A 140,487-nucleotide genomic window follows, 5' to 3' on the forward strand; every position below is an offset into this window, starting at 1 on the left:
AACAGGAAAGAGACTGGTGTGACTCTGGGAGGCGAGCAGGCATTTCAGAGGCTCTCCTTGGATGGGGCCTCAGCCTGAGGACCAGAGGCATCCCGGGAGAGTAGATGATTCTCCCCGCTGTTGTGGCAGGAAGACTCATAGGCTCCCTGACAAACCCAGGGTTTGGATATGGGCAGAAAAACTAGCCTTCTAGGAAGATTCTTATCTTTCATTAATTTTTTAAAAAAGATTTTATTTATTTATTTGACAAAGAGAGACATAGTGAGAGAGGGAACACAAGCAGGGGGAGTGGGAGAGGGAGAAAGCAGGCTTCCTGCTTTCCTTCCTGGGATGCCAGGCTTGGTCCCAGCTCCCAGGATCCCAGGATCATGACCTGAGCCGAAGGCAGACACTTAACGACTGACCCACCAAGGCACCCTTCATTTTTCATTCTTTAATTAGGTGATCTCAGTAGACCGAAAAGGAAAACAGAAGAGTATATAATAATTGACATATATTGAAGACATACTATATGTCAGGCTGTCCTTTGAGCATCTTATGTGCAAACACAAATCCTTGGGGCGCCTGGGTGGCTCAGTGGGTTAAAGCCTCTGCCTTCGGCTCAGTTCATGATCCCAGGGTCTTGCGATCGAGCCCTGTGTCAGGCTCTCTGCTCCGCAGGGAGCCTGTTTCCTCCTCTCTCTCTCTGCCTGCCTCTCTGCCTACTTGTGATCTCTGTCAAATAAATAAATAAAATCTTAAAAAAAAAACAACCCCCCCCAAATCCTCACAGTAAGTCTGTGAGGTGTGGTACTGTCCCATTTCACAAGTGAGAATAAGAGTAGGGAGTAGAAAAGTTGCCCACTTTCACACACCTAGTAGGTGAATAATTGGGAATTACAATCGAGTGGTACAGTCAAGGGCTCAGAGACAGGGCAGGGCAGGTTTTGGCTGAAGGGATGTTTGTCGGCAAAGGAGAGGAATCCAGTGGAAAAGGGATCCTAGCACCTAACAGCAGGGGGTGGTTAGAGAAGACAGTAGGGGTTAGGAGCACACTCCACTTCTTTTGTTCTTTTGAAGATAATATCTGCATGGGTTAAAAATTCTTCAGAAAGTATTTTTAAAGGTACTACTTGTTGTGTTAAAAATCTTTTTATAAATGTTAATTGAAACAGCTCTTAAGGTGCACAGTGAAAAATCCACCCCCCACCCCCGCTCCTGTGCTCTCAATTCCCCTCTTTAGAGCCGATTTCTAGAGAATATTTCCAAAGAGATAGGTTCTGCTAGTAAAGGAGCATGTAAGTGTGTATAACTTTCTTTTTCTACACAATAGTGATGGTACTCAGTTCTGTGCTTATTATGATTATAATTATCGTTTTACCTAAGATATTTATTCTGATTCAGGACATACAGAAATACTTCATCCTTTTTCAAATAAATGTGTGATGGCTCCCTGAGTGGGGTGTTTATCTAGCCAGGCCTCTATGGGCTTCGAGGTGTTTCTCTGCCTTGTTGTGTGTGTGCTTGCTGTGACAGACAGTGACCAGTTAAGCATTCGTGGGCTCACGTACCCGCTCACTTCTGTGACCATTTCAGCAGGAGAAATTCCTGAACCCAGAATGACTGACTTCAACAAGGATTTTAGGGGTCGGTGGCCGCTGCTGGCCGGCCTTCTAGAGCCTCAGTGTGACTTAGAGCTTCTGAGTCTCCCCGCCGCTCCCCGAGCTTGGTGGGTTCTCAAACTTCTGCTCTTGCCAGTGTGACAGATGAAAACAGCGGACACCACGTTGTGGTTTTCCTATGAATTTACAGTGAGTGCTGTTAGGAGCCTCATACATGGTTTTAGCTCTTTGTCTTTCTCCTTCTGTGGACTCGTCATGTCCTTGGCCTGGAGTTTACATTGGATTTTCATCTTGTGGTTTGTTGTGATTGAATTATCCGAGGTCTTATTAGGATTTCTTCTCCACCCCTCAAATCTAGTCCCGTCGACCGCTCCCTCCCCATCTCCCCCTACCCTGCCTGTGAGCAGCCTTCCTTCTGGTGTATTTCTGGTGGGTTTATCCTGGGATTGGGACATATTCTAGAGAAAGCGATGGTGTTGATTTCTGTATGCGTGTATGGTAGACTTACATAAACTGTGTTGTTTATGCAACTCCTGCTCTTCTTACTTTTTAAACCCGATGCTGTCTTTTATTTTTTACTTATTTATTTATTTTTTAAAGATTTTATTTTTATTTATTTGAGAGAGACAGTGAGAGAGCGCATGAGCGAGGAGAAGGTCAGAGAGAGAAGCAGACTCCCCGTGGAGCTGGGAGCCTGATGCGGGACTCAACCTGAGCCGAAGGCAGTCGTCCAACCAACTGAGCCACCCAGGCGTCCCATCGATGCTGTCTTTTAAAAAGAGGGATCTGACGGCCGTGTTCAGCCCGTGGTTTGTCGCTCCTGCGTCTGCCCCGCGTTCCCTAGCTGGGATTGTGGAATTCCTGTAACAGTTGATTCTTAGTGGCTTGGTCTACAAAGACTGGAGAAATGGCTTTCTGGGGACAGCCTTGGAGAGTGAGGAGGATTTGAAAGATGCGTTGGAGAGTGGGGAAAGGAGCAGAGATGACCCAGAGCGCCAAAGTACCGGGAACACTGAGGCCCTGAGACTCTCCTAGACTTCAGGGTTGTGCTCCAGGGTATGGATGCGTGGTCCTGGGAGAGGCTGGGGGGCTCCCATGCCTTCCCTGTGTTGGGCCTTCCCTGATGGTAGCATGGGTAAGGCAGAGGGTGGGAGTCAGCGGGAAGTATTTTCAGGGGGCAGGAGGGATCCCCTGGAGAACTGGGGCCTTCTGCCTGCATGAACCCGAGGGGCAGGAGGTCCCTGCCACTCTCCTGGTGATGGGGGGGGGATATCTGGGTGAGGGGGGAGGAGTGTTACCTGCTGGGGAGGGAGCCACCGCAGGATGGGGCACTGGGGTCAGGAGGGGTCTGGGCTAGCATTGGGGCTGTTAACCTGGGAGACGGGGCAGTTGTGACACGGCAGACAGGACCCAGGATGGGTGGGCCTGGGCACGGGGATGGGAAGGTATATTCACGGGCACACGGACATCCAACAGGGTGTGCTGCTAAATTTAAGTCCTGCTCATCCGGCTAGAGGATTCCTGCCGGCAGTTAGGACCCTGGGTGTCAGCGAGCACATGGGACAGGAACCTGTGGGGGTGAGGGAGGTCACCCCGGGAGAGAGTATAGGGCTAGAGCGCCTGGGCAGGGCAGAGCCTGAGGCAGGCAAGGGAGGAGAAGCAGATAGACAGGCTGGGCGGGCCAGGGAGGCTGGGTGCACTCTGGAACTCTGCCTTTGCTGGCTCCATGACCTCAGGGAGGCCTTGTGTCAGCATGGGAGCCAGGGCAGGCATGGGGTTTGAGGGCTCTGCCTTCCTGGTGTCTGCTGGTGCTGCCTCGGAGGAGGCACAGACAGGAGCAAGAGTTCAGGTGGTGCAGATGTGCGGGCTCTCTTCCCGGGAATGAGCTGTGAGGCCCCAGCGCTGTTCCCACCGGAAGCTGCCACCCCAGGCCGCCCCTTGTCCCTGCAGGCGACTGCAGAGCGAGGACAGATCAACTCCTGCTGGCACAGAGAGGGCATGAGAAGCCCAGGGCTTTGCTGCCATGGGCAGGGTAAGCCTGGGCACCCGCAGGGAAGTCTGGGGCCTTTCAGGAGACCCCAGGAAGCACCTTGCTCTAAGTGTTGTCTTCCTCCTTCCCTAGTTCAGAGCGTACCTGTTCTGTTTTATGTAACACGGGAGCCTCAGCCTCGCATTCCTGCTCATTGTAAGCCTGAATTTCTTTTCAGCAGTTAACGGCTGGTCAAGGTCAATTAGCATTATCATATTATATGTAACTCCCGGTTCTTTCTTTAAAGTAAATGCTCAAAGATTAGAGTCGGCTGTATGTGGTGTCTACTCATTTATTTTTCTTGTCATGATTTTTGACAGAAGAGTTTTCCACCTATACAATTTTATTTCATAGTTTTCCTTGACGACACACAGTTTGAAAATAAAGAAGCCACTGTGTCCTTCCACGTGGTCCTAAGAATAACATCTATGAGAGCACAGGTTTGTTGTATCAGTTATATTTTTTTAAATGCATATTCAAATAAATACTCAACTACTGAAAATGTTCATTATGCATACCATGTACCTGCTTAGGCAGACATAGCCTTAGATTCATGGAGTCCTGAAGGAGGTCATCTTTGCCAGGTAGGAGAGGGGAAAAGACTCTTTGTCTACCCTCTTAGATTCAGTTACTGAGACAGGCAAATTAAACTGATGAAAGAGTAACAGTAGAAAGAGGTTTCATTGGCATGTACCTGAAAGCCAAGCAGAGAAGTAGCTGGCTTGTGAAATGGTTAAAAAGGTATATACCTAACTTCATAGGGGAATTGGGGGCAGAGAGAAAAGGGCTTGTATGGGAAGAACTGATAGGTCTCTTTAGGAAAGACAAATGGGTTTTTAGAACAAATGAGAAATGACAAAGTTTGTGATAACGTTTGTCTCTATGGTATGGGTGGCCTTTGAGTGTCCCTCATCTTTCCTAGAGAAGGGATTTGGGATAGTTTTTATTTTGTCTTCTGGGAGTGGCTCTGCCCTGAAGAAGGAATTTACGGCTCTCTTATTTTCCAGAAGTTGCTGTGTTATTCATGCGGGAAACTCTCAGAGGACTTCTTTTTGCACCTGTCAAATCTCAGAAGTCTTTTTTTTTTTTTAAGATTTTATTTATATATTTGTCAGGGAGAGAGATCACAAGTAGGCAGAGAGGCAGGCAGAGAGAGAGGGGGAAGCAGGCTCCCCGCTGAGCAGAGAGCCCGATGTGGGTCTCGATCCCAGGACCCTGAGATCATGACCTGAGCTAAAGGCAGAGGCTTAACCCATTGAGCCACCCAGGTGCCCCCTCAGAAGTCTTTACCTTAAAATAATCTTCATGGCCACTCTGGGATTCCAGACATGTCCCCACACCACTAGCAGGGAGGTCACCCTGGCCTCCACTTGAGGACGGGTGACAGAGAGGGGTCGAAAACGGTGAGCACCATTGCAGGCCCTCCCGGTGGCTTGCTAGCTCCCTGCCTCCACCGGAGAGGAGGGACGGGGTTGGCAAAGAACATCCCAGTCCTTAAAGTGAGCAGAAATAGTCAATTATTATTTAATTCAACATATTTAATTTCCTAATACTTTTATTTTTGCCGATGACAAACCTAATACATACTTTTTTTTTTAAATTAGATACATACCAAAAAGAGCATAAAGAACTTTGAATCACATATCCTGTTGCCACACACAGCCACTAATAACCGATGCTTTGGTATTTTGCTGCCTAAATACACAGAGGTTTTAAAAATTGAGGGCATACTGAATATATAATTGGTTTTCTTAATAATATGGGGTGACCCTCTTTCCCCTGCATTAAATACTGTCTAGAACTGAGATAGTTAAAGGTGCCTGGGGCTCACCATATGGCTACGGGCTCTACCATAATCTATTATCTGGTTCCTGGTTGTGGGTGCTGAGGTTGTAGGCATTTTTGCCGCTGGCAGAACTGCATGGCCCCCCACTTCAACAGATGCTGGTGAGCTTCTGTTGGGGCCCAAGGGGGTTTGGAGACTGAGGTGAATGCCTGGAATCCCACCCAGGGCTTCCCTAAGGAGGGCAAACCCAGGATGAGAGGTCTCGGGGAGGGTGCCAGTCTATGATACCCGGAGCTGGGAGGGAGCGGAGAAGGGGAGCCTTGGCAGACAGAGTCTGGGGTCCGGGAAGCTGTGGCCTGGGCATCTGGACCTGCGGGGTAGGAACAATTTTCCAAAGTTACTGTGCCTGCCATGGAATTAGACAACCGAGTCCAAGAGGTAGAAGCTTCTCATTCACTGTCGACATCGTCACTTCCTGGCCCCCCCTCCAGGAAACCAGGGGCTGCACTGGGGCCCACAGAGGTGTTGGGTGGTTGGTGGTGGTGTTACTGCCGGACTGGGCTCCCTTTTCTTCTGGCCCTGCCTCTGAGAGATTTCTCCCTCCCATTCCAGGACTATAGGCATCAGGCAGGGAAACTCTCACAAGCCCTCCAACCCCAGCTCCTCCCAGCCCCTAGCTCTGGGCTCAGATCCCCAGAGGGCTCAGAGTCATGTGGGCCAGTGCACCTGTAACCATCTAACCCTGCAGAGGAATGATTAGGGAGGCAGATGTCCTCCTGTCTGTCCAGCCTGAGGCCTCAGGCTTGTGGAGGCTGGAGAACTGGGAGGGAATAGGGCCTTTTCTCCTCGGGCCTCCCTGAAAGACAGAAGTTTGTCCTTTGGGCACACAAGAGCCCACTGAGGTGCTTCTGGCTTCAGCTCTCACACTGTCCAGCCGGTAGTGAGCCGCATCCGCCCAGGAGTTTCTAGAAGCTTCGAATTGGGAGAGATGGTTTAGGCTGTGCTGTCAGTAGTGCTGCTCGCTTGGAGAGAAGGCCTCCTCCTTCCCATCAGTGGTATGCAGGTGGCAACAGGGTAGAGCAGAAAGTAGACTCAATTCGGTTTGGCAGTCCGGGGTTCAAATGCAGCCAGACCAACCGCTCAGACCCTCCTTCTCCTCACCTGTTCTGCAGAGTGGGGATAATAGCACCCCGTTCCTGCTCCGGCCTCATGGGCCCTAGAGATGTTGCTTCTAAAGGGCCTGGTGAATGTCAGTGCACGGGGGCCCTCGGGGACGGGCAGGTGTAAGTCAGGTGCTGCTCCCTTCCCCGCCACCCCCCTCCTCTCATACCTGCACCTCTCAGGAGGGCAGACTGGGTGCTGGAATCCCCAGAGCCCCTTTTCTGGGAGGTGGGCCCCATTCCCTCTTCTGTGCTCAGCTTGTCGGCTGCCACCTCCCTACCTGTGCTGAGCCGCTTCCTCTGTGGGCAAACAGGAAGTCACTTCCCTTGAGGGAGGCAGGAAGGGGCTGCCTGGCAAGGCTGCGTGGCCCAGGGCTGTGGCCTGGTCAGGAGGCTGGGTGTCCTCCAGGCCTTGGGGAGGGGATGGTGGGCCGAGCACAGGGAGGGGAGGTAGATCAAGGCTCAAGCCATCAGAATCCTGCCCTCATCCAAGCCCCACAGCCACTGAGTTGGTGCCCTCCTTGCCTGTGTCCAGGGAGCCCCGCCTCCAGAGTTTTAGTCCTGGCGACCTTGGGAAGGAGATGAGAGCTTTAGGAGATGGAAGGGAGCTGGTGGCTGCTCAGGTCAGGGCATCTGTTTTTGGAGATTGCTGTAAGCAGGAAAGCCCCACACCGCCAAACACATGCCCTGTATGCCTGCAGACTAGCCTCACAGCCTGGGAGGAAAGAGGGGGCACATTCCCTCTCCCGTGGCATTGTCCCCAAGCGATCAAGGAGGAGACGACGAGTTGCTTTCCCTCATTCATTCATCAAGTGGCTGTGGGCACTTAGGAGCTAGGCCTCTGCTGCACAGCCTCAGTGGTGCCAGCATCCTTGCGGTTGCGTCCAGGCTGGACTGCAGGGGGCAGCCCGGAGTCGGGGTCTGGGAGGTGACCCCAGGTCCTCACCTCCTCTTCAGTCCCCACCTCATGGCCACCGGCTTTGGCGCCCCTCGTGCCTCCTGCTCCCCCAACCCTACCTGCCCATGACCTCCGTGCGGCCACATTTGATGACCACTTTGCACCTTATCTTCCTAGCTTTCCTAATAGCATTTGACATAGCTGACCACTTCCTCCTTCTAGTTATCGCCTCCTCTTGTCTTCGGTGATGACACCCTCTCCATGTTTCTCTCTTCTCCTTGGCAGCCCCTCCTCACTCCCCTCTGCAGACTTGTCCCTCGTAGTCTCCATTGGCCACTGGTTTAGCCCCTTTGTGCTGCTCACATGCGTTCACCTCGGCAGCCCAGCCCTCCCATCCCCTGCAGGCCTGGTTTCAGGAGCCTGCTTGAGTTTCGCAGGTATCTCAAACCTGATACTTTGAAAAGCAAACTCGGGATTTTCTCCCCTAAGCCTCATCTCCCCCATCCTGCTATTTCTGCGAATGCCATTTGTCCCATCTGGTCGCTGTAGCCAGGAATCCAGAGCTTGCCCCCAACCCCCGATGGCAGCTGGCCTGCCCACTCAGCCCAGTGTGTATCCCAAGTCCCCTTTCTGCCCTGCTCCAAGCCTGCCTCCCCAGGAATATGGAGCTTCCGCTGGTCTCCCTGCTCTCGGTGAGCCCTTGGCTGGCTCTTGTCTACACAGCAACAGATGATCTTACAAACCAGCAAAGCAGTGCTCCCTGACCTGTCCCTTCCCTGCTTAGCCTGCATGCTGGCTGCCCACTGGGAACCCCCTGGCATCCGGTCCTGCCTCATCTTCTCCCACTATCCCCTGAGCTGGCTGACCAGCCACACTGGCTTGCTTTCTGTCCCCTTAACTCATGGAGAACTTTCTAGTCTCAGGCAAGGAATTAGACATGTTGGCTCCCCTTTACCAGGGTATACAGGCCCCCATGAGCAAGGCTGGTCTCCTGCCTCTGTCCCTGCTGCTGGCCCTCCTTGCTCCCCACTCTGTCCTACTTCAGCATCTGTCACAGTTTACAATCAGATATTGAAGACTTAGGCTGTTTGTCTATTTTCTGCCCCTGTCACTAGATTGGACACTCCCTGGGGACATATGTCCTGTGTTTTATTCCTGACGGGTCAGCAGCTTCTCACATAGGGACTACAGGAGGAGTGGGTGCCCTGCCAGCGTGGGGGCCCTGGGAAGTCCGAGGCCTTGGTGGAGGGTTTGCATTTAGGGTGAGGTGACTTTGGGTTTCTGGTATACATACCTGGGCACAGTTCTATAAAATCCCAAATACAGGAGGGGCTGCCTGGGGTGGTGACGACCAGGTTAACATTGCACTAAGTCTGAGGCACTCGCGAGATAAGGCTGCCCTCCCGTTGGGCAGGCCCAGAGAATGAACAGTGGAGGGCCCCATCGGATGTGTTTGAATATGTAAAAATTACAACCGCAGCTGACAAAGTGTTTTGTAAAGTGTCCTATCCTCCTGCCTCCCATCTTAATAGTGACCTGAAGGTCCAGGTTTGAATTGAGCTTCTCGGCCTCCTGCAAATGTGGCTACAGCATGCAGCTGGGCCCACTTCCAGCCTCCAACCCCTGCTGTTCCCCGCCTCCCCTCTCCCTTCTCTACCCTGTACCACAATGCATGGGGAGGGCCACCTACCTACAGGTGCAAGTGCGGTCCACACTACTCCCTGTCTCAGAGAGGGTGGTGCACAGAGAAGTGAAGCAATGCCTCATGGCAGGCAGATGGCACGTGCCCACCCCCCACTGCCCCCAAAGCAGAGAATTCCAGGCTCCTGGGTGCTCTGAGTGTGGTGGGGAAGGGGCTGGTAGGCGTGGCTTTGTAGGGGAGGGACACAGCTGGAGGAGGGGTAGAGCTGGAGCTAGGGCCTGTAAACTACGGGCTGGGATGGCCTGGGTCAGAAGGCGCTCTGCTTCTGGGACTCCCAAGTGGCAGGGTCTCTGGGGCGCTCAGAATTATGCGGCCTGGAGCTTGAGGGGCGGGAAACAGGGGCTTTAGAGCCTCAGCAGGGATGTTGGTGGTGGTTGTTCAGAGGGAGAAGAGACTGCTGCATGAGCGTGGCTCCCCACCAGCCTCTGTCTCTCACTCGTGGACACCTGGGACCTGTGTCCTGCAGACACCCATTGGGAATTCAGCAATGGGGAATGGATGGCAGTTGGTTCTCTTGGTCAGACACTCTGAGTTCTAACTTCAGCTGTGTGACCGTAGGCAGCAGCATAACCTCTCTGAGCCTGCCTCCTGTCTGTAATGGACATAGCAATGCTTCATAAAGTAGCTGAGAGGGGTGGCTGAGGTGCTACCGGAGGATGCTTTGTAAAGCAAGACAACGGCATTCGGCTCCGCTGTTACCTACGGGAGAGGAAGCCACGCAGAGTTCCCAATATCTTTTATGCAAAAAAAAAAAAAAAAAAAAAAAAAAAAAAAAAAGAAAAGCTGCCAGGCCCAGGGCCCTCCTCTGTCCCCCAGGGACTGCCAGCTGGGGCAGAGATGAGAACCTGGGGACAACCACAGGGAGGAAGGGGGTGGGGCCTGTCCACAGCCGAAGGCGCAGCACCTTCCCCTTTCTCTCCCTGGGCCCTTGACTGGGGCCCTTGACTGGGGAGAAGGGCGTTGGCGCTTCTCTCTGGGCCTGGTGCAGGGTAGGGGCCACCAGGCAGCGGGCGGCCTGGGGAAGGGGGCCAGAGGCAGTGGGCCTGGGAATGGAGGCGCTTGTCTTGTGGGCAGGAAGTGTGAGGTGGCGAGCAGCTCGGGAGCCCTGGGGAGGCCGCTGGGTGGGAGGGCTGAGCGTGTGGTGGTGAGGGGAGCGGAAGTCGGAAGCACCGGCAGCCACATTCTCTATTCACTGGTGGACGGCCCTTGTATCGGAAAGGCCTGCTTGCCCTCTCCCAGGGCCTTTGGAGGTGAGCAAGGTGGCCCTGCGGGGGGTGGGGGCCGGGAGGGAGCTGGGGGGAGCAGGGGATGCAGAGAGTCCCATGTGGGCCCTTGTGGTAGCTGCTGGGGCAGGTGGACAGGAAGGAGGACTCTGTGGGCCCAATGTGTCCGCACCTTCTGTGGGCCTGGCAGGGCTGGAGCGGTCACCTTCATCTTCCTTCTCCCTGTGTACCCCTCCCTTCCTCAACCTACCCCTCCCAGTCTGGCCCCCACTTACCCTGGCCTCTCCAGAGCCGCTGGGGGGGGGGTAATTTACCGTTATGGGGGGAGGGGCTCCTTCCTGAACCCCTTGTGGGCCTCCCTGGGTCCCTGGTGATGACTGTGGGGTGGTACCCAGTGAGGGGTTTTGTGGCCAGAGGCCTCCAGTGAGCCTTGGAGAGGCTGAAGAGAAAGAAGCCAGGCAGGCCTGGGCTTTGGGTGGGGGGCAGCTCTGGGTGCAGTCACTGTGGGAGATCAGACACAGAATCCACCATGAGGGGGATACTGGTTCTACCTCACCTCCCGCCGTACTCCGAGAGGCTGGGTTGGTGCTAGGGACGCCAGTAGCTGGCTTGCCAGGGAAGCTGATGTTTTGACCCATTGACCTTAGGTGCAACGGCCATCATTTTACTCACAGACGCCTCCCTGTTCAGGACATTGAGGCCTTCTGCTTGTAGCTGTCATCCTCATGGTAGACGGGAGTCTCCCAGAGGGAAGGTCCTCCTAGGGCCAAAGATCGTATGGTTGGTGTCACTCCTCTGCTGAAAAGGCAGGGGAGAGTGACCTGTCAGCAGACAGTAATACCCCTCAGGCCTGTTGAACCTTAGCCAGGTTGAAAACAACGTGCCTCAGAGGGTCCTGTCTCCCCAGCCTTCTGGAGCTTCAGAACATCTCAGAACTGCTGCTTTCTACAGATGAGGAACCACCCAGCACAGGGCTTAGAACCTGGGCTGTGGGCTCTTTGGGCAAGGAGGGGGGGACCCAAGAAGGGGTGAGAATGGTCCAGCCTGGCCTTGAGCCCTCCTCAGGGTCCTTGTCCTTCCCAGGGGGCAGCTGCTCTGGAGACGCATCGGTGCTCTGCCCCATTCTCTCTATACCCCAGCATCTCTGTCCCATCCTCTCTGCCCTCCATCTTTTCTGTCTTCCATTCTCTCTTCCCCCACCCTCTCTGCTCCCATCTTCTCTATATCCCATCCTCTCTGCACCCTCTCTGTTCTCTCTCTCTGCCTGAGCCCCAGCTGACACCCACCCCCGCAGGGTCCTTAGCACCACTGCCCCTCCACCGCCACCCCCCTCCCGGTGCACACTTGCATGAAGTCTTCTTCCGTGTGGGCAGGATGTGGGGCTGCCCCTAGTGCTGTCTCTCATGGCGCCCTGGCCCAGGTTCAGGCAGGAGCATCTGTCTTGTAACTCCAGATAAGAACCTTCTCTATTCCTCTGCCTTCCAGGATGACATCCCTCACCTAGCTTCTCCAGAGGGCTGTGTGGGCACAGGCTGCCTCTTAAATCCCTGGGCGGGCGAGGAGCCTTTGCTTTTTCCATTGGAAGGAAAAATTGCCATGGCAAAAGAAAGGAATGTCTGCTGAGTCTGGAAGCTTAAACGGAGTGAGGGACAGAGATGGGAGGCTCCAGGAGGAGGCTGAGTGCCCAGGGAGCCCACTGGGAGGGTTGACTGTATGCTTGTTTGTTTTGGCTTCTTGAATGACCAGCAAAGGAGCAAAGTTGAACTGAGCAGGATGTGCTGTTTCTGAGCACCTACCAGGGGGCAGGGCCAGCAGTAGCAGCTCCCAGACCCGTTCTGCTTTATCACAGATCTATAGAATAGCTTGACTCCATCTTATTTCCTTATTTTATAGATAAGGAACCAGGCAAAGTTTTTGACCAGAGTCACAGAGCTCATCAGTTGTAGGCAGGACTTGAGTGAGTCTCGTCCGTGAGCCTCCAGGCAGAGGGGGGCTGCAGACATTCAAGGCACCATCTCCCCCCTCGGGGCAGGCTCTCCTCCAGCCTCCTGTGGTCTCCTTGTACTAGAGGGTACAGGCTGTGTGCCCAAGCAGAAAGCTGGGGGCAGGAGTGGTGAAAAGCAAATCCACTTTCCAAATTACAATCCCGGAGCCAACGGGTCTCCTCGCCCCCAAGATCAAGACAGTGTTGCACTGAAGACAGGGCAAGGTCAGGTAGGGGTGGAGGGACTTACACCCCCTTGATCCCCCAGCAGTCAGATTCTGCGTCCTGTACTCCCATCAGCCAGGCGCTGCTTGGCCCCAGCAGTTTTCTCCACTAAGGTAGAAAGGGGGTGTCCCCCCCACCTCCTCCCTCTCTGCCAGACTCAGCTCCTTCCCATTCCTTCCTCTCACTGTCTGAAGAGCTCAGAGCATTTTGTTGGATTCCAGAGTTATTCCACTTCTCCTGGAACTTATCCTTCCATTCCACAAACCATCGAAGGGCCACTTTATTTTGGAGGTGAACAAAACCCACCTTATGAGGCATGTGGCAGACCTTTTTCCTCCTTTGTTCTGGTTAGGATACCTGAGACAAGCCATTCAACAGAGATTTCACTGAATACCGGGGCTGAGAAAAGAAAGTAAACCAAGAAAATTGTAGGCGCTGGAGACCTGAGCTTCTGGTCCCCAGTTCCTGGCCCACCTCTGCCTAAAAGGTGCCACCCTCCCTCCAGGAAATAGAAAACCTTGCCCCACCCTTGCCCCTGGCCGGGTCAGCCTGCCCCCACTCAGGTGAGTGGTGGGGCTTCCTTGATGGCTTTAGGAAGTGACCTTACCCCCCAGTTCATTCTATCACTTCATTCAGGGAAGAGCAATTTAAAAAGGAGGTGAGAAAGAGAGAGGAGACGGGGAAGGGAAAGAGAAAGAATGAGAAGAAGAAAGGGGGCAGGGGAGGAGAGACACTTCTTAAATCCTCAGTGACAGTGGCCTCGCACAGGCAGAGAGCCCAAACAAGGTGATTGAATGGGTGGGTCTTCCTCATGTCTCCTCCTTTCTATCCAGCTGCTGTGTGGGAGCCAGGACCCATACGAACATTTTGGCTCCTGGCCTGGAAGGACCCCACCTCTGGGAAAGCTCTGCCTCAAGGGCACTGGGCTTCCTGGGAGGAAGATGTGATTGATTCATGGGCAGACTGCCCTTGGGAGGAAATCATGAGGTCAAAATGATGCTTAATCTCCTCTAAGCCTCAGTCTTCCTAGTCCTCTAGTAAGATCTTTGAGGAGGGGCTTTCTGAGGATCCATCCCTCCCACCCACTCATCCATCCATCATCCATCCACACATCCCTACATCCTTCACTTTTATCCATCCATCCACCCATCCATTCATCATCTATCCATCCATCCATCCATCCATCCATCCATCCATCCATCGTCCTTCCCCCTATCCTTCCATCCATCCCTCCCTTCCAGCCAACCATCGATCCATCCATCTGTCCATCCATCCATCTATTTTTCCCTTCTACCCTCTGTCCCTCCCTTGCATCCATTCATCCATCCATCCATCTTCTTCATTCCACAAACTCAGAGGACCACAATTCTGTACCACAGAATTCCACAGAGTACCACTTCTGAGTCAAGTAGGCACTGCACTGGACAGTGGTAAAACCGATGAATTCAAGAGACTCTCTGCTTCAAAATAATTCATGCTTCATTCAATTCACAAAGGCCCAAGGGAATTGATGTATGTATGGGGGAGAGACAGTGATGCTTAAGAGAGCCACAGGCCTGGATGCAGACCCCAGCTCCCCTACTTACTCGCTGAGCTCCCTGGGTCCATTTCTGTCAGTCTCTGAGTCTTTGCTTCCTTTTTAGTAGGAAGGAAATGTTACCAGTTGTCTCGTTTGTGGGGTGGCTGTCCAGACCTGCAGATGAGCTCACGGCTGTAAAGCACCGAGCTGTATGACAGGTGCATTGCAAGGGCTTGGTACGTTCTTTTCCCCTCCCCCCGTGAGTTGCACGTGGGGTTGCCAGGTAAAATACAGAACGCCCATTAAGTTTGAATTTCAGTTGAACAGAGAAAAATTTTAGTATAAGCATATCCCAAAGATTAGGCATCCTGTATGTGTATTTGTTCTATACCGTGGAGCTGTGTGCTGCCCCTTTGGAATGGCCAGCCTAGAGCCAGGAACACTGCCCAGTGGGCTCTGTCACCACCCCCCAGGTGTCCCACGGGTGGTCCGGAACTTCTCGAGGCGACACTGACCTTTAACTTCCAAATGTACTGAACTGAAGTATAAGGAATGCCCAGGACTTTGGAGGCGGGTGTGGGCATAACACATGCACGCAACCGATTCAGTCCTTCAGTACTTCTGTGCTGAGACAGGTGAACAGAAGCACAAGGAGCCTGTCTTCCTGGTGCTCACATTCTGGGAAGGGGATGCAGACTAGCGTGCCGGAAAGCACTGGCGGTCACACCCTGCGCTAAATGCTCTGAGACGGGGAGTGAGGGCTGGGGTGGAGCCAGGGTGAGTTTAATTGATTCCGAGGAGTCGTGGCCCAACCAAACTGTACACCTCTTCCCCTACCCAATGCTCCATCTGTCTGTCTGTCTGTCTGTCTGCTTCCCTTCATTCCCCAGTCCCCATCCCTACCTCCCTCAGGCCCTTTAGACTCCTTGGGCCCCAGAAATCTGCTCCCTCCTTTTTGGTCTCTGGAAAGCTGCGACAGCTTCTCTGATTTTTTTCCACTGGAGTGCATTGAGGATCACCTGGCTTCTTCTGGGCAGGCAGATCCAGTAAGCTTTGATGCCTCGCAGAGTCATGAACATCCACCCTTATGGCTCCTTAATTCATGCACAGATTTATTTAGATGTATGTATTTGCAAAGAGGAATACGTGGGACTCTTGTCTCATACAAATGGCAGGATGTCCTCTCCATGGGCCGCTGCTGGCTCTTCTCATTCCAGTTATGGGCGTTTGAACTTTTCCCATCAAGTGAGTTCACTAATGAGAGTAGGGGGAGTGCTGTCATCCAGGCAAAATGCTCTCGTGGGCGCAGGGCCATGTTCCTGAGGCTGACACGCAGTCACATACCATGTGTGGATGTGTGGAGCAATGAGAACCAGAGCAGGGGTGTGGGGAGGAGGGCCAGCCAAGCACAAATAGACCAGGTCTTGGCAGGGAGGGAGGGAAGAGAGCTATAAATAAGGTGCTTCCCTCCACCTCTGTCCTCTGGCTCCTAAATGGAACTGCCTTCCCAGTGTTCCCGGTACCGTGTGGGCCACTTGCTCCAGAAGGCTGCGGTGGGGGAATCTCACCTCCTCTCTCCCACTGGCCTGGGGAGGGATGCATGGATTTGGAAGGGCTGCCAGAGTATAAACAGTGGGTTGTGAGACTCACTCCTCCCTTCCCCTTGGATAGAGGACCATGGCAGCTCTCTTACAGAGAGAGGATGGAGAGTAGAAAATGGACGGCTGCTTAGGGGGAGGGAGGTATTCTGGGATTGGCCCTCTGAGGAGCCGGCTGAGGACTTAGGGAGCAAAGCCTATGCGTCCTCAGCCTATAAACGGGGGCAGGGCTAGGAGTGGAGACAAAGAACTGAGCAGGAGCCAAGGCTAAGCTAGGAGACCCATGCAAGAAGAGCCCAGGGCAAGACCAGTGCACACTGATTTGATTCAGAGCATCGTATCCAAGATTAAAAATAAGCAACAGCCCCAGCTTTGGAGAAAGCACAATTTTCACAGTCACTGCCAGAACCTGGTGGCCCTGAAGGCTGGCTTTCCCCAGGGACTGCAAGTTCAGGATCATGAGGCCCGAGTTCAGCAATGACATATTCTTGCTCCGAGGTAGGACTGGGGTGGGGGTGGGGGGGTTGGGACAGAGAGGGAAAAGTCCAGAAAGGGGTTCTATTTCTGAGGGACTTTTAGGCAGAGGCTCTCAGGAGGAACAAGAAACTGAAATTCATGGTGGTCCTGTGTCATTTCTGTCAGGCACCCTCCTGAAAGAGGGCGCAGTGCCAAGCCATGTTTCCTAGGTGACCTCAGGAAGTAGGTTTGGACAGTAGGCCCCTCATCTGACCCTGGTTTTCCAGCCCTGGGGATTCCTATTTATTGAGTGTCTGATGGTGGGCCCATAGGTAGGCAGCTGCAGGGGTAGGGGTAGTGGTTTACAAGTTGGGAGCAGGTGTGTGTTTCTTTCTTTCTTTCCTTTTTTTTTTTTTAAGATTTTATTTATTTGACAGACAGAGATCACAAGTAGGCAGAGAGGCAGGCAGAGAGAGAGGGGGAAGCAGGCCCCCTGCTGAGCAGAGAGCCCAATGCCCGGTATGATCCCAGGACCCTGGGATCATGACCTGAGCCGAAGGCAGAGGCTTTAACCCACTAAGCCACCCAGGCGCCCCTACGTGTGTGTTTTTTTATACCCTTGTTCCCCCAAATAGTTTAATACAGCACGCAAGTGCATGTAAGACTTCAGGGTGCAGATGCTGAGTGAAGGAAGTGGCCAAAGGGAAGACCTGAGAAGATGTGATGGAGTCACGCGTGCGTTCTTTGCTGGGGACCATACTGTGCTGGAAGGGCCATAGCCTTAACCCTGAGCTGCCTGGGATCCTCTGCCCAGGGGGAAACGGCTGTCCATGGGACCAAAACAAGCCATTGTTTTGAAGAAGCAGGGCCACCCAGAGAGCCATGTGACTTGTCTACCTGCAGAGGAGGGAGACACGTGGTCCTGGAAAATACCCTTCAAGATTCCTTGGCTGCATGCACGTGGTACTAGTGTGGCCGATGCACGGGGCGGGTCTGAGCAGGTGGGCTCTGCCATGGCCTCCCCTCCCCTCACAGCTGGTGGGTGGGGCCCCAGGACTGGGGGGTCCTCCTGCGAGGGGCCCCCAGCTGAGATGAGGCAGGACAGGAGGCCTGGGAAGTAGAAATAAGGCAGCCTGTGCCTTCCTCTCTTGGGTGCCTGTGCCTCCCTCAGGGCTCCTGGCCTGGAGTCTGTGTCTGCGTGGCTCTCACGCTCTTGGCTGATGTGTGTTTTCGGTTTACCACGGCTTTCATGCTGTTCTGAGGGACGTCCACCTGCCATTCCTGCCACCAGCCACTTCAGTGTCTAAGTTCTCTGCCCCTAATGCCCAAGAAGATGTCCCATTTATCTTTTTCAGGGAGGTCACTCGGCCACCTTCAGCCAGCAGGCAGGTGTCTCTGGAGCAGGGCCGCCGTGGTGTGAGCAGTAGAGGTGGGGGGACTGGGGGTGGACAGCGTCTCTGGTGCCCCCCTCACACCAGGCAAGGCTGTGGAGGACACATGCCCCTCGGCCAGGGCCGGGGCTGCGGCAACCCCCGGAAACCTATCTGATACACAAGATGTGGGCCTCCAGGGGCTGAGCACACTTCGCTAACACGCATTTGCTTTCGGCACTTCCAGGGTAGGCGTGTGGATCCCCCCATCCTGCTGCCCCCCCATCTGCCGCCAGCGCTGCCCCGGACCCACACCATGGGACTGTGAAGGCAGACACTTCTGGGGGCGCCAGAGCAGCTTGCACACTGGATGATGGGAGACGACAGACTCTCGGAACACCCCAAGCCCATGGAATTTCTCAACCTCTATTTGGGAGACAACCTGCAGTCTGGCCCAGGGGCGCACCTGAGGGACACGTGCAGCCTTCCCGACCCTCCCGAACCTCATGGAGAACAGACCTGGGCCTTGGAGCCTCCCGATTCTACGAGGCCAGATGCTCCCCCTGGGGGCTCCAGCATGGAGCCCCTGCACTTGGGGAGTAGTTCCTCCCAGGAGGAGCCCAGGCACAAAGCAGTGCCCCCTGGGTCACCAGGGAACAGCCATCCCCTGGGGAGCCCGAGGCAGAGCCAGAGCACGTCCACGCAGGTGGTGTTCTGGGCAGGCATCCTGCAGGCCCAGATGTGTGTCCTGGACCTGGAAGAGGAGCTGGAGAAGACAGAGGGGCTCAGGGCTGAGCTGAGGTGCTGCCTCCCCGCTGCCCCTGTGGAGCTCCCCGCTTTCCCCTCCAGCCCCACAGGCCCCCAGGGCTCAGGCCTCCTCCCCAGCTCACCGGTGGATGACTCACCAGTGGATGAGGCCCCAGGAGGAGACAGCAGTGGCACTGAGGGGGAGAACCAGCACTCCCTGTGGCCCAGGGAGGGAAGGACAGACTCCTCCCCGGAGTGGGGTGCTGAGGAGGAAAGCCTGTTCTTTGACAATCCCCTCTTTTTGGAGAGCCCTTGCTCAGACAGTCCTTCTGGAGCTCGCTTGTCCTGGGGGCTCTCAGACTCCTGCATGGATGTGGGACCCAAGCCCGAGTGTCCCCACATCCTAGAGCCTCCTCTCCCAGGAGGGGGAGTCCTATGGGAATTGGACAGCGAGCTGGATTTGGGGGCTGGCACAGCTGATTCTAGCGGGCACACCACACCTCCATTCCCTGTACCCACCTACAAGCCTCACTCTTTCTCGTGGTCTGTAATGAATGAGGCCACCAAGGGGAGCCCTGAAGCACCTCCTGACTGTGGGGAGACTGAGGTAAGCCGAGCCCTGGGGACCCACCCAAGACTGTGCGTAGGGACAGGGAAGGAAGGGCTATTCTCTGTGGTCACTGGGCCCAGAACACTCTTTTTCGATGTTAGGGCCTTTTGGAATCCTGAAGCAATATAGCAGAAAAGCAGGCCCAGTGTGGCCTTCAGAATTACAGGACATTGTACAAATGCCATGATGTCAACGGAACGTGCTGGCGATTAAGTCCACAAATGTCTCCATCTCAGCAGCTCCAGGGACTGTGTCTGGACACATTTGGAGAACGAACAGCTCCTCCAAGGCAGTGTGTTCCAGGCCATTCTTAGACTCGACCCCTCCCACCTCCAGGACTTTCCCAACCATAACAGGCCAGATGACCTCTGCCCCAGGCAGGAGATATCTGTTTTAAGAGTCTGGCCTTTTCTTGAGAGATTTCGGCATTTGGTTACTTTGAGTTCACCATCTTTCATTCCCACCCCTCCACCCCACTCCCCAGGGTGGATAGATTGGGCCTCATGACAATGGCAGATATCCTTAATAGCAACTGGGCTGAGCTCTGGGGACAAATGACATGAGATGATAGGGAGCACAGTTTTCCCAGGGCAACTTCTGCTCAAGAGATAAGGAAACTCAAGATGGCAGAGTGGGACTATAACTTTCTAATCTCTCTGGTCCCAGAGAAAATGCAGAAGAGTCATTACCCAGAGTGGATCTCCTACCTGACCCTAAGATAACAGGAGCTGCCAGATACTGTCAGTGTCTCCCAACCCCAAGGCTGCAGTGTTGTGGCTCTGTCCTGTGAGAGTGCGTTCTTGTGATCTTGTTGCTCTAGGGTCCTTGGGGTCCTCAGGGGGATGCCTGGGAGCCCCATCCTCACAGCAAGTGGCCATTGCTCTGCCCCAGTGCCTGGGCGCTGTCACCCTCCCTATAATACAGCCGGTCCTTGGGCTGGTACTGCAGACCATGGAGGGAGGAAGATGGGGACAGAGAAGACTGGAAATCAGTGAGCATGGAGGAGGGGCTCCCGAGGCCTAGCGGGGTGCATTAAAAGCCCTAAGAACAGTTTCCCTTGGGTCAAACCTCTTGCCTCTCTTTCTCTCTAAGACTTCTCTGGGGGACAGTCTTGGCCCCACCCCATCTGCGGCATCCGGTGTGGACAAAGTATTGACCTTGGAAACAGGACAAGTTGGATCTGACCCCAGCTCTGCCAGGCATCCTGTGCAACCTTGGGCAAGTCACTTCCCCTCTCTCGGCCTCCCCTTCCCCATCTGTATGGAGGAACGTGAGCCCCGGTGATTCTCGATTCTCAGGGCGGGCACCAGTACCCCTAGGATGCAGGTCTTCTCTCTGGGGTTCCTCTTCTGATCTGAGGGCTCCGGATGAGACTAGGGCCCTGTTGCCAGGGTGGGAAGAGAACAGGGAGGGAGGGCCCTGGATATTCAAAGTCATTCTCCCCTACCCCCGCTTCTCAGTGCCTCTAGGGCTCACGGAGATCCTGTGCCTCTCTCAACAGGCCCTGCCCAGCCCAGAAGGCTGGCAGATGGAAGAGGGTCCTTCCTGGCCTGGGGTGCCTCTGATTTCCCAGGACCAAGGTGAGACCTCTTATGGGCTCTGGGAAATTGGGTGCGGGAGGCTTTGGATCTGGGGGGGCACAAAGGTTGTCCTTGGATCCGCAGACAGCATTGAGAAGTCCCGTTGTATCGTGTGGAAGGCAGACCAGGGGTGAAATCCTGCTTCTCCTATGACTTCATTCATACAAGGGGTTTGAAAATGCTCATTTCGTAGAATTCATGAAGAAATGTGCCAAAGACCCAGCATTTCTGATGCCTGGGTCCTAGTGGTTTAGAAAGCCCTGAACCCTGGGGGTTGCCTGGGGTCTGGAGTCCTGGGAGCCTTCTGCCTGCTGCCTCCGCGTGTGGGAGGTCCCCAGCCGGAGGAGGGACAGAACGTGCTGCCCAGTTCCAGGGGGTGGAGCTGCAGGGAGGGAGCTTGTGGAGGTGGCCCTCCAGGCTGTTTTCCTGGCTCTGTGGGGCCCCTTGGCCTCAGCCTGCCTCTCACCCCATGTCAGCTTTCCTCCATGTTCTTCCTCAGGTGACAGTGATGCTGAGTGTCCCCAGGAGTCTGCTCTGCGCACCTTGGCTCCTGGCCCCTGGGGGAGCCCAGCCTCATCGCAGGAGCCCAGCAGCCCCGAGTCTGAGAGCAGAGGCCCTGGCCCCAGGCCCAGCCCTGTGTCCTCATGGGAAGGCAGCCCATCGCCCCAGGGCCCCAACTGGTGCAGCAGTCTTCCTGAGCGGACGCTAGAAGCTTCATGCCCTTCACTCTTGGAGACAGATGGGGCAGAACCAAGCTTTCAGGAGAAAGAGGAGGCAGGAGAGCCCCCACAGCCAGGGGAGGAAGTGAAGAGTGAAGGCCCAGCCGGGACTGCTGAGGCTGGTGCCGTCCAGCCTGGCGTGTGCTTGACCTCTGCGGCAGGGTAAGTGTCCGACGACCCCGCTCTCTGGCTTCTAATTGTGGATACATTTAAGAATTCCCTGGCCTGGATGGAGCATGAGAAATGCCTGCTGGGATTTAATATACTAACATCGATTAAGCCAGGATTGTATGACTGGGTGCCTGCAGCTTTGAGCAACACTGGAGGGTTGGAAAGCATGAGAAACCAAAAAGCAGATAGTTTTACACACGGGGCAGGATTTGCGCGTGGCAAGGCAATGCCCCAAGAGCCTGGACACCAGGAGAGAAGCGGGGGGAGGTGTTTGAGGGCCCTGATGGGGGCTCTGTACCCAGAAAAAATGGGTGTCATGTTAAGCAGGGTGGGGAGCGGGAAGGTCAGAGCTTGTCATGGGGGCGGGATGACACACTGCTTTGAACTTGAAGGAGGTGTCTGGGAGAAACCCATCGGTGAACCTTAGGCGGAGAGTATGGCTCAGATCTCGGGGGAAAGCCAGAACACCAAGGGCAGGTGTGACTGGAACCAAGGAAGTGGATCTTGGGACCCCATAGCAGGATCGAATGACTCCAAATCTGTGGCCAGACACAGGAAACCAAGGGGACCATGGGGAAACCAAGCTAGATGTCTGCCTCCCTCCAGAGGCTGCAGGGGGCTGCCAGCGCCTGGGGCCTCCACCTGGGAAATGAGGGGACCTCCTGAAGAGGCAAGGGGGAACCGTGATTGTTCGGGTTGCACTAACTGGAGGGTCGGCCCTCCCCCCCATCTCCGTGTCACGGGGTGATGGGGACAGAACCTCAGGCAGTGTCAAAACGAAAACATCTCTCTCATGCATCTGGAAAACCATTCAGTCTCTGGAGGTGCTGGGAGGCTTGGGAATCAGTGAGGAGTCTTTCTGGATCTGAGAGGAGAGGGCTCATCATACCAAAACTAAAGTCAAGTTCAGCCCAAGAGAAAAGTAAGTAGATCCACCTGAAATGAGAACCATATATTCATAGTAAGTAATGAAAAAGGATCAATTAGGACTTTTCTTGCTAGGATGCTAAATATTATTACACAAAGAAGTTCAGTCTTATTTTCAGCACAATATTGGGCTAATTTTCCTGGCCCAAGTGTGCTGGTCCCATGGGAGCTCTCCTTTGTGCTTGACTGTCACAATGAGGTCACAGAGGCTATTTTTATCATACTTTATTGTTTTATTTTATTTCATTCCAATCAATTAATTTGATTTTTAATTTTTATTTTTTGGAGGGGGAGGGGCCAAGAGAAAGGGGAAGAGAGAGAATCCCAAGCAGGTCCCAAACCTCCATTAATGAATTTAATCATAGCTTTATTGAGAAATAATTCACAGACCGTACAGTGCACCCATTTAAAGTACCCAATCCCATGACAGTTTATATTTGCATTATTTTTTTTCCCCAAAAGCAACTCCCCATCTAGATACTATTTTTGTAACAACACTAATCCACGAGGTCATTTCTGGGCTCGCTCAGCTGATTATCAAACAGCGCTCTTCAGATGTGACAAGTGTGTTGTCATTTTTCTCCTCTCCGACGGCCCACCGGACTAACGCCTCCAGTTCCTTGTCTGTCAGTGGCTTTTCCTGCGACTCCTAGAATCTTCTGGCCTCACTAACACAGACTTCATGAAGCCCTGTGTTTTGGGGGGGCGAGATGTGTCTGTCCCTTTGCAGCGGGGTGCTGTTACACCCCCAGGAGCCTCAGGGAGGAGTGAGCTGCGAAGACACAGCCCAGGCGGGGGCAGAGATGGACGTTTGTGTTCGGGCAGAGGGACTGTTGGGTGTGGCCTCGTGTTATAAGTGTCGGTTTACCCGGGAACATTTGCAGGTGCTGCTGATGCTGCTCCTGTCCAGCTCCCTAACTCTGGTCATTGGGCTATGGAATATCCCAACACCCCATAAGGAGGATCCCCCAGCCCCGGTGGTCGGGTTGCCGGGGAAATGGAAGAGTCCAGCAGAGACTGGGCTTGGTTGCCTCGAAAGTTCTGAGTGTCAGATGCTGAGTGTCCTCCGAGTGTGTCAGAGGAAGCAACCTCTGACTGCCCCCCACCCCCGCTGCCAGCTGTCACCATGCTTGAAGCCTGATCTCCCCTCACCCTTGCACCTTCCTTGTCGCCAGCTCTAGGAGGAAAACCTGGGGCTGGGGCAGGGCAGGGGAGGAGGGCAAGGGGGCATCACGAGCAGGGCAGGACAGGTGAGGGAGACAAGTGGCTGGTGGGGGTCGGGGACACCAGTGCCGTCCCTCCTGGGGATGGGTTCAGTATCACTGACATCTTCAAAGGGCTGTACCTGCTGCATGAGGTGAGCTAGTCTCAGAACGTCCTTGTGGTTGACCTGAGAAGGCACCGCATGCTAAGCTTGGCTCCCGCCCTTGCCAGCCTGCTGGGTATGCCAGGTCTCTGGATCGTCCCAGTGCCTGGGCCTGGCCAGGCCAGGCCAGGCATGAGTTTCCCCAGTGATGCCCTGGTCCAGCTGCTCCCTCCACCACTCCAGCTCCCCTGCTGATCACCCCTTCCATGACTGACCTGGAGGGACACTTGACCCAGTACCCCCACCTGTCCATCCCTCGTGGAAGTCTGAGGACACTATTGGACATTCGCAGGCTTCCTGAGAGCCTCATGCCCCAGGCGCAGTGCCCGGAGGAAGGCCAGAGGCCACAGACTGGAGACAAGCTGGCTAATGGTGTCAGCAGCGACAAGGTGGCCTGGAACTTGGCCTCTCGCCTCTATCACCTGGAAGGCTTCCGGAAGTCTGAAGTGGCCTCCTACCTGCAGAAGAAGTAAGGGGATTTGACCCTGAGCAAGGCTGGAGGTTGTGTCGGGAGAGGGAGGCACGGTCAGCAGACTCCGTCCACCAGCCGCCCCATTGCTGACCTTCATCCCCTCCTTCCTGTCCTAATCCGTCCCCGGGCAGTGCCTGCCTCTTCCTCTTAGTCCCACTTGTCACCCCTTCTCCACACTCTTGAGCCCTGCCTAGAGCCATTGGGCCTGGCCACCTTGCTCCCCCAGCCAACTCCACGTGTGCTCCCCACTCAGCAGTAGACGGGTGCCCATGGCAGACCAGACCCTGGCTACTCCGTCGCCCTCTCACCCTCTGGGGATGTGCACGGGTCCTGCGGCCCCTTGGCATCTGCGACCCCAGCCCAGACAACCCCCCACCCCCACCTTCACCCCCACCCCCCACTGCGGGCTTCATTCCTATTTCCTCTCACAGCAATGACTTCAGTAGGGCTGTGGCTGAGGAGTACTTGTCCTTCTTCCAGTTTGGAAGCCAGAGCCTGGACCGAGCCCTCCGGTAAGGCCTCCAGGCCCTCTCTGGGGAGGAGGGATGACTGGGAGGTGGTAGCCCTGGTAAGGCCAGAATCCGATTGGCCCCCAGCTCTGGAGCCTGCAGGCTGCCCCAGCCTGGGCCCTGTTCTGGACTCTGGTCCTCCTTCCAGGGGCTTCCTCCAGGCCCTGGTGCTCAGCGGGGAGACTCAGGAGCGGGAGCGAATCCTCTACCAGTTCTCCAAACGCTTCCATTACTGCAATCCGGGGGCCTTCTCCTCTGCAGGTAGGGAGGGGGCGGGCCCTGAAGGCAGGGCCCGCTGGGCTGCCTTGGGGGATGGCATGGAAGTGTCCCCTGGGTCTGCTCAGGCATTTACTGGGTACCAGCTCATGGGCGTGTGTTTGGGGGGCTACGGAGACCCAAAAGCATCTGCGGTCACCCCACCCAGCCTGGGCAGTGGAAAGGCAGGAGTCCTGGTTCTAAGGAGCTTTCTCTCCACTCGCCTCCCTCTGGCACAGATTCCGTTCACACCTTGACCTGTGCCATCATGCTCCTCAACACGGACCTGCACGGACAGGTGAGGGCACGGGGGACTTGAGGCCAGAGGCCTGGGATGGGGTCATGGAAGGGCTCTGGGGGAGGTAGGTCTGGAGAACTGGAGAAGGTTCCAGAGTGGCCAACGGTGGTGGGGGGAGGTATTCTGTGTGTGGGGGGGGAGTGTGTTCCTGCTGCCTCACTTCCCTTCCCTCAATGGTCACAGAACATTGGGAAGAGCATGAGCTGCCAGGAATTTATCACCAACCTGAACGGCCTGCAAGATGGCGGGAACTTCCCGAAGGAGCTGCTGAAGGTAAGGCACACGGGGCTATTCCCGGGGCTCGTGATACCGGGGCTCCCTCTGTAGCTCTTTATCCCCGCCGAAGGTGGGGGCGATGCTCAGCCTGGGCCTGGCTCTGCTGCAATGTCCTCGGGAGGCCATGGCCAGTGTATGGAAGGTACTAGAGTGTGCGTCCCAGGCACCAGCAGCCACACCTTAGAGTTTGTTGGCTTGTGCGAACTCGTAGGCCCCCTGCCTTGGACCTACTGAATTAGAATCCCTGGGGCTGGGACCCCTAAGATGTTCTCTGGAGTTTCCAGGTGATTCTGAGCATGGCGAGTCTTGAGATGCACTGGGTCTTTGGTTTTCGGAATGAGCAAAGAACAGAGTTTCAAGTGCCAGCAAGTCTAAGACTTAGAAGCCAGATAGATGTTCTAGGGTTTGAACTCTAGTCTTGGGCAGCTAACCCCCTGGCCTGCTCGAGTTCCTCTTGGGGTAGCGACTACATTACGGCATGGTGCTCACAATGAAATAAGCATCATCAGGGGCCTAGCACAGCGCGCGGGGCACACGGCTGGCTTTTCATACGCAGCGATGCTCTGGTTCTTTTGTCTGCGTGGTGGACGTTTCTAGAACGCTTGCTGTGTGCTTGGTGCCCTGCTAGACATTGCCGGGGCTAAAAAGGCAAGCAAGACTGCATGGACATGAATACTCTGTTAGATCATTTCCAAGTCCCAGTGCCTCATTGACTCATTCCTTCACCATCCATTTGTTGCCTGCCCCCCCCACCTTGGTGGGCTGTTCCTGCTCTGTCCCATCCCTCAGGGCAGGATGGTACTGGATGATTCATTTCCTTTCCCAGAGAACTAGTTCAGGCCTCCCTAAGCTCAGGGAGGGACTAGGATTGCTTTGCTCATCCTGTCTGGAGCGTCTGCCACGGTGCCTGGCACATGGCCGCTCCATCAGTGGCTACACGCTTGCACACGTGGGTAGCTGGATGCATGCGGGAGCTGCTTCCTGCTCAAGGAGGAAGGCAGCAGTGCTGGGGGTAGAAGAGGCAGACTGTAGCTTGGCCCTGTCTGACCTGGGCCAGCCAGAGTTTGGGCCCCATGGGCCGAGGCTCCCTGCCCACTGTGTGCTTCTGTTCTAGGCCCTCTACTGGTCTATCCGAAGTGAGAAGCTTGAATGGGCTATGTAAGTGACAGTCCCTCTTCCCTCCACTCCCTGCCCCTCTCCCCTGTCCCTGGGCCTGTCCTCCTTCCACCTGCCTACCTGAGAGTTGCATGAGCCTGGGAGAGGTGCTGGACAGTGTTCCCCTCTGAGCAGGGTCCAGCCAGAGGCCGGGCCGTAGGCGAGTCTCCAAGGGGTGAAGGAGCCCAGGTAACACCTGGAGAAGTCAGGGGCCGTGGGGGGTGGGGATGACAGGAATGGATAGGCTGGCTTTGAAGGACTCCTTTTTGGGGATCCTGGGGTACAGGTGCATGGGCACCTCCTGGTGGCCTCTGCCTGTCAGTACCCCCAACCTGATTCTCTGATGTCCAGGGATGAAGAAGATGCAGGCCGACCAGAGAAGGCCCAGGTGTCTCCCCCTACTGGCAAGCTGAGCAACCCTTTCCTGCAGCTGGCCCAGAACCCCACGGCGCCCACCTACAAGCAGGGCATCCTGGCCCGGAAGATGCATCACGATGCGGACGGCAAGAAGAGTGAGTGTCTGCTGCCCTGTGGCATGGAGGGCTCGTGTCCGCCACCAAACCCAAGTGTGTGCGTGCCTGCGAGAGTGCCGAGCGGCTTGGCGCAGGTGACCTGGGGGCTGGGGTGCAGAGGGATGGCACAGTCAGGGCAGGGACAGGCAGCCTTTGTTGCTTCCTTGATGGGGATCATGTGCTGGGCACCAGGTAAGATGCCAGGGACAGGGGTTCAGAGACAAGACATACCTAGGTACTCCCTGCTCCCCAGGCCCCGGTGGTAAGGGGGAGGTTAGGTGAGCACATCAGTGGGATATGGGATAAAAGGTGGAAATGGCTGAGGGGTGTAGGGAGGGGGAGATCAAGTATGGGGGTGTGGAGGAGGGGCAGGCTTTGATTAGACTTGGGGGTGAGGTGTGGGGGACAGGGATGGGTGAGGCTTCTGGGAAATGATGGTATCTGAGCTGAACCTTGGTGGAAGAGGCCAGGGGGCATCCCCCCCAGACAAAGGAGCAGGCATAGTCTGCTGGGAACAAAACGGCAGGAGGTACATCTGGCCTCACTGCGGATAGGTGCAGGCTTTATAGCAGGGCAGTGACAGGACCAGAACAGTAATGGGGTCCTGGATGGATGGGACAGGGTGAGGTAGCCGGCCAGGGAACTAGCATTTGGCTTCAAGAAGCCACAGGGCCTGAGCAAGGTGGAGAGGTGACTCCGGAGAAGCCTGCCTTCTTCTGCACAAGGAGCTGAACCCCTGTGCCTCTCAGGATGGGACCAGAAAGACGTCTGGTGGCAGTGTGCTTGTGGGTGGGAGTGTCGAGAGAGGGGACAGTCAGTGTGGACATCTGCTTTTGTTGTTGGTGGGGCTTGAGTGCAACTGCCAGGGTGTGAGGTGTGGCACCTGCTTCTTTGTGACTGTGTCTTGTGGTGCTGGCATGTTGCTGCGTGTTTATGTGCACCTGGGGAGGGATGAAGTTGGCAGGGAGAAGGGGTCGTGTGTGTCTGAGTCTGGCTGTGTTCTGCTCCTGGGGCAGCGCCGTGGGGCAAGCGCGGCTGGAAGATGTTCCACACGTTGCTTCGAGGGATGGTCCTTTACTTCCTGAAGGTAGGAAGGGGGTGCGTGGCCCTGACAGGCAGGGCAGGGAAGGGCCCAGAATGGTTGGGAGGGTGGGCAACTGATGATTACCTCTTTTCTGAGCCCCTGTGCTGCCCACCCCCTGCCCCTGCAGGGAGAGGACCACTGCCCCCCTGCAGGGGAGAGTTTGGTGGGGCAGATGGTGGACGAGCCCGTGGGGGTGCACCACTCGCTGGCCACACCGGCCACCCATTACACCAAGAAGCCGCATGTCTTCCAGCTGCGGACTGCCGACTGGCGCCTCTACCTCTTCCAGGCTCCGTAAGTCCCCGGGGGTGGGGGGGTGGGGGGGATGGACCAGCAGCAAGGCCCCGGCTTGCCTCTCCCGGGTTCCTCACTCATCACCCTCTGATGGCTGCTGGCCGGGGGCCATGGTGGAAGCAGGAAAATGCTGGTGGCAGAGGTCCTTGGGCCGCACCTGCTCCCCCGACCCCGCCCACTTTGCCTCCGAACGGGCCTCTTCACTGGTCCAGCGCCTGGTCGAGCCTCCTACTTCTGAACCCACTAGTGATCGATTTCCCCCCCCAATTTGATCTAAAAATCTACCGCCTTCCTAGATTTTCCTCTTTGACGGATGATAAAAGCCACCAGCACAGGTCAACCACCTCGACTGGTGGGCGGGCTTCTGGCTTTTTGAAGCGCTGAATCCCGAGTCTGGAAGGCTGTGCAGACAGACCATAGGAGGTTGGGGTGGGAGTGGGGGGAGAGGGGCAGGACCGACTCTGTCACCTTGGGGTCTGACGGTCTCCTCTGCCCTCAGCACCGCGAAGGAGATGAGTTCCTGGATCGCGCGCATCAACCTGGCCGCGGCCACGCACTCGGCGCCGCCCTTCCCCGCCGCGGTGGGCTCCCAGCGCCGATTCGTCCGGCCCATCCTGCCTATAGGTCCCGCCCAAAGCTCCCTGGTACGGGGGCCCCGGAAGGGGCGGGTGCGGCGGGGAAGGGGGCTTCTAGCCCCGGGGAAGAAGTGGGAGATGGGAGGGCGGGGCTGCGCGCCTGCCTTAGGAACCGGGAGAGGGGTGGGCTGTGCACTGGGCCCGGGAACGAAGGGAGGGTGGGCGGGCTGCGCACCTGGGTCCAGAACGTTGAGGGGTTTGCGGTGGGCTGCGCACCTCGGGCCGGGAACGGATAGGGGTGCGGTGGGACAGCTTCCCTCTCCGCCTCCCGCTTCCAGGAGGAGCAGCATCGATCCCACGAGAACTGTCTGGACGCCGCCTCCGACGACCTGCTGGATCTGCAGAGGAACTTACCGGAGCGGCGGGGCCGCAGCCGCGAGCTGGAGGAGTACCGCTTGAGGAAGGAGTACCTGGAGTATGAGGTCAGGCTGCGGAGTCTCCGCCTTCGCTGGGCTTTCCCACCCCCCTCGGCTGGGCCCTCTTCCGCCCTCTAGTGGCCACATACGGCCTTGCAGCCTTCGTTCCCCAGGGTCGCTCAGGGCTGGGGGAGGCCCCGAGTGCGAATTCATATGAAGGGCTGTGCGCAAAGTCTGTGCGTTCGTGTGCACTCAGACCCCTTTACTTCTTGTCCTGGGGGCTCATAGAAGATGCTTTTCTGGAAACACTCACAGGAGACGTTTGATCAGTTTCTTTCACCTAAGAGTGTAGTGTACTTGGCTTCACTTAAATTGAAAGAAAAACTGTGGTTTAGTTTAATTATTTCACCTAATACCTGCCTAGTCCTAATAGGCAGTATTTATGGCGTTTGTCATACTGCCTGTATTACCTTGTTTAGTTGTCTAACAACTGCCGTAGGGACCATGATCTTCACTTTACAGGGGGAGGACACAGGCAAGGAGGAATGAAACAACGTGTCCAAACCCCATGAATTCACATCCTACTCCAGTCAGGGCTGTATCTCATTTATAGCCTTCATCAAGGACCTTTTCACCCCTCTGATTGATGCTGCACTGTTTTATCCCCTGACCCCCCATTGTATCTCCCCATCCCCCCTTACACTTTATGCCTCTGGTCAGTGTGCACGTTCTGGGACCCAAAGCAGGAGGGGGCAGTTGAGGGGCAGTATGAGAACAGACAGGGTCAGAGCCACCCAGAGGCAGAGACCAGAGAAGGGAGCATCTGTGTCATCTCTGGCTGTGTGTGCTGGGCTTCGTCTTGTCCCCTCCCTGCCTTTGTGGCCCAGCCTTTGGCTTGGTAGGTGCACTGCTTCCCAGAAGTCCTGGGGGGACAGGACCCAGCTCTGCCTGCAGAATTCTAGCCTCTCCCTACCTATGACCAGCTGCAACCTGTAGCAACCCCAGGCCTTCCCTAGACCTCATTGCCCTCTTGATCAAGTGGAGACAAGGACTCCTGGGCCACCCAGCCACCCAGGGTGAGCAGGCAGTTACTACACTGGGACCCTATCCGAAGGCTGCTAGTTACAGAGGCCTTCCGAGTGTTAAACAGATGAAGGTAGTTAGCATCCCGCTCTCCAGATGCCAATTGTTAAAATGCGATTCAGACTCAATTAGGCTTCAGTACAGATGTGAGCTGTTTGTGTGCAATGCCGCACAGATCAGGCCTAGCGGGTTATGGATCTTTTAGTGTCTGGGGGATGGAACACGTTCTGGAGACATTAGTTACAGTGCTACAAGGTGGAGGCTGTTAGAACAGGGCTGGGCTGGTGGGTGCTGTTAGAATCCTGTCCAGGTAATTGCAGGGTTTGGCGATGTGGCTGCCATGTTCTGCAAAGTTTGCTTTCTCAAGCTCAGTGCAGACACTGGCTGTGGGTCCAGCCCTCTTTCTGCAGAAATCTTTACTGTCAAGAGCTTTGTACACGTGGGAGAGGTCTGCCCTGCATGCTTCTGGCCTCCTCCTGTGCAGAAGCCCGGCTGGTATTAAGGGGGCAGGGCCATGTATTGCAGAAAACCCGCTATGAGACCTACGTGCAGCTGCTGGTGGCCCGTCTGCACTGCCCCTCGGATGACCTGGACCTGTGGGAAGAGCAGCTGGGGAGGGAAGCCGGAGGCACTCAGGAGCCCAAGCCCAGCCTGAAGAAGTCCCACTCCAGCCCATCCCTGCACCAGGAGGAGGCCCCCACCACGGCCAAGGTGAAACGCAACATCTCAGAGCGCAGAACTTACCGGAAGATCATACCCAAGAGGAACCGCAATCAGCTCTGAAGCTGGGACGGCCTCACGGACTCAGGCCCCGAGTTCTGGGGTGTAGAAGTGGGGGAAGGGACCTGAGATGAGACCCCATGGAGGAGACTTGCTTCAGTGGGTCCACACTGGGGAGGAGGCCCTCCCTTTCCTGCTGAAGGACAGCCCCTGCTCCTCTGCAGTCCTCACTGCCCCCTTTGCTGGAGCTTTCCCGCTACTGCTGTGCCCACCCCCACGGCAACCCCCAGCTGCCCTCGTCCCTGCTCACTCCCAAGGGAGGACAGAGGTCAAGGGGTGGGCTGCGCTCCCATGTCACCCTTCTCTGTTCCACAGTCTAAAGTGGCCACATTGCTTGGGCCTGGGGGCAGCTCAGCACTCAATTGAGAATCCAAGAACCCGCGGGCCCTGAGCTTCCAGAAGGGAGGCTGGGGTAGCAGAAGCCTCTGGGCAATCAAGCCAGGGGAGCCACAGCCCTGAGGACAGTCTTGCTCTGGGAGTCAGGTGGCCTGGGGTGAGAGGTCCTGGGAGACCCCAGGCAGCCTCAGGTGACTGAGAGAGCAGGGTGGCTCGGCCCTGCCCCCTGAGAGGTAGGGCTCCTGGGGCTTCGAGGACAAACTCAGTGATGCTGACTCTGGGCCCCCAGGCCTTTGTATGCTTTCCCCCACAATCACCCGTGCACCTGGGGCAGATGGGAGAGGCCACACCCCACACACCCAATTGCTAATCATCAGAGCAGAACCAATGGTGGTCAGTGAAGGCCAGAGGGCATGGGGCCTCCAGAGCTCTGTGGAGAGCCCTGGGAACAAGGGGCCTTTGTTTCCTCAGAGCAGGGAAGGAGGTCCCTCAGGTTCAGACCTGGGAGAGGCTGAGGGGCAAGAGGCCATGATATATCCCCTGGGGGCCGTCTTGGAAGGAGCTGGTCTGGGAGCTGTGAGGGCCTGGTGGAAGCCTGGCTGCCTCCCACGCAGCCCATCCCATGAAGTTGCATTCCCAAGGAGGGGCACCAGGGACCCTTCCAGAATCCCTCACCCCCCTGCCAGCTCTCAGGGGGCTTTGCTGCCCTTCCTGGGAAGTCCCCCTGTGCTGCCCTCTGGCTGCCTCCCAGCTGGGCTCTGGGGGAGGTTCCGGACACTGATGGACCTCGGGCTCTGCCTGTGGGAAGGAGGCTGGGATGGAGAAGCAGCCACCATTGTCTCTGTTCAGCCAAGTGTGCGAGCAGGCTGCCTGCCAAGAGGGGCCTCTGCTGCCCGGCTGCCGCCTGCTGGCTGACGCACGGCCTCTCCAGCCTTCCTGCCGGGGCCCCTCTCCTCCCATCCATGCTAGAAACCAGCCCTGGGGCCTGGAAGGCCACCAAGCGGGGCTGGCCCTTCGGAGACCACAGGGGTTGTCTGGCCAGGGCTCAGCTCAGGGCAGGGCCGGGTACTCAGTCGGTGTACAGTAACTGCAGGCCAGTGAAGAAGGAGGTGTGCGTGTGTGTGCGAAAAACCAAGGGTCGGGGGGATTGGCGCAGCTGGGACCCCCTGCAGGATCCCAGGCTGGGTCTCCCTTTGCCCGGGCACCTGTGCGCGTCTGAATGTGTGTGTCCGTGTGCGGGTGTGGAACACTGTGTGCAGGCTGTCAGAGCCTCGGGACCTCGGAATCATTTGTTCACCCACTCACTCATTCATTCACTCATTCATTTCACAACTGATATTGACCACTTTTTATGGAACCTGCCTCTGGCCTCCAGGAGGTAACAGCCTGTCCTCGGGTTCCTTGCTGTTAGGGCAGAGGCACACTTCGTCTTGCTGGAGAGGCATGCGGAAGACACATTCCCACTCTGCTCAGGGATTCGGATTCAGTAGGTTGGGGTCAGAGGCACGGATAAATATTTTTAAAGCAGCTTGGGTCACTGATGTGCAGCTAATAGGTGAAAACCTAGTATCAGATCGAGGTGACTTGCCCCAGGACCGATACAAGCTTGGCCTTGAGTGGGTTATTTGACCTCACTGAACGTGTATCCTTCTTTCTAAAACCAGAATAAAAGGCAGAGGTTTGTCTGCATTTTTGCATGTATGTGGCAGTTTGATGCTTCTTTGCCCATGTGGGACTGGCACCTGTCTTTCACCTGGGCATCTGAAGCCTTCAGAGACAGATGGGGGCCGTGGGACCCCACCTGGCCAATGCAGCTAGGCGCGGCTTGGACCAGAAGCCTGGGGAGGTGGGGAGGGCGAGGCTAGGCTGCAGTTCTGACATGCGACCACTGGGGGGCGGGCTTGCATCTTTCAAGCTTGCCTGCTCAGGTGTCCTGCTGCAGAGCTCTGCTCCCTGAGGAAGAGGAAGTTAGTCTGTTTGTCCCCAGGAATCACCAGAGCCAGGACCTTCCACTTCCCTAAACCCACAGTGGTCCAAGCCAGGGCCCCCAACTTCTGGAGAAGTCAGCCATGGGAAGGGTTGCAACTCTGACATCTTTCTGCAGATGGAGAAGAAAAAGAGTTTCTGGAGCCATATGGGGGCAGCCTAGAGTTCCCTCAAAGAATTGTCCCCACAAAAGTGAACACTGAGTGAGCTCCCAGTCCCACTCCTGAGGTGTGGGGCAGATGTGGCCCACAGGCATCTGTCCGACCTTGTGTCCACCCTCGCTTCCTTTCCCACCTGGGAAGTGGGTTGGTGCATCTCTTTGCAGACAATGGGACGGGCACAGGTTCTTGGTGACGAGCTCAGGCTCTGTAAGGCTGGCTGGTTTGTCTCTGGCTCTTCCTTTCCCTTCTAGGGGGACTCCGCCTCTGGGACCCTGGGCCTGCCGTGACCCAGGTGATACCCCAGATGTAATCTCTTCCTGGTCTCCCAGCATCTCTGTTTTGTGTGGCTTTCTGCTGATAACATTTATTTGCTGGTTGTTTGCTGGGTACCAGAAAAGAGCAAAAGACCGCTGAGGCCCAAGGCTTGGGTCCTTTCCTTTTGGGGGGTCAGAGTCCGATGGTGACAACAGATGGGCTATAATGGAAGAAGCAGGGCTGCAGGACTGGGGTGAGGGTGGGCAAGGGAAACACAGCAGTGGAGGGGTGGGGCCTGGTCACATGGGACCTTGCCTGCAGCCCAAGAGTGTGCTTTTCCAGCAGGAGAGGCCCAGACTCGTGGCTTGACAGATAGCCAGCCAGCCTGGGAGTCCTGCTTTAAGAAAATGAAATGACTTGAGTGAATAGGGCCAATAGGGAGAGTCGGAATGGGGCCTGGAGACCCTCTGTACTGCCTGCACAACTTCTTTTAAGTCTAAAATAAAAAATGAAAAGGGGGGGAAAAACCAGTGGCCTGGAAACTTAGGACAACCTGGCAATCCGCCATCTGGCCCTTCTCCCTCCCTGACCCCCGCCCCCAGGCGCATGCCTGCACATACTCACACGTACTTATGGCTTTCCTGAATGCCACACTCTCCACGACGGCTCCTCCCCCCCCGCCTCTCCATCAATTCTTCTGGATGTCTCTGCCCCCTTGCCATCTCACTGTGGCTTACACTTTTACCTGTCCTTTCCTCTTCCCTTCTCTAGCAGAAGAGGTGCTCACTGCGTTCTTGGGACCGACCTCCTCCCTGAGACCACACACCACCTCTGTTTCTCCTGCGTGCCGTGACCTCTCTCCCTCAGGGCTTCCATCTGGGTCTTTGGGCCTACTTTTACCCCCTTCTTATCCCTTGCAAACAACTTCCAGCATATCGCCCACGCAAGGAAAAAGAAAAAGAAAAGCGGGCATTTGACTCCTTGCTTCTTGTAGCTGAGACCCACAGATGTGTGGTCTTTGCCTGCTGTTTCTCTCCCTTGCCTGGGTCCCATTCACACCTGGCTCCTGTTCACACCTGGCTCCCATTCACACCTTGCAAACTGGTTTCTGTGGTACTCATCTCTGAAATGGGGACATACCAGAAGGGCCACTTGTGACCCTTAATCATCAAATCCAGTGTCTTCTCAGCCTTCATGCCCCTCACCTCTCAGCGACCTTTGACCCAGAGACCTGCCTAGCCCTGCACAAGGCCCAGCATGATCTGGTCTCAGCAGCTAGAACCTGGAGTTGGACTGCCCCCATGGTCTGTTTTCTAGCCGTCTAACCAAGGTCAGTTACCTACCCTCTTATACTCCGGATTGCTTCTTTATCAAACAGGGATAATAACACTATTTACCTCACAGAGTCCTTGTGAGGAATAAGTAGAATTATGCACGTAAACATCTCAGAACAATGCCTGGCACTGAAGGAAAGCCTAGTAAGTTAGCTATTAGCTCATGGCCTTACTGACCTTACCCCATGCACCCTCCCCTCCGGGGGGCCCCGCTTGGGTTCTGCTCTCCAAATGCAAGGCCTTGGTTTTTCTTCTGCCTGGAAGTTGCAAGTAACAAATCTGAACTCAAATGGGCTTTAGCCAAAAAAAGAGAGGATATTTCATCTCTCCCATAATGAGTCGCTCTATATCCAGGTCAGGTGAGGCTTGAGCGAGAGCTCTGCACTGAGCCTGGCCCTGCTCTGTTCTTCTGGGCTCCATCTCCCAGGCTAGGAAGCAGGAGGAGCCCTCGTGGTCCCAAGATTGCCCCAGGAGCTACCAAGTGGCCCTCTTCTTGGTGCCAGTCTAACACAGAGAGACCATCTGCTTCTTGGGAAGTTCAGACTCAAGTCCAGCAACAGAGTCTCTCTGAGCTGCCCACTTTGAGCCATGTGCCCATCTCTGAGCCAATCACCAGGGTCAGGGGCTTAGGATAGGCAGAGTCCACCTTCTGAGATGGGGTGGTGGTGAGGCCGTATCACAGAAAGGATGGAGACTGGGACCAGCTGTGGAGAAATTCTGAGTACTACTGGTACCAGGACGGGGAGGAAACCAACTGTATCTGGATGCCATCTCCTCCAGGAAGCCTTCCTGGATCCCTGCTCCCCAGTTAAGTCTGTAACTTTCTACATCCCTCCCTTCCCCTGCTATCCCCCCATTCCCTTCCCTCTTCTTTCTGTCCCTGCTCCTAGTGGAACAGACGCTTCCCAAGGGGAGGAGCCGGGCAAGCTGGTTCCCTTTGCTCAGGAGCCAACACCTGCAGTCCTAAAGTGTAACTCTCAAAGCTGTATCCCCCTGGGCTTCTGGCCTCCATGTTCTCCTGGTTCTTCTCCCTTCTTCCACGTTCTTTAGAGAAAGAACTTTCTTTAAAAGTTCTCTAAAGAATATTCTTTAGAGAAAGAACTGCTTTCTCCTCCTACCCCCGAGCCCAGTCTTCCCCCACGGTGCAGCTTTCGGAGGCCTTCAGGATAGCTTCTCGGAAAGCCTCCCGATGTAAATAAACCTTCAGCTCTGATCTCTGCCCTGGCTTTCGCCCTGGAGGTCTAACTGGGCAGGACTCGGCCCTCAATATTCTTCCCGGAGAGGATAAGTTTCTGTACAGATGTTACTTATTACACATAAGACTGGATTTAGTGTCGTCCCCCTAAACCTGTCCCCTTCTGACTCCCCTGTTTCTATTAATGATTCTGTGACAGTTCTGTGACTTGAGAGGTGACACACCAGGATTCTGAGGATATTTGAGCCAAACGGGCCTTTGCCTCACCTTTGGTGTCAGGCGGAAGCTTCTGGTTTTCTGACGTCTTTGTCTCCGTCTGGTGTGACACAGCAGGGTCTGGAGGAGGTACATGGACAGAAAAGCGACGACTCTCTCAGTCAGGTAAGCAACCATGAAACCCTTCCACCTGGCCACTATCACGAGACTCAAGGCCGATCTCCAGCTCAATGGGGGCTGCTCAGGGCCACTCACTCTGCATTTTCTGGGGTCCCAATACTTTAGTTCTCATCTGTATTTTCCTAATTTATTGCATGCATTTCCTGTGAGCTGTCTCAAATCCTCTCTGGAACAAGGTGGGGGAATACATTAATATTTAAAATAAAATAAACAAAATGTCAGTGTGTGTGTGTGTGTCTTAGGTTGGAAATTCCTTAAGGGCAGGGACCATGTCTGTTTATATGGCACCTGGCACAGTGTCAAATTGAAGCTTAACAAATGAATTTTGACGAAGAGGGAGAAAGAAGCTGCGTGCAGGAAGATATGGAGATTTAAACTTCACCCTCCAGCTACCCCTCAGCCAAAGCCCCTTTGGCAAGGGGCGCCCTTCCTCACTCAGTTCCTGACCATCCACGTTCCCTCCTGTCATTCCCGCCCTGTGACCTTCCTCATGACCAGTCCTGTCCTCACCCAGACCCTGCTGTCTGGCAGCTGTTCCCCTTCCTCACACAAACGCAGCCCCAGCCGCACCTCGCCCAGGGCTTCGCCCCGAAACACCCAGCACCCACCCTTCACCCTCCACCCACAGGCTCAGTGGAGGCCGGGCAGCAGCGCATGGTGCTAGGGACCGTCACCGGCAGAGAGGTTAGAGGTGCTGTCCCCACTCGTGCCTTGGCCCCGTGGGGGCCTCCAGCCAGGCAGGGACATGGCTGAGGGAGGGAGAGGGTAAGCCGCTTCAAAACTCCAGATGCAGCAGTTAAAAGGAGGACAGAGGCAATGATCCTTCAAATTGCCACATCTGTATAATCTGCCTTTTATTTTCTGCTTCATGAAGTTTTATTTCCTATTATTTATTCACCTCCCCGCCCTCCCCTCCCCCGCCTCCGCTCCTCCTTAGCAGGCGACATGCTCAGATGGGCCCTGAGCCTTGGCCTGGGTCTCAGCCCACCCCCACCCAACTCCCACCCTGGGCCTGCTGCTGAAAGAAGGCACCTGCTCCCCCTTCTAGGACGCCCCCCCATCATTGTGCTACAGCCCCTATGGGCCTCTCCCTACACCCTCCAATTGGGGCTTGGCTGCAATGCGCTTGCGGGGGAAGGGATCGGGGAGGGGAGGCCTGTCCCCCAAGACTGCTGTCTCTGTCACGAACACTTAGCAGAAGCTTATGGGAAAGAAGAACCCAAGGACCTAGAACTCACAGCCAGCTGGAGTCTCCGTCCCCATGTATCCCCTCCCTGCTCTCCTATGTCTCATTTCCTACCTTCCACACCTCTCCCTCCTCCTTTCCCTTCTGATCCTCCAAGCTGTGGTTGGAGAAGGGTGGCGGGGGGCAGCCTGCTGAGCTGGGGAGGGGCAGGTATTGAGATGGGACAAAGTGGAGGAACCAGTGAAGCCCACACAGGGAGGGGCAGCTGCCCAGCTGAGACCCCTCTTCCCCGTCCTGGCCTGGCACCACATAGCAGGAACAAAGAAGCAGCTCAGAGAAAAACCCAGGGCTTCAGGTCCCAGGCTCTCGGCTAGTGGCATTTGAGCTGGAGTGGGGTGAGTCGCTGTTCGAGAAGGATCTTGCTTACATTTTGCGTTCCCCTCACCTAGCACCCTCCTTCTCCCTCCTGGGAACACAAGCACAGGAGAACAGCCCTTTTCTGGGGATTGAGGTCAGGTCTGGCTTTTATGGCCCTGGGGGGGGGGTTAGGTTTGTGGTTGGTGTTCCTGACGCTGCTTCTTCATCTTCGAGAAGGCAGGGATGCCAGAGAAAGGCCTGGGAGGGACAGGAAGGATTTTGCAAATATTGTCTGAAACCTGAGAGCACTCATGGCCTTCATCACTTTTCCTCTTTGCTCTGTAGTGACTTTCGTAGAAGTCTCATTTCTATGGTCAGAGGGATTTGGGGGGGGGGACAGTGGGTGGTGGAATCCAATCGGATTCATCTTGTTCTCAGCTCCGTGCCTGTCACCGAGTCTGGGACGTAGTAGATGGTTCATGAGCGAACCCCAGATGAACATGGCAGTCAGCATGAGAGCTCAGCAGACTTCCCCCGCACCCCCACCATTAACTGTGATGCCTTAGCCTCGCTCTGGTTTCTGCCCCTGTCCTGGAATCCTTTGGAAGCCTGGCTTCTCTCCTCCAGCCAAGGCAAGGCCCCAGTGCCCTGCGTGAGTGGGCACCAGAAGCCACCCCACTCCACCCCAACAGAGACCTGATTCCAAATATGGAAATATGGTGTTTCCTGTGGTGTTCAATGGAAAGTTACCTGGGGAATTTGGGAAAAAGAGGCTTCATACCTGAACCAGTCAGATGAGGCTGGGAATGCCTTTCACTGACCCAGCAACTATTGAATCATAGTGTTAGGGCTGGACATCATGGCCCACGCCATGCATTTCACAGCTGAGGAAACTGGAGTCCCCTGGGGTCTCCAGTGGGGAGGTGACGGGGAGGGGTCCAAGGCCCACCCCCCAGCTCTGGGCTCCTTCCCTCCATCACTGGCCCCTCTCTCTCAGGGAGGGGTGGGAGAAACAAAGGTGATGACCAGAACGTTGTTCTGATGACAAGAACCAGCAGGTTCTGGTACCCCTCAAATTCAGTCCCTAGAAAGGTAGGCAGAGCAGCCCCCTTTCCCTGGCACCAACAGCTAGTTTCACCAGCCTCCTCCCCCTCCTTCTTAAGCTTTTCTCTTTCTTTTCTCTTCTTCCTTTGGGGCCGGGAGGGGGTGGGAGAATAAGTTTCACATTCAATCCATTCAGATCAAGCTCACCCTTTTATGGAGGATTTGTGTGTTTTGCTTCGGTGAAGTCCCCTGGGAGGTCTGTGGTAGATAGATAAGATTGGGCCCAGGGAACCTTCTGCTCTCATCTCCCCAGGGGGATAAATGTGGGGGGAACCGATGTGGGGAGGCAGGGGCAGGCCTGGAAAGAAGGCAGGAGGGTGAGAGGGTTTGAATGTGAGTTCCCCATCCACACTCAGGGTGAGGCTGAGGTGGGGAGGGGTGCCGTATGCCTGGGGGCTGGAAGTTACAGCTTGCTACCAATCCCCTGTCCCCAAAGTAAACAAGCAAAAATCAAACAACAAAGATTTATTTGCCAGCCAACTGGGCTCCCGTTGGAGGCGGGCTCCTGGAGTGGGCCACAGGCTGCGGGCCTGTGTGTGTGATTGTCTGTGTGCAGTGGGCTCTGCTCCCTGACGTGGGGGAGGGGGCCTGGGCTGCGGAGAAGAAGGAGGAGGTGGAAGTAGGGGGTCTCGGAGGAGGTGGGGACCGGAGGCACGGTCGGTGGGGGAGGGTGTTGGCTTCATGCTGGTACTAGTTTGATTTATCCCTAATGAGTTCTCAGCACATGGCTGCTCCCGGCTCACTCCAGGGGCCAGCGCGGCCTCCCGCGGGCCCCAGCCCGCCCCGACTCCAGAACAGCCACCGCTCGCTCAGAAAAGAGCCAATTTCCACACTGCACAGTCCGCTTCACTCAAGGGGAAATCACATTTCCCTGGGAGAGCCGCAGGCAGCGCTCCACTCCACAACCTGGCCGGCTGCCACCAGGCACAGATGCGGAGGAGCTGGGCCCGACCTCCCTGCTCCCGCTCCCTTTCCCTTCACCTAGAGAGCCCCGCTTCCCGCCGCCGTCGCCACCGGGGAGCCCCTAGTCCTGGCCCCGAATTCCCGAATTCCTGAATCCCCGCGAGGCCCTTCGCAAGAATAGAAGGGGTGCCTTCGGGGGAGGGGAGAGGATGCTGGCCAGGAGGGGCCCGTCTTGCCCCTTTCTCCAGCTTCTTCGAAGGCCTGGCTGCGGGTTCTGTCCCAGGGCCTGTGACATTGCAGGTGGGGCGGAAGGTGGTGGGGTGCGTGAGGGAGTGGACAGCTGTGGGCCTGTGCACCTGCCGGGAGAGGGAGCCTCTATGCCTGTGTCCCCCAGTCCCCAAAGAGCAAGAGGAACAGAAGAAGGTAATGAGAAGAACAAGGAGCCAAACAATGAGGAGATGGAGAGAGGAGAGTTGGTGGCATTTGTGGAGCAGGATGCAGGACCTCTAAGCCCTTCCTGAGCTTTCGCCTATTCTCTCACAGGTTCACACACCTGCAGACGCCCACAAAGTGGGGGAGGCTCGGGGCCGTCAAAGGAACAATTTCATCAGACCCCGAGGAGAAGGGACTGGAACAAAAACTAAGAGATGAAAGTGTCGGGACAAGGAGGTGAGAGAGGTGGAGGGACAGGACTCGTCCCAAGATTCACCGCGGTGGTCACTCCGTTGGCTCACTCCCTCTGGAGGGTGACTCAGAAGCTTTGGCAGAGGAACAGGGAAATCCCCTACCGATGCAAATGCTTTGTGACCCTAAAGGCAGGAGAACAGCAGCCAAGGGATGGCCTGAGGAGAAACTCAGGGCCAGGGATAGAAGGGAACCGGGATCAACCTGGCCCTGCGCTCCTCCACCTGTAGCCTGACGTCCAGGCTTTCCATCCGGGACTGCTGGCCCCGTCAGGAGTGCAAGGCAGTGCCCTAGGCGGTCACAGACCTTCTGACCCTCCGCACAAAGTCACAGCTGCCTGAGGTCTCTGCAGAGGTCTGGCCACGTCTGGGTATCCAAGCCTTAGATTACGACCCAGAGTTGGCCTTGGATGACGGGTTGGGCGGTGGTCCCTCCTCCTCTGAATGACGTTGAAAAAGTCAAGAAATCTTGAGTTCTCAGTTTCTCCAAGTACAAAATGGAGCCAATGTTCAGAACCAGGGACACAAATTGACGCGAATGAGCTTTTTTATAAGCAGAAACTAAGCCTTTGTGAAGGGTTAGTACTCTTACTGAGGATGAGGGAAGATGAAGGTGGGAGTGAAGTAGGGATTGAAGGGGGCCGGGCAAGGAGCCCCAATCCCCACCGGCTTCCCTCTGCCCTTGAAGCTCAGTCCCACCGACTAGGGGCTTTGAGGACTCTAGGCCTCTCCTCTGGCACCTCTGAAGGACAAGGACATCAGGAATCATCTGATGAGGACCCAGATAGGTACACACCTGAAAAGGTACATGCTTTTGGGGAAGGAAGCAGGAGGATGAGGAGGGAAGGCAGGAGAGGGGCAACCCTAGCGAACCCCTCAATCTTGCTGGTCCCCTATTTCCTATCAGTAGACTGGCCACCGACTCCTCTTGCCTGAGTTTGTTGCCAGGATGGAGTGTGTGCCCCCATGGAAAACAGACTCTCTTTGGTAACAACTCATGGCAAGAATATTGGAGAAGGCAGGGAGATGAACCAGCCTGGGGCTGGCCTTGGAGGCAGGACTCCCAGCTGCTCCTGTCCCCACTCCTAGAGGCCTGAGGATCACACCAGCTCCAGCCCACCTTGGAAAGATGGGCTCTACTCCACCTTGTGGCCCAGGTGGTCTGAGCTGTTGTCTCTTAGCAGGAACTCTTATGGCCACCTGTAGGGGCTGCCTGGCCTGCTCAGACCTCTGTGAGCTCCTGACACTGGGCAGGCCTGGCCATGCTAGGAGGGGCAGGGGGTAGAGGTCACTGAAGGGGAAGAGTGAAGATGGGGGAGCAGCAGGGAGAGCTGCTAGGAAAGCTGAGGAGGCCTCCTCACATGGGCTGTGACCGGGATTGTTCTAGCTGCTATGCAGGGTGGGTGAGGGTGCTATGCAGCCCTTGGTGCCTTGGGAATGCTCAGGCCCAGGCCCCATCCCCCATTATCCTCCCCACACACTCTACTCCCGCAACCCTTCACAGAAACCTTGCTACGTGGTAACCCAACCCCTATGTCCCCTCATCCTCCTCATAGTCCTTTACCAAGCCCTGCCAGTGCGGCCCAGACGTCTCTCAACAGCAAATGGTCGCTTTCCCAGAATGCATAGATGACTGCATTTTCCAAAGGGGGACCATGGTTTGACCACAGATCGAATGTCTGGGTAGGTACCGGCCAGCCATGCTGCCCTTGGCCCACACCACACACCACACACCAACACTTGCTTGAGGCAGAGTGCCCAGGGATGCTCAGCCCACCTCAGAGAAAGGAAGGGGAGTTCTGAACCATGGTCACCCCGTAGCAAAAGCACAGCCCAAGTCCCTTCGCTGTTTGGGGTTTGGAGGAGGCCTGCCAGGGGCACCAAGTGTTCCCAGAGAGTGTTTTGGCTTCAAATGCGAAATTGCTCTGCGGGCTCCTTCGGACACCGCGTATCTCAAAGTGATCTTGGATGGGGGCGGGTGGTCCGTTGCTCCTCAGAACCAGGTGGGGGGCTGCCTTAGGGCACTCAGGGACTCAGAGGTTTGAGATGATGAGGAGCCTCACGTAGGATGGGATTCAGTCCTGTGGCTAAGCTTGTTGTAGAGGGAAGGGCTGTTACTGGAAAATAAGCCTCAATTTGGGTCCTCTCAGAGACGAGGCTGGTTTTCTCTGTGGGATGGTCCCACAGCTGTACTCTCACGCCATCCTTGGTGAGCATCCCCGGCTTCTCTTTAGGGAAGACTGGAGTGGGGGGGGGGCAGTAAGAACCCTATGTCTCTTCCTCAGCCCTCCTAGTCTTGGAGTCCGTGGTGGGTGAGGAGTTCTCTCTTCATCTGACTCAACCTGAGTTGTCTGCCCTGCTGTCAGCATTCAATAGGGCGTGTTGCCCCTCGTTCCCACTGCGCCCCACATGGAGAAGGTGCAAGCGTCCTGGTCGGGGCAGAGCCCTCACAGCCATCATTTTATATTGACCCGTGTTCTCCTGCATTTCTCAGACAGGGATTGTCTGATGTCCCCACAGGCTCCCTTGGCCCTTCATGGCCCTGCACACCCAGGGCCTCCCATCACCCAGTCTTTGCAAGAGGACTTGATTGAACCCACCATTTCCCACCTTGAGCAAGTTAATTCATTTTGTCTGAGCTTCAGTTTCCTCAAATGTAAAATGGGGCTAATCCCAACTTATCTACTGGACGCCCTTCGCACCGAGTCTGGCACACAGCACTGCCCAGGAGACGTCTTCTCCCCTCCTCCTCTCCTGCTCCAGGAGGCGCAGGAGCTGTTATGTAGGCCCCAGGTTATTGTGTTTCCAGAACCTTCTCCAGTCCTCCCTGCAGCTTCTCTGGCTTCCTGTGAATAACAAGGGCGACTACTTGTGGGAAGTCTACGACTGGCCCTGGGCACCGTGCCGTGTGCTCATTTTATCCTGGCGTTCACTCACAGTGGAAATCAAAGCTGAGGAGAAGTGGCTGCCCGGAGTTCAACGTCTAGCAACAGAGGGAGAGGGGGAATGCGAAGTCAGGGCTTCTGGGCAGCCCACGGTCCTTCAACTTTCCGCCCCCCACCCCACAGTGAGCTCATGATCCATGGGGGCTCTGAGGTTCTCTGGAGAAAGCCCAGACCCAGGCTGCTTCCTTCCCCAGCCAACCCCAAAGCCTGAGACGAAGAGTAATGGTTTATTGAGTTATGTGGTAATGATGGGTTGTCTTAAAAAAAAAAAAAAGGAAAAAGAAAAGAAGCATCAAGGAGAGAAGCCCAACATGGCAGGGAGACAATTCACTGAGAGGCCAAAGTCTGGGGTGGAAAGAGGGAAGCTTGACCCAAACAGAGCTTCATTTATAGTATTTACAGTCAGGCCTTGGCGGGGACAAGGGCTGCGGTGAGGGGGGCCGGAGAGGGCACCTCCATGCTGGCTTGCGGGGGGTCGCCACGGGGACTCTTGAGTTGCTGTGGGCTGGGGCTGCAGGGGGCTGGGGCTGCAGGGGGCGCACCTGGTGGGGCAGGGGCTGTCGGGGGAGGGAAGCGGGTCCCCAGCAATTGGGCCTCGCTCTACCCCAGGGCTGCAGGTTACTCCCCAGGAGCCAGGGTTGGGGGTGGGGTGCCTTTGGGAATGGTTGTCTCCAGCTGGAGTGGGCTGATCTGGCTGCGAGGGGGTGATCCAGTGGAGATCTGGGGCGTGCTCACAGGTTCTCAGCAGCAGGCGACAGGAAGGTCCCGGTGACCATCAGGAGGAGCTTCCGGCTTTGACCCAGCCCTCAGCCCCGGCCAGGAGGGAGGTGCGGAAATACCAAGCAAGCTGAGCGGAGAAGGTGGACAGCTGGAGCCTCAGCTGTGGGGCAGGCGGGAGGCAGCTCTTCAAGGGGCCGTGACGGGAGCCTGGCTGCGCCTGGCTGCAGGGTGTGGGCCGCGTCTCTGAGAGCCTGTCGATGGAGGAGCCAGGGGGCCCCCGTGGGGCCCTAAGCCCATTGTGGGCCCCTGAGCCGTCCACCTCGAGCTCCTCGACTGTTCCTTCTTCTCTCCACATTTCTCCTCCAATAGTGTCTCTTTTGGAACGGAACAGTTCTCTCTTTCCCTGGGACTCCTGCCCCTCCTTATGGAGTCTTAGAGGACAGTGTGGCCTTCTCCAAAGTCATCCTGTCTTTCATGGTTCATTAAAACAATCACACAGGGAGTGCACCGCAGTGCTGGACTTGCGGTTATTTTTCGTGTAATAAATAAAGATTCCTTTGTGTGACTCTCTGGGGCCTGTCCCAGGCCAAGTCCTCCTTGGTGCTCAGTTGCTCCCACTGTCCCCATAGCAACTACAGATGGTCAAAGGCCGTGGCGGTGGTGGGTGGCGCACTTGGCCTTGATGTGGAACTGTAATAATACGGGGAACCTGGACATGTAAAAAAAAAAAAAAACAAAAACAGCCACACCGCTGGTCAGAGGGGAAATTGCACCACACAGCCTCTCCTGCATCTGCTAACCTTGAAGACAACACAAGTTAATCATCTACTCCTCAGGCCTATCTGATCATCAAAGATTAACTCCTCTCCGGCCCTATTTCCTCCTTCTCTGGCCTCACCTTCGGGTTTCTGGCCAGAATGAGAACCGTGGCTTCTTGCCCCTCCTCCCAGGATCGCCTTGACCTTCAACACCCTCGTTTCAGGGAAAGGGCAATTGGGAGCAGTTACATCTGGAACCCCGAAGAACGAAGCACACTGGGGGATTCCTGAGGCCGTCCCAATCCTTGCCCAAACAGTGAGAGGTCAGAGAATCTTCCTCCTAGGGCCCAGAAGGACTAGAATCCTGAGTGCCCAGGGGAAATGTGCCTTTGAGGGCCTCCCTGGGGAGACTCTGTCCACCTGCAGGAAGGGCAGCCCAGGTGGGGCTGGCAGGGAGGTGCCCTGCCCCCTGGCCCAGCTCAGCAGCCTCATCCTTTCTGGTAAAATCGAACAGAAAGGTGGCTTAGAGTTGAACCCATCTGGCAAACAGAGCCCAGGTGAGCCATCCTTCTGGTAGCTTCTGGAATGCCAGGAGGTCACAGCAGGAGAGGGGGTCTTGGAGATGGATGGTCCTGCCAGGCCTGTGACGGTGCCCATGGGGTGGGCCACACTGGCCTCATTGCTTTTCCTGGGCTCAGGTTTGCTCGGAGACCCTCAAGGTCATCGCTCAGGGAGACGCTAGCAGAATTCCTTGAGTTTCCATTTATGGGGCCTGATTTCCTAAAAAGCTTCTGTATCCAGCCCATGGCTCCGGGGCAAGAGAGGGGTGAAGGGGAACCCATGGCTCACTCTCTGGACCTTCCACAGAAGGGGGCATCTGCATGTCAAGCCAAATACTGGAAATGTGAACAAAGGATCCCATGTAAGGGTTGTGGTCTGGAGTCATGAGCCCCCGTGCGACACTGAGATGGTTTAGGTGTACAGCGGGATGGCCTCGTTTGCCAACAGCGTGCTCCCAGGGGCCAGAGGGCAGCTGGCATCCTGCTGGGCGCCCGTGTCTCAATGTCACCGTGGCTGGACGCGGCTGCACTCTGAGACCCTGAAGATGGGAAGTCCACTCTGAGACTTTTCTTGAGTCCACCCTTGCCCTCCCAAGGCCTGAGCCCCAAATCTTACACCCAACACATGGCCTCAGGCGGCAGGAGGGAGCATGACAGGGAGAAAAAAGTCTCCCGCTTCTGTGCTTTCCCTCCAGACAACCAGGGACTCTGGCTTCCCTCCACCTGCTTGGCCTGCCAAGAACACCTGTCTCCCCAGACCCTCCATCTCATCTGGGCCTCCCGGCTGCCTTTCAGATGGATTTTTGGCCCAGCCTTGTACCCCGACCCTACCCCCATGCAGCAGAGGGCCTGGGTGGCCCCCAGCGGACTTACTCAGCAAGCTGGAGTTGGGGAAGCGCCAGGCCTCGCCGTAGGAGGAGTATGGGGTGTGGCTGTAGGCATTGCCAGAGTATTCACTTCCTGTTGGAGGCACACATGTGAGAGGCCTGTGAGGTGGACACACCAACGTAGGCTTGGGGGTGGGGAGAAGGGTCTGCAGGGCTGCCATTGGGTGAGCCCTGGGGCACAGGGGGAGCGGAGCAGGACAAGGTGAGCTCAGAGGACCCACCTTTGGGGCCCCTAGTCTGCATCATTTTGGACAGAGCCCTTTATTGCCAGGTACCAGAGGCACTGCCCTGACAAGCTCAGTCCTCCCGGCTACCCCAGGAGGGAGGTGATATTTTAAGGCCCATTTTTCAGGTAAAGAAGCTGAGGCTTGGAGATCTGCAGAAGCACACGAGGCTGAAGGGCTTAGTGGTGTTTGGAAGCTGTGCTGGGACTCTAGGGCCCAGGTTGCAGCCGATTTTTCTGCTGCGTGGACCTCCGGCAGAAGGCCATTCCACGAGGGGCCGAAGGGAGTGAGAGGGGTCAGAAACGCCACAGAAAGAATCTGCAGGTACACTTGTTAGCCTCCCTAGGTCTGAGTTTGTTAGGGGTGGGGGTGAGGCGGTGGCGGGGAGGGGAGGGGGTCCGGAGTGAGGATTAGAGCAAAGAGCAGAGGGAGGAGCCCTGTAGGAAAATCTGTCCTGGGACTTGTTCTGAGGACCTCCCTGTCCCATTCCAAGTCTGTCCCTTGAAGCAAACTCAATGCATGAATTGAAACAAAGTTGATCAGATCACCACCTTCGGTGAAGGATTCTTAGCTTTACCAAAGGAGTGACTGACCAGAGAAATCGCAGAAGGAGTCCCTTGCACGACAGCAACAGACCCAAGCAGCCCTCTCCAATACCATCCATACTCTGCAGGGAGCTTAAAGACTGCAAAACGCTTTCCCACTCACTCGTCCCCTTTATCCTCACCAGATAGCTCTGAAGCACCCGTTAATACCGCCAGTTTATAGGGGAAGACGTTGGAGTGCCCCAGGATTAAGCAGTTTGCCTCAAATCCCACGTTGGCAAATGGCAGAGCAGAACTTGACTTTAGGGCTCTAACTCTGAGTTCCAGATAATCCCTTTATGTGCTTCCGAGCCGACGCAACACCCGGTTCCTGCCAACCCCGCCATCCCCTGTCAGTCCGCACAGCTTTTCAAAACCTCATCTGCTGTTGGGATCTGAGGACCTTCTGTGGCTTCCCATCTCTTTCACAGACTCTGGAAGGGAAGCTTGAAAGTGCAAGCTTTCCAGCTCCAGCTCCCCACCACCAGATCCGGAGCTGGCCTGCCTGGAGTCAAACCTCTGCTCCCCACTCCTCAGCTGCGTACCTTGGGTCAGTCACAGATGAGGCCTTGATTTCCTCATCTGTAACATGGGGTGAATTACTGTCCCTATCTCATGGGGTTTAGGGACGATTAAATTAGATAATATCCATTAAATGTGAGCCCCACACTTGCTATATAAAAAGCACTCAAGACATGCTAACTTTGATTATTTTCCCATTAAGCAGGTGCTAGAATAAAGCTCAACAGAGGATCACGAATGAAGAAACCGCTCCCCAGAGAGGGAGAGACATTTACCCCAGGTCCCGTGTTCAGTTAGAGCCTGCACTAGAATCCCGGCCCCTCGCTCCTACTCCAGGGGTCTTCCTTGTGTCCCACAATGCTAACTGTTCCCCATTTACTGCTGGTGGACCCCAGAAAGGCCTGGTATCAGAGCACCCTAGGGGGAAGCCAGGAGCCCAGTGACTTTTCTTCCACCTGGTGCCAAACACTGCTGGCTCCGAAGCACGAGGAAGACATTGGTGGAAAATACATTGCTTCCTCTCTCATTTTGTCACTTACCCATGCATTTCACTCACTCACACACTTACTTACTGAAGCACATAAGTACCTATGTGCTCCGGTTACACGGAAGCTGGTGTAGGGCTGGGGGCTCAGGAGAGGGTACACGCCTGGGAGCAGCTTCTCCCCGCCACCAGATCCATCCACCTGCCCCAGCCACATGGATGAAATGCCCCTACACCCACGAAAGGCCCACCTGTACCCTTTGCTCTGCATCCCACCCCACTCACCCTTCCGAGGTCTTGGCCCTACAATCTATCCCTTCTTTTCTGCTCTATCAATCTCTCCTTCCTAATTACCACTTCCTCCAGCCAGCAAACATGCTCTGCCATCTTCTGCATCGTTTTTTTCTGCCCCAACTCTGGCTACCAGCTCCTTTCTGTGCTTCCTTCCTGGTTTCTGCCCTTACCTCTCATTCCTGTCGGGAGTGCTGATCCCCGAAAAATCCCACAACTTCCACCCCGATCATTGCAATGGTCACTTCCCTTTCCACTCCCAATCCCCTCCCCTGACCTCCTAGCTGACGTGATTCAGGTCATCGCTCCTTCTAACGCCTTTGGGTTTTGTGATGCCTCTGCTGCCGGATCCACTGTCCTCCCCCACTCACTCTCTTTGCTGGTTTCTTCTCTCCTCGAGCTCTAAATGCTGAAGGCCTGGTTTGTGAGCCTTCTGTGATTTTCCATCCACATTCTCTTTCTAGTGATCTTGTCTAATCCCTTGGCATTAAACAACAGCTCAGTACGATGGCTGAAATTTATGCCCTAGCCAGAATTCTTTCCTGACTTGAGACATATATCATGTGCTACTACCTTATTAAACTGGGTATTTGGAGGTGTCTCAATCCTCTTGGGGCCAATAGAACTCTTGATTTCCACGTCCCACATGCTCTACCTCCTTCTTTCCTGGTCTCCCACATTTTTACTTGCCACCACCACCAGTCATGCATTTTCCCAAGTCCCAAGCCTAGGAGTCATCCTTGTAGCCGCTGTTTTGGAACCCCTACAGCCAAATCACCAGTAAGTATTGTTGACTGTACCACTAACATAGCCTCAGTGTCTCTTTTCTCCTCCTTCATTGCTACCTCCCCAGCCCAAGCCCCATCTGTCTTTTTTTTTTTTTTAAGATTTTATTTATTTATTTGAGAGAGAGAGAGAGAGAGAGAAAGCATGAACAGGGGCAGAGGGAGAGGAGAAGCCACTCCCCGCTGAGCAGGGTGCCCCATGCGGGACTTGATCCCAGGACCCTGGGATCATGAATTGAACCGAAGGCAGATGCTTAATCGACTGAGCCACCCAGGTGCCTACGGTCATGTCTTGAGTGAACTATTGCAATTGTTCCTCCCCTAACTGGTCTCTGTGTTTCTGCTTTTGACTAGCTACTGTTTTCCCAGCAGCCCGAGTAGTCTTAAAATTTGACCCAGCCACTCCCCAAATCCCCTCCTTTTGTAATGCTTTCCCCATTCACTTGCTGTTCTTAGATATACTCACCCCCTTTTCATGTGTGATCACGCTAAACTGGTTCTTGCCTCGGGGCCTTTGCACTTGCTGTTCTTTTGGGCTGGGGATGGCCTGCTCCAGTTCATCACTTGGCTGACCACTTTGAACACCTTCTCAGAGAGGTCTTCCCTGTTCACCCAATCTAAAGTAGTTATCTCCTCTCCCTGTGGCTCTTTGTGACATCATTCTACTTTATTATCTTCACGGCACTTATCACTATCTGAAATTATCTTCTTTATTCATTCATTGACTTGTTTACTGTACTTTTCCCTCCACTATTAGGTCCTAAGCTCCATGAATAGAGGGACCTGCCTTGTTCACTGCTATAACCCCTTAGCATCCTATGCCATAGAGATTCAACCAGCATTTGTTAGGTGAAAAGGTGGTGAATGAATGGAAGGATGCAAGAATGGTTGAAAGGCTGGGTAATGGAGGATGGATGATAGGAAGATGGATAGATGAAGGGATGGATGTATGGAAGGATATATGGATGGATGGATGGATGGAGGATGGGTGGATAGAGGATGGATGGCTCACTGAAAGGATGAATGTAAGAAAGGATGGATAGATGAGTACATAGAAGGAACAATGGATGGAAGGAAAGATGAATGGAAAGAAGGAGGATGGAAGGATGGATGAATGGGTAAGAAGAAGCACGGATAGGTAGAAAATGTGTACAAAGACACACAGTGGAAAGCTGAGTGGATGGATGAATGGATCCATCTGTCTGGAGTTGCCAGTCAGCTCTAGAGCTGGTGTGAGGGTCATCAACTCTGTTAATGGGGCAGGAACAACAACAACCATGAGAAGGCAAAACAGAAGATGAATGGATAAGAGAAGTTTGTCCTGGTCCTGTTCTTGTGTTGCTTTCTTAGAATTTGTGTTGTTATTTCTGGTATTGTGGGAGGCAGTGCCATATAGTAGGGAGAACCCTAGATTTGAAATCAGAAGACCTGTGTTTGAACAACTCAACCACGTAGTGCGGTTCATGGAGACCCTGAGCACACTAAGCTTGTTTCCTTATCTATATTAAACTAGAATAATACCAGCCTCCTAGTCCTATGGTGAGGATTAAGCAAGAAAGTTGTATCTATGAATGACCAGGCACACAGAAGTGCATAATAAATGATCTTCACCTTCCTTCCACAAGTGACTGAAGAATGTCACTGGCATGCCTTGCTTTAAGCACATGTTCTGCACCTAGCACACAGTAGCTGCTTAGTGAAGGTTTATTTTTTATTTTTTATTTTTTTTAAGATTTTATTTATTTATTTGACAGACAGAGATCACAAGTAGGCAGAGAGGCAGGCAGAGAGAGAGAGAGGAGGATCAGTGAAGGTTTATTAATTTTAATGGAAAGCATCACCATTCAGCCCATTGGAAGATTGTGGCTACTGGTAAGAGATGGACAAATAATATTTTATGGGGAAAAAACCACAACCTTCCTTAAGAATTCATTTGTACAGGGCGCCTGGCTGGCTCAGTCCATTGAGCATCTGCCTTCCGCTCAGGTCATGATTCCAGGGTTCTGGGATTGAGCCCCACATCGGGCTCCCTGCTCAGCAGGGAGCCTGCTTCTCCCTCTCCCTCTACTGCTCCCCCTGCTTGTGCTCTCTCCTTCTTGATCAAATAAATTAAAAAAAAAAAAAAAGACTTCATTTGTACCGTGGCATTCCTAGGACCCAGATGATGCATTAAATTTTCTGGAAACTTATTTACACACAACTGATTGGGAGCCCATGCACCATGCAAGGCAAGGCCCACCCTTTTGCAATTCAATGGCAGTTCATCAACCGTATTGTGTGTTTTTTTTTTCTTTTTCCTTTTTTCCCACCACACTCACTCAGGATGAGATATTTCTTGAAACACCTGGGGGCCTTTGATGAGAGGCCCAAACCTTCCAGCTACCTCCCAGGTCAGACTCCAGGCTCCTGGACCCCCTTGCCCTGGGCCTGGCCCTGGGGAATGATTCATAATTAAGAGAAAAGCCCTGTGCTTTCTGTTCCCTCCTCCTCCTCTAAGCAGGCGGTCTGGAAGGTGGAGAGGTTGGGAGGGGGATGGGGGAGCCGACTGGAGCCTGGGATTTTGATTGAGAGGCCCCATTATCCACACTCTTAAAAAAATAACCGAATCTTTTCCTTTTTTATCTTGACCAATCTCATTTCACGCTCCAGAAGAGGAAGGGAGGGAGGGAGGGAGTCCAGGGCCAGGAGGGAGAGAGGAGTCAGTATTCTGTATTTTCAACGCTGCATTAAGCACATCGCCACGGTAACCAGGCCGGCAACAAGTGCCAGCTCAGCAGGTTCCCAGGGAGCTCGGAGCCTCCTTCCCTCCCTCCAGTCTCCCTCCCCGCCCCCGAGCCAGGAGAGCCCAGCCCACCTGCCTCAGCATTGGGCACCCAGAGTGGGTGGCTGACAAAGAACAGTCCCTGCCAGGGAGGGAGGGAAGCAGGCCTGGGTGTATCTGCTAAGGGTCTGGGGTCAGAGCCACAGAGGCTGGCATGGGGGTCACAGATGCCCTGATTCACAGCCTGTTCCAGAAGCTCCAGGTCCTAGGGCCTCTTGAGGCAGTAGAAATGGCTTGATTCTGCCCTATCCACCCTTGGGTCCCTCCCATAACTTCCCATAACTCCCTAACAGAGGGAGTGCGACTCACTCCTTGTCTTCCTCCCTCGCCTAGACCCTGACACCCCGGGTCACTTTTGGGCAATGATCATGCTGGTAGATAAAGAAACCCAAAGGACTGGCAGACAGGAATCCAGGATGGTCCAAATGATGGTGGAGAAATCCTCCCAGCAAGTCTCCTGGCGTACCTTGGGAGTCCCTAGAACATAGGTCCCACCCATACAGGGTTGAGTGGGGGTGGGGTGTAAAGGAAGGTATATGTCCAACCATCATCATCATCATCACCAACACCATTCACACTCAGACTGCAGAAAGGGCATATAGATTCACCGGAGAGAAATGCCTGCAAGACCATGGATGGTTCAAAGGTCAGGCTAGTGTTAGCTCACATTGCTCTGTGGACCCCTAGAGCACTCTCCATCAAGGCTCTCCATCAAGGCTCACTGAGTCAATGGAGGAAGTGGCAGAGCTTGGATTTGAACACTGGTCTGTCTCTGCCCTGCCCATTTCATCATGGGGAGTCTGGGAGCATGTGGGAAGAGGGAGGTTGAGCAGGGGAGAGTTAAGGAGCCAGAACTAACATCTTGCCTGGAGGCATTTACAACATGTGCCCTTTGGTGGGTCATTCCATGCCCTTTGGGAAGTCTGTGCATGGGACACACCCTCCCTCCTGTCCCCTTGTGCTCCACCTCTGGCCCACACCTCCTGTTTGTAGAACTCCCCTCCTGCCCAGCCCCCTGCCTCCTTACCTGCCACCATGCCCGCGATGGCAGAAGAGGCATAGCTGCCCTGTCCACTGGTGGGGATGTGGGGTGGGTATCCGGGCAGTGTGGGTCCCACCATCTCTCTCCCTGGAAAAATACAGCGAGGAATCGTTAGCTCAGCTACTGTGGGCTCCGGCACTTCCTGTCTTGCTTCCCTGAGGCTCAGCAAGTCTTTCCTAGTGCCAAGGACAGCTTTCTCTAAAGCCACTCTCCAAATCTGCTTCCCCCTCCTCCCTTCTCCGAGTTCAGGCTTTCCTCATTTGCCCAGGCTGCAGGGCACAGGCCGCACCATGCAGGGAGCACCGACCTAGTGCAGTCCTGTATTATCCAATGATTTCACTTGTGTGAATCTTAATTCACCCACAAAAATCTCATGGTGTTGGAGGGAGGCTGGAGGCTATGTCTTCTGGGTCCTTGTTATCCCGCCAGCGTCGAGAACAGCAGTGGGTGCAGCCATAAGTAATAGGTTAGAGGCCACTGGACTCAGACTCATGGTCTCCCAGCCCCAGCTCTGAGGCTCAGGAGCAAGGGATGGCACATGTGTGGCCTTTGGGCCACTACCTTCCACCACCCTTTTTCTGGACCCGAGGCAGACACTGCTAATCAATCGTTGTACTGTTTTCCAGGGGGCCAGAGAGGGTCTTCTTGTCAGAGCTGTGAGGGACACAAAACCTACTGGTGATCCCTGACCTAGAAAGCAGATATGGGCTGGGAAATACTTAGCGTTTACATGTGAACATGAACTAGACAACTGGTAACCCCATTTCTGAGGGAGGGAAAACCCCACATTTTCAGTAAAACAGACACCCCCCTCTGTTTATAATGCCCTTGCCTCAGTGGCACTGGAGACCTGTCTGATTGCTCTGGCTTTACTTCTTCCTTATACCCAGAAGTCAAGCCTTCCCATTTTGGAGGCCCCCATCTGACTGGCTGTGTTTCTTCCACAGCCATCATGTCCCACAGGCCTGGATCGAACTCTTCCCTCACCCAGGGATTCTTGGTAGCACATCCTGGCTTGCCCACTTCTGCCCAGGTTAGGACCCCCATGCCAGCATATGTATTAATAATGCCCATTTCACTCTCAAATGCCCAGTGTGAGTGATGAATTATTTGGTCAACCCAGTTCTTGGTGATGGTTATAGGATTTCCTCAACTCCAGCACTCTTGACATTTGGTGCCATCTATGTGTGGGGGCTGTTCCTTGCATTGCGGGACGTTCAGCAGCGCCCGTGGTATCTACTCAGAAGGTAGCAGCCCCGCCCCCTCCCCCGCCCCTGCCGTGTGACAACCCTAAATATCTCTAAATATTGCCCTATGTCCCCAGGGGGCAAAATCGTCCTGGGTAGAGAACCACTATGTTCGATTATGACCATTTCCCCCAAATGCCTCTGCCTCTTCCGCAAAGGGGCTGCTTCTTCTCCTAGGACTTGCATGGACTCCCTGTGAGCCTGTCAACCAACTTGCCAAGGTCATTCTCTCTATATCCCTGCTTGTCCAACTTTTTTCCCCCCAAGGTTCCCCCCTCGCCCCAGGTCCTGCATGCTTCAAACTCTTCCAACGGGTGGCCAGGAATGATGAGAGGGAAGGTACGTCCCATGGAACCTTATGAGTCGTCGATACCAGAGGGACTAACTCTTACCTTGATTTCTAGGGATTTCCTGAAGACCGTTTGTGCATTCAGTAAAGATTTTTTGAGTAAGTATGATGTCTTAGGCACTTTTCTGAGTACTGGGGGTATAGCAGTGAATAAGAATGCTAAATTAGCAGGCCGCCATTAACTCAAGATGGGGCACAAGATCGGATGGGTGTGTGGAGGCAAGCCTGGGGGTCAGCAGACAAGACCCGGCCTTCCGGGCTTCTGCCCTTTCTCTGGAGGGAACGGTGTAGGAACCAGAGGACCTCAGTCCTTAGTCTGCTGCTACAGCTAATTTTCCAAGTGCCCTCAGACGAGCCACCTATGTGCCCAAGCTTGTGTCTTTGTGTGCAAAGTGGGAGGAAAACAGCAAGAGTAGCCTTATGCACCTTATTACTACTGCTACAGTATGACCAGCATAGCTCAGAGCCAGCGTTCCATGCTACAGGTGGACACTGAGCAGGGCAAAGGACACATTCTATAAATTGCTACATGTCATGGGAACCATTACAGAACAAATCTTACTTGAATGAGCCATCAGTGTTTATTATTTAAAGCTATGTGAAAGTTTTCATACACCACCTCCTAATTCGTTTGACTTCAGTACAATGTCCGGCTGTGGTTGATGCTGGACCAAACAGGGAAGAATCTACCCAAATTCTACAGGTGGGTTCAGTTCACTTGCCCCAGGGTCCAGACAGATGAGGGACTGGAAACCCAGGTGAGGCAAGGAAATTTCAGTATATTCAGAAGTAGAGGGAGCTATACCAAGGTAAAGTCTGGTCTCTCTTCCAAGAAGAGTGCGATACAGCCCGCTCTGACTCAGCCCCTTCAGCCCTCAGATGAAGCACCTGGCCAGGGATCGGAGCCTATGAGAGAAAGGGGTGACAAGAAGCCTGTGGGGGTGGCAGGGGTACAGAGGGTAGACAGGTGCATGCAAAGGAGAGTGATGGAAAAGGGTGGTGGCTAATTCAAGCCTGATGCCTTCTCTCTTTCCTCCTCCTGCTTCTAGATCCAAGCCAGACTGTGGCTGAGCGACAAACCCCTTAATTGCTCTGAATTACATCTTCCTGTCTGTCTCGTGAAGAGCTAGGTTAAATAAGAGAATGCAAATTAGGTTCAGCTTACCCCTAAATTCTTTGGTAGGGGCTCCCTGGTACACTGTGTTGAGCAGGATTCTGAGGCTATTTCTGTGTCTACCAAGACCGTGGCTGGAGGTGAGGAGGTCAGTCTTGGCTCTTAGGCCACCTCTTTGCTGGTGCTGGCCTAGGTACTCTCCAGGCCTCTTGTGGTCCCACATTCCCCTTTTTCCCACCCTCATCCATCCTGTCCCATCACCTGATCCTACTGCTTCTTGAGCTTTGCAGCTCCGTGGACCTAGCCCTGGGGCACGGGCTCCCCTGAAGCCACAATTTAATTTAGCCGCAGTTGCCCTGTGGGACCCCATCCCATGAAACCAGCCCTTAGACTGCTCTTAGAAATACATTCATCAGCCTCACTCCCTTAAATTCTGAGATTTCAATCTTCACCTCTTCTCAGTCCCCAAGTTTTCTCCCGGTGGGACAGAAGTTTCTGAATCAAATGCCAGAGCACATCCCAAAGGCTTCCAGGAAACTTGGCCCTCCTCGAAAGCCTAGCAAGACTTTCTATAGAACGGCTCTCACCCAGGCTGTGGCCCCTTTAACTTCCTTGTCAATCCCTCAAAACTCTGCTTCCGTTCCTTACATAAGTGCTTTCTTCCAAAAAGCCGCGAACCTTGCGAACTTCTCAGAAATGAAACCACAGAAACCATGAGTACATGAGTTCCAACGTGGCCTAACCATGAGCTTTAATTGACTTACTTCTTTTTAAGGCTCTTCCTCATGAGTTTTTTTGATTTGTAAATCAGCACTCAAATATACTTCCAACACTGCCCTGTTTTTCAGAAGGTGATGTAGACACAGGCCCATGTCGGCTGGCTATGAAGTAGGGTTCTATAAGAAAACACTAGCGCCCCAGAAATACTGGTAAAAGTTCTAAATATTGGTAGCATTCCTCCGAGGAATTCAGAGGGTAGAGGTGATTGCAGACAATTTTATTTGTCCACTTTGATGTCTGCCCTCTATGTGACCCCTTTTCAATTCCTTATCTTGTTCTGATAGCAAAGAAAATTTATAGCAATCCAGAAATCTCTTTGGCAGGACTAAATATAATTTCGCACAAAAGAATGGAGGCGGGTAATGGACTCTTTGATGATAAAACCAAACTCAGAGCTTTCTGATCAGCTGAGCTGGAATCAGCCCCAGGACAGGAGGGACAGGGATGGCCTTGATATCACTCCTGCAAGTGTGTTGGGACCCAGACCGTGGCATCTGAAGGGAAACAACAGGAATATTAGGGGCAATCCTATTGTTCCCCAAACCCTGATGCTACTTTTTTGGCTAATTAGGGAGAAGCTGAGACCCAGAAGGACAGTCACCCTGGAAATCACACAATCAGAGCCACTGAGCGAGGAGAGGAGGTGAACCCAGGGGGAGATGGAGATGCAGCTGGGAGGATCCTTAGGAAGCCACTCAGAGGAGGGGAGCTGGGCGGGCCATGCTGAATCTGGAAGGAAAACTCAGCTGGTCCTGCCCCTTCCTCTGGTCTGCAGCACTACCTCAGAATAATTCAGTCTGGGCTACCTTCCCTTCCTTTCAAGTTGACCTCTTCCTCCCTTGGGTCAATTTCTAGGCCCCTGGACTCTTGAGATCATTCCTCCTAGCCTTCCTTCTCCCTGGATCTCCTCACAGCCCGATCACCACGGCTCAGCCACAGGGTAGGCATTTAGGCCCATTCTTGACCAGAGGCCGCAGGTGGATGGTCTTCAAGGAGCTGAGGGTCAACACCCGGGGCTCTGCATGAACACGCTGATCCCTAGCTACAGAGCTGGCCCAACTCTGTGAACCGCAGCCCTGACTTGCTTCCTGCTCTTAGCAACCTGCCTGGACCCAGTCCCTCCAAATCTGGGCACCTCTTGCTTTTGTGAACTCCTGCCTCTGGTGCCACGTCTTCTGGGCCTTGCAGCCCCCCACTGGCTCTCGCAGTGGCCACGCTCGGCACCCTGGCATCTTCCTTACCCCATGCGGTGGATAACCTTCCATTCCTGCCGATGGTCTGGAGAGTGGGCATGGCCACTAGTCTAAGAACTGGCAAAGAGTGGAAGCAGCACCCGGTTTGACTGCATGTCGACAGGGGGTGCTTGAAGCCCTCACAGGGTGACGGAGAGGGGAGAAAGTGGGCGGGGGGCTGTGGGGGGAGCACTTTGCCCCGGGCTGTTCCAACTATACTTCATACTATCCAAGACCGCTTCCCGCGGCCACCTGCCCTTCCCTCTCCACTCAACCGGGCCTGCCAAGTCTCTGGGCGACTTACACAGTAACCAAAATCCCGTTCCCCAGCATCACATGCTTCACCCACACCTCACCCCTTGCTGCCATACCACAGCCCTCCTGCTCTGGGCCTGCCATTCACACGAAGCGGGCAGCCTCACCCACGATCGGGCCTCTCCACCCTGCAGGGGATGTGAGTCCCTTTACTCCCTGGCTCGCCTCCCACCCTCCCTATCCCATTTTATCTGGCTGACATCATCCCACTCAGCTCACGGATTTTTCTCCTTTAATCACTTTGGTCAAAACAAATGACCCATCTCCGCTGACTTCACCCGCTTTTGAAATTTTGAACTCTGAGTCAACATTTGCTTCCTTGCTCCATACCCCGAAACACTGTCTCTCAGCCCACACACTGGACTTCCTTTGTTAACCCTTTACCTCTGTGCCCACTACTTCCAAGAGGACCTTCCACATCAGACGTGGGCATGCACAGAGAATAAAAATCCCGGGTGCCTGCCAGACAGAATATAGAGGCAGCTATCCGACAGGGTCTGTGAACGTGAATAAGACGACATTGTGGTCCCGCTGGGCAGGCAGAGGTCTTGGTTTTCTAGTTTGGTGGTCCAAGGGCTTTCAGGGGCAGAGTCCCTGCTTCAGACAGAGTAGCTCTTCATTTGTCTGGTTTGGATACCTGGCTTCTGTAAAAGCTGTCACTTCAAGAGAGTGTTTTGAGGCCCAGAAAGTTGAAAACCACTGGCCCAGAAGGGCTGCTTCACTTCTGGCTTCCTCCATGGGTTCTAGTTCAATACCTTGGGCCCATATCTCAAATAGTCCCATTGCTGGGGAAGCCCATCTGATATCTGGAGATGATAATGGGTCTCTGCTCCCTTTGCTTATTCCACTCCAGGCCTCCTGCCCAAGCCAGACACCCCAACTCTTTCAGCTACTGCCCAGGCCTTGGGTGGATGGGCTGATGTCTTTCTGCTGGGGAGACCCAGTTTGATTTATAACTTGGGGTGAATGCAGGTTGAGCCCTCACTCTGCCAGACACCACATGCCTATTCAGGGACCTTAACCAGGCCCTTCTCCTTCCTGTGTAAGGAGAGATTTGTTGTAGATGCCCCTAAGTGCTTCCAGCTTTAAATGTTTTGAGCCAGTGAAGTTCCTGATGGGAGGTCCCCCTGTTCTCCCATCTCTCAAGCTGGTGAGTAACTCTGCTTCAGTATTCTCCAAGGGTGACACAGCTAAGCTGGGTATAAGAAGAGATACACTATGGAGACCCAATGGGGACAGACCCTGTTGTCTTTAGAAATTTGGTCCATTCATTGGCTACAAAAGCCAATGACTTTTTCCCCTCCAAAGTTCTTTTTTCCTTCTTTTTTATTTCTCACCCTAACCAAGCGTTCACTGCTTTATACTGCCCAGCTCCTGACCTTAACGTCCCTGCTTGTCCATGGGGCTTTGGAGCAAGTTTCTAGAAATCAGCCAGGCACCCCTCTTCCTGGCATCGACTGCCCCTCCCACCTCCTGATGTTGCCAGCACAGAGCACCACATATGGGCATGTCCAAAAGTTGTGGGAAGATTTAGGGAATAGAGTGATGGCAGACAGAACTGAGGGCGAGAGAGGGGGCTGGACCCCAAAGCAGGGGACTGGTGGCCGGCCCTGAGATCCCCCCGCTCCCACCCCCCGCGAGAGCTGCCGGGGACCTCCCTGTCGTACCTGAGAGGAGGGCCTGGCCCGTGAACTGCCCGTACACGGAGGCAGCATGGGGAAAGGCATTGAAGGGCGGGACCGAGGCACCGGCTGGGACCCCGGAGCCGACTTGCTGCAGATCCAAAAAGGCGGAGCTAGATAAAGAGGAAGGGGTGGAGCTAGAACTGGACACCTCGGGGGTTTCCTGCTTTATGGCGAAGGGTGAATGAGGATCTGCCGGAGGGAGGGAGACAACAAGGAGAGAGGGGTGTGAGATGATGGGGTGGGCACATGCACAAACCCAGCCATGAGATGTGGGGTTGGGGGAGAGCGGGCGGGGCGCTGGGGCAGGCGGCTCCTCTCTGAGTCTGGGGGTGACGGGAGGGGCTACGCGTGTTCCTCGGGGTGAGTGGGGGCTGGGGAGACAGAAGCTCTGCCTCCGTTGCTGTGCCTCTGAGGTGCGGAAGGACTGTGTGCGCCCCCCTCCCCTCCCCCACTGCGGTGGGGGAGCGCGGAGGAGGCGGTGGCCACCGGGAGGCCGGACCCTCTGTACCCACGGAGGCCCAGCCGGCACAGCCCACCTCTCCTCGGCAGGCCCAGGGCCCTAGCCCCCTCCGCCTCAGGGCCGTCCACGCTCTGCCTTCCAGCCCCTCTGCGCAGCTGGGCCCACGTGGCCCAGGACATTCCAGGCATCGTACCTGCCACCACCGGGTAGGTCTGGTGAGTTGAGAGGTTGCGCCCCAAGGGTGTGTTGGAAGGGGTCAGGGTGGCCTTGCCATCATCCAGGGCGGCGCTGTTGAGCAAGGGCAGCGGGTAGAGGCCCTGGGGAACAAAGAGAAGTCAGCGTGTGGGGGTCCCCTGGCGTCAGTCCTCACTAGGGGACCCTGAGACCTGATCTGCGCAGAAAGGCTCCTTTCCTTTCTTCCTTCTTTGCACTCCAGCTGGACTCCACTTAGCCTGTTCAATGGGTTCTTGGGTTTCTTATTCTCTCACTGGACTCGCGGCCCCACTATTCTCCCAATCCCCGGCTCCCAGCTTCTGCTTGTGCAGCCCCGGGATTCAAAGCCACCTGGTGGCTCGATGGCTTGGCTGACCCCACAGGGCCTGGACCCTCAGAGAACAGGCTGCAGGGCAGGAGTCGTCTCTCCATGGCGGGGTTCAGAGTGCTTCACCCATTTATTGGTTTATGCCTCTCCAGATGGGAAACACAGCTGCGGAGGCCACGAAACCCGGCAGGTTCCCCTAGGGGGCAGAGGCAGGATGGAAACCTAAGGGTCCGGCTCTCCTGTCCATGTTCCCCAACCTTGCACTCAACTGGATGACGTCATAACCACAGCCGTTTGCCAAGGGCGCGCATTAGTGCTTTGCCCACTTTATCCTGTCCGCTGACCCCCACAGCCCTGTGACGTGGGCAGGCAATAATGTGTCTGTTTTATAAGTGGAGAGCCTGAAGCCCGGAGAGGCAAGTCCCCAGGCAAGAGTGACACAGGTGCTAAGCTGCCGCAGGTGCTCTTCCCTTCAGGGAAGCGGCAGATATAACAACCCCCCCTCAACCCCACCGGCCACCCCCCCCCCAACAGTTGGCTGTCTTCTTCCTCTCCTCTATATCCAAGTCAATTTAATTTGCTGCTTCTGCTGGAAGGTGATCCTTGGGGTTAATTTTGTTTAAACAAAATAAAAAACAAAAAACCTCTTTATTAAGTACCTGTGGGGTTTTCTTTCTCCCTTGTTCAGTTACAGGCAAGCGTGCACTACAAGGGGGGGACAGGACAGCACCCACAAGCACACACCTGTCCTCTGTGTGTGGGTCACACACATCACAAACACACTCTGCGTGCAACGGTAAAAGCAAGGAATGCTCCGTGGTTACATAATGGGTCCACTTCCAACGATTTCTGTGGAGCTGGGTTCTCCAAAGGGCCACGGTGCTTTCGGGCTGCCTGCCAGGCACTTCTGGAAGCTGCAGGCAATTCTAGAGGCCACCAGGGCACCATTGTCATGTCATGAATGGTTCTCTCGTTCCATGGTTTTCTGAGGGGGGCCTGCTTCCAGGTAGGGGGAAGCTGCTTAGAGCCAGGCTTAATGAAATTGAGCAAAATACCTAATTTCTAGAGACTCTAAGAAAAGTTTAAAATGCCTTATGTTTGTGTTGATTTGATAACAAATACAAACTCAAAATCCCTAGCTTTCCCAAATCCAGATAGTTCAGTGGGGAAATAAAATGTCCCCCAGTTCCCCCCAAAGTCCTCAGTCATCCCAGTGATGGCCGGGTTTCTTCCTGGGATTGAACTTGAATCCGGGTGCACAGGGACATAATGCCCTAGCACGTGGGCCAGCTTGAGGCCTGGGTCTGCCGTGATCAGCCACTCATCCCTTTAACAGGGAAAATTGAATCTGCGTCACCAGGCGGATGTAAGGACTATATGAGATTTTTTTATACATACATTAAATGCTTAGCACAGAATGCCCAGGACATTGCTCTAAAAGGTATTATTATTTCTGAATTCTGTGCAGACTCATAAGCTGCAAAGTTCTCAGTCGCTGTCATAATATTCACATTCAGCTGATGTGTTCTTGTTGCACTCATAAAAGAGAGGACAAAGAACTGTTCCTCACTGTGACTCCTGGCTGTGCCTAGTGGTGAAACAGCAACCAGAACCAGGAGTGAGGCCACGTGGCATTTCCGCTGAATGCTTTTCCCCTTGTCGATCTGATAGGGAAGATGGTTGTGCCTTCCCCCCATCCTGAGGTCGGGTGTGAGGACCTGTGCTTCTCTCTCTCAGCTCCCCAGGCCAGAGGGCCTTCCTGGGGCCAGGTGAGAGCACACAGTGTCCTTGGATGACATAGTCCGAGTCACCAAGGGCAGGAGAGGCAGGGGCTCAGACACAGGGAGCCCTCAGCACAGGCTGGGCGCTCCCTGCCCCTTACCACCCAAGCCGGGTGAATGAATGAGCGAGCAGATTGGCTGAGGGAGGAATGAATCGTGGATGGACACTGCCGAGCCTCCACTTCCTTATCTATAGGACAAGAGGTTGGAGCAGGTCCATGGTTTTCAAACTCTTTCTCTAGCCTTCGAGTGAGAATTGATGTGGAAGCATTGTATCTAAAACAGGGAGCCGGCAGGCCAGTCAGAAGGAAACCAGGGCCGGCAGACCTGAGCTCCACAACTGTTCACTCCCCCAGGCTCTGTCTACCCTCCCCAGCCCTGGGTTATCGCCACACAAATGGAAAGACTGGGCTTCGTGGTCCCCAAGGTCCCTGTGGCTCCAGGACTCTCTAAGACCCTGATTCCCTACGTGCATGGGCTAGCTTGGTGCTGGTCTCAGTCTCCCTGTCATCATCAGGCGGGGCCCTCTGGGGGCTCAGCTGTGGAGCCAGGAGGTGGCTCTGGGACCCAGCAGGTGCCCAGTGTATAGGCAGCAGGATTTCTGCAGGAAAACTGGTGCTTGCACTCAGAGAGGGCTCCCTGTGAGGGAGCCCAGAGCTGCAGCTCCTCGTCCCTCGGGGAGCCGTGTGCTGACTCTCAGATGAGCACTCGGGCCCTCTCCCCAGGTCTGCTGACGGCCAACTTTTTCTGCACCCCCTCGTGGTGGCCATAGCCCAGGCTGATAAAAATCGCTGACGCAGATTGCCTAGCCAGCTGCGGTGCTGGCATGGGCCCAGCAGCCCAGACGGTCACTGGCCGTGGTTCAGCCCCTTATTGGCCTCGTCCACATTGTCCTGCTCAGACTTTCAAGGCGTAAGGCTTGCCTCACTCCCGGATCAAATGACAGCATGAGCAAAGTGGGGTGAGCAGACCCACCCTAAGGGAATTCCTCAGCTGGCTGACCTGGAGAGGGGGTATGGGGGTGGGGATGGGAGCCACTGCTACTGTGGACAGATACAAGTGAACGGAGGGGCCAGTGGTCCTAAAAGTTCTGTCGGAGCTGTGGAGTCTCTGCTGGCATTAGTGGGGAGACCAGGGACATCTCTGTTAGCTTTTCCCAGAAGTGGACCCACTGTAAACCATTTTACCTGTCCTGAGCACTAGACATCAAAACTCCCCCGCAACCTGCAATTCATTGTTATGGATTTCTCAGCTCACTCACTAATACCACTTTACTGAGTGTCTCTTCTAAGAGGGGCACCATGTTGGAGCTGGAGATAAAATAAAAAAAAAATGCTTCCAGATGCTGCCCTGCCTTAGGAAACCCGCTGTCTACACCTCTGCCCCCTGGGCAATTAAAGTAGGCTGTGAGAAGTTACTAGGGTGGCGTGCTGGATGGACAGAAGCATGGACCAGGGAGACATGGAGCATGGCTGTGGGGCAGGGCTCGAATCGTGGGTAAGGGGTGCTTGAGCTGACTCGTGATGACAGCCAAGCAGTACTTTTCCAGGCAGGAAGGTGGAAGGCAAGGCGCTCCACGGGGCGGGCATGTGTGTGCCAGGGCAGAGAGGTGTGAACGGGAAGGACATGCTCGGGAGCGTGAGTAAAGCAGATCTTATGGTGTGCAGGTGTGAGTGGCTGGGGGTAGGCTGGCGGTGCTGGTCAAGGTCATGGTGTAGGGCTTTTAGCTGCCGCTTCGGAGCTGTGGGACCTGACCCTGCGCTCTGGGAAAGCCGCAGAGGACAGAGGGAAGGCGAAGCCTGGGTGTGTCGCTCTTTGGGAAAGGGCAGAGCTCCGAGGCTAAGAGTGAGGGAAGGCGAGGGGGCTGGGGGCAGAAGGAGGAAGGTACCAGCATCTGGTAAAATAAAGGCTGACTCGGCAAGGAGCCGCAGGAAGCACGCGCCCTGGGCCCACTGTTGCAACTTCTGGTTGATCTGGTGGCAAGCAGCAAGCAGACTAGGAGTCTTCCCGAGACCGTGCTGGGGGGCGGCCCCTGCCTGCCACTGCACCACCACTCACCTGGCTGCTCACCTGCTCGCCTTTGGTGTGACTGGGGGAGGCATAGGCCTCTGGGTAGTGCTGCCGCTCGAAGGGGCACTCGAGCGGCTCCAGGTGGTGCTGGCTGAAGGCGTCCGTGCGCAGGTGCTTTCGGGGCCCACTGCTGCTGCTCTGGGAGTCGATGCTCAGCCGGCAGCTGTCCTGGTCACCTAGCGTCCCCAGGCAGGGAGAAAGCATTCAGGGGACCCACCTACCCATGCCCCAGGCGGGACTGGAGGGGCAGACTCTGGGCTGCAGAGGGATGGGAGGACCCGGCTCCAGGCTGGGGGACTGTGGCCAGCTTAGGGACAGGCCATGTGCTGTAGGCAGGAGTCACCGGCCTCTGCAAAGTCTGGAGCTACCAGTCCCCTTGGAGCCTGAGCAGACCACCCTCCTGCACCCCAAGCTGCCCTCTGGTTCCCTGACACTCACTGTCGTCCATTTTCCTCTTGCTGTCGCTGCCTGGCTGAGCGATCCCCAGGAGCCCGTTGATGGAGTAGGTGGAGCCCAGAGAGTCTGACTGGGGTGACTCTGGGGGGGTTACAGCCGAGCTGGGGACTGCAGTGGGATGAGAGGGAGAGGGTTAGCACATGGAGGGGGGACACCCCTCAGAGTTCCCTGTGGGAGGGGTTCTTGGAATGGAGGCTGCTTGAAATGTTGCTGCCCCTAAGTGTGTCAGTGCATCTTTCCCGGGATCCAGCGATGCTTTGTCCTTGCAGAAGGTCTCAGTCCATGCCAGTGGGTGTGTCTGTGTGGGCGTGTGTGTGACTATGTGTCTGCACATGGGTGTGTGTGTGCAAGGTTGAGCGTGCCAGCACATCAGCACTCACTCAGCGTATGTCCTGGGCTCAGGGACTTGGTGGCCACGCAGCTGTCCATGGGGAGGTTGAACGGTTGCTGCACTTTGGTCCGGATGATTCTGTAAGGAAGACCAGAAAGGGCATTAGAGAGAAGAGGAGGAAACAGGACTCACGAGGCCTGGGATCCCGTGCCTTTCTGAGTTTTCTTGGGTATCTTAGAGATGCCTCAAGGACAGCATGTCTAAAACCAATCCCCTGGCCTCACTCCTCACACCTGGTCCTTCCCAGTGTTCCTGTTTCATGATCAGTTCCACTGGGCACTCAAGATAGAAATGTTGGTGGGGTTTCACCTCTGCCTCCCTCCCTCCTCTATCAAAGCCATCATGAAGTTCTTGGGTTTGACCTTCTAAATCTCTCCAGCTTTGACTCCTCTCTGCATGTCATTGTCAGCAACTTAATTCAGGCCACCACCAGTTCTTTCCCTCAGGGATCCCTCACTGGCTCATCCCTACCTGCTCTTGACTTTTTCTGATCTGTTCTCCCTATTGTACCCAGAGTGGACATTTTGAAATGCAACTCAGCCTCCTGCTGACAGTCTGTCCCATTTCTTATGGATCACAGGCAAGAATATGTGACACGGCCATCAGCCTCTAAAAGGCAGTCTTTGCTGATATTTCCACCTCAGTCTACCTTGTGCTCCCCTTCTGTCTGCTGGCTTCCTTTCAGCTTCTTGTCTAAGATCTGTGAACCACAGGGCCTTTGCGTGTGTTGTCTCAGAGCATCTTTGGCTTCCCTTTTTACCTAGTTAACTCTTACTCATTGTTTCTTTCTCAGGGACATCTTTTCTTTCCTTCCTAAACCAAGCACCCCATGCTAGCTCACATACCTCATGTTCCTCTCCCTAGGAGGACTGAGAGCTGCATTTTTACAATTGTGTGTGGGGGCACTCAGTACTTGATAGTATCTGTCTTCTCACTAGACTATAAGCTCCACAAGGACAAGGATTGTGTGTTCCCGGGGGCCTAGCACATAATGAGTGAATTACGTATATGGGAATGAATGAGTGAGTAAATGATTGATTGAGGCTATGAGTGAATAATTGAATGACCAAACAATTGAGTGAATGCTTGAATGAGGGCCAGGTTAGGGGTCGTGTGGCCCAGGAAAGGGTCACTTCAGGATTTTTTTTATCGAATGAAAGAGGATATAGCGTGTGAGGAAGGAAACTGGCAAAGTACAACTAGGGGTGGGGTGGGTGGGGACAGGAGTGTCGCAGAGCAGTGGAGAGGTGTGGATCTTGCCCTGTAGCACCTGGGGTGCTTCCTGCTTAGTTTTTCAGCAGGAGGGCCCTTCCTAGGCTCTCTTCCACCCAAGCCAGCCCTCCTTTGGGTCTCTATCATGGTTCCCCCAAAGCCCAGGTGCCCTGACTCCTCCCCTCCCCTCAACCCAGCGGCTGTGTCCCTCTCACCTATTGATGGAGCTGACACTGGGCACAGTGTCATTGTCACAGACACCCTCCGCCAGGAGCCGGTCTCGGATCTCCCAGGCAAACATGGTGGGGTTCTGCCGCTTGTAGTCTCCAATCTTCTCCACCACCTTGGGGGTGGCCACCTTGGGCTTGGAGCCCCCTATCACTCCAGGCCGGATGCTGCCAGTCTCGTAGTACCTACTCCAATAGAGAACCCCAAAGAATTACCCAATAAGCAGGTGGGGTCTCCAGGCTGGGACTTAGCCAGAGACTCTTGTTCCTCCCCAAGGCTTCTGGGGGTAAGATGTACCCCCAGGGCTGGGCTCAGACACTTAATGTTCCTGGCACTGTCTATTTCCTTGCATGAGTAGGTTTATGCTGCTGCCAAACCAGAGCCCCCAGCTCAAGACTTCGCCCTGGACACCTGGCTTCTCCCTTTTCCCCTCCTGCCAGTATCCTGCATCTGAGCTCCCACAAGAGCCTCCTATGGCATACAAACAATCTCCCTTCTGAGAAAGGAAGTTTTGCTGTGTATGTCTGTGCGTCCGTAAAAGTTCACAGTAGTGGGTTTCTCTAAGCAGCTTTCTGGGGTTAAAGCTTGACTGACCATTCTTGGCCATCCTGGCTTTATGCCTCCCCAGGAGGCCAGCTTGGATCGTTGGGCCCTCGGCTCTGTCTTACTGGTTTACCTTTGCTCCCCTACCTTCTCCCGCTGCCCCCACCACCACCCTGGTTGGCCACTGGCTTTCTACCAGATTACATAGTTCAGGTGGAAGCTGTTCTTCCCGGACTATGGAATGCCGGCCTGGCCTGGATCTCCAACCACGTCCAGCCCCTCAAGCCAAGCCTGCTCTCCCAGGCTGTCCACTTTTCCTCTCCTTCGAGCCCCCAGACAGCTGCTTTGGTAGATCCGTGACTTAGGTCAGGATAACTTTCCCCTCTTTGTGGTGGAAACTCTCTGGACTCTTCTGTCAGAGAATAAAGCTTGGTTCTTTAAAACTCTGCTTGTCCACCATAGCCATTCCAGACTCATCTCTTGAGGACACTGCAGTACATCCTAGGAGCCCCTCTCCTGACCTGAGCCGGAGGGGGTGGGGCAGTGCCCTTGTCCTTGGCAACTTCATTCAGGAAGCCAGAGCTCTCCACAGTTCAGCTACAGTCAGGTCCCTTTGGCTCTTTAAACCAGGACTGTTGCTGAATCCACCTATGAGCTGGGTGAGGGAGACAGGTACACCAAGCTGATGCAAAGCCTCAAGTCTCCCAGGGCAGGGGCATTTTGGGAGTGGCTCTCCAGGCTATGCTGTGTCAACCCAGAAGCAGGGCTTTGCTGCTCCTGGTCCCTCCTGAAACTTTGGGCCAGTGGTCCTCAACTCTGGCTATCGAAAACTGGAATCCCTTGAAGGAGCCTTAACACTATACAAACACTTGGTCTGTTCTCCTAAAGTTTTGCTTTAATAATGAGTGTGGGCTGGGGCCTAGACACACATACCTATTTTTTAATTAGGTTTCCCCAGGTGACTCCATCGTGCAGCCCTGGCAATGAACCACTGCTCTGGCATGAGTGTTCCTAACTGGTCCCTGGTCATCCCCTAAAAATCACAACACCCAGGCCTGGCTCCTGGAGAAGATGCTGTGATTTATAAGTCGGTGTGGACCAGGCTTAGGGCTGTGCGGCTCATCAAGGAACCCTGGTGCTCCTTTGCAGATGCTCTGGGACTTAAGAGTTTGAGAAGCACACTCAAATATCCCTCATGCAGGGAGTGAGACCGCAGGAGCCACCTCTCCTCCTGTGTGTCCCCTTCCTGGCTCCTCCATTTCCCTTGGTCTCAGCCAGGGTGGGGTGGGGTGCTTTGGGGAAGAGTCTCCAGCTTTAGGAGTGGGGAAGTCCCTAAAAATGAGAGATGGGGCAAAGGAGCAAAGGGGGAGGGAGAAATGAAAGGAAGGAGAAATGGACAAAGAAAGAAGCAAGGACAAGAAAATTACAGAAGAGCAGTGGGTGGGGAGGCACCACCGGGAGGGAAGCAGGACGTGGGAGCTGACCTAGTGCTCCCAGAGGAAGGGGCGTGGCCGCGAGGTGGGCCTCCCAAGGCAAACCCTGCGCCGAAGGTGGCTTGTGGTGCATTTTATGCTTATGGTGAATTTCGTGCTTACCTGCCGAGGATCTTGCTGACACAGCCATGGCTGACTCGGAGCTGGCGGGAGATGTCACAGGGCCGCACGCCCTGGTGGGCCAGGTCCACGATGCGTTGACGCACCACTTCCGGCAGGGGTCGGCCGTTCACAAAGGCCCCTCCGAGCTGGTTCAGCCCTCCGTGGCCTAAGAAGACAGTAGTCCCAGGAACAGCTGTCAAGGCCAGGCAGGGCAGGGCGGTGGGAATTAGCCCTTGAGTGTGGGTGCTGTGTGCACGTGCAAACTCCCACTATCATGCCCTCCAGTGCTCCTGCTGACGCCTCCTCTCTCCCGTTGCAAGGGGAGGCTAGTTCCCATTGGGGAGGGTGGTGATGCAGGAGGGACACACGCCATCTGGGGACCTATTGGGCCTACTCAGTCTCCTCTCAGACCCTCAGCCCTTCACTCTGAATAACCGCCCCCCTTCCCTCCTTCTGACAAGTATCTACAGATTGGAGATGCCGGGTCTTCCTACTCTGATGCTGAGCTGTGTGATGCTGGAGAATGTTCCCTCTCCTCTCTGGCTCCCCTTTCTTTATCTGTAAAATGAGGGCATAGACTAAATCAGTGGTCTTTGCGTTTGTCTTTGTCTTTTTTCTTTTTAACACAGAGCCAGATTTTATCAGAACAAGTGCATCAAGAAACAGGAATGAACAAAAGCAGAGATTCTGTGGTCGAGCTGGGGCAGAGCGGCCCAGGCCTCATCTGTGGGCTCCTGGCCTTAGTGATCCCATGGCTTCTTCTCTCTCTAATGGGCCAGAGAGCTGCAAGGCTGGGCAGAGATCTCCACAGCACGTGTTCGTGGGGGCTCCAGGGTCATGACATGCCGGGCTGCAGGCCATGATGCAGAATGTGGATGTGTGTGCGTGTTTCCTTAGCTGTCTTGCTAACTTGCCCTCGGCCCTCTGGCCCCAGCCTGTGTTTCATTCTGAGCCCATCTACCTAGTCAAGCACATATGTATTGAGCGCCTACCATGTTCTGGGCACTGTACCAGGCCCTGCAGGTGCCTAGGTGAATAAGCAGATGCGATCTCTGCTTTTGTTTCATGGCGTTTACTAAAGTGAGGGCCCAGACCAACAAACAGCCAATCACCAGACCACGTGACCACTGCTGGGACCAGGACCAGGCAGGGGGTTATGAGAACTACTGGAGGGGACCAAGCCCAGGCTTAGGGGACTCTAGAAGGGTTCCTGGAGAAGTCTACACTATAACTGAAGGTAAAAAGGTATTCGTCAAGGGAAGGAGAGAGAGAGAAAACTGTTCCAGGCAGTGCAAACAGCATGTACAAAGGCTTAGAGGCAAGAAGGTGCTTGTCTGTTAGATTTACCAAACTTCTCAACTCTTGAAAATGCCAAGACCCACACTGGGCTCATTCTGGGGCTGAGATTACCCTTTTGCTGATGAAGACTGGGGCTTGGAGAGTGTGAGTAACCTGCTTTCCATGACTTATGTGATTCAGCGTATATGAGGAGCGCCCAGGCTCTAGCCAAGGATTAAGGCTCCCCTCAGTTCTTGGGTTGAACCCTGTCCTATGGCCAGAACCAACCCTGGCAGCTTGGCATTGGTCCTGCAGTCTGTGCTGAAGGTGCCATGGTCTGGGCATAAAGGACATCATTTCACGCCAGGGGATGACTTGGTGATCTGGCTGGGATGGTAGAGCTCCAGGGGTAGGAGTCAGGGGGAGCAGGCAGGCGAAGAAGAAGAGCCCACCCCAAGCCTTCTGTGGGAGCCCGTTAAGGACTATTTATGGGGAAGGGTGGGAAGTGGCTCCACTGAGCATACAGTGCCCATTACCACCCACTGACTTAGCACATTCAGAACTGCCTTGCAATGTCTCCTCAGGGGCCCAAGCTGGCTTCAGCAGAACAGTCAATTTCTCTTAAATGAAAAAAAAAAAAAAAAGGCTATAAGTCTCTGGCCTGGGTGCTAAGTCAGGAGGAACAGGCCTGCTGGCCAAATACCCAGCAGGAGGGACACAGCGATCCATTTCCCCAGTAGAGGCAATTGGGTGAGCTTGGACACAATTTTCCACTGTACCCATACTAGGCAGCTTGTCCCAGAGAGTGCTTTTCCACCAGGGCTGGGAGGACATCCCAGATGGCCCACTTCTGAACCCCTTCCACTGACTTTTCATGGCCACAGGCCGTCCTTGGACAATGGCTTAGTGCTTTGACCCACACTCCATCCCTGTGGTCTTTTGGTTCTTTGGGTGCAGATACTGAACACAGGGGGGCGCCAGACAGCCACCCAAACGCACACAAGACCTTGAGACAGTCCAGCTTTGTCCCCATTTTCCAGAACTTAGGCTTCTACCTCATCCACCAAGGCTCAGGTGTTTGTCCTAGGACTGCTCTGTCTGGAAGCAAGGTTTCCTACATGTGGAGTTCTTCACCAGTAGAAAGGTAACAGGTTTAAAAAACCAATTGCCATTTTTAAGGCACAATACCCAATACCTAAATCGGGTATTGCGACTTTAAAAAACAAAACAAAACAACAAACCAAAAAAACCAAACTAAACAAAAAACCCCTGTCTGTCTCTCTATTGAAGAAGCTATGTGGACTATTGTCCTAAATCTTCCTGAAGGACTTATCAGGATCCTTAGAGACCCAAGCCCTCAGGAGCTCTCCTTGAAAGGTTATTTATTAGATCATCCAACATCAGTGTGAAGAGGAAGTTGTTCTCATACTTCTGGTCCTTAAATTATAAATTCTCAAGTGCTTTCTTTTATTTTACTGGCTTTTGAATGACTTTGTGTTGCTGTACAAAGATCACTGGGCCAGATTCCTGCACGGACTCTGCCTGTTTTAATTTTATCATTTGAGAAAGTAGATTTCTTTTTTCCCAGCCTTACTGTTCTCATCCATTGAATGGGACTTCATGCTGTGTCTGCTGTTGACCTATAACAATAGTTATTAGAAGACGGGGAAACGAGGATGTAGGAGTGTTTGGGTTTGCTGAAAATCTTGATTTTGTGCAAAATTTTTCTAATTTAATATTTACATGGTTGAATGTTATGACCCCAAGCTCTTAGGGCTGGAACAGTGGTTCTCAAATCTGAGCATGCATCAGAATCACTTGGGGGGCTCGTTAAATCACAGGCTGATGAACCCAATGCCCTGAGTGTCTGAATTAGCAGTTCTGGGATGGAACCAAGTATTTGTTTCTAAGAAGTTCCCAGACACTGCTTGTCTGGGGCCACACGTTGCAAACCACTGGTTTAGGCTGGGCGATGGCTAGTAAAGAAAATCAAGAGAGGAACTAAATACTTGTACAGCTACCACCTTGTCCCCACCAACTTCAAAGAATAATAATTCATACTGTTTGTATATCATAGTTTTCACTTCTTCATGTACGAGGTGCCTACCATGAAGGTGGAAACTATCTTGAAAAGGTCAAGAAATTGGTCCTCAAGGAACTTACAATCTTTAGGAGACGCAATCACATATATTGGGAATCACTGTGCTAAGGGAGAAGTTTCTGGAGAGAGGTTAAGTTCAGGTACTAGGGGAGGCCATAAGTGGTCAGTTGGAGGTTGCTGGGAGGGATGACTAGGAGATAACCAGGTAAAGAAGTTTCCACAGGAAAATAAATCCCTGCACAAGGTGTTGGTGCTCTCAGGACATTGGAAGACCTTTACTGTGGTGTAGGACAGGCAGAGTCTGGAAAGAGCCTGCTGGCGGAAGATGGAGATGGCCACTATGGTTTGAGGTTTTGAGCTGAGTCTTTGTAATGGAAGGACTTTTGTCCTTCCTGTGTCCGGTGTGGGGGAGTGGGCTCCTTTGGGTGAGTCACCACCAACTGCCCAGAGGTGGGTGCAGACTTCCTTCCTGCCCTGGGAAGGGCTGGGCCACCCACTGTGCTGACCACCTTTCCATGACGCTGTGGACGGGGTGGGCTTTGAGGCCGGAAGCCAGGAATGAGTGGGAGCCCCTGGTTGGGCTGGGGGGGAAGGTGTGAACCAGAAAGAGGTTTGAAGCTTCCTAAGCAAACGTCCTTTGCGTGGTCTGGAGCATCGTGGGTGGGGAGGGGTGGGTAAGGAAGAGGAAGACAAGCCTGTCTGGCTGGACACTAGCAGATTCTAAGTGTGAAGGCCCTCAGATAAAGGGATGCCAACTTTCCCAGGACCAGAGAGGACTGTTCTATAGTGAGGGGTCTGGAAGCCTGCAAAACCCTCTGCCCAGCAAGGTATACTTTGGAGAAGTGACCATTTAGGGAAGCATTAGGACTTTCTTTGGTCATTTCTTTACCCCTTATAGAGCTCTGAGGAGCAGGAATGGTGGAAGGAAAAGAGAGCGGCTCATCATGCAAAACTCCTGTTACAGGCACCAATCCCACATCCTTAAGGCCCACACAGAACTTTCCTGGGCTCCCCATAGTCCTCTATACAAGTCATCATCATGGCACCGATTACAGTGATCAGTCTCTTTGTTTCTTCTCCTCAGTGGCAGAGGCCCTGTCTTTGTCCACCCGGCACCTGCCACAAAAGTCTAATTAATGCTTCCGTGTGCACACGCAACAGAAAAATGGTTTTCCAATGTGAGGGGCGGGTGGGCGGTCATTGTGATGGTTACTGCGCAGACTCCCCGCCGTGGGATCCCTAAATGGCAGACTCTACAACCGTCCCATTTCTTTCTGTCCGGTTCCTCACACGTCTGCCCAGTTCCAGAGTGACACTGATTCAATGGGTTGTTTTGGGAAAATTTCCCCTTAACTACTTGGGGGTTTTGCTTTAGTTCCAAAGGGAGTCAAGGGGGCAGGCGGTGATTGTTTTGGGATGTCCTTCCGACCCCGAGGTGCCTGCTCGCCTTCCGCAAGGGAATGGCCTTGCTGATGCAGAGCAGGCGGTTTCCCAGTTCCCCAGCTCCCTCGCTTGCAGGCCTCCGTTGTATCCCACGGCAACCTTCCAGCCGCTCCCCTTGGCCCGGCGCCTTTCTGGAATAAAGGCCAGGGCCTGTGCCTCACTCCCGCTCCTAGAGAAGATGTTCTAGGACCACGGAAAACCTCGCGTTCCAACCTCTCGGTCCCTCTTCCATCGCAAGTGCGCACCGCGGATGGTGCCGGCATCCGGCACCCGTGCGTCTCGCTCTAACACAAAAGACACGGGCGCGCGGGGAAGCAGGTTTCCGCATTGGGCTTCAGCCTGCTGCATGGCCTTGGCATCTGTGCCTTGCACTTTACCCCCCCACCCCCAGCCCCGCCCCCCAGGCTAACTAACTGGAGTGGCAGAGTCAGGAGCTGGCTAAAGCTGTGGCTTATACTTGATTTCACGTTAACCCCCTCACCCGTCTACTGTTCTGGAATGCTACTCCATAAATGATCCTATTTCTTTTATGTTGTTTAGGTCTCCCTTTCTACGCAGTCTTTCCCCTGGACCTACAAGGAAATTCATCTATGCTGCTTCCTCACCCCCACCCCCTCTCCCCAATATTCTCCTCCTGACCATAAACTTTTTTCTTAGTATTGTTTTTGACCGATCTCTCAAGAAGCAGTCCTTCTTGCTGTTCCTATTTCTTTCCTTTCCCTCCTGGCTGTTCTGTTGCTTACCCTGCTGTGGGCGTCAGGCTGAGTGGGTACTCAGACACTCAGTACTGGATGGAAGGGGGGTGGTGCCGGTACTACGTTCTCCTCCTTGAGGGTAGTTCTGTGATGTGCTGTCTCCTGGCTCCTCAGACCTTCAGATCTGCTATTGTTTCTCCCTACTGGGGTTCTCCTTCCTCCTTTGTTCTATTATAGAGGTATTTTTTAAAAAAGATTTTTATTTATTTATTTATTTGACAGACAGAGATCACAAGTAGTCAGAGAGGCAGGCAGAGAGCGAGAGAGAGAGAGAGAGAGAGAGAGGAGGAAGCAGGCTCCCTGTGGAGCAGAGAGCCCGACACAGGGCTTGATCCCAGGACCCCGGGACAACGACCTGAGCTGAAGGCAGAGGCTTTAACCCACTGAGCCACCCAGGCACCCCTATATGTGTGTATTTTTCAGGCTTTTCTCAAACCCCAGGGCTCTGCCCACTCTAGACGGTCATCCTTGGTGATCACCCCCACTCCCGCCGTTTTACCTACTACCCATGCCCTGATGGTCCTGAGGGCTTCCCCGGGACCTCCAAAGCTTTTCCCCTTCTTCTACGTTCAGTTTCCTGTTGGAAATCTCATGTTGGGTCACAAAGAGGCTTCTCACTAGTGTCATCTTGGTTGGGAGCAAAGGAGCTGCGGTGCAAGCAGAGGACCTGCCTTTTGGCATCACCTCATGCCCCCTTCACCACTCCGCCCTGCACCCTCGTGGGCCTTCTGCATGACCCCAGAGCCAGCAGCGCGTCCTTCTCCCTTGAGGCTTTTGCATGTGCTGTTCCCTCTGCCTGAACTCTTGTCTTCACCTCTTTTTTTTTTCCCATTACACAGAATTTTTTTAAATTAACATATAATGTATTATTTGTTTCAGGGGTACAGGTCTGTGATTCATCAGTCTTACACAACACACAGCGCTCACTGTAGCACATACCCTCCCCAGTGTCCATCCCCCAGCCACCCCATTCCTCCCAACCCTCTCCACTCCCGCAACCCTCAGTTTGTTTCCTGAGATTAAGGGTCTCTTAGGGTTTGTCTCCCTCTCTGGTTTTGTCCTGTTCCATTTCTCCTCTCTTCCCACCATGATCTTCTGCCTTGTTTCTCAAATTCCACATATCAGCGTGATCATATAATAATTTTCTTTCTCTGATTGACTTATTTCATTGTCTTCCCCTCTTATCTCATTAACTCGGACCTGTCCCTTACAGTTTAGTGCAAAGCCACTTGGGCCAGGTGGCTTTGCTGTCTCCTACAGAGAAGGTTAGGGCCTATGCTTAGATGTTCTCCACCAACTACCAAGGAGTAGCTTACCTTTCCTTTCCTGCCTGGCATTCATTCAAATTTTAATTTTATACTCATTGGCATGAATATACACCCGAGTAGCGACTGTCTTTGCTCACCAGGTTGAAAGCTCCATGAAGGGGACAGGACCATGTCTGTTTTGTTCGTTATTAAATTGGATTAGATTATTAAATTCAATTAATATATGCCCCGTGAATTAACTGAGCGCCTTTAGCTTCTTCCATTCTCCCCAGATGGAGGACTCACCAAACTACGGCATTTTTACCCCCTAAATGTTTATCTAACCGGTACCTTCCTAGCCATCCCTGTATTCACACATCTGTGTATTTATGGATCCATTCAGTGTACATGTGCTGAGTACCCACCACGTGCGAAGCACTTTACTGGAACTGACCACAGAGAACGGATGCCTGACCTCAGGGAGCCTCCAGTCTAGAAATGGGTAGATATTTACAAAGTGAATACACAAATAATGTGTGAGTCCTGCTTGGATGGTGCTAAGGACACAGAAGGGTACAGTACTAAAGCATAATGGGGGGAGGGTGAGAGATAGAATTAGTTCCAGGTGACCTAAGAAAATCTCCCTAAGTGATGTATAATCTGGGACAAAGGTGTGTAGGAATTAACAAGTCACATGGACTCACCCGTCCCCGCACTCAGCGTGCACAAGTGACTTTTTCCTGCGGAGCCACGCATCTAAAACCCAAGTATGGCCGTGTCCCTATTGAAGGAGACTGCCGGGGCACAGCCCCATCTCCTGCCTGGTGAGGTCAAAGCTACTAAACCTGGAGGACAGGATCCCCACGAGCTGAGCCAAGCTTACCTCTCCAGCCTCCATCCCTACCTGTCCGAGCCTTATTTCTGATGACCGAGCAAATCAGAATTGTTTGTTGGCCTTTCACAGTATCTGAATTCTCACCTGTAGCCTTGTTTCTGCTGCCCTCCATGCCTGCAGTGACCTTTCTTAACCAGCTCTGGGTAAATTTGTACTCATACCTTGAGTCACTTCAGGAAGCTACCTCCTACCGGAAGTCTTCCCTGCCCTTCCTGCCTGCTGTTTCTGGTCCTTTCTTTGAAACATGCCAGGACACAGTGTCTGCCACTACATGTATTAGAGAACGTGTCTGTTTATACTGGCTATGTCCCATGGCATCGACTATGGGCCCCCTTGAGGATTGATGGGGCTTTTTTTTTTTTTTTTAAATCTCTTAAAAGCCTTGATATCTAGTATAATGCTTGGTGCATAGTAGGTATCCAATAAATGTTGGGTAATTATTGGAAGAAAGGAAGGAAGGAGAGAAGGAAGGGAGGGAGGGAAGGGAGGGACAAAGAGAGAGGGAGGAAAGAAAGTAAACAGGCTTAAAACAAGCCTAGTGAAGCCCACACATTTTTTGCCCTATGCAGAATTGTGTCTTCCAAAGTCACATTCTCTTAGACATGAGCTTTTTAAAAAAGGGTCCAGGAAAAGAGAAGTTTGTCCTCCTCCAGGAGCCATGGGATGAAGGCGGAGGCCTTCCTTTACATCCAGACTTTGTCATCAGCATGAGATGTCTGAGCACTTGTCATGAACTTAGGGCCTGTTTGGTTCTGCAGGAGCTCTCTGTGGGAAAAGAGCTACTGTGCCATGTCACCGGCGTGAGGAAACTGTCACCAAGGTGGGTCTGCAGATTCTGAGGTGAGAAGCCTTTTCCTTCTAATCCTGGCCTGAGAGGGTCTTATGGAGAAAGACGAGGGGTGACCTACACAAGTTGACCCCCCCCCCCCCGGGTTTATGGCTCTTTGGGGGAGAATTAAGTGTGTATCAAGGGAAAGAGCCACAAGAGACAGCTTGAATTAGGGATGACCACGGTGTAGTGTCAAAAGCTGCCCTTCCAGGGACTTGGACATCCCAGGGCCAGGGGCTCCCTTGAGGAGAAGTTTCTGACTTGGGGCTGTGAGGCAGGGCTGCCCTTTTATGTCTAACAGGATCCAGCTGGTCAAAATGAAACTGGTTTCCCAGGTCTCACTGCCAAGAAGCTCAGCATTGTGCTCTGTGTTCAAGGCCGAGGGCACAACCAATCCAGTCCTGGAGTCCTGTTTCCTCAGACCTCCTCTGACATTAAGTAGCATGTCTGTCGGAGTCCAGTCAGAAACAAGAAGCCTGTTCTAGGCACTTCAGCAGGAGGCTTTGGTGTAGAAACTTGTTTCTCTGGGTGCTGGAGGGCTGTAAGAGCACAAAGGAGCCCTGAGTTACCCTGATGTACCCTGAGTTATCCTGAGGTGGAGACTGCAGGAAGAAGCCACTGGTCCTAGTGGGGAGCAAAAGGAAGAGGCCCATTCCTGCCTGTTCATTGTCTGGCTCTTGTAAGGTTCTGGAATGCCCTGGAGCCCCTATCTAGGTGGTTCTTTGTTGATTCCTGGCCTTGTTCTTCTTGGTTTTTCCTCCTGGTCTGTTGGGCTCTGTTCCTCTTGTGGGGCCTCCCTACACTTTAATGCAGCCTGAGGGGTCTCCAGGTTGAGGCCATGAGGTCAGGCTCAGCTCCCAACCTCTCTTACCTGGAGTTCTGGCAAATCTGAGGGTCCCTGGAGGCCCCTGGAACAATAGGATAAGAAGTTCGGCTCCCTTGGAAGCTCTGCCTTCCTCTTTGCTCCTCAACAGGGAGAGAGGGCTGGGAGAGGCAGAGGGCGACAAAGGGTGGATAAATACATTTCCTCTGGATTAGTCTTTAGCTGGGAGAGAACCACATTTGGCGGGTCATTTGCCAATGTTGGACTTAAAGAAGAGGAAAGAGGGGAAAGAGGCGAGGAGCAAAGGCTATTTTCAGGATTCAGCCTCCTTCCCCCATGAGTCGATGCTAAGGGATACCATCGAAAGCTAGCATGGCAGGAGGTACTGGTTCCTGAGCCAGGCTGAACACTCTAAAAGCATCCTTTTGTTAGTCCTCCTGACAGCCCTCTGAGGTAGGTACCCTGTTGTCCCCATTTTACAGATGAGGAGCTGAGGAGCAGAGGCCATATGTAACTCGCCCAAGGCCACACCATTACAAAGGGGCAGAAGTGAGAGGTGGGCTTAGGGCCTTCAAGGTACTGCTCGGGCCCATGTCCTCACCAGGCACGGCTCCTGGCAGTAGGATAGTCGGCCCCTTCTCTTGGAGCAACTGTGCCTTTCTGTCACCTACCAAAGCCACTTCGGGGTCCTCCCCAGGTTTTCCTTTCCTTGCCTTGCCTAATCTTGCCTTTTCTATGGTTTTCTTCAGAGGACTCACTGAATTCGGTTCTCTTATACCTTCTTCCCCTGCATATTGGTTCATTCTCCTGCATTCTATTCCCCTCTGTCGCCCCCAACCCCCCTTTGTGCCCAGTCTGTCTCCAATCCGGGTTTCATTCCTCTGCCCTCCCGTCCCTTGTCCCTCCCCTTTATGATTGCCTCCCTTGTCTCTATTTCCAGCCTTCACTCAGGGCTCCTGCATCTCCCTGTTCTCAGTCCTCCCAGCCCCTTCCCTGCCCCAGTCTCTGGGTCCTGTCCAAGATGGCAGAGCCCGCCCATCTGGCCCACCTCTCGCCTACCCTTCACCCCCAGCATTCTCTCCTCTCTGCCTCCCCGTGCCTTTGGCTGCCCCCCTCTCCACACCATCTTTATTGCCTGCATGACTGCTCAGGTTCTTTATCCCATCTTCCCCTCAAAGGCATTTGCAGCTCGGCTGTTATTCTTGTATTAGCATTGAACCCATTAAAGCTAATTTGTTTGCCCTAATCTCCATTTATTTTTCCCTAGTTGATATTAGATTTCCCTTTCTATTGCTCCAGCATGATTTTCTCTTTGTCTTCCTAATGGTCTACCCCCCTCTCTCTTCCTCTATTAATCTGGTTGGCTTCCCTGTGTGTTTCAAGGCCTTTCTCCGCCTCCCCCAGCCCTTAGATTAACCCTGTCACCTCCTTCCCAGGAAGGGCCCCAGTGCGTGGATTTACAGGGATGGAGCTGCTGTAAATGGCTAAAAACCTCCAAGCTTCCTGGGAAAAGTCCTACTGGATGTGAGGCGCGGCCCTGTCCTGAAGCCAGTCTGGACACCTGGAGAGACCAGGGGCTGGTGAGCTGGAGGGGAGGGGGAGAACATGGGCTCTTCTGAGTCCTGGAGGGCCGGCAAGCGCAAGGGTTCCATGGCTAGGTTCCCCTCTGGGGCTGTCTCAGAGACTTCTGGAGGCCTCTGCAAGCTTCCTCAAGTCTATAAATGATATCGGTAAGCCAAACAGTTGGATGGGCCACTTTCTTCCTGTGATTAAGCTTGGGCACCGTTTCCCTTCCTTCCTTCATTCTCCGACTCAAGACACACTGCCTCTTCTCCCTGAAGGGGCGCAGCCTTGGAGTGGCTAATCTGCCCCTCACACTCTGGCCTTTGTGTTCCCCAAAATAGAAGCCCCCCTGGGCCAGCTCTCAGAGACATTTACTATCCCCTCCCAGATTGCCCCATCCCTAGCCCTCCACCTGAGGCTCATTATTAAGGCCTTTCTCAGGGTCCATGCTTTGCCTGCCCCCTAGCTGCCTAGCTCCTGGAAGGCATCCTACCTGGCCACATAAGCTTGCTTTGCAGGGGGACAGCCGTGCTCCTGCCCTGACTGCGTGCTGGGATCACCTGGGGCCTTTGGAACTTTCTACCTCCAGTCAGTTCAACCAGAGTTTCTTGGCAAGGTGTGCCTGAATCTGTATTTTTTTTAACAGTTCCTCTGCAATTGCCCAGAGTTTGTATCCACTCAGTAGATGGTCAATAGATATTTATTGAAAGCATTAATTAATTAATTAAAAATAAACTTCTGGTCAGAGGCTTTGGTGGATGTTTCCAGGGCTGGGTGGAGGTTTCCCAGAGGTCATTCTTCTCGGCTCCTTCCCACTGAGCTCAGAGACCTCTAGACTCCCAACACCACACAGCATGGGGGACGTGAGGGGGGTGATGCGGCAGAAAAGGCTTGAGCCTCTATCTCTCAGAGGAGAGAGGTGTGCGAGGTGGCGGCAAGGCCAGCAGCCCCTGGACACATACTTAGAATCCCAGAAGCCCCACAAATCACTGTGCTACACCTTCCAGCACCCTCCCTGGGGTCAGAGGCCTTGCAGATATTAATGCTGTTTTTTAAAATATGAGTCTATATTAAAGCAATTTTCAGTTCGTTAGATTTCAATTCCATGAGTACCCCCTCTATGTCTAATAATATTCCCGTCTGGGTGTGTGTGGGGAGATGGTTTCTGAGCAGAAGACACAGTTCTTGCCCTTGAGAAACTTACAAGTTAATAATCCCTGACACATTATAGAACCTTAAAATTTTAAAATCCATTCCCGTGCGCTGTCTCCTTCAGTTCTTTCGATGAGCCTGTGGAATACTTATGGTGGTGGTGGGGTGGTGTGTGTGTGTGTGTGTTGGGGAATGAGGGTGAGTCATCAGAATTTGCGTCCTGATGTCATATGTTATGGAACGTTCTGCCAGGTTCTATAGCTGAAAGTTATAATGTTATAAATGTGGGTTTTGTGGACGTTGATTTAAAAGTCACCCAGAGATGGGGAGGGGAGAGAGTGGGGAGGTAGCTGGAAGGGCCCCTGGAGGGGAAGGGAGAACAGGGAGGGGGAGAGGGAAGGAAGCAGCAGTCTGCCGTCCCTGAGAGGCCACAGGCACTAGGCATCCTGAAGAGATGTGAAATCATGTGACAAGAGAAGAGGGAAATCTTGCCTCACCTAGAAGGCTGAACTCAATGACCTCTGCTCTGAGATTCTCTCTAATTGGGATTCTGTGCTTCTGGATCTTAACTGAGATAAGAGGTGACTGACTAGCTCAGCACGGAGGTGGCTGGAAAGGGTGAGCCTTGGCCTGAACTTGAAGGTGAGCTTTGGCCTGAACTTAGAAAGGTTTTGTGTCTATGTGTATGTGTGTGCGTGTGTGTGTGTGTCTGTGTGTATGTGTGTGTGGGTGGAGGGGAAGAACCCTCGGGGCTGGGGTGGGAGGGGGAAGAAAGGAGGCCTGGCCTTCCTGAGGAGCGAAACAGGTAGGAACAAATGAAGAGGAACCGCTTTTTGGAGCCTGACGCACCGAGCCAAATCTGTGACAAAATGGCATGTCTGTGGTTTCCACACCTGACAATGGCTGGTTCCCCAGAACCCGGCACCGTGGCTGAGTGGATTATATACTCTAGAAGTCGCACGCGCTGCTGCATAAGGAACCACCAGCAAGGCACAGATGGGGATAGACTCAGCCCTCAGGTTACGGGGCTGCTGAGACCTGGGTTCCACCCACTCTGTGACCTTGCCTGTTTGTGCCTCAGCATCCTCATCTGGTCTGAAAGGACCGATGATCTTTACTGTCCTCCCGGTCCAATCGCCACAACTCCAGGACTGCCCTCAGGCCCTCGGGTGCAGAGAGAGCTCTGTGGGGGGACCTTGGGCAACTTTTCCACACAGGAGACCTACCAGGGCGTGGCCCTGAGGCCATTTGTAGGAGTGAAGAAAAGTGGCCCCCTGGGCCGCCATGTGACCTGCATGATGGCAGAGTGAGACACTGTGGCTAAGTGAGTATGGAGGGGGCCATGTGGTGGGCGACAGAGTGGTGGGCCCTTCTAGAGTGTTCTTGGCCAGGAAGGGGGAGGCGACCTGCCTAGTGTCACCAACTCACTTCATGACCTCACCAAGGCTCACATTTTCTCACATAATTTTCTCACATTTTCTGACTTAATCCCTGTTCACTCCACATTCCAGGAGACCCTTTGGGACCTGATGGCTAGCGCCATCTTAGCGGACACGGGAGGAAGAAAATTGTAGGGATTGGGCAGAATGTGTTTTGAACCAAGGCACACCCTAAAGAGATTTCTGCTCCTCTTACCAGCTTGTTTGCTTGTCATTCTTATTTACTTACACCATGAACCCAGACAGGAGGCTCTGTTCTGTGGGTTCTGGGCTTGGGAAGCAGATTCCTTTCCTGTGTGGGAACACTGGGGTGGGCAAACAAGAAAGGCTCTACAGAACCCAGATTGGCTTCTCCTCCTCTTCTGTCAGTCCCAACAGAGGTTTCTACACTTGGTGCCATTTGGACCTAAAGCAGCTAAAGGTCCATTCAGAGCTGGGTGGGGGACTGACCTAGACTAACCACCTGCAACACTCAGATTGTTATGCATCGAATCGTGTCCCCTCAAAACTCGGACGTTGAGTCCCAACCCACAGGACCTCAGAATGTGACCTTATTTGGAAATAGGGTCTTCATAAATGATCAAGATGAGGTCATTAGGGTGGGCCCTAATCCAACGTGACTGTGTCCTTAAGAAAAGGTAAATGTGGACACAGAGGGATGACAGGGAGAATGTGATGCAAAGATTGGAGTTATGTTGCCACAAGCCAAGGAACATCAAAGATGGCCAGCAAACCACCAGAAGTTGGAGGAGGGGCATGGGAAACAGATTTCCCCTCAGAGCCCTCAGAAAGAACCAATCCTGCCAACACCTTAATCTCAGACTTCCAGCCTCCAGAGCTGTGAGACAGTAACTTTCTGTTATTTCAGCCTCCTGTACCCCTGCCCAGTTTGTGGTGCTTTGGTAGGGCAGCCCCAGCAAGTTAATGCACAAATCCATAGGGTTCTAGCTCTGAACTGGATCCAGAAGACTTGGGAGGCCCCTGGGGGTTACTCTTCTGGGATATTCGGCTGTCCCTCCAAGTACTTTTCAGTCTAAGGCAGGCTCAGTCAAGCAGAGAGCGCTTTCTAACATCTGACCCTCTCTACGTGCACCTACTCTCTTGACATCGCTGTCATTCCCATCTTGGTCTCCATTCCTGATCCTTCTAACACGTGGCAAATTCTTCTTTAATGCAAGAATGTCAACACACACAGCAGTATAGCAAAGCCTTGTGTAGGTGCCAATCACTCTTGCCCAGCCAGGCGGGGTTCCCCCCAAGTTAACCAGGAGTTCCAGGCTTCTCCTCCTTTCAAGAACTTTCTAGGTTTTGCCTAAAGGGTGGTTATGGACTCACTTAACATTTGCAGAGCCCTTTTAAAGTGCTGGCAGGTAAGTGATTCTTGCATTTAAATAAATTCAACAAATATCAGTGGGACCTTGATTGTACCAGGGACGGGTTTTCATAATTCTATGAGAGGTGGGGCTGGCATGTTGAGCCCATTTACTAGATGAAGACACCGACTAGGAAGGTTAACTAACTTGTGCACAACCAGTTAAGAGAAGACCTGAGACTGCATGAGAGTCAGATCCACTCTCGCCCACAGCCTGAGGGGAAATCTCTGAGAGGCGGGGGTTCCATACAGAAAGAAGGGCTGTCTCCCCAGCAAGTGTGGCGTGCGAGTCTCCACGTGTGAGAGACCCCTGGCGGGGCTTTGATTGGCAGACCCTAGATCTGGGGTTCTCAAATGCTAATCCATAGTAGAATCACTGGGCACTTGTGATGGGGACAGGCTCCAGGGCCTTACATCTGTTCGCAGAGCCCTGGAAGCTTCTGAAGCTGGAACAAAGCCTACACTTGAGAAACACTTGTATAAAGCTAATTTCAAAGTGGTGATTTCATTTAGCAAATATTTATTAAGCATCTAGCCTATATCTACGATGTGCCAGATGAGTTTGGGGAATTCAGATCTTGGAAGCACTGGTCCTCACAGATAGCCCTGAATCTGGCCACCCACCCTGCCCAGCCGATGCCCAGCATCCATGAGGAAGGACACTGTTGGGTCAGTCTTGCCCAGCCTGCCAATGTTTGCTAATCCCAGTGGTCTCTGCTGCCCAAACTCAACACCCCACATCTGGGCTTAGGCCAGCAAGGTGCTTTAGGACTGAAGAGGGGTCCCTGAGACCCAGAGGTCTCAGGCCTCCTCAGTGGCCGCATCAGGTTTCCCAAAAAAGCTACAATTCCTGGTCTCCTCAGTCCCATAGCGCCCCCTTATTATAAAGAAAATCAGACAGTGATTATAGCAATATCGTGTGAAAGGACCAAGTGGGCTTCACGTGGGGAAGACCTCACTCGAAAAGCTCAAATGGACAAGTTAGGTCAACTAGCAAAACAATAAAACATGCTATTGAAGATTTATGTCAAAAATCCCATCATGGGCCTTTGTGGAGCCCTCATCTGGTATAGGATTCTATGTTCCAGTGCTGGGGAGGTAGAGAGAACGAAGAGTTCTCCCTCTTGCCTAGCTCAGCAGGATTCAGATGGGGAATCAGACGGGGACGGTCGCAAAAGCTGAGGGGAGAGGAAAGGGCCTGATTAGGGAAGTGGAACATGGGTAGGACTCTGTCAAAAGAGTGGGAGTAGGGATGACGGCCCCGGCCGCTGCCATTGAACGGGCAAAGGTGCAGAGGTGGGGCTGTACACAGTGTGTTTTGGAAACAGAGACCAGTTGGCTGGAACACGGGTTTGCATATGGAAGTGGTGGGAAACAGCGTCAGGGAGGTGGGATAGAATGTTCTCAAACTGTACACCAGCGGTTTGCCCACAAACGCCTGTTAATGATTGGACTTAAAGGAAGTGCAAACGGGACTCTGAGATGATTTTGGAAAATCACCAGGCTAAGATTCTCTGGAACAGGGCTGGGAAAGGAGAGAAATCAGAACATTTAAATAATGTGAGTCATCTAGCCATCCCAGCTTACTGCCAAGCTGTTCCCCTTAATAAAAATACCACAAAGCTCAAAGAGGATAAAATAGGTATGTGGCTCTAGCTAGAGAGCGAAAGGGAAGATGAAGATCAACAAGGGAAGTGTGAAGTCAAGCCAGGGGAGGATGGAAGTTTTCATGCACCGTGAGTGAAACACTCCCAAACACGTACATTGAGTGCACTTGACCCAGCCTTCCTGATGGCAGGGTTGGTATTGAAGCCTTCGTCTGGCCTCTCTGGTCAAAGACCCCTGTCGTTTGTGGGAGTCCCAACCTGACGTTCCATTGCTGCACCCTTTGCCTGGAGCCGACTCTGGTCCTAGGACCCCACATTTCTGCTCCTGATGGTCCCTCCTCCAGACCCTGCTAGAATCCTGCCCCTCCCTCAGGGTAGGGTCCCACCCCTGCCCCTCCCATCATAGCCCTGTCCCCCTTCCTCTCCCACCAGCTCTGCATTTTATGTCTGTCTGAAAGGAATCTTTCCTTTCTCTCTTCGCTTGTGGCTAAAAGTCCAACTTGTTTCCATTCTCTCTAGAATGTCAGCGTGTCTCCTGAGTTCTGCAATCTGAGTCTAGCTCCACACCTGTCATGCTGAGGGGTTCTGTAGATGTTTACTTATTAAACTGAATGTTAGAGTACGAATGTCCTTTGAAACAATTTGGAGTTAGAGCTCAAGGCATGTGTGACCCGGGGAGGTGTGATTGGGTGAGAGAGTGAGAGTGTGTCCTAGGACCCTAGAGTAACTAAGCATGGGTGAGTGTGGGGTGAAGTCAGGCATGTGGAGAGTCAGGCAGAGAGCAGAGGGACCCCAGATGCTTCTTGAGGAGCTGGAGTAAAACCTCAGGGGATCCAGGCACAGGGACCCGGTGGGGTACCCATTTAGGAGAGAAATAGGTCAGAAAGAGAGGAGACAGGTCCGTCTCAGGGCTGTAGAGGGCTGGGAACAGAAGCACCACTGGGTTAGCAGACCCAGTGGTCTATGCACCTGAGGAGAAAAAGAAATGATATTTCTGTGGCTGGTGTCATGGGCTAGATGCTGGTGTCCCCCCAAATTCATATGTTGAAGCCCTAATACCCAGTATGATGGTATATGGGCGGGGGGGCTTTGGGAGGTAATTAGGGTTAGATGAGGTCATGAGGGTGAGCCCTCATGATGGGGACAGTGCTTATCATTTGAGCTTATAATAATGCTATTCTTATAAGAAGAGACACCAGTTCTCTCTCCTCAGGCACCCGCATCAAGGAAAGGCCACATGAGGACACAATGTGAAGGCCCCGCCTACAAGCCAGGAAGGGTACCCTCACCAGACTTGACCATGCTGGTACTCTGATCTCAGACTCTGCCTCCAGAACAGTGATGAATAAACGTCTGTGGTTTAAGCCACTGGGCGTGTGCCATTGTGGGTTTTTTTTTTTTTTTTTTTTTAAGATTTTATTTGAGAGAGAGAGTGAGCGCGTGTAGGATGGGGAAAGGGGAGGGGGACAAGCAGACTCCGCACTGAGTGCAGAGCCCACTGCAGGGCTCTATCCCATGACCCTGAGATCATGACTGAGCCAAAGTCAAGAGTCAGAGGCTTAATGAATGGAGCCCCCAGGCACCCCCGGCATTGTGTTTTAACAGCCTGAGCTGAATAAGACAGGTGGCTGGGACAGAGAGTGTGGGGGGTGCAGGCTCTTTGGAGGAAAGCTCCAGGAGAGGTGTCTTGGCCCTGAATCTGCTCCAGAGCAGCTGAGAGCGAGACAGGGGAGCAACCTGCACAAGTCGTGTGGGTGAGTGTCCTTACTTGGCCACGATCACTGGTTCCCTTACATGACCGACACACGCATGCTAGGTACCACTTGCCTGGAAAGCAGGGGGCTTTTTGAGAAGGGAAAGGTGAGAGAGGTGGGGGCTTGGGGACGGGGCTCCTTCCTGGATGGTGACAAATGCAAATTCTCTGCGGTACCTTCTGATGCAGGCCTGCGCAGCTCATCATTTCACAGAATGGGGGTGCTACGCCTGCCAGGCAGACATCAGGCAGCCCTAGCCTCACATCAACACTATTACAACACTCCTCAGGAAGGCCACACACGCTTCCACCAAGAAGGCGACTGAACAGCAAGCTCCACATAGCGATAAGTATAACGTGCTGCTCAATTGATCCGAGATCCTAAGGAATATATGAGGTAGTGGCCATTAAATAGAAAAAAAATTACACCTTGAACTCGAAGGTGGTTTGTCCACAAATGCACTTTCTCCTGCCACTGTCGCTCAGTTTCATTATTATCAATGAGCACCTCTGCCTGTTCTGCGGGGACACGTGGTTTGAGAATCACTGGTTTATGAAGGTGATACAAATATTTGTGGATCCAACGTACAAAGCATTCATGATGCCACCGCATTGTTGGTAATAATAGGTTTGTGCAGGCGCTGCAGAACCCTCGTGCCTCCATGAGATTGTGGGGCACACTCCCGTGGTCCCTGAACGTTTCTATAATCAGGGGCCTGTGCGCTCACACAGCCGCAGGCTGAGGACAGAGGGGCTCGCGGGGAGAGCTGCTGGGGAATTCTGAGCAGGGATGATAGATCGGACAGGATATTCTCATGGTCTGAGTGGAGGAAGGAGCCCACCGGTGACAACCCTCGGCCACCTGCCTTCAGTGTTGCCATTCTCAGGGCACCAAGAGGCCAGATTCTAGAATAAGCAGGTCCCGCTGCTGTTGCTGCCTGCTTGGTAACAGTGTTCTCGTCTGCGAAGAGCCAGTATGAAACCCAGAGACAGAGTATTGCTAGTGATTCTGACACTGGTCTCATGAGTGGCCCAAGTGAATGGCCGTCTTTTGGTCTCATTTGAAACCCAGGTCTCTGCAGGACCCTCATGATTCCTCTGTCCTAGAACTTAAATGGGATCCCCGGGGAGGAAGGCATGGCTAGACACCGAAGGTCCTCTGCTCACACCTCAAACCATAGGCTGCAAGAAAGGGGAGGTCACAAGCCAGGGACCTCATGCTTGCATTGATCCAAGTTGACCCACAACACACAGCAGATTCCCCGGATACCTTGGGCCTCTCTTCGTCTACCGTGTCTGTTACTGGTGCTTCTCAGCAATGTGGACTAGATCAGGACTTTGCAATGGCACCTGGGTTTTCCTGGCTGGATCTCTGGGGGTCTCTGAAAGCAGGGGATTCTTTGGCCTTCTCTTTTTTTTTTTTTTTTTTTTTTAATCGCCCACAGACCTAGGACAGTGTTCCACACCATAAAGGCTTCTTCCTAGTGTTTACACTTCCTAGTGAGACAGGGTAAGCATTGTCCATATGTGTGTGAGCATTTGTCACCCACATGTATATGAGTGTGGGTGTAATTGGCTATGTGAGCATGTGTATCACGTCCAGGGGACTAGGGCAGGACACCCTGCACCCAGAATCCAAAATTTAAGGAGGCCCTCACTCCTGGGGCCAGCCTTCCCCTTGCATGAGCCTGAGAGTGAGCACGTCCTTAAATCTTGCCCTCCTGGTGCTTTGCCCTAGTCCCAACTCTGGCTGGGTGTACCAGTGAGTGCGTAGATGTATGGTTCTGTACGTTTGTGTGTATGGGAGTGTGCATGTTGTGGATATGTGTGTCTGTGTGTGTTGGTGCCTCTCCCTAGGCTTCAGCAGTCCCTGTCAGCAGGTATGAGAGGCCTCCCTCCTCGGTTCCCCAGGTCAGTGTTCACTTAGAACAGGCCGCAGCCAGCACTCCCTGGACTTGAGTCTGCCCTCACTCTACCCCAGCACATTCTGAAGGCAGCCCGGTGTCCCTGACCTGGCCCTGGTTGTAAGCATGGAGCCTCTGCTGTGCCACTAGGCCTGTGAGGTCTGGACCCAACTCTGGGTCCAGGTAGATATTTGGTGTCATATAACCCTAGGGAGCTCCTGGGTGAGGCCCACAGCCTCAAAGGTGTTCAGGTAGCCCAGATCTAGAAGGGCAAGAACCACAGATAGAAATATTCCTTCACACAGTGGACTGCAAAACATGCCATAAAAAGAAAATGCTAGGGGGCCCTGGGGAGTTGGAGAGGAGGGAAGGCTTTAGGGGAAGGTTGTATCTGAGCTGGGCCGGTGGGGGATCGCTGGGTAGGGGAATCACCCGACTAAGCTCTCCCCAAGCCTGAGGTCATCTAGTCTTCACAGCCACGCCGAGGCAGGAGCCGTGTGTCTATTTTTCTGCAGGTGTAAGTGTTTGAATTTACAAGACCCCCCACGCCAGCCCCTTTGGCACTCCCTTTTGTCCAGCCAGGGGAAAGAGAGGCTCGCCTGGCCTCAACAAGGGCACTATCTACATGGAGTGGATTGGCAAACGCACACCAGATTGTCTGCAAACAATAGAAGGCTGTGCACAATTGCGTCCTTGCTGTGGTACGGACAGTGACTTCCAGGGGGTGGGGGCAGAGAGCAGTGTGGGCAGCGGCACGATGCGCTCCTGGCCTCAGATCTCCCGGGGAGATGGATGCCTTCCAGCCAACAGGAGCCAGCCAGCCAGGGACGAAGCTGTGAGAAAGCCATCAGGACAGCCACCGTGTCACTGCCAGCAGGATTCTTGAGAGCAGGTCTCACCTGCAGAAGGGTGAGCCCTGAGGTCTGGGCCCACCTGTCACAGTTAGGGGCAGCTGTCCAGACAGCTCTGTGGCCAGCAGGAGAGGGGAAGCTCATGGGGCATGAGGATATTCCCAGTGTGGGGCACTGTCATGTCATCACAGAATATGGGGACCAGAAGGACCTGCTCCTTGTCACACTGTCAAGGAGATGGGGGGTCTAGAAGGGAAATCCTATGAAGTCCACACGTCCCTGAAGGTGGGGGGAGGGGGGACGTGCATCAGAGGTGTCTGGCTAGGGTTTGATTTAGCAGATGTGGGCAGATCTCCATGGCATTTGTACCTACAGATTGGCAACATCTTGCCATGAGCTGGCCAGTCGCCCCACTCCGGGGTCCCTGGTGTAGACCCCCCACGGAGCTGGCTGAACCCACACAGGCTCCAATGCTGTCTCTCTAGAACAAGTGCTCCAAGGACCAACTAGACTCACGAAGGTCAGATGAGCTTTACATGTTGTCAGCAACGACGCTGTTGGGCCAGGGTGACTGATGGAGATAAATGAATGAACTTTGGTGTTCCCACTACCCAGGTTGTTAGTTTTCAGTCCTTGACTTGCCACTGAATTGTTTGGTCTGATTATTTCCCCTCCTCGTCAAGGGGTCTGTCCCCTTGACAGGGAATCACAAGACTCCAGTGGCCCTGAGAAGGTGCTGCTCACCCTTGTCACTGGGTCAGCAAGTGCCACCTCGCTGGCATGGCACCCTGCACATGAAGGGTGGCCCACCATGAGGGCTTGTTACATTGAAGTAAACTGCTGACTCTCAGGGTCCTATCTTGACTCCAGTACCTCTCCTGCCCTAACACTCTCCCTCCCGTCCTCATTCCTCGCCCCCCCTTCCCACCTCCTGAGTCACAGCCAGATGTCCAAGGACCATTTTGATAGAACGATCTCAGGGTTGAGGTAGAAGACCAAAACAGAGCTGGGGTCAGTGATTTGGGACTCAACTAATTCTAAATGTCACCCAGGGTTTTTGGCCAAGACAAAGCTAGATTATTATCACGCAAAGTAAGAAAATGTAAGAAGGGGCAGGGTGGAGGGAGGGAGAGGGAAAGAGAGATTAGTGAATTTTTAAAAACATAACCATATGGTTTTGTGTCAATTAAGAACAAGTACCAAGACATGTCTTCGTGTGGTTCTCCCTTACTACACGCCCAGCAGAGCTCTACACCCACTTCCACACACCTCTCCTCTAAGACACTACATTTTACCAAAGCCCTAGAATGTTCTGGATTCCAACATAAAGCCCAGGGATAGCCCATTCTAGTGTCACCCCTATGACTGAGTTTTCTGGTAAAATGAAATAAGGACTCACTTTGCAGAGTGTGCTGCCATAGCAGCTGATAGTGGCCACCGGGGTCTGAGCCAGCCCTTCCCAAGAGTGCTTTCACTTAATCCAACACTCCTAGGCAGTACGCCTAAATTTTAACTGGGACAATGTTTGGATGCTGGGCTGTAAGTTACTCCTGCAGAGTTTCACAGGAAATGCTGAGACAATGTAATTTTCTCTAGTGCATCTGCCCTAGAGAATTTTTGGAGACTCTCTTCCCTGTGACCAGTGGATGGAGCAGGACAAAACAAACAAACAAACAAAAAACGAAAAAAACCCAAACTCTTGAGTAGCAGCTATGTGCCAGGCGGTGATACTGGTCGTACTTCCAGTACTTTCTAGAAGCCCTGCAACATTTTCGTATTCTACACACACACACACACACACACACACACACACACACGAGGAAATTCAAGCCCAGAGAGACAACTGACTTGCCCTAGGTCACACAGGGAGAAAACAGCAAGGTCAGCACAGGCAGGGCCTCCAAGGCAAAGCCCCTCCTGCTGCCTGTGGGGGTGGGGAGGCTCCCATGGCCCTGGCTCCCCAGGGGCTGTAAAATCCCTCGCCTCCTGACACCTCCTGGCCCCGGAGTTTATTCTAGGAATAATAGTTCTGCTGTCCTCCTAGAGAGGCTGAGGGAAAAAAAAATGCAACGCACACAGAGGACCCTGGGTGTGCAAACATGCAGTTCACACGATGACAGCAGATTAAGCTGTTTCTTAGATGCGTCACCCAACCAGCTCCCCGACCTCTCTGCTGTGCTGGTCTGACAGCGACAATATGTCCCAGGGGACTAATTAGCACTAACTACTCAGGTCACTCCAAGGCCACTTAGGAGAACAAGTGCAAAAGAAAAACCGATGAGCATTGTGGCTGAAGACAGGAGAAGAAAGACCAGAGTTAAAAGAAGTGAGAGAAAAAGAAATATATAAAATATTTAGGGTTTTTTTTTCTCTCTCTCTCTCACCCAGTCTCTCCGCTTAAACTACAGAAGGGTTTTCATCCGAGAAATGCAGCCAGCTACTCTCACAGCAAAGAGAGCAAACATTACCAGCTAATGTTTCAAGTTGGACCACGGAGGCATCTCTGAAGGAGGAGACGATTTGGTTTTGAAGCCCAGAGTGAGAGGGACTCTGCGGAAGCAGCAGAAGGAATGAGCCTAAACTCAGGGAAATGAGACTGGGCACCGGCGATGGCCCCTGACGTCGTGGATGGGTCTTCCCAGTAACTCGGACACTTCCATCATCCCCACTAACTCATTAGTCTCTGAACTGGATGCACGTAGGTAGGCCAAGTGCAGTTTGGAGCTGCCAAGGTACTGAGTTCCTTGTTGGCTTACGATAAATCAAGGTAGCGGAGAATAGCTGACCCCCTTTTTTGATGCAGGTGGAAACATGGCAGCCTTGGGGGCATGCATTAAAAGAAAGTCCCCTAACTCTGCCTTTCCCAGTTGCTGATCACCTCTTTCTTCCTCACAGTGACCTCCAGGAGGGACATCATCATGGGCGCCACTTCTCCCATTATGCAGATGGGAAGACCAAGGACTGCACTGAAAAGGGATCTATTCTAAGGAGTGGGAGTGTTAGGGACCCTGATGAGGAGAACAAGCTGACAGACAGAAGGCCCTGCCTGTTGCTGTCACGACTGCTGTCCCTATAGGCCCTCACACCCTCTCTCATTGAGGGTTCTGGCCCGAATTCCCAGCAAGAGTTGCAGGCGTGAACCATCCAGTGGTACAGGGAGTGTGAATGAGCTGGACTTTGGGAAAGAGGGTGGGTGGAAGAAAGGGGGGTTGGAGTCACATCAGCCTCTCTTAGCATCCATTGCCTTCTCTTCTGCAAAAATGTCAGAAACAGTAGCTGTCTGGTTAGAGTCCTGGGAATTAAATTAGAAGCTGATGTGCCGTCTCCCAAGGAAAACCATCCCAAGAAGAGCCCGCAGAGATACTAAGCCAGCTTTCATTTACTGAAGGCTCACTAAGTGCCAAGGTGTGCTGAGCTCTTTCTTAACTCTAAAAGTGGCATCGGGAAAGCCAGAGTAGCGTGGAGCTGGCTGTGCCGAGCCTTAGCAAGCCTTGGCATCTTGTTTGGCATTCGGGACTAAGGAGGGATCCTGAGGAATGAGCACAGAAACAGAACCCACCCTTCCCTGGGGGACCTCCCGAACCTCCCTGCCCTCGACCTTGGACACACCTCAAGGAAGGAGATGCTGGTTTCTGCCCAGCCCCATTCCTGGGGAAGGAGCCCCAGTCAGGGCAAAGCCTAGACTCAGTGACATGAATTGTGGGTTTAAAATAGAAAGCTTCCTGGGAAGATTTTTCTGGCCCATGACCCATGGAAGAGACATTTGCTCACCGTGTCCCCACCTGGCTGAGGGAGAGACCTAGAGGGGCTTTCAAAAAACCCAAACAGGATTGTCAATCTTAACTCTGGACTTAAGGAAATAGTTATGACCCTCGAAGGTCCACTTACAAGTGCGCTGACCACAGGTAAATGAGGAAGAGTGGATGCCTCTGCCCACCCACCCTACCCAGAGACTCCATCATGGAGTCGCTGATCACTGGCTGATTGAACTGGGATTGGCCTGGGATAGTAGAGCTTTCAGGAACCAAGAGACCCCCGGATGGCTCTTCTCTCTTCCTTCCCCCGAATGTCTTCTAGCTCTTTCTCCAAAAGAACTCGGACTATAAAGTGTTCCATTCTGAACCCAGAAAAGAATCACTCCCCCAAAGAACTCTGAGTATGGGGGTGCATTCTCCTCTTTTTATATGATGTTTTATATCTCCGTGTCCTATCTCCAAAGGGAGCCGGGGGCTTGTGGGGGCCAGTGATTCAGTCGGTCCCCAAGTTCCAACTAAAACAAAAGCCAGTTGGATAGGGGTGCATTCTCCTGTCCTCTCCTTTTAAAACCATCTTTTTTTTTTTTTCTTAAACGAAATTGTTTCTTTTATCTTTTGGCTCCTTGTGTCCTCAGAACCCCAGAGCTCAAAGCTTTCTGAGCGCAACTGAGAGCTCGGCCCCTCTTGGACTGATAAATAGAGCAGCTTTAAAATGCTTAGAACTGAAGACAGACCAACTGTGGCGAGAGAAAGTAAACACATCCGTGCACCAGTCAACCCTAGCAAGCTCCTCGCTGAGATTACAAACTGCAGTTCCTGCCTGAGCTGGCGAGGATGCTAGAGCGGACTGGCTGCGGAGGGTGGGGTGGGGGGGGGGGAGGTGGGGGCGGGCAGAGCCACAGAGCAGGCTTCTCTGCCTCAGTTAGTCGTGCCCCAGAGGAGACAGGTCACCTGGGAGTCTGCTCAGTACCAGGCTTGGATGTTTCTGAGCATAACAGACCCTGCCAATGGGTTTCCCATCGGTTTCATACTTGGAAATGTCCCAAGAGAAGAGGGGACCAGCTTCATTCTGATTTAAAAGGACTCCTCTCCCTCAACCCGCATTCTTTGTGGGCAGGTGAAATTCACCGGTGAGAAAACTGGGATTTTTCACAAAACACAATATGATCACTCCATAATTTGATAGGAATATTTGAGGCACTTTTCCTATGAAAAATAAATACTTTAAATATCCCCTCCCCGAAACACACACACAAATTGTTTTTTATGAGAACCAATTAATAAATGCTAATTCATTCAGGCATATCTCTACTAAATTACTGTTTCATTTAATTGCAGGGGAATTTTCCATTACTAAACTCTCCCTTGCTGATTTTTTTTTGCATTATTTATATATTTTTTCATTTTCACTAATAGTGAGATTGGTATGTGATATTATCTGCTGTTTGTACGTCTTAAATTTCTTTTTTCATTTAGAATGTTTCCTCATTCTTGCAGCTCCACGTAATCCGGGAGAAACATCATTAAAGGCAGACAAGATTTTATACATAAATGAGAAAGGCACTGGCTGAAATTAACCTGGCAGGAGCGCATCTTGTCTGATCGTGCTTCTCTCATTTCAGGCATGCATGAGTGTGTGCAAGTATGTGTCTCCACTCTGGGTTTGTGTACAAACGTTTTCCTGTCAGTGAGTTGCAAGTCCATCTGTGGAAAGATTGTGGGTGTACAGCTAGGAATGAAGATCCCAGGGGCTTTAATAATAAAAATAAACAGCACTCAAATCTCTTTACAAGTCCCCAGAACACAATGCGTATTTTCTTGCTTCCTTTTTAGGGACACCACCAAATCAAGACCTTGATATCTAGACACCCAAGAGCCAAACCAGCTGGCTCCTGAAAATCCTGCCTCTTTTCATGCATAGAAAAGTGGGGAAGTTGCCTGTGGTGTTTAGGGGTTGCTTAGGGCTGTGGTAGAGATCTGTGTTCAAAAGGATGTGTTTTTGACGTAGAATTCCCATTTTAATATATTGAATGACAAAGGTCCTGTGCACCTGGCTACCTTTGCTTCTGCGATAAGTTCTTTCATTTTGATTCTCTCCAGCCACCTTCTCCCTCTCTCTCTCCCTCTCCTCCCCCTCCTCCATTGCCTCCGTTCAGGGTCTTTCTTTTGCTCTTTATTCTGTCCCTTCTTTCTCTTTCACAGTAACATATTCTGGAGGGTGTGAATGATTAAACTGTTTACTCCGAGGTTTAAGTATGAAAAGGCATGTCACCGAAGTAAAGTTTCACCTTCATACCCAACTCTATCAATAATTACAGAACAGGGAAGATGATTATTAAGTCTTTCTTACAATTAGCTCTTATGAAAATGATGCCATTTATTCTGAGCATATGGAGTTCTATCGATTTTACTTTTCACAAAAATTAATTACAAATCGTAGTAACCTCCAAAATGAAGTCAGCATATGAAGGGGTTGTGAGTAGATCCATCGAAAAATATATACCCAATAAACAGGTACCCCCTTAAATTAGAGATTTGAAGCCATAAATAGAAACTTTTGACATATTATCATATTAGCAGATGATCTCCTTTCAATAAAAATATCGCAATAATTAAAACTTCATGAGACTGATTTTTTTTTTCTCCATTTCCTTTGTCCTCTTCAGCAAAATTAGGCAGAGTCTTTTTGGGTAGAGACTGATGAAATTAATTAACTTTCCTTCCACCCCAAAAAAGTCCCAAATAAATGCTTCCAGTGGACATCAAAAAAGTGTCAATTAGAAATAATTACTTCTTATCAATCAGTGGGGCAATTAAAGTGACAAAGCTTGAAAAGATACTTATCTTAAAACTAATTCACAAGGTAGCTAAATTATCTCCTAATTAACTTGCATTGAGGAGGGTGGGAGGATGGACCCTCTTGAAACAAAGATGAATTGAGGAGCCCCGATACCTCTTTATGTTCCTTGAGACTGTTTCCCATCCCGAGACATTGTTTTCAACCCAGGCAAGAAAACTGGGAAGAAAATAGATCTCTCTCAAATGCATTTGGTCCCCTTTCCTCCTTTCATAGACCAAGAGGAGGGAACAGGGCTTTGCATCTCAGATTTAGGAAGTTAGAGGCATGTTCCTTCTCGATCTTAAGTCTCATTTGACCCCTTGAATAATCTATTTTCAGTAGCTGGGGAAGAGGGTTGCGGGCAAGTTCTGGCACATAACTTTTAATGACAACCTGCTTGCTTTTACTAAACTCTCTCCCTTGCTGATACGGAATTATTTTCATTTTAATATTTATGTGGCATTTATCTTTAAACATTAAAAAAAGTGGTCTTGTGCTTTAAAGGATCTTTGTTCCCCGATGCTACAAAATTCCCAGCAGATTTTACAGAATGTTCAGCCCATTGCTGACCAGCACAATCAAAATAATTCCCTGTGTGCTCTCCGCAGCCCTTCAGAATAAAGCTTGTAGGGAAAAATGTATGTATAAGACCTTTCTTCAAAGCAAGATCAAACGACAGTGAGAGTGAACCAGACCAGGGAGAGCTGCTTCGGCTGGTCGGGTGGGCAGGGCCGCGCAGGAAACTTTTCTCGGGCTTCTTGGGTTTTTGGAAACGGTGGGTGCGCTCGGCGGCCTCGGTCCCGCGAAAAGCCCCGTGACCGCCTAGCCTGCGCACCCCGGGATTCTGCTCCAGAGGAAACTTAAATGGAAGCTCTCCTGGCAAAAGACAACTCAAGAATGGAAGTGCCTGGGGAAAAGAGGGAAGGTGCTAAAACCTGATAGAAATGGGCTTATAAAAACGGGAGTGAGTTTATGAGTTTATCTTTAAATATAGGCTACGGTGTTAAGAAAACTGATTAGATAGAGGGAGGTCTCTGGCTCAAGTTTTCGTCAAGAGAATTTAGAAAAGAAATGGGATAGCCTTGAAATGTTTGAGCTGTGTTTTACAGTTTTCTTCTGTTTTATTAGCATTAAATTAAACGAAAGGAGAAAGGCTTATTTTCCCTCCTTGCAGTTTTATTTCTTTATTTGTTGTAGGGGAAGGTTTAGAAGTAGACCCTCTGCCTTCCTTAAACGGAAAAATACCTCTGTCCTGGCCCTGCAGGGAGTGGACGGCTCTCTCCCCAAACCCAAGGACAATTTGCATCTGAGCCAGTAGGGAATGACCTCTCATCTTCTGGGCCAGTTACTGATTAAAATTAAAGTAAAAATAAATGGTGTCTTTCCCCCCACTTTCTTCTTTTATCCCCATTTATTCTGAGTGCTTCTAGAATGAAAATAAGTAGCGAAAACAAAATCAAGCCAACCCAAGAGATCGTGACCTCGTCTTATTTCTAGCAGAACAGAGGGAAAGGGGTCTGGTGCAGCACGGTAAATTCGAGGTCCCAGGACACCCAATCCTACCATCGCCTGAAAGGTCAGGGGAAGGTCGGGCTGCGGGCTGGGGGAGATGGAATCGGGAACCCAGAGGAATTGGCCGGAACCAGGGGCACTAAGCTCGTCCTCGGAGACCGTTCCGATCCCGAGGCAGGGACGACGTCCGGTATTGTACCCCCGTTTGGCTAATGACTGAGGGGCGAAAACCTGGTCCCGGCCTCAGAAAGTGGTCAAGGAGCGTGCACAGCGCCGGAGTGCGGCCGGGTAAGGGGAGCCAGGGAGGTTCGCTCGATTCCCTGGCTCGCCGACCCCGCGGCTCCCGGGAAGGGCAGCTAGGTCTCTACTCCGCGCGCCGAAAGCGGCCCCGCGCCCGCAGGGGCGGCCGGGACGGCTCGGGCCACGCTCTTCTAGGGGCACGGAGGTGGCGAGGCAGAGTACTGCTGACTCCATCTCCCACCTTAGAGCAAGCCAGAATGAGCAACCTTCCGGAGCCTCGCGGGGTTCCCCGCACCCCTCGTTGTGGAGCCTCGGCCCCCGGACCCGAGGCCGCGCGGCGAAGCTCAGACTCGTGGCGCTCTCGGCTAAATAGAGATCTCAGCCGCGCGCCGTGCCCGATCCGACCCTGCTTATTATAACAAATGTCCCGTTTGCCGAGCGGGACTTCATATTCGCCGAGAATTCATCTGAAATATTGATTTCCTCTCACTTCGCCGGCCCAAATCGATAGCGTTGCTCCCTGGCCCCATAAATCGCTTTCTCCGCGGCCCGCCCGGCTCCATCCATCACATGGGGCCGGGCCGCGTCTCTGCCGGCTGTCCACACTTGCTGCGCGCCGGGGCGGCCGTGCCCACCGCGCCCACCGTGCCCACCGCGCCCACCGCGCCCGCCGGCCCAGACCCTGGGGCTGTCTCTGTAACACCTCCCCACACCCCTCCCCGCCCCCAACAAACCCGGCCTGGGCCAGGAGGCGGGGAAGAGCAGGCGCCACGGCCAGGGAGGGACCCCGAGCGCTTTGGGAGGCTCTGGGCCGGGTCACCGCTGGGGAGGGGGTTTCGGCTCCGCGGGCAGCCGGGTGCTAGCAGGCCGAACGCCCCGCGCGCCTCTCTCCGCCTAGCCCAGGCTCGGCAAGGAGGAGTCCGAGAGCAGCTGAGGGCACTCAGAGGTCTCCCAGGCCCCGGACCACGGGTTTCTTTCCCGCCCGCTTGAGGGGTGCGCGGGGCTCACCTCCCACCAGGGCAGCCAGGAGCAAGAGCTGCGCGCACCCGCGCTCGAGGGCTTAGAGGTCGGGGGCGGCCCAGGGCCTGAGAGACGCAGGATGTCCTCCCCCATGGGGCATGCAAGACGGGGGTGCGGCGCGAGGAACACCCCTCTGACCCGCACGGAGAGCTCCTCACCGCTCCGTGTGGACCGCAGAAACCAAGGCCTGGGGAGGGCGGCTCGCCGGGCCGAGAGGGGGACCTCGGGGCCTGAGAACGGCGAGACGGCCGCAGCGGAGAGCTAGGCCAGCGGCGCCCCCGGCTGCGTCCCGGCGCAGGTGGGTCCCACGAGCCCGGAGCGTAAGCTCCCCAGCCCCACCGACCCGAGCGCACGCACGGACGCACGGCGACGCGGGGGCTTTGGGGTCCCGGCAGCGCCGCGTCCTTACCGGATCTGATGGAGTTGTGAGGCATCGCCGGGGAGTCGCTCGCAGCCCGCCGAGGGCTCAGGGCTTCCTCACGCAGGTCCCCGCCGCGCCCGCCGCCACGCCACTGCCCTGCACAGACCCAGGGGAAGGGGCATGAGATTCGATGTCCCTGTCTTATGCCTTCTCCCTGGGCCCTATCCCACAGGCTCTCATCACGTGGCTGGAGTCAGAGGATTTTTAGGCGAAGGGTGGCCCACCTCGGCCTGGCTAACACACGTTTGCCGGGAGGATCCGGGATTGGGGGTCCTCTGAGGGAGCCCCAAACTCCAGCCCGGGGCCCTCTTCCTCTGTTGCCCCAGCCTTATCCAGTTTAACTTAGGAGGGGGAAACCCTGCCAGGCTACCTGGGCCCCTCTCCCTTCTCGAATCACCGCTGTCCCCCAGTCACCTTTCAGCCAACCCCTGGGCAGCATACCTGGCCAGCCGGCCGCCGCAGGCCCTCACTGCCCGGGTCAGCCCGTGAGGGTGCCCTGGGCCCTGCGTCTCTCCTCGTTCTGAAGTTTGTTCCCATCCACCCGGCATTGCCTACCGGTTTTATCCCGCCAGGGCTCTGAGAGATGGGTCTGGAGAGACTCGCAGGCCGCGGATTGGCTGGCTGGGTGCAGGGGGGTGCGGGAAGGGGAGGATTTTGCAAGGGGGACATGGCTGAGTGGACTCAGGAGTTAGAAACATTCGCTGGAGCTTCTGTTTCCAGCGGAGAGAGGAGAGGGAGGCAGCTGAGCCCTACCTCATCAGGCCTGGATATATTGGAGGAGTGGGAGATGGAGGCCTCAGAGCCTGAGGATGAGGGTTTCTGGGTCCTCCTGGGGTCACTGACTACCAGAAGTGAGAGACACAGTTTCTCTGTGACACCTTGCATCCCTTCTCTCACCCCCCCCCAAACCCCTGGGGAAGCAGTCTTTTCTTCTATAGGAAGGAACTTTTGTTTTTAAGCCTGTTTCTTAAGGTAGAAGCCTGCACATAGGGCTGGAGACAGGAAGGCAGGAAGGTCTGACCTTCTCACCACTGGTGTGGACTTCTTCCAAGGCAGAACCCTGAATAGCCCCAGAACCCATTGTGTCCATCTCACCCAGACAAGAGCCACAAACTCACATTATTAGATTAATGAAAATGGTCCCATAACCTCATCAACAGGGCTTCTCCTCCTCCCAAACACACACAGTCACCAGCCAGCCCTCATTCGTGCCCTTTGTGGGTTTTGAACTTGGAAGAACAGCTCAGAGGGTGGGCAGTAAGGGTCTAGATCTCACTTTAGCACAGAAGGGTGTCAGATGGGAACAGGACTGAGCTGACCTCTGGCCTAGTCGAGGGGAATCAGCAGCCTTGGGAGCTGGGGGTCCTAGGTGGGGAGAAGATGGGGTGTCTTGGGTAGGAATGAGCTGCCTTCTCTTTGATCATAGGTTTTTCTCTTCTGTCCAGGAGGCTGGGTCCAGGGAAGATTGTGCGTGTGAACAAATATGTTGGAGCACCTTGCAGGCTGGAGGCAAGGGGTGGGTGGGTGGGGGCTGGGGCAGGGCCTGGATGCTCCCCAGTCTCAGACCAGATGGCCAAGCTCAGGAGCACAACTCCTTGGCCTGAAGCGACTGCTACCAGATACAGAAGCCAGAGATAGCAGAGTGAGAGGGGAGTGAAAGGGCAGAGGGAATGGCTTATTCAGGAGGATGTGCATGTGTGTACATGTGTGTGTGCCTGTGTGTGTAAAAACACACAGTTTTTCTTAATGAAAAAACAAAGTTTTGGGGCACTTGGGTGACTCAGTCATTAAGCATCTGCCTTTAGCTCACGTCATGGTCCCGGGATCCTAGGATCAAGCCCCATGTCAGGCTTCCTGCTCAGCGGGGAGCCTGCTTCTCCCTCTCCCACTCTGCCTGCTTGTATTCCCTCTCCTTCTGTCAAATAAATAAATAAAATATTTTTTAAAAAGAAGTTTTATCTTTCAGGTTAATCCACTTCTTCCTCTCTCCCAGGCTTTCTTGATTTCATAGAAATTAATCATTTTGTGAAAAGAAAGAGCAGAGAATATGCGTGTCCCCAAGTGGATCTTCCACATTTGTAACAATGGCCCTAAACAAAAAAAATTAGGGGCCTTGCTGTATGAAAAGTTTCCCCAAAATTGTTATTTAAAATTGCTCTGTGGTTTTCAAATGTCCAGATCCTGTACTTCTCCGGTAAGACTGGAGAGGGAAGATCAAAGGGTGCTGGGATGGAAGTGGACCTCAGTGCAGGTCCGATGGACACCGCCATGGGCGAGCTGATCACTCTGGTGCCCACCCTGCTTCTGTAGGGGAGCTTTGGGGCAGTAGACGTGAAGGCTGACTGTCCACTCAGGCTTGCTTCCACCAAGGAGGCAGTGCTCATGTGAGCCCGCCAAGCTCTGACCCAAACAGTTCGGCAAACCTCAGAAGTTCTTCCCAAGCCAAGGGACTGATAGGTACCAATCACCATGGAAACTCACGCATCCGTTCTTGCTTTTCTCCCACTCGACAAAATAAATCCACCCCCGCTCCCTTTTCTGGCAAACTCTTCTCAAAGGACAAAAACAGCCACTTGTCAAAATATTCCTGTCTCATTTGTGAGCTCATTTAAAAAATCATTTAAATATGAAAACGAAAGGTGCAAAAAGCCCATTCACATGTCATGAGAGCACCCCTTCCCTGGACTACAGGTGATAGCAGACGTCCAGGAGGAGACCTAGCAGAGTTCTAGAGCTAGCAGACAGTGAGACTATAGTAAGCCCTACTGAGGAGATAAACCCAGGCCTCGTGGTACTTTTTAATTACAATCAGAAATCAGGCATGGGTAACTTACTGCTTCCTATTTTCCCACCATCAAGGTCTGGAAAATGGAATTTTTAGAATTTTATTTTTAAAGATTTTTATTTATTTTTTCGACAGAGAGAGAGAGAGAGAAAGAGAGCACAAGCAGGGGGAGTGGCAGGCAGAGGGAGAGGGAGAAGCCATCTCCCTACTGAGCAAGGAGCCTGACTTGGGGCTGGATCCCAGCACCCAGGAATTATGATCTGGGCCAAAGGCAGATGCCCAACCCAAGAAAATAATTATTAATCAGGACTCCAACTCAGTCTCTTTGACATCACTCTCCTTCTCTGCAAAATGAGAGTTTGAAATACATATATTTCAATATTTAAGCTAAATACATTAAAATATATTTATATTATGTCTATTTAAATAAAAAATACATATTTGAAAAACTCATATCCACGAACATTTTAGTTACACATAAAAATCTTAAGCCTTCTTCTGATGTTACTTAATATTTCAAGATAATCTAGCATCACGAATGAGAGACTCCTGGATCAATGGGACATTTAGAACATACTTTTTAAAACCGATACCTCCTTCTCCAGCTTTTCTTAGATTTGGGGCCCATAAGGTTTTCATGCTGAGATGATCAACTGGAAACCTGTGGTTGAAACCCAGTTACAATTTTTTTGAACTCCGTGTTTTTCCAAGAAAATGTGATTAATTGCCGATATGAAATTAGAGAAGAAAGAGTAGCTCTGGCTTGCCTTTAAAAATTGGACAGATCTGGCCACAGATCTGAGTGTTTCTTTGTGGAAATGAATGTTCTTTCAGGTTTAACATTCAGAGTCTGAAATACATGTCAGGTATAGTTGCCTAAGTCCCAGGAGTATTCTGTGAATTTTTTTTTTTTTTTTTTATTCTAAGTTGACCCGCTGAGCCTTCAAAACATGATCTTTTTTTCCCCCAGGATTCAGCCGACATCGGCAGAGCCGGTGGTTGGGTTTGCCTAAGATGAGACAGAAAGCATGCCCTAGATGTGGGATTTTCGGTGCTAAAACCAAGCTGCCCTAGGCATACCAGGAGGAGTTGGCCCTCATAGCTGACAGCATTAGGAAGGACGGTGGTTTGGGGTTTCTATAAGCAGCTCAGAGTTTACACGGGCTACTGAGGTGGCTGTTTAAGTGCACAGGTGGAATCCTATCACCTTGTGGCTCAGGCTCCTTGGCCCCTTGGACTCCAGCATGGACCAGGGGCCTTACTTCTTAATGACAGGACAGGGAGGGAATCTGGGACCCTTCTCTCCCATTTTGACATGAAGCCTTGGAAGTTCCTCTGTGCAGACCACCCAGAGGCCAGCCTTGGGGGAAGATCCCTGCCCCCCAAACGCTCCTTGCTTACCTGCCAATGCCCCCTTTGCCTGCATGGGAAACAATTCTGGGACTGAAACCCATTCCCTGGGAAGAAACCAGCAGCCCTCTGCTAAGAGGTAGAAGGTGGGCATTTCCGCCCTGGCTATGGGAAACAGGACCATCTCCTTTCTCTGAGCCTCACTTGCTTATTCAGTGGGATGTGGGTGCAGGTGGGGAGTGCAGAGGGTGAGACCGGCCTCATACATTTGCTGCAGGGATGAAGAGAATTACGAATGTGGAAGCCCTTTGGAAACCACAGCTCTGCACAGAAGTTAATTATTGTTAGACAACAGAGGCCGGCCAATACTTTCAAGAAGGGTAGAATTATAACTCCTCTGAAATTTTGCTGGAGAAGCCCATTCCTTTAATCCCCTTCCCAAAGTTTGCAACATGAGTTTTTCTAACAGCCCTGTGAACCACGGGATAATGGACAGGTGAGCCGTGGGACAGGAAAGGGCCAGTGAGTCCGTGTGCTGTGTGTGTGGAGTGGGCTGCTGTGGAGGCGGAGGTGTCTGTGAGGGGAACAGTGCATGGTTTGACCCACCAAAAGGGGAGCAAAGCCAATGGCAGAAGGGGAGGGCCAGCACTAGGGCAGAGCCTTCAGACTCGCCGAATTCCCCTTCACAGAGGGCAGAAGTGTTGAGGGCACCTGCAGGTTGTGCTCTGCCTTTCCCTCTCCCAGGCTTGCCCCGTGAGGCTCCAGCCCTGTGGGATATCTACCCTGTCCCCCCACCTCAGGAAATGGCTGACAGCCTGCCCAGAGGCCTCCTGGTGGCCCTGCCAGAGAATCAATCATTAATGAGCCTCTGTTCCACCCCTCCCCCTCAGGCTGTCCAAACACAGAAACAGAAATACAGGTCCTGGCAGGTGAGAGGAAAGGCCCGTGTGTGCAAGGCAGTTTGGAAAAAGCCACCAACGGCGTGTTTGGTTGGTTTTGGGTTGGAGATATGTCCTGGGCATGTGTCTTTCAAGTTCTTTGCCTACTTGCAGCCTTTTGGTGACTGCACCCGGGGTATCTGGAGGACCTCTGTGTAGGAAAGAACATCACTGGGGAAGCAGAGTGGAAGGTGACAGAAGGAAAGGACAGGAATGAGATATACAGGGATAACACTTCTACTTTTTTCTAGTTTTAATAGTTTTTTTTTTTTTCAAAGCTACAAATAATTAGCAAGGTCCTTTTGCAACCCATTTTACAGATGAGAATACTGAGCCCCAGAGAAGGTAAGTAGAATATGCAAGGTTACCCAGCTGGTAGGTGGATGACTCAGTGACCAAATAAACACTAGTGATCGAGGTCCTGCCTTAAGTGTTGGAAATTCTGCTCACCCCAACCTACTTCCTCCCACTCCCCAGCACCTACCCACCCTCCACTCGGGAAGGAAAGTTCTGGAACCCAACGAGTGGCCAGAGTGAGGTCAGACCCTCATGGCCAGAAAACTTTCCTGCCACAAGAGAGGAGAGCAGCTCACTCAGCAGGAATGCCCTCCCCTTGGCCAGGCTCCTGGTCCAGCCCTAAGCAGCAGGAGTCAGGGCCCAAGAATCTTCTCAGGCCAATGCCAGGGCACTGGAGTGGGCTGCCTTCCTGACAGCTGCTTTTGGGGAGGCGCCAAGGAAAAAACCCAGACCCAGGGCTCTTCGTCAGGCTCCAGGCTGGCTTTGTTCTCTGTGGCCTTGGACTGCCAAAGGTTCCTGCTGTTCATACAAACCACATACCAGGGTATAGCCTCCCCTACCCCTTGGCAGTGCCCGGGGCCCTGATGAAAAGACCAAGGGACCTTGCTGGGTGGGAAGAAGGGTCAGGGTTGGGGGAGGTTGAGGGATAGAGAAAGTTCTGGAGATCTCAGATGCCTTTTGCCCCTAGCTTTCACTGCCTGGCCCCTGGAAGGCTGCTGTATTCTGAACAGAGCAATCCTGGGCGCTTTGCCACACTTTGGGCTTTGGCTGGACTCAAGACTACTTGCATTCTGCTGTAAGCCCCTGGATTTCTTGCTTTTGGAGGAGGAGCTCTGAGGGTTTACCACTTTGGACCCTGATTTTTGTATCTCTCCTCCAGTGTCCCAGCAATATGTCCATCCTTGTTCTGTGGTCCCCATAAAAGGATAGACACACTCTCACCTTGAAGGGATGTGAAGCATAGGATTTCTTTCTAATAACAACCACCACTACTATTATTTACAAGGTATCATTAAATGCTAGGGGCTATTAAGTGCCTTACACACACCCAGCGAAGCTGAGTTTTGAGGCAGCTGGGGCATACAGGTCGCTCTGGGTCACCCCATTGTTGAGCAGCAGAGTCAGGATCTGAACCGAGGCTCATCGGAATTGAAAACCTGAGCCCGCATTCTCTCCGCCACCCCATGGGATGTTTCAAGGGCGTGGACAGCTATGCAGCTTCCAGAAGGCTGTTGGACCAAACTTGAAAACAAACTGGAGGGGCACCTGGGTGGCTCAGTGGGTTAAAGCCTCTGCCTTCGGCTCAGGTCATGATCCCAAGGTCCTGGGATCGAGCCCCACATGGGGCTCTCTGCTTAGCGGGGATCCTGCTTCCTCCTCTCTCTCTCTCTGCCTGCCTCTCTGCCTACTTGTGATCTCTGTCTGTCAAATAAATAAATAAAATCTTAAAAAAAAAAAAAGAAAACAAACTGGAAAAAGAGTTTCGTTTGTCAGTTTCAGGGGCCCCCTGTGGCCGATGGGCTTGACCCCCAGTGATGAGACAGAGGCTTCCTTGGCCCTCAGAGAGGCCAGGTAAATGGGAGAATAAAAAACAAAGCAAAGGTTGGGGTCACAATGCATTCCACCTCTCCCTCAAGGAATTCTCACACATTTGGCAAAACACAGACAAAGAACTCATTTGTGGCAAGAACGAGGGAATCATCCACCTATACATTTTTCTTTTTTTTTTTCCCAGCTTTCTTGAGGTATAATTCACAAATAAAATCGTAGGACATTTCAGGTGAACATCATGGTGAATGTATGTATATATTGTGCAAGGGTCCCTACTATCTAGTTAATGAACACATCCATCACCCCTCATGTTCCTCTCTCTCTCTCTCTCTCTCTCTCTCTCTCCCTATCTTTTTTGGTGAGAACATTTACATTCTATTCCCTTAGCAAATGTTAACAATGCGTTCTCTAAATAAGTGTTAACAATGGCAGTCTCAATGTTTTACTTTAGATCCGCAGACCTTAAACCTATGCAAGTTTCAAAACTGTTTTAAACTTCTTTTTTTTTCTTTTTTAGGCGTATCATCTTCATATAAGGTAGCATTTCCTTTTATTTGTCTTAAGCTCTTCTCCTTTGAACCTCACATATTATGTGCTGTGGTCTTTCTGATTTCTGTTTATTTCCTCCCCATTCCCTGTCAGTTATGGACGTCAATCTTGTCTGCTGGGAGACACTTCAGTCTTTCAAATAGAATAACTTCCCCTGGGGCTCACTCCAACACAGAGAGCCCAGAGTCCGGGAAGGGATCTTTTCCCACGTGGATCCTGATGCTGCCCTCCACAGTACAGATGGTGTAGGAGTCATGGCGGCAGGGCTGGGAGTCTGGCAGCCGAAGCTGAACCCTGGCACACTCCCGTAGGGGCTGTGTGATGGGTGCCAGTCACCCAATCAAATTTCTCTGAGCCCAAGTTTCCGAATCTGAGAAGGGGAACTATTAATGGTCCATCTCTTTTATTATATTGCAGTGATTAAGTCAGATAAAGTGCTTGGAGCACAGTGGGTGCTCTGTGAATGTTGGCCACAGTGAAGATGATAGAGGCCCACTGTTTCTGAGAATGGTATCATTGCCACGATACTCAACACCAGAAGACACGATACTCAACACCAAAGGTGGTCATCGAAGGAGGGGAGTGCAGAGAAGGAGGATGGAACATTCTGGGTCCTAGGACAGCTGGTCCTCCTGTGGCATAGATGAGCTCTTTTCTTTTCCCGGCCATCTGCAGATGTGCACTCACCCAGCATCCTGGCCCCTATCTTCTGAGTGTCCAGGACCACACTCATGGATCAGAACCTGCTCCATTGCCTGAGGAGCCTGCCAAGTTCTTCAGCCTGAGAACTCTCCTCCCAGAAAGTGTTCCTGGGGATCCAGAGAGTGGAGTCTGGAATAGAAGAAGACACCATTCCTGGGAGGGCTGGCATATGGCTTCCAGAGCTCTGCCTCTCCAGGCTGAGCTTCATGGTGGGTGACGTCTGACCTAACTGCCACTTTCTTGAAAAGCTAGAGTCTTAGCTAGTTTCCTTCCTTCCTTCCTTCCTTCCCTCCTTCCTTCCTCCCTTCCATGCATAATATATCAAAAACAATTCAAACAGTAATGACAAATGGCTCCCATCCTCCAGTCCTTAGCCAGCGGTAACCCTGTTATCTATTTGATGTTTGTCCTTCCAGAACTTCGCTATTCGTTCCTTATGTCTGTTATGGTAGAAATTATGACCTTTGTTTTAGGAGCGTGTGTTTCAGCAGACAGAGTAGCCGACTGTCTGTGAAGTTTGCTTTGCAAGTTGCTTTTATTCACTTAGCCACGTATGGAACATTTCTACATGTCAGTACATAGCTCTACCTTTGAACTTCTCAATCATAGTCCACAATATGGATTGACAGCAGTCTAATTGTCCCCCTTTCCATGTATTTTTTTTTTAAAGATTTTATTATTTATTTATTTGACAGACAGAGATCACAAGTAGGCAGAGAGGCAGGCAGAGAGAGAGAGGAAGGGAAGCAGGCTCCCTGCTGAGCAGAAGCCCAATGTGGGGCTCGATCCCAGGACTCTGAGACCATGACCTGAGCTGAAGGCAGAGGCTTAACCCACTGAGCCACCCAGGCGCCCCTCCATGTATTTTTGCCTTCCACCTTTTTTCTTATCAAAATTGGTTTGCAACAAACTCTTTGTGCATGTGTGTGAATATTTTCCCGGCAAGATGGGAGACGAGAAATGGAATCGTGGGGGCACAGTCTGGGCACCCTTAAAATAGGCAGGACTAATTGGCTTCCTAGCAGTCTGGTTTGGCTTCTCTCTTCATTGTTCTTGAACATTCCTCTAAAGATGGAAGGTAAGCAGGTCAGGCAGAATAAGAAATGAGGTATTTGTGAGATTTCCTAATCCAGGGTCATTGTCATCCTCCAGGCAGGGACGAAGGTGTACAGAAGTCAGGGTGGGCGTCCTGACGGGGAAATGCTCTTCTCCCTGAGAACATTCCTGACTGCTCAGAACTAATTAGGGAATGAAGAGAGGGTTCACTGCAACCTCCGGGATCCCAAGGCCACCTTCACAGATCAGACTGGGTGACTGAATTCACTATTATGGTCTTTCCTTCAGGAATTAAGAGGGAGCTGGCCCCTCATGCTTGAGACTCAGTCTCTCCATTCCAGAGCCTGACGAGTTGTGAGCTCAGAATCAGAGAGGACTGGGTTTGTGAAACAGCCTTGCCCTGAGCTATGTGATCTTGGGAAAGTGACTTACTTACTCTGATTCTCAGGTTCCTCATACTTAATAATAAAAAAAAAAGCATATCATATTCACATCCTGTCAGTAAGGTTCTGAGAAAGTGGTTTGTAAACTGTTAAGAAATGATGAATTTGAAGCAGTTATGATGATGAGTGTAATGTGAGGGTTACCTCACCAGGAGAGCCTTTCTCTTTCCTTCCCTCTCTCCTTCCCTTCCTTTCCATGAATTTAGTTGCACAGATGTTTATTGAGCCTCTACTAAGCGCTGGGCACTCTGCTAGGACCTGGGAACACAGTAGTGACCCAAACAAGAATCATATCTTTACGGAACAAAGAGGCAGGCTCTTGCAGGGAGGTGTGCTAGGTGCCGTGATGGGGCTGGAGTGGGGAGTGGGAGGTGTGGGGAGCACAGAGCAGGGCACCTCACAGAGCCTTAGCTGTTCAGAAGGGACCTCTAAGCAGACATTTGAAGAAAGAGGTGCAATCAACCAGGCAAATAGAGGAATGGGAGGAAATGGAGGTCGAATATTCTTGTATGGGCAGAAAGAAATCCACAATATGAAGGTCCAGAGGCCAGGGAGTGCCAGGCACATTTAGGGAACAGAACTCACTATAGTGGGAAATAAAATACAATTACAGTGTGTGTGTGTGCATGTGTGGTATGGGCTGAGAGATGTGACTGAGAATTTGCGCAGGGTTAGCTCACTAATGTCCTGTAGGCATGTTAAGGAATTTAGATTATTCTAAATATATTCTAAATGTTCTAAATATATTTAAATGTATTTAAATTGCATATTTAGAATATTAAATATATTCTATTTAATATATATTTAGAATATTAAATATATTCTAAATTATATTCTAAATGTTTTAGAAAGTTCTTTCTCACTGCAACTTTAGAAAATTCTTCCTCATAGTGGGTTGGAGGCAGACAGGGGGCAGGGTGGAAGAGACTGTGTTCCCATGATTCCCCTTGCGGGGCGGCGATGGGAACATTGAGACTGGAGAGAAGCAATGCTGGAGATGGTGTGGTGGAAATAACGTCATAGTCAGCTCTTGACTTTCAATTTCATCCTTGGTCTGGTGGTGACAGGCTGCAGCCCTACAAAGACCAGACTGAATATAAGTGCTAGTCCTGGCTTATCTTCCTACGTCCTCTGGAGAGCTCCGATCTTGGGTCTCCCAAAATTGTAACTGCTGTAGGCAGATCTAGCTCTTCTCACCTCAAAACCTCCTAATGGCCAAGGGAAATCTCTGTCTGATGACAGATCAGACAAGAGAGGATGGAGATGTGGGTCCAGGACTCAGACTGTTATAGACTGGCTGACAGATGAGATAGGGAGGGGGCATGTGCCTCAAGTTGCCCAGGGTTTTGGATTTCAAACCTCATCTGGACTTGGATACCAGTAGCCCCCCTGTGGCTGAATGATATGGGATGAAGGAGGGGGTGGAAAGGTATACAAGGTGTGGGTGCCAGGCTTTGGACTGAAGCAGCAGGACCTCGGGAAGGTCACGCAGCTTCTTGGGCCTTCACGTCTCCATCTCCGTAAAGAAGAATGTAGAAGCTGGAACATGTACCAGTTCCCAAGTAATAGCGTAGGGAAGCATTTCCTAGAGTTGTGCCCTGAGCGAAAAACACTCACTGTCCCTACACCCAAGTTCTCTTGTTTTCAATACAAAGTGCTTTTAATCTCATTGGGTTGGCTCTTGGGAGCCACTGTGTGTTCAAGCATCTTGAAAACCCTTAGGTAGTAATAATACTGTAGCCTGATACACTATAGTGAATAAATGCTGTCATATCCATGATTTCATTTAATATGTTTGTCCGTTCGTATGTCTATTACTATGTATTATTATGTATATCGGCTATATAATAATGGAGAATACTACATGTAATATATATCAAATATATTTATAATTTGTCACTATATATAATAATAGTATATGTGTCTATATACTATATTATGCATATATGCTGGCGTGAGATTCTAATATGCTCCAATGCATACTCAGAGGCTCCTTTGATCACTCAGAGAAAATGACAAAGCTCCCAAGTCCTCCTCCATCAGTGCACGCCACCCCATCACTTTCCTCATACGTCTCCTTGCTTCTCCTCTTTTATTCTGCTCCAGCTGCACTGGCCTCTTGACCTTCCTCAGACATGTTAGGCTTGTTCTCACTCGCTGAGTCTGATGCTTGCTTCACCTCCAAGTCCTGGCCCCAACCACCTTCTCATGGAACCCCTCTCCAGTCCCCCTTATTGCAACCTTCTCCCTCACTCTTTATCCCTGTTCCTCTGCTTTATTTCTCTCTGCCACTGACATATTATATTGATCATGTATTTATTTGTTCGTCACCTTCCCCCTCTCCCCATCAGTAACAGATAAGTGGCATGAGGGCAGGGAGTGCTCGTCAGTCTCACTCACTTTTGTGTTCTCCATGCCTAGAAGAGTGCTTTGGTGCATAGGAGGAGCTCAGTAAACATTTGGGCTTGCATGAGGGTTTGATGAAATGAATGGTAACAGTAAGGATAACAATGACTTTATTGTAACCGAGTGGTGCTAGGCACTGGACACACAGCAGTTAACAAGACAAACACTGGGCCAAAGTCTCAGCTGTGAATGCCCCTCATTGGTTCCTGGCAGCTGTTGCTAGAAGCAGAAACTCCATAGCCCTTCACTTTTTACCTGAGAAGCCTGCCTGCCCAAATCCTTCTTTGTTCCAGGCATCTGAGGATGCTTGGAGGAAAATCTAGGTGGAAGTTGGGCTCAGGTCCTGGCCATGGTCAATGAGAGGTATATAGGGAGCTGCCTCCCCTAGGTTCCAAGGGCGGGGGCGGGGGCAGACAGCCAGACCAACCTCCTACTCTTTGGCATTCAGCCCTGACACCAAGGGCTCCAAATCTCTGGGCAAAGGTCACAGCACCTGCTGCCCACGGGACATGTGACCAGAGCGCTGCTGAGTTGGAACAAGCCACACAATCAGGTCATTGTGCTAAACATGCAGGTCCCCTTGCCAAGACACACCCCATTCCATCCCTGCCAGGCCTTTCTGGGGCCCTGATTTACAGGGGCTCCAAACTGGGGAGGGTGTTGTCTCAAAGGTCTAAGGGAAGGAGGGTCTCTTCTGGGAGACCCGTTTGCTCTGGTCTGGTCCGAGAGCCAGGAAGAAGTATTTAAGTGACAAGCATGCAGTAAGCCCATTTGGGTTTTAGACCCCACGAAGAATTGCAGACACTGGCAACATCACTACTGTTTGACTCTTGGCGACACTTTGACTTTAACCATTGTCTTCCAACATTTGCTTTGGGTGGTGAAAACTGTTGATCACTACTTTGATATTTTAGAAATCCCCAAAGGTTTTCCTCCTGTCATGACCGGGTCCAGGGAGTCCCATGAAGTCCTCTCTTAGAAGGAGATCTTCTTTCGCAGAACCTGAGCACTCCACAAGACAAGGATTTGGGGCTATTGAACTGTGGGTGAAACTGCCAGACTAAAAAATATGGTGGGGAAAGTTTCTGGAGAGCCAGACCAAGCTGTCAGAGAGTACATCCCAGTTTCTCTGCTTTTAAGCTGCATGGTCTTAGGCAAGATACTTAACCTCCCTTAGACTTAAGTTCCTCACTTATAAAATGGGGATGATAATGCTTGTCATATATGATTGTAGATGATCTTAAGCAAAATGAGGTCTGTAAAATTTTGGCCTGTACCACAAGAATGTGTTTGTTACTGTCACTGGAGTAGTGAGGAGCTGGACAAGGCTTAGCACCTTCTGCGCACTCAGTCGAAGCTTACAGGTAGGTGTTACTCCACAGGCCATTCAGTAACTATAGGAGAGTCCACCAAGCGTGGGCCATTTACTTTTTTCCTTACAGGTGACCCTAATGGAGATGACACGATGTGGTAGCTTTCAGCTGGGTTGACACAAAAACCTTGATTTTTAACAGACAGGAGAATAAGGAATTTCCTTACTACACTGCAAGATTCTTGAGCACCCAGTGTGTAGAGAGTAAAACAGAGGTGAATTTGCATTTGATCTTAGCCAAAAGTCTGAGAAGGGATAAGAGGTGAATTGGAGTCAGGGAGCTTGAGGTAAACCAGGACGACCGTGGGTCCGAGGTACTCCCTATGGGTTCAGAGGTCCCAGTTCTGCTTTGCTCCAGTTATCAGCACACCTTTCTATGAAGAAAGAGGGAAAGACAATAAACAGGACTCACCCTTTGCCATGTTACTTTGTGGGAAGATATTGTTCTATGGGCTGGGGTCCAGGCGCCTGAGGGTCCCTTGGCCATAACCCTTGCTCTTGAGGCCCAGCAGGTGATTTTTGCATTCCAAATTTTATCTCTCCAGAGGAACACTCCCCTTTCCTCACCGCCCCCCCCCCAAATATGAAGGAAGGTCTGGGCAAGGGAGGAGGAGCATTACAATTATTAGAGGTAATTTTTTTGGCATATGCATGTCCATTCTCCCACATCATTTGAAGAATAGACTCCCTTTTGCCCCACTGAACTACTTTTGCCCTTTTGTCAAAAATCCGCTGGACATACTTGTATGACTCCATTTTTTATTTCTCAAGACACACTAATCTATGTATCTCTCCATCTACCAATACTATACTGTCTTCATTACTGTAGCTTCATAGTAATTCTTAAAATCAAGTAATGGGAATCCTACAACTTTTTTCTTTATACAAAATTATTTTGACTATTCAAGTTTTCTTTGCCTTCCCATATAAATCTTACTTTTAGTTTTACGATTCATTTAACAGCAAGTGGTAATCATCAAACTGGTCATGGTTATCCTCAAGTTATTACCCTAGCTGTGTTGTCATTTCTCAGGGTTGATCAGATAACCTAGGGTCAGACTTTCCTCACATAAGATGAATCATATGAATCAGAATCGGTTTGTCACCAGCATTTATAAAACCAGAGGAAGAAAAAGAACTAGGTCTGGGAGCACGTGCATGGTCTTAATATAGGAAATCTTTAGCCTGGAAGGAGCATTACAATTATTGAGCACCTACTTTGCAAGCACCAAGAAGGTGGTAGACGCTGTCCAAGGTGCTGCCCATATGCCATGTCCGCTATTCTGGGAGCTCTTATTCCAAAAGAAAAGGGTCCCGAGACCTTGAATTTTGGAGTTGGATAGGCTTGGAGTCTCTGCTTTACCAATCAGTGGAGCGCCTTAACAAGTGACTTGGCCTCAATTACCTCCCCTGTGAGATGGGGCTAATTAGAACACCTGTGTTTTGAGGGTTGTTGAAGATTAACTGAGATGAGAGAAGTAAAGCACATGACACAAGGCTTGCTAAGCGCTTTGAAGCTTTTAGGGGTGATGATGATAATAAAATAGCACGGGCTCTGAAAGGCTTCCCCAGATGTTATCCTTGGCCTCAGGGCTACCTGGAATTTCCGGCTACGCAGCAGAGAGGTCCCGAGGCTGGCAGTTCTGGGAGTACAACTCTATTTCCCACTTGCCTGGTCCTTTGGGGCCATTTATTTCCTCGAGACAATTTTGATTCTGGGGTCTGAGAGTTGGTCCCAGGGCGCTGGGCCAGCGGCGCAATGTCAGAGCTATTCCAAAGGACAGAAAGGCCCCTCTTCTCCAGGCGCCCTCCTCGGCGCGGGGAGGTGGGCGGGGGCCCGGACTAGGGCGAGCCCCCGTAGGCCGACTCCCTCCCTGCTCCGCGGCGGCCGACTTGCTCTATTTAGTTCCCTCCTCCCACAGGCTGGGTCTCCAGGTGCCTTCCTTTAATTAAAAGTCTTTAGCCTTCCGCGACACCGGCCCTCATTTGCATGGGATCCCTCCCTTTATGCAGCCTCGGTATCAGAGCGAGCCAGGAGGTTAACGAAGCGTCCTCGCGCTGCGTCCCGGGACAGCCGGCTGAGCCGAGCGCCCCGTCCCCGCCGCGGCCCCCGGGGACTCCGCACGCCGCGGGGTGGGGAGCTGCCGGCTTTCCAGAGGCTCTGGCTCGCCTGGCTGGACGCAGGCGGGAGCGGAGATGCCCGAGGCTTCCCGGAGCCGGCCCGGGACATGGCCCGGCCTCCCGCCTCTTCGTGCTTACAGCCCGCGTCCCCTTTGGCCCTCGCAGCCTGGGCGGGGTCCTCTGCGTCTCCGCAGCCTTCGGAGCTGCTCTGTACGCCTCGGAATCCTTGCGGAAGGCGGGTGTTTTCCAATCACCTGTGTTTGCCAGACACTGGTTCGTGGGGTACTTGCAGGGCAAGTCACGATTCCCGCCCCAAGGAGCCAAGAGCGGATCAGAAAATTGTATTGGAGATTACGCAAAGAACGGTGATATCAAGGCAGAAGATGGTTAGAAACTGTAGGAAGGCTTCACCTCAAGGGGCACTGGAGCTCAGAGGAAAGCAGGAAGTGAACTGCCAGTTACTGCCAGCACCTTACATTTTAGGAGAAAGGGGAGGGCGGAAAGGAGGAAGAGGAGGAGGAGATTCTGATGCTTAGAAAAATCAGGCAAATTCACCAAGGTGATATAGATGGTTTAAGCCCAGGCCAGCCCTCCTCCTGGGCCCATCTTTTCCCACTCAGAAGGAAAGGAGGCGTCCACCCTGGAGTGACCGGACTCCTTCCCCTCCAGGTGCTTGTGGACCTGGGAAACTCTAGGTCAAGGTCTTTGCTTCTGAGCCCATAGTGGGCTCTACCTCATGGTTCTGGTTTCCTCAGCAGACTTGGAATTTTCTGTAGAACGTTCTCCAGTCTGTTCAGCGCCCCATCCACTGGAGTCACTCCGTCACCAGCACCCCTGATGTCTCAAGACCAGGGAGGTAAAAGCAGTCAGCCCTTTTTGCGTAATAGGCCCAATTCTTAGAGATAAGAGGAAGTGCAGTGAGTGTGGCTCTGTCTTTGCTTCTGTTTTTACTCCTTTTCTCACACGGATTCTGAAGACCTACCTTCTCCCATTCTGTGAACTAGTATAAATCTTCCTTTTTAGGAATCCCATTTCCCTTTTTCATTGGACTTGGCAGACACCATGGGGTCCTGGAGTTACTGTGACTCTCTCCAGGCAGAGTGCCTGATACAGACCAGACAACCACGAAGGAATGGATGAATGGGTTCAGGATCCGACATAGCCTTCCGTGTTCAAGACAGAGGAGGCAAGAGACATGGACCAGCATGGGGGGTGGTTAGAGCCCCTCGTTCACTGGCTTGTTTCCCCACCACCCCGTAGTCGTCTGGGGTATAGACACCCGGCTGTTGTGCCATCGACCCCTCCTACAATACTTCAGGAAAAGGTAGGCAGCATTCCCACTCACTTTACCATGGGAAGCCTCTGGAACTGGGAGTCTGAAGGAGCCCTTTGCCTCCTGGAGCCAGCCCAGCCCAGCCCAGCCCAGAAGACAGTCAGCTGACAGTACTCCAGGTTCAGGAGAGGGCAGGGTGAGCTCAAGACTTACTTTAGAGGTGTGTTTTTAAGGCATTTTCAGGAGGGCATTCCCCTTTCCTACTAGCTGGGGGAGCACATGATACAGAAGTCTTCCATTAGCATTTCTCAGCCCTCCACCCCAAAGAGCGGTGGGCTCTCCCTTCTCCCTTGCCGTGGGTGCTCAGGCAAATTGGGGGAGGTGGGAAGACTGCCGTGAGCAATGGCAGCAGTGAATACCTCCAGAACACCTTTCAAAAGCATTACGTCATCCTGGTGAGCCATGGTTGATGTTGGTGTTTATCTGCCTCATGGGTGAACCACATCCATGGTTGCCTAACTCCTGAATGTTGGGGCCAGGATATGACCAGAGACTAGAGCAGTTGGGAAAAGCCATCTAGAAAGCAAGTGGGGCCTGGAAAGGACCCTCACCTCTCCAGGCTCTCCCAGGAAAGTGGAATCTTCTTGAACAGGACACTTGAAAGAACACCTTCCTTGAAATGGCCTCCAGGAGGTCTCTCCTCTAATTTGGATACTGCAACCGCAAAGATGTGTTAAAACACAAACATTTGTGATGAGAAGAGTGTGAAGTATGAATTGTAAGGCCCAACAGATGCCAGCAAGCACTGGGTTATTTGATAAGCTTGCTGTCACCTGGAAAGCAGAAAGCATGAGCCTCAGGGGATGCCCCCACAACTTGAAAGAGCTGTGGGAGGACTGGAGATGAGGAGGGGAGGAAGACAAGGGTCTGAGCAGTGAGGCTTGTGCTCTGAAGCATTAAGGGAGGGGAGGGGAGGGCTGGAAAAAAGACCTCCATGGGCCAGATCCCGAGACTGCCTTGCTCCCTCTGTGTCCTCATTGCCTTGCATGACTTTGGGTACATGTAGGTTCTCAACAAATATTGGAAGTAGTAAGTATTGGGGCACCTGGGTGTCTCAGTCAGTTGGGCATCTGCCTTTGGCTTGGGTCATGATCCCAGGGTGCTGGGATCGAGCCCCACATTGGGTTCCTTGCTTGGTGGGGAGCCTGCTTCTCCTTCTCCCTCTGCCTGGTGCTCCCCTGCTTGTGCTCTCTCTCTCTGTCAAATAAATAAATAAAAATTATTTTTTAAAAAGAGGAAGTATTAAGTATTAAATGAGGATGGATTCTATTTTCAGATTGGATCCTTGTGAGAGAGGATGTGGGGTGGGGTGTATGCTTGCCAATGTGCCTGGAAGCCCTCCTTTTCTCATAGTGCCTTGGCCACATGAAAATGAGAGACATTTCCTAAAAGGTTTAAGAAAGTGTCATTGATTTTAATGGTGACTGTACAATTAGGCTTGGCCTGAGTGTGGGTTCTGTGTGACTGGGTGCTAGCTTGGTAGAACATAGACAGTTCTTCACTGAGGAAGTGAAAGGAAAGGTCTGGGCAGGTCTAGAAGCTCAAGGAATGTTCTTCCTATAGGACGGAGGCTTGTCTCCACCTAGTGAAGACCTAATAACATCAGCAGGGCCAACCCACGGTTTTCCTGGGTGATGTATCCATTAAACTCTTTAGTTGCAAGTAAAGGCAACTAATTTGGATCAGTTAGAGAGAATATTTTCACTGCCAAAACAAGTAGAATTTCTTCTCCCTCCCTTTCCCCTCCTCTTTCCCCTCCCCCTTCTTCCTCCCTCCTCTGTCCTACTGTCCTCCTTCTCCTTCCCCTTCCCTTCTCCTCCTCCCCCTCCCTACTTCTCCTTCTCTTCCCCCCTCCATAGTCCTCCTTCTTTCTTGTAAATTGACTTCTTTGGGCTTTAAACCTACCTCTAGCCCTAATATGTGGATTTGGTGATTTAACACATGAATTCATTCTTGGCATTTTAGGAGCAACTGTGATCAATCCTCAGAGGTGATGCTCCCAGCAGCTAGCATGGAGAAATCTGGGATGCTCCTTTGAGTCCAGTAGATTCTTTATTCTGTTTTGGCTAGGCATTCCGGCTGAGAAAGGGGTCACGTGGCCTTTTCTAGAGACAAGTCAGGAAAAATGGTGGAGGCGGTGGACAGTGGTTGAGGTTGGTGAGACTTACTTTTCGGAGTCAAAGAGAAGGAGAGAGAAGGCCTCCTCAGGCATGGAGTCTCTCTCCCTGCGTTTCATATCTGCGTATGCATGTACACGGGTGTTCTTTCCATTTGCCATTTTTGAAGTCTGCAAAGGGTTAGAGGTTGGCGGGACCAGCACTGGTCAAATTCACAAGTTTTGTTTCACTTTTAGCTCCTATTTCCTTCTGGGTAGTGGGGTGGGATACAGAACAGGCTGGGGGAGGGAGATGGGCAGCAAGCAGGACAAATCCCTGAGGACTAAGGCAAAGGGGAAAACAAGTCCATGAGAAGCTGGTCTGGATCTGTGAAGGTCTGAGCACTTCACATGTCCTTTTGGGATTCCCAGCCAGTGTCCTTGGTGGTTTCTTTCCATTGAGTAGACTGCCTGTAAATCAGGTAGGGGCCACCAGGTGGGGAAGTGTCTGGATTACAACCTTGGACTCACATGATTTCCCATGAGTGTAGGTAACTGAGGAGGTAACAGGGTTTAACTATCATGATTAAAACTGTTCTTAAACACACACACATACACACACACACCAAAATATTAATTATTGAGATAGGACTCCTCCACCAGCAAGTGTTGTAAATTTATGAAAGTTACTTAGTTACCACTAATCTTTGCTGGGACTTTGTTGCTAAGTCCCCTCTGAAATTCTAGGAGTCCATAATACAAATTTCAAGATGGTTTATTGTACTTATCTTTGATTTTTCCTAGCTCTTTAGAAATGTGGGATCTCACCCCCCATTCCCCATCTCTTTCTTTCTTTCTCTCCCTCGCTTCCTTCCTTCTTTCCTTCCTCTCTCTCTTCCTTCCGTCTTTCCTTCCTTCCTCCCTTCCTTCCTTCCTTCCTTCCTTCCTTTTTCTTTCTTCCTTTCTTCCTTCCTCCCTTCCTTCCTTCCTTCTTTCCTTCATTTTTCTTTCTTCCTTTCTTCCTCCCTCCCTCCCTCCTTCCCTTCCTTCTTTTTTTCCCTCCTTCCTTCCTTCCTTCCTTCCTTCCTTTCTTTTTAAGTCTTATTGATTTATTTGAGAAAGAGAGAGGAGGGAGGGGCAGAGGGAGAGGGAGAGAATCTCAAGCAGACTCCATGCTGAGCATGAAGCCCAACTTGGGGCTCGATCCCAGGGCCCTGAGATCGCGACCTTAACCGACTGAGCCACCCAGGCACCCCATCATCTCTTTCTCTCTTACAGGTTCCTTCGGCTCTGTCTCTTTTAACATCGATAACCATTCCACATCAATTTCCTCTACTTCTTTCTGCTCTATTTAAAAGGTGTCTCTATCTCTCCACTCATCCATTCTCCCCTTTCCTCTGGTGTATTAGACACAAACTTGGTGTACTTTCTTGGATTCCTTCAACTGCCTCCTTTCTCTTGTTTGGAGCACATTCCATCCTCCTACTTCAAGACTGGATTACACTGTGAGGTTTGTCATGTTGGTGGATGAAGATTGAATGTTGACAATCCAGATGTTCAGGGGCATTTGCTTGATTGGTGGGAAATGAAACACTGGAGGAGGAGGGTCACATAAATTCTCCCATCTCCTTTCAGTGGATACTCTACTGAAGGTATGGTTTGGTTCTTGCAACCCTTGCAACCACATGCTAAGTGAACGTGTCTGAGTGAGCTGCTGTGTGTCTTCCCAGTTTGTTGTCAAGTTTCCAGCAACACAGTCATGCATTTCAGCACAGTGCTTCACCCCTTCTCCTGCCTTACTTTCATCTTCTCTTAATCCACACTGTCCTGGCCTTGCACCTTTTCACCAGGTAAGGATCACATCTTCAATCCTTGCCTCAGGCTCTGCTTTCTATGGGATCGAGGCTGAGATGGTTGGCGTTAGAAGACAGTGCCCCCCTTCCTTCTCAGGACAGTTCTCTCACTGGGTTCTCATTTCAAATCATTTCTCATTTCAAATCTCTTTCTGCCTCCTCTGTGCTTCATTAACCATTCTTCAATTTCTTCTTTGAGATACAATCAACATATACATTTTTCTGTTGTTTTGAGTTTCCTACCTCTTCCTCTTTATGGATTCCTTTCTCTTAGTCTCTAAATGTATTCAAGTATTTCCATGAAAGATAAACATTCCCTTTACTAAAAGTGCTTCATTGCATCTCTTCACGAACAGATTTCTTATGAAGTTGTACTTACTGCCTTTATTAGTTTTCTAGGGCTGCTATAACAATGTAGCACAAATTGGGTGGGCTTAAGGCAATAGAAAGGTGCTTTCTAATGGTCCTGGAAGCTAGAAGCCTGAAATCAAAGTGCTGGCAGGGCTATGCTTCCTCTGAAGCCTGGAGAGGAGGATTCTGCTTTGCCTCTTTCAGGTTCCTGTAGCTCCAGGCAGATCCTTGGCTTGTGGCAAAGTCACTCCAACATCTGCCTTTATCTGCAGGGGCTTGGGGCCCTGTGTGTTTCTTTGTCTTCACAGGGTGTTCTCTCTCTTGTAAGGACATCAGTCATATGGGATTAAAGGCCTGTCCTAACGACCTCAACCTAATTACTTTCACAAATACCCTATTTCTTTAATAAGGACACATTCACAGGTGCCAGGATCAGGATTTCAATATCTCTTTGCAGGGGGACACAATTGAACCCATAACATGGCCGGAAGGTCCTTACTACCAACACATTTCTTGGCTTCTCTAACTGGGTTCCTCTCCATACTTTGTTACTTGTAAACCTTCTGGTAAAGGTCACCAGTGTCACATTCAATGGCTTTTCTCAGTCCCAATCCTTGTGACAGACTTGTGATTTTTGTCCGGTTACCTTTTCCCTCCTCCCTGAAGCCCTCAGCTCACCTGACTTCTGTGTCATTGTGCACATCTGGGGCTCCTTCTGTCTTCCATATTGTTCTGCATGTGCCTTCTTCTCTGGTTTTTCCTTCTCACCCCATCTCCTGTTCATGATGCATTTTAATGTTGGGGCCCTGGTCATATTCTCTTCTTTCAACACACTCTCTCCTCTGGCCTACTCCCAACCTTCACGCTTCAGTGCTCTCTTCTAAGTAGATAACAAATATATCTCTCTCGTCCAACTGTCTCCTGAGCTCAGGGCGAGCATTGCCGCTTGGAAATCATGGAAGGGCCTCAAAGGTAATATATCCTAAGCACAACAGATTGTCTTTACACACACACACACACACACACACACACACACACACACACCGATCAAATAAACAACTTGTTTCTCTTCTTGGCTTCCCTTTTGCTCATAACACCGCCACACCCTCCCATTCTTTGTTTTCAGGTATCCATGTCCGTCTTTGTGAAATTGTTCTGAGACGTCAAGGAAGACCGTGGCATTTCAAATGTGGACAGGCTCCCGCCGAAGTGGGCGGGAACCGTCCAGTGAGATGTGCCTTATTGCCACTACTGTGGACCCGGATTTAGACACAGGCTGTGGAGGCTGGGGGAGGTCTTGTGTGTACCTGATTCTGTAGGCTAAGACGCTCATGGCAACAATAGCAAAAGTATATGGAGCAGCCGGCTTGGGAATATGGATACTTCTGGGCCTGGTTTCAGACGTATCCAGGCCCAGGGGCGCCTTCTCACTCATATGCTGTTGGTTTTGGAATGTATGACTTTCACATGAATTCTCCCTTTTTTCAGAGCTGCTGGTGGGGAGTCTTACACATAGCTAGCTTCTCATAAATGTGGTTGAATAATGGAATTTGCCTGGTGCTTATCTCAGCCATAAACCCCAATACACTTGCACTCAAGGATCTGTAAATAAGCAGCTGATGCTGCTTCTCGGCAGCTCAGCTCTCCACAACCTTCCTTCCCAGCACAGGCAGATGGCATGATAGTGACTGTAGTTAAGATTCAGGGCTGGAGAGGACTGCAGAGATGAACCTGCTCTAATCCCTTCATTCTGTGGACACTCTGAGACATCGAGGGACTTCCCCAGGGCTGTGGTCCTCTTGCAGGCCATCTGCATGATTTACTCTCTCCATAGGGCAGTGGCAGGCCGAGGGGTCTTCTCCCAGCTCACCTGCTTGCAGTATGTTGGTGGGAGTGCGGTCCCCTGGCACATTTTCACCCAGCGACATCCACCCGCAGTACCGTGGAATGCTGCCTGGCAGCAGAGCATCTTGGGATAACTTAGGGATATTGTCCTGATGTGGGTGGATCCTTGGGTCTGGAAGGCTCAGCAGAGGGAGGAGAGAAGAGAAGGAGTGTTCAGAGGTAGTCCAAGTGCACGTTCTATTCTTCACCTGTTGGGACCTTATGGCCTCTTTCGATAAAGGAAGGCTTGCTGGTTAGCCGAGGACCGGTATCAGTCATGTATTTAATACCTCATTAGAGAGAGCCTGTTACTGTGCCTTGTCTTAATGTAGTAGTTTACACATTATAGGGCAGAACAGGAATGCAGGTTTTATCTTATGCTGACATTTAATTTAACTTATTTTACTCATAAGTGTGTGTGTGTTGGGGCGGCAGGGAGTGAGGATGTGGTAGGAGCCCGGACATGGCCTGAGGTCCAGGCTAGGTCCAGGCTAGGTCCAGGCTAGGTCCAGGCTAAGTCCAGGTTGCTGATGGCTCGAGAAGACACTGCATGGTCTGGGAAGGACTTTGGAATCTGGGCTGTTTGTTTACAGAGCCCATGAAGGGGCTCCAGGCTGCAGGTCATGTCCAGGCAAGGGGGAGGCAGGCCACAGACATTGCAGAGGGCTGGGGACCCCCAATTCCCTAACATTCAGGTCTCCCATGTCACACAAAGTCTTCTTAGCGTAGGTGTCCTGTTCTCTGACACTTGATACCACTGCAAACGGGTTCACTGGGCAATGGTCACATAGGCTCTGGGGTCAGACGACAGAAGGAAATGGAGGTTTAGTGAGGAGTCAGCCACACAGAGTCCCAGAAGGACTGTAGTCGCAGCAGAGGCAAGATAAACACAAGACTCCCCGAGCCCATGTCTGCCCAGTGGCTGCCTTGTCATTCCCCTTAGCCCACTATCTGTTTCCCCATCCCGGAGAGCAGTGCCCATCTGCTGATCAGGCCCATTTCCTCTAGCTCTGTGCTGGAGATAAAGTAAGCAGTGAGTCTGCTCTATGCCAGACACCTGCTGGGCACTAGCTCCTCTGATATCAAGGAGCATTAGTTCAGTGAAGCTGCATAGTGTCCTCGAGTCACCCAGCTACTTGCTGGCTGCTGGAGGACCCAAGGAGGGCCTCCCTGAGCACCGTTCCCCCAACCCCCACCCTCTGCAGCCCATCTCGAGCTGAGATCTCCCTCCTTGCCAGCCCCTCCACCCCGACCAGCTCACCTGGGCAAGCGAGTGGGAACTGCACGGCTGGCGAGTGATACATGGCAATCGTGGCCTCCTGCCTGACAGGCAGAAGATAAACAGCTCCCCGTTAAATCTCACTTAATGCTGATATTTATAAATTTATTCAGCTTGTGTTTATTGAATCGAGAGAATGCCTAATAACATAACGTGCTTCATCTCACATGTTCCTACTAATGAGAATGCAAGTATTGCTTAATTTTTTTTTTAACATTTCATTTGCTTTCCATTCCCCCCCTCCCCGCACGCCTCCTCTTGTTGTTGTTGGTTCAGATTTTAAGCGGTTGCCAAACTCTGGAAAGTTCCGGCTTCTTGGATGCGAGTGAGGAGACGGGCAAAGTAGGCCTGGGTCTGTAGTGGGAGCGAACTCTGTCCCCACCTGCACTTGGCCCAACAACATTGGTGCCCAGGGATTTTGGGGGGGTGGTTGGTTGGGCAAAAGCAGGGGCCCCGTGGAGGATGAATGAACCTGCTGCAGTTTGGGGAGCTGAGTGCTTTGGGTCAGAATTGGTGGTGTTTTGAAGTTTCAGGACAGGGAGGTTAGGGCAGCGAGCAGTGGGTTAGTGCCCTTGGCTTTAGAGAGACAAGGAGGATGGCCAGAATGACCAGAGGAACATAGACAACATCTGTGGGGTTGTGGTGCCGCTGTTGTGAATGTCTACATGTGGGCGAGTGTGTATGTGTAAGATGTACGTGCGTGTGAATATTGTGTGTACAGAAGAGCCTGTGTGAATAGGAGAGAGGGAGAGAGGGAGACTCCGCGATTACCTCGGACTGGTCTGCTCACTGTGGGTTTGTTAAGATGAAGGCCTTCCCCTGGCTGTTTATGACCCTCAGGTGAGCTGTGCTGGCCATTAGGGAGGGTGCCCAGAGCAGGGTAGGAGAGGTGACAGGATAAGCAAAGGGTATTCAGAAATGCATTCCGGCAGGGGGCCCAGGGTAAGGAGAACTGGGCTGGGCTGGGCTTCCTTGGGGAGGGGCGGGTGGGAGAAAGGAGTGGGGTGGCAAGCTGCTAGGCCTGGGTGGCCTGGTAGACAGGGAGTCGAGAGGAGGGAGAACACCACGGAAAAGTCTGGAATCAGGGTGGGGTGTACTGAGAGCTGGAGCTGGGGAGGAGGAAGGTGAAGCTGTCCCTGGTGGGGGTGGGGGGAGGCCTGGAAGGGGTGATGGCAGATGGACAGAGACAGGGAAAGGGAGATGAGCCTGTTTCAGAGGAACAGAGACAAGATCTGGGATGAGGAAGTGGGGAATGGGGATGGGTGCAGGTCCCCCAGGGAAACCCCCGGCCCCTGTCATTCCCAACAGGTGGCTGTTGTCCGTTCTCTCCCAGCCCTGCGTGGAATCCTCACGCTGTCCAAACATGCTCCTTGTCTGTGTAGAGTTTTCCTTCTCCTTCTCTTTTCTAAGCAACCATCCCTACCATGGAACTAAAACATCATTTCTAGTTTGAAAAAATGTATCACCTTAAATATAAAAGTTGAGTGGCATAATTTATACTTTCCTTTCCAGACCAAGTTATAGATAACTGAAGACACTCTCTTATTCAGCTAATGGCCCCCTGCCCCATCCCTGAGCACTGGCTGGAGGAGAGGTTGTCATGAAGGAGACCAGCACTCTGGCTCTGACCCTTGTGACCTTGGAGAAGCCACAGGCCTCCTTGAGCCTCATGACCTAAAGCTCCAGGCCCTCTGGTCCTATTCTGGGTGGCAGATTCTGGTCCGGGCATCACGTTCTGCTGGGCCAGCAGAGCAGGAGATGGGCCTGCCATGGCCTGTAGCAGCTCTAGGAGAGTGTGTTCTGCTTTTTTCTCATTTGAGAGGCAGGACAAGGCTGTCTTCCCTGAGGCCTGGCCTCTTAGGGGTTCTCATGCCTTTGGGCATTATCCGGGAAGCTGGGACCACCACGGGAACCATGGAAACCTGGGGTGAGGATGGAAGCCTCAGCTAAATGCCAAAAACCATTTCTCCCAGGGCAGGGCGTAGATAACACACCACGTTCCAGCCCTGCCCATCGCTGGCTTTGTGCCCCACCCAGAGTCCTCTCCCGGTCCGTGTGTCAGTTTCCCCCTCCAATTAAAAGTGGGTTGTCATCAGATGACCAAGAAAATCTTTCCAGCTCTATCTGTGGCCTAATTCCACAGCCACCAGCCCTAAGCCACGGTGTCCTCACCTCTACCGCCCAGACCCTCGGGCGGAGCTGCGCAGGGCTGGGGATGGAGCAGCACATTCTCTACCTAGGTGACTTCCCTGAGGGTTGGGGGATGGGCAGGTGGCATGGCCATCAGAGGTCTTGGGTAGCACTATTTTTCGAGTGAGTGGAGAAGCCCCACGCCAGCCTATATCACTCCCTTCTGCTGCCAGTCCCCAATTCAGTCCTTTCCACAGGCAGTTTGTGTCCCTGTCTATGCCTACGCTCATACCTCTGAGGCCCCTAAGGACAGTCAGCCATCCCAGGCTCCTCTCTGCTCTGCAACAACAGCGGGAACTTCCTCCTGAACCCCCACCCCCAATACCTCCCTCTGGGCCCAGCTCTGTTTGGGGTTCCTTCAGGAGGAGGGGGAGGGAGACAGGGGCTCATCCCTCTCTTTTGTGCTGCCTCTCCCTCCCACTTCCGCTCCCCTTGCTGCCCCGGGTGACCTTTCACCCCTCCCTTGGATGTCCCTCAAAGGCAGCTCCTGTGGTTAATAACTTCGGCTGGCAGCCCCACACAAAGCCAGGGCCGGAAACCATTGTCCTGGGAACAATGGCCGAGCAGCCCAATAATGAGGCGGCCACAGTGTTGTCTGACATCCTACGTTGCCCTGGCAAAGGAGGAGGGGCAGTGGGGTTCGCCATGCCTGCGCCTCCTGGAGTTGAATTATTCCCCTTGCGCATGGAGGTTCCTTTCTCTGAGGAGACACCAGGCACCTGTAGGCTCCAATCCGCAGCGTTTCCTGTGATTGCATGCTGGGTACTTGTCATCCAGAGACACCCCTCCCAGCCAATACACACAATCCCTGCTCTGGCTCTCTTTTCCACTCCAAAGTCCAGAGTCAGAACATCACATGGTTTAGCAATGAATTGGTTCTGGCAAATATATCAGGGAGCAAAGATGACAGCCCGGGGCCTGACGGGGAGCATGGGGTACGCTGTAGAGAGTGTGTGCTCTGGAGCCCATGCGGCTGCGGGTTCAAGGTTTCCCTCCTTCTGTGCTAGCTGTGTGACCTTTGGGAAGAGGTTTGACCTCTCTGAGTCTCTGCTCATTCATTTGCGAAAGCAGTGGTGGGATGGGAGCCAAGAGGAGGGCCCTGGAAAGTCAGCTCAGAGGTGAGTATGTGTGACCTCTGGCAGTAGCCTTGCCCTTGCTACTCTTGCGGGGGGTGAGGTGGGGGTGGTTTGGAAGGGTTTGGACACCTCTACCTCCCACCCCTGCTGTGGGAGTAGCCCTGCCTCAGTTACAATTGTATTTCTTTTCATGTGATCCCCCATCTTGTGTTCCAAACCATATTGTAAATTACTTGGGGATATAATGTGTCACATGCTGTTCCTCTGTCTCTCCCCCTTCGGCCCTCAGTGCAGGGCTGGGCACTGGGGTGGGGGTGGGGTGGCAGGGGTCCTGGTGAAGCCATGAGTATTGATTGCTGATACTTGCAGAAGGCGCTCAAGTGCTGGATGGCTCAGCTGCCCACTACACTTACCTGGAGAGGTGTACAAACTACCCAGGGATTCTGACCTAATTAGAGGGGATTATGGGGGGTTGTGTGCATGACAGGTGGGAGAGGATTACCATACAGATACAGAAACACTGATCTGTATCCTCAGAGAACACGTCATCTCATGTTTACGACAGAGTACAATCTTTCTCTAAGGGGAGAAATTCTCTATGTTGGAAGACATTCTGGAATGCAGTGTTCTTTACTATGGCTTTACAGTAAGCAAACATGGATTAGAGCAAGGGATAGTTTTCTTTTTAATCAACTTTATTGGGATATAATTTGAATATACTAAAAGGCACCCACTGGAAGGGGACAGTTCCTGTGTTTTGACCAGTATGCACATCTTTCTAACCACCGCTCCAGTCGAGATACAGAATAACCTCTCATCCCAGAAAGGTTCCTCGCAGACCCAAGATTTTAAAGGCTTCCCAGGTGATTTTGTGGCTCAGCAGCATGTGAGAACTGTGGAGGCCTTCTTATACTTTTGCACACATGGCATCACCTGGGGACTGGCTAAAGACTGACTCAGTCCCAGGGTTGGGCCTGGGACTCTGCATTGCTAACACGCTCTACCCACACTTTGAGACTCTGGCTCTAAGTCCCCCATTTTGCAGATGGGGAACTGAGGCTCAGAAAATGCATGTGAGTGAGCTGCAAACCCCAGCTTTGAAGCTCCTGGCCTCATGACTGTCATTCCCCGTGGCCTCCAATCTTTCTTGTTTTTAGCTCAGCCCAAACCCTGAATCCCAGACAAGAGGCCTGAGCATGATGACTTGCCCCTTCTCTTCTCCTCTAGGTGTGGTCTGTCCCCTTGTCCTCTCCCACCTGCCCTGGGCCCACTTGTGTCACTCTCCTGGGAAAGACCTCCTTTGCTGCTTGCTTCTTCTGAATGATCGACCCATTCCCAGCAACTCCGACCTTTCCCAGTCCATTCTCTTCCTCCCAGTGCATCAATCCCACTTAATGAGCAAGTGTTTGTTAAGTAATAATAGCACCGGACCAGGCCTGATCATGCCCTTGAGGTGGAAGAGGAAAGCAAAAGCTCTGATTAAGTTAACCAAGAAGGCAATTGAATACCAGAATTATTCAACTCAGCTGGGAGAACCTTACCGATCCCCTGTATTTCACAGAGAATGTTTACAGGAAGCCATCATGGAGGCTCCCAGAGTAGACCTGGCAGGTGAGGAGGGATTTGAGAAAGATCCTGGAATTAGTGTTGCTGGGGCTGTGGGAAGTCAAGGCAGGGCATCCTGACTGAGGGCAGGAAGGAGATACCCTGATGGAGGGGTCCCCAATTCTTAAGAGATTGGGAAGAGATCCTATGCCCAGGCTTCTAGGAACGTCATCACTGCTGGGACATGAGTGGTGACAGTTGGGTTCCACTCTATCCAGGTCCCTTCTGAGCACCCTGTGGCCTGCCCCTCCCCACCTCTCCCAGTACAAATGAGGTGTGTTCCTGGGGTGGCCTGAGGATTAGGTCCTGTAAGCACTGGGACCTGGAAGTGTTTGGTCTGGGGAGCCTGGGGGCCATGTTTAAACATTAGCCAGGCTATAACACCTATGTCATTAGTGCTGTGGAATTTGGAGAGAGGTAGGATTCAGTTCACCCTTTGGAAGAGCTAGGTTCTAACATGAATCCCCCAAGACAGACTGTGTCATCTGAAGAGGAAGGGATTTTCAGGCCCTGAATGTAGACAGCTGAGAATGGGTAGGGACAGAGATGTCTGGCTTCTAAGCTTCCTCGTCCGCTCCCAGAAAGCCTACCCCGGGAAGACAATCATCCTGGTGATTGACCATCTTTGTGTCTGAGGGGCAGCCTCCACTGCAATTCCCCTGTGACTACCTGGCTGAGACATATTTCTTCCCAGAGGGTGGTAGCCGTTTGCCTCCCAGTACATATCCCCACCCAGAATTGAATGTTTACAGGCAAGAGCACAGATGGCAGTGTGGGTTTAGGAAAGAGGGAGGCACTGGGGTTCTCCCAAGTTGCCTCTGAGGGAGCTTTAGCTATCTGAAAAAAAAATAGACCTGGAATTTAAAATAAAAGGTCAGTATGCATGTGTAGAAATGAGGGTTAAAATAACAGAGTGAGGCTTGTCTAGGAATATCAGGAGGCTCCAGATGGCTATGGATTAGATGTATTGTAGAGTTTTGGGGAGGAGAAAATGTGAGTGGAATTCGGCCGTGACCAGCTCTGGGAGTGGGTTCAGCCCTGCCCTGGCCAGCTGTGTGTCCTTGGGCATCCTGTGGGCAAGTTTCTCCTTCTGCATGAGAGTGAGATTGTCATCAAAAGATTTATGATTTCTTCCAGCTTAGATGCACTAGAATTCAGTGGTTTTAAGATTTCATTCAGCTTTCCGGTCCAGGAGGGGAAATCAGGGGCCATGCTGGAGGGCCTCAAATGAATGGCGGGGTCAGGGTCCAGTAGGACCAGCCAGGGTTACACTGGGAGGGTCTGGAGGGAGAGGGGCAGAGGTGGATGATAAGGACGATTTGAGATGGGAAAGGAACACTTGGCTGTCCTCGGTCCCCTCAGTCAAGCATTGCAGAAGCCGGCTTGCCTGCCAACTGTCTGCCAATCAGACTTGGAACGTCCCCACAGGACCTCACAGGGGTTGCCTGGTCCATGTTCCACAAAGCAGGAACAACTGCTGGTTAATTATGCAGATGGGAGGTGAGGAACGCAGCTGTCTTTAGGGACGACTGATAAGAAGCTGTAACTTCTGCAATCGGCTCCTGGCCAAATGGAAGGGACAGGCTTCTCGAGTCCCTGAGGAATGGCTCCATGGGGTTGGTCCATCTCACGCCATGCCTGACCCTTGCTCTCTGCTGGGAGGGAGGTGCTCACTCCCTTGGCTAGCTCCACTCAAGCGGGAGGGAAGTGGCAGATGGTGTGGGCTCCCGAGCTTTGGTTCTCTGCTCAGATTGTGTGGTTCATCTCTCCAGCTTAGACCCGCACTCTGGAAAAAGAGCCCAGACATCAGCATGAATGCAATCTTAGGAGGCCACGAACATCGGGAGAATGCTTCTGATCAGTAGACCCAAAGGATGCTGGGATACAGCCTTCAAAATGGCAAAGGCAGGGTATCAAATACCCCTCTCTCTCTGGGATCCCAAGACTGGTCCACGCTGACCTCAGAATGGGTCTTAACCCAGTACTGCCATCAATGGGGTTGCCGAATTTGATGAACTCTTGACCTTCTCTAGACTAGAAGCTGAGTTCCAACACTAGATAATGCCTTTGATTGCCTTACAGGACCTCTGTCCTCTGGAAACTGCGGAGAATCATCTATAAATACCACCTTTGCTGGTGTACAGGGACAGAGCAGCTAACACAAAATCGCCGATGGTCCCCTTGTTACAATACCCACACCAAGGTAAAGCAACATACCACTCTTTAGAAATTGATTATAAAAAGTCACTCATTATCACTTTTCTACTTAATTTCCTACACGAGCCATTCAAAATCACATAGGCATTCATACAGTTTTGGTTGACAGTCAAGGAAATTGCATGTAGTGGGTACTTAGACCAGGCACTTTTGAGGGAATGAGTACATGAATGAATGACGAATGTAATTAGAGCCCTTCTAGTTTTTGTTAACATCGTCAATATTCTGCATTTTTTCCTGAAAACTGGTTTTCATTTTTTGATGAAAACCAGTGTCAAGGGGACGTGCTGGTGATGAGCTCTTAAGAGAAAAATTGTCCATCTCAGCAAATTGCCCACCCTTTTTTTCTGGAAAGTGCATGTCTTTCGGGGAGGGGTTTTGCAAGAAGGCTGTGCCTTCGTCTCAGGTCTGATCTCGGGGTCCTGGGATTGAGGCCCGCATTGGGCTCTCTGCTCTCTGCCTGCCTCTCTGCCTACTTGTGATCTCTCTCTGTCAAATAAATAAATAAAATCTTAAAAAAAAAAAAAAGAAGAAGGCTGTGCCATACCCCACTGCCCCCCACCCCCTGAAGTAAGAGGAAGAGGACAGCTGCTCCACATTCCTGTTGCCCCACATACCCTGAGTGAAATGTACTGGTGATTAACTTTATAAACTGACTTTCTGAACAACTATGGTCTACTGGGTTTTGGTGTCCATTCACACAACTCTTTCCTGGTACGTTTTCTTTCCTTTGTGTTTGCTTTGACTTATTGTAAGATCAAGGTGCAGCTCCTGAGATGTTCTGTGGCAAAACAATCGGGTGTGTTGTGAGGTTTGAGGTCAGTGAATCACCAGCTGGCATGGGTGTGTGCTCTGACCGCCAGGTAAAGGTTTGGCATTAGGGGAGTAGCGTTCATATACCCAGTCAAAGAGAGCCACCGGCGCTGGCTCATGGTTGCCCATGGCTTGCCTGTGACCCTGGGTTTAGTGGCAGTCTTCTCCCTCCCTTTCCTGCCATTCCTGGCTCCCGACTTGGGCCTCAAGGACATCATCCCCCCCAGTGTGGAAGGATAGGGGAGACAGGCTGGTAGTCATGAGGGTGGGGTGGAGCGGGAAGAACTCTCCTTCTAGAAAGCACTAGATATCATAGAGTCTACGAGGCTGGGCTGGAAGCTGTACTATGGAGCATTGGGCCCAATATCCTAACTTCCAAAAAGAGAAGATCAGACACTGAGGTGGAAGGGGCATGTCACATTGATAAAGCTCAGTTTTGAGAAAACCAGGACTGCCGTCCAGGTGTCCTGACACCCAAGCCCCTGCTTGTCCCAGCATCCCATGCTGCCCCAGGAAGGAAGGCGAACGCCGGCTGGAGGTCCCCTGAGAGCATCACTGTCCCTTCTGAACCCCTGGAGTCTTGAGATGGGCTGCACAAACTGTGAAGAGGTTGAATTAGCCCTGGGGTTCTGGGAAAATGCCTTTTCATCATCCCATTTTTAAGGTTCTGGGTTCCAACGGAACTGGAAAATTTTGTGTGTTCAAAATAGTGTAAATATATTGATCATATTATTTAAGCCTTGAAAACAATCTTGGGGGCAGGGCTCTTATTTCCAATGTAGAGATGAGAAAACCGAGGGCCAAAGGTGGTGAGTAACTTGTCAATGTCACACAGAGAGTAAGTGGCCGGGGGCGGGGTGGGTTGTACCGGCACTTGGAGCCATCGCTTGTGCACTTGCCAGTTACATGAGACCTCCTACACAGATGGTCAGGGACAACTTCTCAGTGGGGGAAGAGAATAAGAGTTATGGTCTGTTTTAAACCTGAAGACCTGATCTCATTTGGGCTTCCCATGGCCTGAAGTGGACATTCTGCTTCTTTCTGGGAGCTTTAGAGTTCAAGGACTGATGAGGGACGGGGTTCTTCTTATGTATTGAAAATAGTAGCGTTTTATGGTCATACTAAGTTGGGTCTGAGGCCGCTCTTGTCACTTAAAGGCTGTGTGACCTGGGGAAAGTTACTTAGCCTCTCTGAGCCTCTATTTCTTCATATAGAGATGAGTGTGTGGAAAGGTTATTGTGGTATGCTTCTGGGCTCAGTGCCTGTGGAGGAAGGGAAGGAAGCAGGTTTGGGCAGAGGCAGAAGCCAAACTGGGATGTATTACCTGCAGAGCTCTGGAGTTGGGATAGCCCTGCAGAGTTGTCCCAGGTTGACCACCCCCTTAAAGCCCCAGATTGACCACTCACTAGATGTGGGCCTTGACCTTGGGTGAGTTGAGTGCAGTTCTGGAGAGGTCTGACAGCTGGCAGCTAAGTCCTTCAGTCTCAAAGGGAGACGAGGGCAGCACAGGACAGTATCCACCACAGCCCTCTGTGTGTGTTCCCGGATTAAATGAAATGTCTGGAGTGTACACACAACGTCAGAACTAGAACAGAGACAGTGCCCGCTGAATCTGTTCCTTCCCCTGCCACCCCTCGTCACCCCAACTCTTGCTCTTGGTGAAGGAACCTTTCGGGTAAATCTACAGGGGGCAGAATCCATAGACCCCATGGACAGCTCCGAGCACCAGAGAGGAAAGACCTCCCTGGAGAACCTGCTTGCATTCTGGCTGACCGGTTGCAGGGCAGTGGGAGGGTGTTCGAGTCCCTGGGTGTCTCTTCCAAATAACCAGGAAGCGCCCCAGGTTACGATCCACACCTGCTATTCCATTCTCACTTCCTGAATTGTTCCTTTGCTTGGTGTTGTAGGTCACCGTGGGTGTTGGCTTCAGCACATGCCATACAACATGCGTGTTTGAGAAAATGAAATTAACATATAGGGTGTGATAAGTAACCACAGTTATTATAAGCTTCAGTGCAACCAGACCTAGGTTAGAACCGTACAAACTGGGGACCTGAGTGGAGTCCCCCATACATAGCCTCCGACTATCGTGCAGCTTCTAGATCATTCTAGCATGGGGAGGCAGAAGGAAGAGATCATTGTAGCGTGTAGAGGGGGACGGCTTACACAGTGATAGTCACAGACACCTCATGCTAGCTACGATATGCTTGATTTTCTTTAATCCTGAGAGCCCCAGTGGTGGGTGCTGTTCTTATCTATCTCATACAGATTAGGGACTTGGGGGTCAGAGTGGGCAAGCCACAGACTAAGCTGACCCAGCTCCTCAGTGGCAGAGCTGCTCCCCCCCACCCCCACATCCAGGAGTCTGCCTCGGGCCAGCACTTGCTCCAATGCCTTGCTCTTCAGTGAGAGGTCTCCATATTGGGGGGAAAAGAAGGGGGATCTGGGCAACCTGGGGCAAAAGGAAAAGCAGGATTGCAAAGAGGAAAAATGGCTTGCCGGCCCAAAGAAGGACTCCAGGGGATGGCGACCCTCTCCTGAAGTGGGGGTGTAGGATGGGGGGCAGATGAGAAGTCTCAGACTCAGGTAACTTCAGGAGTTGAAATGAGTTTGTGAAGAAGGTTGTGGATCTTTTTCCTCAGAGACCCCTACAAATAGGCCACAGCAACCATCAGGGGCGATAATCAGTGGTTCGCTGCTCATCAGAAACCAGGGTGGACTCAGAAAATACAAGCCAGGGTCAGCTCAGCTGTCCCACTTCTGGAAGGTCTGCTCTGCCAGACACAGGCTTAGGAAGGGGGGGAGCGGGGGTGGCTGGTTATTGAGGCATCTCGCACTGCTCTTTTCTTCTTCTTAGGGAACTGTAAAGAAGGAATCTCCCCAGGGCATTAAAAACCAGCCTCAGGTCATTTACATAACGTCTTAGAGCCCCACCTACTGTACCCAGGCAGGTGTGGGCCTCCGCGCTCAGGAAGGGGCTGCTTCTTTTCTGGCAGGGTCTGTGTTATGTGGATCCCTGTTGCCCAGAATCTGTGACAAGCCTGGGTAGGTGTGGACCACCGGAACTCCGCCCTCTTTTTAGTCCATCCTGATTCTTCCACCCGGAGAGGCCTGTTCTTTACTCTCACTTTTTCCTGACTTGTGGCTCTAGGCCCACTACTCTGCTCCTTGGTTATGGCCTGTTACCCCTCTGACTGGACCCTGGGTACCTAGGGCTCACCTTGGTTTTCCCTCTGTACGCATGCCAGACTTACCAGTTGGGGCTTACCCAGTCTGGACTCTGTGTGCAGTATGCCCTCAGATAAAGAATCCAGGCATGCACATGTCAGCCCCTGGACTGGGCTGGACGGCAGGTACAGGGGCTTAGAAGGAAGAAGGCTGCTGGCCATGCTCAGACCTCAGATACCTTACCCCCTCTCTGTTGTTCAGCTTGACTCTTCTCATATGCAAAGTGGCAATAGCCATTTCTACTTTTTTTAAAATTTAAATTCAATTAGCCAACATATCATTGGTTTCAGATGTACAGTTCAATAATTCAACAGTTGTGTATAACACTGAGTGCTCATCACATCGTGTGCCCTCTTTAATGCCCATCACCCAATTACTCCATCCCCCCTACCCATCTCCTCTCCAACAACCCTCAGTTCATTTCCTAGAGTTATGGTTTTTCTCCCTCTCTAATCAGATACTGAATACTTCCCATTTAGTTTTTCCTCCCTTCCCCTATGATCCTTATGATTCTTACGTTCCACATACGAAACCATATGATAATTGTCTTTTTTTGATTGATTTATTTCCCTCAACATAATCCCCTCCAGTTCCATCCACATCAACATAAATGGTAAGTAGTCATCCTTTCTGATGGCTGAGTAATATTCCATTGTGTGTCTATGTGGACCACATCTTCTTTATCCAGTCTTCTGTTGATGGACATCTGGGTTCTTTCCATAGTTTGCCTATTATGGACATTGTTGCTATAAACATTGGGGTGCAGATGCCCCTTCAGGTCACTACATCTGTATCTTTGGGGTAAATACCCAGTAGTGTGATTGGTCGTAGGGTAGCTCTATTTTCAACTTTTTGAGAAACCTCCATACTGTTTTCTAGAGTGGTTGCGCCAGCTTGCATTCCCACCAACAGTGTAGGAGGGTTCCCCTTTCTCCGAATCCTAGCCAGCATCTGTCATTTCCTGACTTGTTAGTTTTAGTCATTCTGACTGGCGTGAGGTAGTATCTCATTATGGTTTTGGTCTGTATTTCCCTGATGCCGAGTGATGTTGATCATTTTTTCCTGGGTCTGTTGGCCATTTGGATGTCTCCTTTGAAGAAATGTCTGTTCATGTCTTCTGCCCATTTTTTGGCTGGATTATTTGTTTTTGGGGTGTTGAGTTTGATATCTTCTTTATAGATCTTAGATACCAGCCCTTTGTCTGATTTGTCATTTGCAAATATCTTCTCTCAATCCGTAGGTTGTCTTTTAGTTTTGCTGACTGTTCCCTTTGCTGTTCAGGAGATTTTTATCTGGATGGAGTCCCAGTAGTTCATTGTCATTTCTACCTTGTTATGGCTCTGTTTGTCAAGGGCGTGGCTCATGCTGTGGATATCCTCAGTGGAAAATGGCTTCCATAGTTGCATTGCACTATGATTTCTATGAAGGTCTGACTGCATGCTCCTTTGAGAGCTGGATGATAAGGAGAGGTGGTGAGACAGGGAAAGCCAGCTGTCCCAGAGACAGGCAGACATGTGACCCAGGGACAGAGGTGGAAACAAGTTCTGGGACATATCACTACAGTTGCAGGCTTTGCAGACACTTCATTCGTCATCATGGGCCCCCGGGGCTTTGCTGCTGGGAATTCACTCCAGGTCAGTTTGGGAGCTCCTTGTAGACTCCAGGCCAAAGAAAGACCTGATATTACCAGTCCTCTTTTAAAATCTGAGGGGTCTTACCACCACCAAATCTCCATGATTACCAGTTTGTTTCTAACTTCTCTCAGAAGGGAGGACGAAAGTCACAAAAGAGCCCTGCAGTGGGAACATTTTGCATAGAAATAATCTATAAATCCTTAGAATTCCCTCATCAGCCACTCCCAGTGTAGCTAAGATCCCGCACAACTACAACAAAAGGAACCATCATATCATACTGTTGCTATGTTAGTCATTAAACAATGCACCTAACAGTTGGATGTCCTGTGTTTGCATTTTCCCTGAATGTTGACCTCTTGAAGAAATAGAAATCGAGGGAAGCTGAAGGTGTAGACTTTTGTGGGGACTCTGGAGAAGGATGTGCGAATGTTCAAGGACTTTTGAGGTTGGAGGCTCTGTTTCTTTATGACATCTAATTCCACTCTCCCTCTCATTGATTCAGACGAATCACTTGAGCACTGCTCTTGCATTTATCAGTCATGATTAAGGTCAATTTTTGGCTTACAAATAAAATGACTACAGGGAGAAGGAGGTAAGAGAGGGATGTATGATAAGGGAGAAAAGCAGATGTGAGGGGGAAGGGGAGCATACAGTTTTCTTTAAAGACCAAACAATAGCTGACACCATAAATAAAACAATGATCTGAGCCTGGCAGTAAGGGACACTCTCATGGGTAGGCCAGTGGTGGGCAGTGGGCAGTTGGCAGATGGAATGGAATATTGGTGAGGCCAGAATTTTATAATTTGAGATTATATGTTCCCAAAGGTAAGAGTCATGTGCTGGGGGATGGGGGGAAGGCCTAGTGATGGAAGGAGTATGCTATTCTTCTCTTAATCACTATTATTAGTAATAGCTGGGCATTATCCCACTTTATATCAATTTATTGATTAGTTTATTCCTTGGTCCAACACCTAGTAATTGAGCTCTCACTGTGTTCTAGGTCCTGGGGTACGGTGATGAGTTTAAACAGTCTCTCCTCTCAGGAGTGTATAGTCCAGTGGAGGAAATAAACACGAGTGAAATCATCACATGAATGCATGCAAATCTGCATTGGTGATAAATGTGGTGAAACATGGTCTATAATGGAAGGATCTGACCCAGTGGTTTCTGCAGTGAGACTTCTTAAGGAAATGATGCTTGAACCAAGATCCAAAGGACGACAGGAGCCAAGTGGGCTGAGAATTAAGAAAAAGTGAGCAGGATAGAGTGGGTAGCAGGTGCAGAAGCCCAGAGGTGGGAGGGAGCCTGGTAGGGACGAGGCTCCCCAGAAGGTCAGTGCTGCTGGAACGAGGTGGAGAGAGACCAGGAGGAGGGAGGGGCTTGGGAGGTGGGCCCCGTTCAGGACTTACAGATGAGTAAAGTGAGACTCAGAGAGGGTAAGTGGTTTGAATGGTGTCACACAGCTCAAAAGAACAGTGCTCACAGCATGGGAAGCCTGTGACCCTTTAATGTTTCTCACATACTAGGTAGTTTGTTCAACATGAGTATTTGGGGAAGACCATCTCATTATCACTCATTAAACCACTAACAATATTATGTATTGCTAATCAAGCATCTAGAATACACATCTAACACTGTTACAGTGTCTTACATGAATATGAACCTTAATTACATATGTACACCATAACCAGCCATGACCTGGCTTAACTTCCAAGCGTGTTTCTGGAATCTTTCCGGTTAACAATACCACAAGAGCAAAACCAGGAAGTTCTCTGTTAAGTTGAAAGCAGCCTGGGCAGATTCTCACAGTGCAATCACCTGCAATGCTTTTTGTAGGTCATCATCACTCTATACAACAGACATGTTCTAGAAAACTCATCTCTAAGTTGAAATCGGGCAATGCAGACCTATAGGTAACCTAAAGAATCCCTTCTTTGAGAGCAAAGCTTGATGCGTTTACACATTTGTATAATGGGTTTTCCTAAAGCAGGTCTGCCTGTAATATTTGAGGGCTGACTTCTGAACGTTGCAGTAAGGGTCTGCTGCCTTCATGTGACAAGATGGTAGGTATATGGAATGTAGATTGACATGCATATATTTTTTCCCTTAACTTAATAGGGTCTCTCTCTGAAGTTTTTTATATATATATGTATATATATAAAATATATTTTATTATATAAAATATTATATAATATTAAATAATTAAATTAAATTAAATGTATTTTATATATGTATATATAAATCTATATTTATATATGTGTATATGTATATGTATATATATATATACATACACACACATACACACACACAGATACTTTGGTTCTCTGTACTAGGCTGGAAGGCTTCTTGGCAGAGATGACACAAGATGATGGAAGCAGGACGGCTGACCTTCAAGACGTCCTCCTGTCCAGCTACGTGCATCATCCATAATGAACTTCCCTCTCCTAGGCAGGCTGTGCCTTGTGCTATAAGACTCCTCTTACTACAGGCCCCAGTGTCCTGCATTTGGTCTCTTGAGGTGCTTGCTCTCACCTGCGCTGCCTCTGGACCCTGACCTCCATGACTTCCAGATTCCTTGCCTGTCCCCTGTGATTTCTGTCTGGGCCCTTTAGCTCATCCCTCAAATGCTTCTCGCAGCTTTTGAATTTGCTCTCATTACCAT

General features: G+C 52.2%; 2 protein-coding genes and 1 pseudogene across 14 annotated transcripts; 1 reads left to right on the forward strand and 2 right to left on the reverse strand.

Annotated features, from left to right (window-relative positions):
• Positions 1-10,117: 10,117 nt before the first annotated feature.
• On the forward strand, positions 10,118-33,417 carry PSD4 (pleckstrin and Sec7 domain containing 4). Of its 3 annotated transcripts, XM_032843809.1 has the most exons (17): positions 10,118-10,426; positions 17,799-18,905; positions 20,001-20,126; positions 20,410-20,488; positions 20,988-21,369; positions 23,964-24,140; positions 24,575-24,655; positions 24,801-24,913; positions 25,147-25,205; positions 25,389-25,478; positions 26,596-26,639; positions 26,988-27,148; positions 28,165-28,235; positions 28,360-28,526; positions 29,026-29,170; positions 29,440-29,583; positions 31,126-33,417. In XM_032843809.1, exons 2-17 carry the CDS (start codon positions 17,922-17,924, stop codon positions 31,381-31,383), a joined length of 3,081 nt encoding a protein of 1,026 aa, XP_032699700.1. In that variant the 5' UTR covers positions 10,118-10,426; positions 17,799-17,921; the 3' UTR covers positions 31,384-33,417. The 3 variants fall into 3 exon arrangements, with proteins under 3 accessions (XP_032699700.1, XP_032699701.1, XP_032699702.1); XM_032843810.1 differs by lacking the exons at positions 10,118-10,426; positions 17,799-18,905 and adding an exon at positions 19,628-19,700; XM_032843811.1 differs by lacking the exons at positions 10,118-10,426; positions 17,799-18,905; positions 20,001-20,126; positions 20,410-20,488; positions 20,988-21,369 and adding an exon at positions 21,945-22,300.
• Positions 33,418-45,245: 11,828 nt separating this feature from the next.
• On the reverse strand, positions 45,246-101,235 carry PAX8 (paired box 8). 11 transcript variants are annotated; one of them, XM_032843823.1, is made up of 12 exons: positions 101,139-101,235; positions 100,686-100,793; positions 69,899-70,064; positions 67,748-67,948; positions 66,310-66,398; positions 65,912-66,037; positions 65,462-65,649; positions 61,275-61,398; positions 60,604-60,810; positions 53,885-53,986; positions 47,133-47,219; positions 45,246-45,650 (listed from the first exon to the last, which is right to left on the reverse strand). In XM_032843823.1, exons 2-12 carry the CDS (start codon positions 100,708-100,710, stop codon positions 45,574-45,576), a joined length of 1,392 nt encoding a protein of 463 aa, XP_032699714.1. In that variant the 5' UTR covers positions 100,711-100,793; positions 101,139-101,235; the 3' UTR covers positions 45,246-45,573. The 11 variants fall into 11 exon arrangements, with proteins under 11 accessions (XP_032699714.1, XP_032699713.1, XP_032699716.1 ...); XM_032843822.1 differs by having other exon boundaries at positions 69,899-70,091; XM_032843825.1 differs by lacking the exons at positions 100,686-100,793; positions 101,139-101,235 and adding an exon at positions 80,789-80,891 and having other exon boundaries at positions 60,604-60,731; positions 65,474-65,649; positions 67,748-67,945.
• Positions 101,236-115,243: 14,008 nt separating this feature from the next.
• On the reverse strand, positions 115,244-115,349 carry LOC116858972 (annotated as a pseudogene).
• Positions 115,350-140,487: the final 25,138 nt, after the last annotated feature.

This window comes from Lontra canadensis, unplaced genomic scaffold (genome assembly GCF_010015895.1).
Source record: "Lontra canadensis isolate GAN:19392208 unplaced genomic scaffold, GSC_riverotter_1.0 scaffold144, whole genome shotgun sequence".
NCBI classification, from domain to species: domain Eukaryota; kingdom Metazoa; phylum Chordata; class Mammalia; order Carnivora; family Mustelidae; genus Lontra; species Lontra canadensis.

Coding starts and splice junctions, on each gene's coding strand:
- PAX8 (XM_032843818.1), bottom strand. CDS start 80,876: ATGTTCTCCCCCTCCCCTCCAGCTCACCAGCCCCTGGTCTCTCCAGGT. Junction 60,811..61,274: donor GACCTACCCGGTGGTGGCAG/GTACGATGCCTG, acceptor TCCCTCCGGCAG/ATCCTCATTCACCCTTCGCC. Junction 53,987..60,603: donor GGGCCAGGCCCTCCTCTCAG/GTACGACAGGGA, acceptor GTATTTTTCCAG/GGAGAGAGATGGTGGGACCC.
- PSD4 (XM_032843809.1), top strand. CDS start 17,922: ATGATGGGAGACGACAGACTCTCGGAACACCCCAAGCCCATGGAATTT. Junction 20,489..20,987: donor TCTGATTTCCCAGGACCAAG/GTGAGACCTCTT, acceptor GTTCTTCCTCAG/GTGACAGTGATGCTGAGTGT. Junction 29,584..31,125: donor AGGAGTACCTGGAGTATGAG/GTCAGGCTGCGG, acceptor CATGTATTGCAG/AAAACCCGCTATGAGACCTA.